The sequence below is a fragment of the Dendropsophus ebraccatus genome, chromosome 7 (assembly GCF_027789765.1).
Source record: "Dendropsophus ebraccatus isolate aDenEbr1 chromosome 7, aDenEbr1.pat, whole genome shotgun sequence".
Taxonomy (NCBI): Eukaryota; Metazoa; Chordata; class Amphibia; order Anura; family Hylidae; genus Dendropsophus; species Dendropsophus ebraccatus.
This window is the reverse complement of record NC_091460.1, coordinates 35,930,834-36,075,012: the sequence shown is the minus strand read 5'-3', so window position 1 is coordinate 36,075,012 and position 144,179 is coordinate 35,930,834. Positions and strand designations below refer to the sequence as shown.

The 144,179-nt window shown below is 41.9% G+C and overlaps 1 protein-coding gene across 5 annotated transcripts; it reads right to left on the bottom strand.

Moving 5' to 3' along the window:
• Positions 1-39,391: 39,391 nt before the first annotated feature.
• FGFR3 (fibroblast growth factor receptor 3) lies at positions 39,392-125,290 on the bottom strand. 5 transcript variants are annotated; one of them, XM_069977292.1, is made up of 18 exons: positions 125,203-125,290; positions 123,035-123,258; positions 86,476-86,739; positions 79,903-79,956; positions 65,930-66,099; positions 60,232-60,355; positions 59,341-59,531; positions 56,727-56,877; positions 54,568-54,755; positions 52,358-52,506; positions 52,143-52,264; positions 50,938-51,048; positions 48,410-48,600; positions 45,636-45,758; positions 44,789-44,859; positions 42,522-42,659; positions 41,555-41,660; positions 39,392-40,120 (listed from the first exon to the last, which is right to left on the bottom strand). In XM_069977292.1, exons 2-18 carry the CDS (start codon positions 123,192-123,194, stop codon positions 39,956-39,958), a joined length of 2,478 nt encoding a protein of 825 aa, XP_069833393.1. In that variant the 5' UTR covers positions 123,195-123,258; positions 125,203-125,290; the 3' UTR covers positions 39,392-39,955. The 5 variants fall into 5 exon arrangements, with proteins under 5 accessions (XP_069833393.1, XP_069833389.1, XP_069833390.1 ...); XM_069977288.1 differs by lacking the exon at positions 125,203-125,290 and adding an exon at positions 125,107-125,175; XM_069977289.1 differs by lacking the exon at positions 125,203-125,290 and adding an exon at positions 125,107-125,175 and having other exon boundaries at positions 52,358-52,503.
• Positions 125,291-144,179: the final 18,889 nt, after the last annotated feature.

The following is a 144,179-nucleotide window of genomic DNA, read 5'->3' as shown; positions in this document are numbered from 1 at the left end:
GCTGGAGATTTAATAGACATTAAGTATGGAATGAATTGTTAGTCTCACCATGGACAGCAACATATCAAAAGTTATGTTTGAGTGGAATACTCTTTATAAAGGCTCACCTACCTACTGGTTGAGAGAGATCTACTTACCTAAGGACATACCTGCCTACTGAGGGGCAAATATACCCACTCAAGGACTTACCTGCGTACTTAGGGGTTATAAGCCATTGGTGGCAGCAAAGGGGTTATATCGCTCCTTATTGCTGCCACTCAATTTAAAGGGAACCTGTCACCCCCCGTGCCGGGGTGACAGGCTTCCGACCCTCCGTTAGAGCCCCCTATACTCACCTAATCCCGCCGGGTCCCGCTTCTGGATCTGGTCGGGTGACGGAGGTCTCAGCCGCTGCAGCCCGGCGCGCGCGCTGAGAGATGAGTCCAACACCCATAGAGAATGACGGAGCGCTGGACTCTCCTGTCATTCTCTATGGGTGTTGGACTCATCTCTCAGCGAGCGCGCCGGGCTGCAGCGGCTGAGATCTCCGTCACCCGACCACCTCCAGAAGCGGGACCCGGCGGGATTAGGTAAGTATATGGGGCTCTAACGGGGGGTCGGGAGCCTGTCACCCCGGCACAGGGGGTAACAGGTTCCCTTTAAGTTATATTACAGACTTAAAAAACTTTATTAAGAAATGTAAAAAAGAATATTTTTTAATTGCAGTAATACCCCTTTAAGCACTTATTACAAGAAAGTAGAATCCTGGAAAATGTAATTATGAATAACTTCCCCCCTGTGCTAGTAAAATAAGTCTGGGTGTATCTGAACATGAATTAACTAGTTTTATGAGTTATTGGCTCTGGGGTTATATAACCTCTGCAGGTGCCGGGGTCCTACATCTGCAGAGGGACTATGGCTAATCTACCATGTGACTGTCAGCTGCTCTGTGTTAGAGGGAAAGGTCCTGTAACCTGTATGTGCAGGGGAGCATCACTGAGATGAGTGCACAGACCAATGGAGGGTGCAATATGGGTCCTGTTACATGCACAGGGATATATAATATATATATATATATATATATATATATATATATATATATATATATATATAAAATACCTATTGCATTTTATGACTTCCTGCAAACGTGTTTAGGAGTATATAGGCACCTTTAAGTCTGGGAGCCTTTCTGCAGCCATTATCATATATCTATCATAAGTTGATATAATGCGTCCACGACTTATAAAGCAGCTCCCCGGTACCCAAGGACAGGCGTAGCTGAAAGAAATCCCTATTATCCATGAGCAGCGTTGATTTGTGGCGAGGTAAATGTAGATACATGACTAAGTTAAGCACAGTTCATGATTTCTTCTCTTCCATCTGCTGAAACATCTGGCGTACAGGTGCCAGACTCTGCGGAAGCCTCTGCCGTCCCACAGGAGGCAGAAATCATAATCCTGACAGTGAATGTGCTTAACAATAAAATATGTGTACGGGGAGCATAGTGACAGGCCCATACACGGGGCGGCAGCTGTAACAGCACCGCTATACACACATACAAGAAAATCATCACCATCAATACAACAGGGTAATGATCAGCCAAGACTAGACCTCTGGTGGGATGGCACCGGTATAATATTGCTTCCAGGTAAACGTATGACTTTTGTTATAAATTCTACATAGACATAGGAGGCATTGACATCTTATAGGTTGAGGTCCAACCCCTATGATCAGGAACCCAACATGTAATCATAGGGCGCGAATAACTAAGCCAAATACTGTGCCCCTACCTCCAACGACTTCTATATTTGTATGTGATTTACCGTATTTTGTTCCCTTATGTACCTCTTGGGGGCTTTAATGTCAGTTTGTATATCCAGATGTCAGATGAACAGCGTTTGGGGTCAGGGGCGGACTATGGCCATATTACAGGTCTTACTGTAACTCTTTGTGGTACAGATTTTGTGCACATACAGGCGTTTCTGTCGGATTCATATGAAAACAGATGGCAGGCTTGACTACTTGCTAGTCTCCTTTAGAGGCAATGGGGGAGATTTATCAAACATGGTGTAAAGTGAAACTGGCTCAGTTTCCCCTAGCAACCAATCAGATTCCACTTTTAATTTTTCAGAGAATCTGTGAGGAATGAAAAGTGGAATCTGATTGGTTGCTAGGGGCAACTGAGACAATTCTAATTTACACCAGTTCGATAAATCTTCCCCAAGATCTTTGTTATATAGCGCTCTATAAAGTGGCACCCAGAATATCTTCATGAAAATGGCGTCTTATACAGTAATATCAGCCAAGGTCCCAAAGTGGAAGCCCTCTGATGCTGTTAAACCCCTTAGATGCCACAGTTGACAGTGACGGTGGCATCTAAGTGGTGCTGACTCTTTTCCCCAAAAAATATATATTATTCTGCTCAGCTCCTCCTTCTCTCTAACATAATATCTGAAGATCAGACTATGTGTACAATGTGACATGTTCCCTTTAGGGCCCCCAAACATGCTGGAAACACAAAGAGGGAGATTTATCAAACTGGTGTAAAGTAGAATTGTCTTTATTACCTCTAGCAACCAATCAGATTCCACCTTTTGTTTTTCAAAGAATATTTGAGGAATTAGGTGGAATCTTATTGGTTGCTAGGGGCAACTAAGACTATTCTACTTTATCAGTTTGATAAATCTTCTCCAAAAAGTATGCTAAAAAAAGCCTATGTTGTTGGGACTGCTGACTGTCTACCCCTCATAACTCATAATTAATCCCGACAGATAATGTTGAGAATGATTGGACACGTTGGCCTTCATCTGTCATATCCTTTCCTCATTAGGAAAATAAGTGGCCACCAGAGGTGTCTGGCGGCGGCTTACTCCTTTTTCTCCATTTTGAACCAAATGACTATGGAGTTAATGGGGTCGATAAGTATAAACTGAGGAGTTTTCGCATGTCTATAGCCACCCCTGGTAGCCACATTGAATGGTGGAGATGCCACAGCACACATGGGCCCAATGCGCGTAAATATATTTACAAATGCTTGTTTTGACCCTTGACCCTTCGGCGCCAGTTATGCCGGAGGGGCAGGGAGGGGGGGGGGGTGCGGTCGCACATAGAGGGGGCTCGGCCTCTCGGCTCTGAGCTGGAATAGATTTAGCTTTGTGCGCAAGGGGGGGGGGCTACGGTGCTCAAGGGGAAAACAGGGGTGCAACGTCTCCTGCGAGTCTCTGTGCTAAGGGGGCATTTTTAAGTCCGGTGGACTTCATAATAGCCCCCCTATGAGTCTACATAGAAAACCTGCACATAAATGGGGAACAACCATACTATAAAAAAATCTAGCATTACACATTCTTGCACCATAAAAAAAGAATGTGTAATGGGGGCCTTACAGTACAAAACCTCTATAGCAAACATATTGTATGCACACATGGGATTTGTATTACCCCACAAGGCCCAAAATCATACAGACCCCCATGTGTGATTTCTTAACTGATACTAATAGGAGAATAGGAGGCCCCATAGCCATGCTGGAATAATATTACCTCCTATGGGGTCAATCCCAGGGTTATAATGTCACCTCTCGGGAGACAACAGACTTCAAGCCAAGAGGATGACACATCTGTCAGATAAACCTGACTTTCCTTGCACGGCTGCCCATTTGTCTTTGTGAGGTTTGTCAGGAAATGTGATTATAAACATCTGTCATCTATAATATATTACTGTGAATTATAACAGAGTGACCCCCCTTAGAAGTCCTGGGTCCCTTGGCAAAACATATTCCTTCTGATGTAGATGAAATGGAGCAGAGAAGTGAGAATGTATGGCCACCATGTGTATATTATTCTATAGATTGTCTAAACACTGCCATTAGTATAGGACTTCCTTCTCTACCACCGCCATGTTGGGGGTCTAATGAATGTTGGGGGCCCCCTGCCCAAAAGCAATTGTTTGGACTGATGACAGCAAATAGTCATGTAATAGATTGCCATATTAAGAGGTAAAATAAACCTCATAGGCTTTCATGTGTAATTGATATGGCCCAACAAGCCTCCTGGTAATACATGGTCTACTATAGAGAGTTATACTGGCATCTGAATTAGGGTCAGAGAGGTCATGAAAGCTATGTAAGAGGACAGTGGTGCTTTACGTAGTGTAGGTCAGGTGGTGAATCCTATTGCAGATTTTGCACATTTTCAGTATTGCCATCTAAAATATCAGGTACAGTGACAGACCTCTGAAAAGATAGGAGATACATGTCTGGTTGCAGAGGGTCCAACTGCTGGAACCCCACACAATTTGGAAAACAGGCCTCCCGAATGGTACTCTGTATGAATGGACCCTTCAGACTCCACCGTCACTCCACTGTACTCTGGTATCCTTAGTGCTCCCATAGACAATGAATGGAGTAGAGGTGATGTCTGCCTCACTTAGGGTCCTATTACACAAAGCAATAATTGGGGCGAATTGGCCCAATTCTGACGATTATCGCTCTGTGTAATAGAGACAATAATTAGCCGATGAAATGATCGGCTGATCGTTTCTTTAGGTCCAGACCTAAAATAATTGGTCAACAACCGTGCATATCTACATGTAATAGGGATGAGCGGCCGATGGCTGATGACTGCCCAAACAGTAATACTTCACCTGTCCATGATTCCCTGTGTTTTTCTACGCTCTGCATGCGTCCCGGCGCCGTGCACTGCAGCTTCAGAGCGGCCTGTCTGAGCTGACAAGCCACTCAGCCAATCAATGGCCAGGATCGCTGCGGCTAATGATTGGCTGAGTGACCTGTCAGCTCAGACAGGCCGCTCTAAAGCTGCAGTGCTGGGACGCATGCAGAGCGTGGGAGAACATCGGGAGTGTGGACAGGTGAAGAATTAACTGTTTGGGCCAGGGGCTGCACGGACATCTCTAAATGATTATTGGGCCTTTTAATAGGCCCAGTAAATGAGTGCCGATCTGGCAGATCGGCGCTCATTTACAATATTGATCGGGCCTTCATCGGCCCATGTAATAGTACCCCTAGAGTTCTGTACAGGAGGCCCATTGTCCAGCTTGGGGGTTTGGAGAATTGGTGGGAGGAGATTTAGTCGTGGTACAAAAATATACCGACGTGAGGTGCCTGAATTTATGGTGTGAATTATAGTAAAGATGTTGAATACCGTTGGCTGAAGAAGTTGCAGCATGGAAAATATGGATACAGCCTAACAATTCTCTCATCAACCATGTTAAATAAAAAAAAAATAAAAAAAAAATCAACTTTTTTTTTTCAAGAGACGAAATGGCATTGTGCAGCACATGAGGTTCTCTTTACAAAACGCTTGCTAATGGATTAATATTCAGTCGGAAAGCCTGGAGGATCACGGTCCTGGAAGTAGGAGAACTAATTTCTGGGGTTATAATAGAGGCTCATTAATCACAATGATATCTCGGAGGAAAGTGGCTGCTCAGCATCTCCCCGGCTTCCTCTGAGTCCTTGTCCACGTCTCTCAGCTCTCGCTCTCTGCCTCCTATTACTTGGCCTTGTAAATGTCTGCTGACAACTGCCTCGCAATGAAATGACTGAACTATTGAATGAATCCAGCTATTATTTCCTGATTGAATACAAGAGCCCAGTAAGAAGGAGGGACCTTTGTCCTTCCGTATACTGCCAGCTTCCTCAAGTGTTTTGGAATCTCCTGGAACCCCCAGCTGCAAATAATTACCACATCTGGCCCCTGTCAAGCACCAGTCCCCGATCCCCCGCAGGAGCGCAGCTTTACAAACTTCCGACACCTGCTGAGGAGGATATATCGGATACTTCATCGTTTGACCTTCTCTCGAAATGAACTTGCAATGTGTTGGAAATCATTCAATATGTTTTCTCCTCACAGTGGCTGTGATACGCCTGCATCACCTCGGAAGAATGGGAAACCGGGTTCTGCCATATCTACAAGATGCCGAGCAGTCAGAAAAAAATGTGAATGAACAGTCAAGGCTAGAAAAACATGTCTAGTATGAGGATGTCCTTGTAGGATACGTCGTGCCATATGAGACGTGTGTAGGAAGTAATACTAGAAGTGTAAACAACACGGCTTCCAAAAAAATAGATGGATTCTTATAGAATTTTCCAAATTATTGGATACGACTTCGACAGCTTACAGTTGTAAAGTAGGACGCCAATAAGTTCAAAATTCTTTGCTTATCAGTTTCTTAAAGGACAACTCTGGCAATTAAAACACATTAAAAAAAGTTATATAACTTTGTAATTCTTTACCAGTCTGGCCTTATGGCTTTTTCCCACATGGAAGCATTGAAAAGTATACTTACCTGATCACTGTCGACCACGGAATCTTTAGCCACCACCATCTTGTGTCAACAATGTCATCTGTATAGAGATTGGCCTAACTAGCGTCATCAGATGACTGACAGCTTAGGTCTAAAAATGAGCTCCCTTATTCCCGCCAGAGTTGTCCTTTAAAAGGAAGGTGGTCCCGTTAATCCTAGCTATGCCCCTGTCAGCCAATGATCGTTAAATCAGCTGATTCTTGTCTCTATTACACAAAGCGATAATCGCCCGGATCGGGCCGATTATCGACCCATGTAATAGGGCCCTTACTGTAATACATATTTCTAAATGCTGTAAAAATTGTTCAGGAAAGATTGCCGCTCCTCCTCCTTCAACTTTATTGACAGTCCCCTTGCAGTTACAGCACAAGCAAGAATGCTTTACTCCCATAGACTTTATTGGAGAAGGTCTATGAGCATGCACGACCAACTTTCCTATAAGTGGTCATGGTAGGCAGCCAGATGGGGTTCAAGTCCCACAGGTGGTATGAGGATCCAAACCTCCTTACGACTCTAAAGAGGGTGTATAAGGAGCTTTAATACAACCATATACATGCAGCCCTGGTATATATTAGTGCACGGACACTAGTCGGAGCATTGGTGACCACTCACATCTATGCCGAGCATGTAACAGAAATCCTAGAACTGGCATGAATGGAATTTAGCTGTATCCAGGACATCTTGTTCTTTCACTCTTCGTAGGAATCTTCGATGTTTAGGATTTCCGACAGTCCACAGCTGTCCTAGAAGCAGAATGAGAATGGCCGCCTTCTCCAGGACATTATGTAAGATGATATGAAAAAGGTCGGAATTATGATTATCCTGGGAATTTGTAATAATTTTTTTACACAATTTTTTTTTTGCTGGTGGCATGTGGACAGCTGTGAGGAGCGACGTACGGGAACTGCTGATGAGTTATTACTAGAATATTATTAATAAAACAGGGATCCAGCCTTATCCTTTGGCGCCGATGACACCGTTCATTACCTATCTGAGCAAAGCTGTCAAGATGGAAAGCGCGGCCCTCAGTGCTTCCTGGGTAATAATCACACAAGGTTATTATGTTGTAATGGAAAATGATCTCTGGATTTACTGTACTTAGGGATATTTCACATGCAGATCACATGGGGTATGAGTCCTCCTTGTACTGCTATTTAGTGCATACAGCTTCAATAATAGATATAGCCATACATAGCCTCATTCTTCTGTTTCTTTAGGTAGATACATTATGAGTTCCCATCATAGCAAGAAGATTACTGGTGCTCCAAGATGGCGCTGGTATAACTACTGATACCACTGGTTACCCTGGCAGCATTGAACATCTCTTAGGGCCCTATTACACAGAAAGATTATTGTGTGAAAAAAACGTTTACATTTTAGCGATAACCATTTTGTGTGTATGCAGGCAATAATCAAATGACTAATGAAAATTTGTTCGTACGTCAATGATTGCATCTTTTGAGCTGACCAAAAAATCATTTAAAGTGACTCTGTACCCACAACCTGCCGCCTCAAACCACTTGTACCGTCAGATAGCTGCTTTTAATCCAAGATCTGTCCCGGGGTCCGTTCGGCAGGTGATGTAGTTATTGTCCTAAAAGACAACTTTTATACTTGCAGCCCTATGTCAAATTGGCATGGCCTAGAGTGTCTGTGCCCTAGGCCTGAACCGCCTCTCCGTCCCTCCTCCCCACCCTCCTCATCATTAGGAATGGCAGGATTTCTCCTATTCATCACTTGTCTGAACACTGCACATGTGCTGAATCTTTAAAGTCACTGGGTCTAAAGCCCATATTACATGGGGTGATGGAGAGGAACAAACAAGTGATGTCAGCGTTCGCTTGTTCCTCATTCCCCGATTGCTGCCAGCGCTATTACACGCATCGGAGCGCGTGTACAAGGGCCAGGGGGCCATGGGGAGCTGCGGGGGGCTGCCCAAGTGATCACTATATAACCTGGGTAGACCATAGGAGACAGCAGCGGTCTGCTGCACAGAGCGACGGGAGAAGATTGTTGCCATCTTAGCCATGTTGAAAGTCATGTTGAAAGACAATGACAGACAACGATCAGTCGACATCATTCATGTCGGCTGATCGTTGTCTTCTATTACACGAGACGATTATCAACCATAAAGGCCGATATTGTTTTGTGTAATAGGGCCTTAAGATAGATAGATAGATATATTATGCAGCTTACTGACCAAAAGGTCTCACTTACAATACACTTACAAAGTAAGTACAAAAAATGGATAAAAAAAAACAGATGCATTTGTGTGCATCCGTTTTAATCCGTTTTTCCATTAACTTCCAAAAAAAACAGATCAAAATTCACGTTGTTTTTTTTAGCATAAAAAAATGTGGTCAACCAAGTTTTTGTGTACCTTAAAAAAAAAAAGCATTTTGTTACGTTTTTTAAATCAAGTCAACAAAAAAATGGATCGAAACGGATGCACACAAATGCATCCATTTTTCCATCCGTGTTTTGCAAAAATGGATGAAAAAAATGGATTGCAACAACGAAGTGTAAACCCAGCCTTACTCTGTAGAATACATCCAGTGTTGGCAGAACTAATGTACATAATACAACCCTATGGAACATGTTGGTGCTATAGTAATAAATTAAAGAAATATTATACAAGTAGTTTAGCTTATTGATTCCAGAAAGTGTTTTCTTTGTTTTCATTGACTCTTCCATTACTGCCCCATGACACGCAGTCCATAAGTCATTACGAATGATTCATGGTTTGGACATGGCAGACTGATGTCACGTTATAGATGGAAAAAATAAAAGCAAAAATGTCATAAATATGTCAAAACCATGACAAGTGTGTAAACTTTCCTGGAGAAGTGGTACTATATATATGTATGGGTCATTTCTATGACAGGTCAGAGTGAAATCTGTAGGGTATATAGCAGTTTTCCTTCAGAACAGAAAAGCAATGACGAATAGATGTGTTATTCTGGTTACAACTTTAGGCTATGTTCGCACTACGTAAAACTACGGCCGTAGTTCTCGCCGCAGAACTGCGGCCGTAGTTTTGAGAAGTTGAACATAGCCTTATTCGCAATGGGATCCCGACCGGAGCGTACACACATCGTATACGCTGCGACCGGGATCCCATGCGGTGCCGGGAAAAACTGACAGGTCAGTTTTCTGTGGCCAGAATTCAGTGAATTCCGGTCGCAGAAAGACCTGTCAGTTCACACAGTGAAGCGAGCGGCTTCGGCTGCTCGCTTCACTGTGGGCTATGGGAAGCTCTGATGCGGGGCCCTGCGGCCGGACGTATCATCCGTCCGGTACTTATGTACCGGCCGGGATGATCCGGGCTTAGAACGGCCGGGTGTTCACGTAATGTGAACATAGCCTTAGACTGGGGTACACTGGGCTTACCCGGGGGGGGGGGGGGGGGGGGGTTATTCTCCGGGCCCGACCCACCTTTCATCCAAACAAGTATGTTCTGTTTTAGCTTACAATTATCATTGACCTAGGGCCCTATTACATGGAGCGATAATCAGACGAATCGGGCCAATTCGGCCAATTATCGCTCAGTGTAAAGAGACAATGATCAGCCAATGACAACGATCATCGACTGATGGTTGATTTAGATTTGGACCTAAAATCATTGGGCGCCGACTGCGCATCGCTAAGCATATAAATGGTGCGCGGCCGACGGCTGACGATTCCCCAAATACCTCATACCTTACCTCTCCCCACTCCCAGTCTTCTCTCCTGTGCTCCGCAGCTTCCCAGTCCTGGTGGCTGCAGCATTTGAGCAGCCTGTCAGCTGACAGGCCGCTCAGGCGCTGCTGCTGCCAGGATTTGGAGCGGAGAGAGGTAAGGTTTTAGGTGTTTAGGCAAGGGCTGCATGGACATCGCTAACAATGTCAATGCAGCCCTTACTGCCCAATTATCGGGCCGTCTAATAGGTCCAGTTTACTAAAATGATCGGGCCGTAGTCGGCCCGTGTAATAGTACCCCTGCGCCAAGCAGGTCTGGATGTTTCCTGGAGCCTTCCGTCTCTATGGCCAAGATATTCCATAAACCATTAAATCCCACAGACCTGCTAGGATGTGATGATCAGAATGTATACATTGGTCACGGGTCTTCTATAGGAAGAGTCTGATTACTTATCAGCAGAGAAGAAATAATAGTGCCAAAAATACCATATAGACACATACTGCACCTATAAATAATGGCTCCATACACTATACATATCGCTAACCAGCTATATACTCCCCCCCTGTTAATTGTAATTCCCTAGAAGGACAAAATACACAGAATAATAATAATAGGATAAATCTGCTATTCAAATAGGTTGAATAGTATGGGTAAAACCATTGTTTCTGCTCTGGGGGATGAGAGGAGAGCGGCTGCCTATTATTACCTAATACTGGCTCGAGTCAAGGTTAAGCTTCTCAGTCGAAATCTCCCTACATGATGGAGTCTCGAGAAGCATAGTGAAATATTGCTATTTCCCTCCGGTTTATAATTAAAAATAACAGATGGTCACTCTCGGCGTACAAGGCTGACTTCATTCTCTCTGCTAGGAAGTCATTCATAAAGCAGTCGATGTAAATCTTGCTGCAGAAGTTTATCATATGGATACTAAATCTTCTTAAGTGAATTACAATGTAGAGCCGCCTTTCGTGAGTCATAATCTTAAAGGCCGATGGACGAGAACATGGCGAGGAATGGCACCAGTTAGGCATGGTGTGAACAGATACGTTGGGTGTGTGATCCTGTGTACTGTAAAACAAGCAGGGGCGGATTAACTTTACCATAGGCCCCAGGCTGTTCACCAAGCCTGAGCCCCCCCACCTCACTCTAACTATGGCCGCACTACCCTGGTATTCATAGTACAGGATAGATAATGTCATGATGTCCTGATTTGTGTAAAATTGTCAATAAAAAAACTGTGATTTTTTGCAAATCATGGCAGAAGTGTAGCCAGGAGACAGTACACCATTGAAAGTATAAGTCTTTTTGGGTGGTCATGGGCCCCCCAGGAGCTCAGGGCCCCGGACTGCCGTCCAGAACGCCCCTATTATAATCCACTACTGAAAACAAGACAAGTTTAAGGGCCCTATTCCATGGGACGGTTATCGTTTGAAAAATCACTAGATCGTTCGTGATTAAACGATAATCGTTTTGTGTAATAGCAGACAACAATTAAACGACCAACAAGAAAACGCTGGTCATTTGAATTTGGACCTATTTTTATCGTTGATCATTTGCAAATCGTTCGGTGTAATAAGACGTTGTTCAGTCATTCGCGACAAATGCAGTAGTGATGGCAGGATGACCGGAAGAACGATGATAAGTAACCATTATCATTTCGTGTAATTGGGTGAACGATTATCGGTCGTTCGCCATAGCGGTCATTAGAGATTGTTTATCGTTAATCCTTGAAATATTGTTTCATGGAATAGTACCCTTCGAGTCCATAATGATTTCCATTATCATAAGCGGCTATAGATACAGACCATGGAATCCTATCAAGACTTAGGGCCCTATTCCACCGGACGATTATCGTTCAGATTATCGTTAAATCATTTTAATCTAAACGATAATCGTTCGTTTGAATAGCAGTTAACGATTAACAACCGAACAAGAAATTGTTGATCGTTTAATAAGACCTGGACCTTTTTTTATCGTTGCTTGTTCACAAATCGTTTGCATTGAATAAGGAGTCGTTCGGTCGTTAGCAGTAGTGACGAACGCAATAGCGACGACAAGACGACCGCAAGAACGATCATTAGTAACGATTATCGTTCCATGTAAATGGGCGAACGATTTCAGGTCTTTCATAATAGCGGTCGTTTGGATAGTTTATCATTAACGATTATGCGAACTAATCGTCCGGTAGAATAGGGCCCTAAGACTGGTCAGATCGTCCGGGCAGCCCATAGGAGACAGCGGCAGTCTGCTGCCGACACTCCTATTACACGGAGTGGCGGCAGCAGGTTGTTAACAGGCTGATTGTTGCCGTTTCAGCCTGTTGAAAGACAATGATCAGCTGACATTGTTCATGTCTGCTGATCGGTGTCTTCTATCACACAAAGTGATTATCAGCCGTAATGGCCCGTATCAGCTGAGTACGGACGATAAGCTCTTCGTGTAGTAGGGCCTTTAGACTACACAATCTGGAAACAGTCCAAGTCACTGTAATAAATCTTTCTTAAGGTGACCATACAACTGTGTGTTCTGGTATTCTTTATGGGGAAGAGAGAACAAAGGGATAAGGCAGTGAAATTCCATCACGCCTGACCCCTATTGCTGGAGTCTCTGAAGACCTCCATACATTTTATACCAACATAAAATACCAGGTTCGGCTGACATAAGTATAAAGAGAGAGATTTATCAAACATGGTGTACAGTGAAACTGGCTCAGTTGCCCCTAGCAACCAATCAGATTCCACCTTTCATTCCTCACAGACACTTTGGAAAATGAAAGGTGGAATCTGATTGGTTGCTAGGGGCAACTGAGCAAGTTTCACTTTACACCTTGTTTGATAAATCTCCCCCATAGTGTATTGGGATCTTTAGGCTGCCTAGTCTTGAACTGACTGAAATAGACACTTTTAGTTAATCTACCCCATTAAGCCCTCCATAAGGGGTTGTGCCTGTGTTGGTATGGGCAGAACTGGACAGAGGAGGGTCATCGTATGAGAAGTCTAAAGAAGCTCTATCTCAGCTCTAGTTTTGAGATATGGTTGTGCTTGCTCTAGACTAATGGGACCGAAAAATATAGGAACGGGTCCCACTTAACATCGTATTACACTTAGCTATTATTGTTCAAAGATTCACTATAACGATTGTTTGCTAGCGATAACTAGTGATTTTGTAGCAAACTATTCTGAGGTTATTACATTCACTTATTACTGTTATGAACGATTGTTTTTACGTTGCTAATCGTTCCTTAGGACAACCCACACAACATGTTTTATCGGCGAATGACTAATAAATATGCAAACGATAAGCAAACTAGATTCACTTTAACGATCGGCAAACTAGATTCACTATAACGATCGGCAAACTAGATTCACTATAACGATCGTTTGCTATCATTAACTAGTGATTTTTTAGCAAACGATTCTGAGGTTATTACATTTACTGATTACTGGTATGAACGATTGTTTTTACGTCGCTATTTGTTCCTCAGGACAACCCACACAACATGTTTTATCGGCGAATGACTAATAAATATGCCAACGATCAGCAAACTACGAATGTTATATTTTCAACATGTTAAAAGACAAAAATTAACGATTTTTCAATCGCCGTTTCATCGTTGGGTGTTATTACAAGGAAAGATAATTGTTCATTTCTATTGTTTTAGTGAATTTTTAAACGATAATCGTTCCGTGTAATAGAGCCTTTACCCACAACCATCACAAAGCCTAGCCTAGCCAGTAGAAATAAAGTTATTGTGTGTGAAAATCAGATTAACCATGTCTTTCTTTTCCTTTTGTTACATACTTGTCCCCTGACACACTCAGCATGGCCACGTGCATTTGATAGATCCAGATTTAGGCAGGAGTAATCAACTATTACTCTGGCTGCTCACTGACTCTCTGAACCTGGCTTTACCTATAACAGTCATTTCTCCCAGGTCCTAAATGTGGCCCTAGTACTCAGATACCCCCAAGACTTACTGTAGAGCAGGGGTGGGGAACCTTTTCCATGTCGAGGGCCGGTCGGGCATTAATAAAATCATTCGAGGGCCGCATACCGTGTGCGGCAGTTAGTAGCGGGGGTTTGCAGCACCCGGGGCAAGGCAAAGTATTGTTCCCCTAGTGCCCCTGCTATTGTAGTTAACCCCCAGTGATGCCCTGCTATTGTAGTTAACCCCCCCCCCCAGTGATGCCCCTTGTAGTCTAGTTAACCCCCAAGTCATGTCCCTGGTAGCCTAGTTAACCCCCCCAGTGATGCCTCTGGTAGTCCTAGTTATCACCCCCATCAGTCATGTCCCTGGTGGCCTAGTTATCACCCCCATCAGGCATGTCCCTGGTGGCCTAGTTAACCCCCATCAGTCATGTCCCTGGTGGCCTAGTTAACCCCCATCAGGCATGTCCCTGGTAGTCCTAGTTATCACCCCCATCAGGCATGTCCCTGGTGGCCTAGTTAACCCCCATCAGTCATGTCCCTGGTGGCCTAGTTAACCCCCATCAGTCATGTCCCAGGTGGCCTAGTTAACCCCCATCAGGCATGTCCCAGGTGGCCTAGTTAACCCCCATCAGGCATGTCCCTGGTGGCCTAGTTAACCCCCATCAGTCATGTCCCAGGTGGCCTAGTTAACCCCCATCAGGCATGTCCCAGGTGGCCTAGTTAACCCCCATCAGGCATGTCCCTGGTGGCCTAGTTAACCCCCAAATAAAAAAAATAAACATCCCACTCACCTAACCTCCGCTCCCACGCTGCCCATGTCCTCTTCTGTCTCAGGTCATCTGTGCCGGTCTTCTCCTGCAGGCGGCGCGCGATGAAATGACGTCATCGAGCGCGGCCCGCAGGAGACTGAAGACACGCGCCGCTCTGCTGGGGAAGAAGCCGGCATAGACAGCATCCTCCTGTGTCCGGCAGCTGTCACAGACACCGGAGGATGCTGTGTATGCCGGCTCCTTCCTCCTCCAGAGCGGCGCGCATCACAGGGGAGCTGCGGGCCGCGGGCCGCATCGGGTGGGCTCAGGGGCCGGATGCGGCCCGCGGGCCGGAGGTTCCCCACCCCTGCTGTAGAGCCATATACTACAACAATAAGGCAGTCACAAGGAAAAAACATACAAAACGTATCAATACTGGCAGGTAACAAGAACTAAAATATCAACTCACCATCAGGTAACTGGAATGGATGAAGGTTAAAAGATGTTTATGGCAGTCAGGAATGAAGTAAAATATAATAAAAAAAATAAATACAAGAACCTAACTAGATTTACATTATCTTACCCTAAATCTCTAACCTTCTGTTCTGTCCCTGTAATATCCCTATGTTATCCTTTTGACTAACCTTCCCTAACCAAACATAAACAGGCATTAGGACTAGTGTTGAGTGGACTTGCTAAACTCTTTGGCTCCCCCAATGTTCTCTGAACCCGACTGCTCAGCATTTGGCTTCTGGTGTCTGGAGACATTGGATATAGTCTATGGCTAAATCCATGTTTTCCAGGACTCCCTAGGGCGGCATCCAACGGGAGTCAAATACCAAGCATTCAGGGTCAGAGAACATTGCCGAATCCAAACAGTTCAGTAAGTCCACTCAACACAAATTAGGACCTAGGAAAGCAAGGCTGAGCAAAGAACTTCAAGTCAAAAACTTGCAACAAGATTAACTCATAAAAACAACAGCAAAATCAAAATAAAACTAAGATTACACAAGGAGGGACCAAGAAAAGACTAAAGAATTAGAAACGAGATCCAAACAAGGTAGTAGAGAGATAAAAGTTATACTGGGTTCTTCAAACTTACTATAATCCATACAGAATTGCACAAGCCAGGGATTTGTAAATATTGGCTATACTATTATAAATTTTGCTCTAAATTATCCAGGGCTGGCAGTAAAGATAAACTCTGAAACACTTTGCATAGTGACTGTCCCAAACAGCCAGTAGCCAAAAAAAGACAATTAGTGTGTATGTAGGTCCTCTGACTCTCTGACAGTGGCATGTGTTGGAGAAAAGAGATCGATTTAACATATCTCATCCTTTGTACCAGGTATCCAGGTATCTTAAAGGGGTACTCCTGAGAAAAAGTTATTTTCAAATGAATTGGTGTCAGAAAGTGGTGTATTCTTTCCAGTCTGACACAGTGCTCTCTGCTGCCAGCTCTGCCCATGTCCCCATAGAAAACATTTCCTGCTCTGGACAGTTCCTGACATGGACAGAGGTGGCAGCAGAGAGCACTGTCAGACTGGAAAGAATACACCACTTCCTGTAAGAAATACAGCAGCTGATAACTTTCTGACACCAGTTAATTTGATTTTTTTTTCTCTGGAGTACCCCTTAAAGTCAGCTTCTCTTTGTTCTTTCTACCATTCCTCAATTTTGATGCTACTTTCTTAGAGGGGCTGCTTGAACTTGGTAATTATCCATATAGAGAGAACATACATAGAGAGGGACCCCAGGTGGAAGACATTATTGAGACGAGACAACCCCTTCACAGGTCCTAATGCGTAATGTGGAAAGTGTTTAAGACTTTCAAAAAGTTCTATTTTTATGTAGAAACAATAATACTAATAATAAAAACTTATTAAAGATAATATTTTTCTCATCATCTGACACTTCTCCATGGTATCAGGGTCTATAGCACTCTTCATGGAAACAAAAACAACAAATTCCTCGGTACATCACCCCAGACCCCCGTGTGGGATTCTCACATAGACGACAAGGATTTAGGGGCCTTTCTGACAAAATTAAAAGCTAATAGTTTATTTTAGCCCATAATTAAAGGTGTTTTTCTAATGGAAAGTGCCATCCAATCCCTCTGCATAAACAGAGCGTGCACAGGTTAGGGAAACATGGCGTTTAATCACGGCGCTTAATGCATCCTGAATGAAATGGATATCGGGCCATGGAATGCTTTTGTTCTCAAAGCTGCAAGTCATAATATTCGAGGTGGAAACTAAAGTAAAGTAAACAGAAGAATTTCGAGGAAAGTGCTGAGGAATGTTAAAGTATGTGTTCAATTTTGTGTCCACCAACATCATTTTACAGAAATGATGAATTTCCTTTTTTACATTTTTTTTTTCAATATTTTTGAAATCCCACACATTTTTTTTTGGGGGGGGTTACATTGACCTCCGAACTTCCAGGAGTGAAAATTTATTGTTTTTTCTGCTTTGTGTGTGATATCTGATTCCTGTTAATATTTTGTAAGTGACACAACACTGGTTATTGCTTAGAGCAGCACATTCCTAGAGCATTACCGTAAGTAATTGCTCACTCAGGCTTAGTGTGAGCCAGAGAACCTGAGCAGGCAGGAACGCAACTCTGTTCTTTATGCAGAAGGGTCTAGAGCACTGTGATATGGTCTATGATTCTTGCTTTTAGAAAGTACCGAGGTTTTGCTGCATGGTGTAAGCGGTGATGGTTAGTGATGAGCGAAGTTGCCGAACCATTGGGTATGTCCGAATCCGGATGCTCGGCTTTTGATTCCTGCTGCCTAGAGAAGTTGGATGCTGCCCTAGAAAATACTGGAAAACATGTATCCAACAGTCATCCAACTTCTCCAGCCACCGAGAAGGCTTTGATGCCAACTTATTCCTCCCAAAGAGAGGAATAAGCTAGCAGTTGGATGCTAATGGGGACATCTTTTTAACTTAATATTCCCTGTACTACAGTTGTCCAATGGATAAATGTTGACCCAATTAGCAAGATCACCTGACAGTCGTCAGACTAGACAATAGATGAAACCATATCTCAGCTTAGACCTACCTGTGGGTTGATCTTTACCAGGGTCACAGAGCATACCCAGTGACCTTTCCATTTAATGTCAATAGGTCAACTCCTTCTATTGTTCCCTATATCCATGGGGCTTACTGTAAAAAATGTATCCGACAAGATGTCTGCCTCCATAATGCACAAATATATATAAAATCTCTTGCTAGAAAAGCCCTTGATAAGCTGATCATCTGTTGCTCAATTTTTGGGACCTCTAGTCATCAACTCTAATCTGTAGAGAAATCCGACTGCAAGTGCTTAATTCCCCTACAGCTCTCCCAAAGGGGAAATTAAGCATTACACTATTCTGATTAAAATAAAAGAAAGTCTAATGCATGATGCATGGACTTGGCAGGTCTTCCTAGTCTCGGGTAAGGTATATTAGGGCCCTTTTTTTTTAACTGAATATTTCCTGTACTGCTAGTACATAATTCACTATAGTATCATGTAAGAGCAAGGGCTAAAACTGCTTCATATTTGCTACACCCAGTGGTTAAAATGTCAAGATGTAAAGAGTTTGGTCACATGACCTTCCCACTGACAACTTCAATGTAAAATGTGTTCTGAGGGAGAAGACTCCAAGGTTCAAACTCTTTCCAGGTTAAATCCTTGCAAATCCAAGTCCAACTCTCTCCTTAGAAGGTTGGAACCTCTTAGTTAGTACTGACTTGAACAAGGGAATAAGAATTTAAAGGACTCTTTTGCAATTTAAAGGACTCTCTTCCAATTTAAAGGACTTTCTTGCAACACTGAATTCTTTTTGGTTTTAAGCCAGAGTAACGTAACTCACTCTGACCTCCTCCTGAAGAGTGAGACTGGACTAGCATTAACCCCTGATTTCCAACAAGAATATCCCCACAACTGTAGCGTTAGGAAACCCTTTCATAGTCACAGAACTTGCCTGGATACAATATTGTAATCCAGGCTTTTAACTACATAGATAAATCAATGTCAGATATAAAGGCACATTAAACGCACACATTAAAAGTTTAAGGTGGACACAGGAGGACACCACTGTCACTTGTTTAAATCCTCTATAGGACTTTAAAGGACTTTATTGCAATTTAAAGGACTCTTGCAACATTTGCTAATGGCACTTCTAAACAATGAGTTGATTGGTAAATTGGGACCAAAAGACTCAGACCCAGCTAATATTTATGGAAGTGAACATTTTATAAAATGCTTTCTTATTTTTTGCAAATTTTAGGCAAAAGTTTTTGGAAATTTTAGGTGGACTGTCCCTTCTTTTTGCAACATGTGTATTTAATTTTTCTTTTCCATTATAGCAGATCCGTAGCCATGTGTCATATACTTCTGCTGTATACATGCAGCTCTGCACGTTGATCTGTAGTTGTTATCCTGTAATTGGAGAGTTGGCTTCTTCATGCCGGTAGTTGTGAATATAACAATCCTATTGACCTTTCATGATGGAGTCTGATAACGCCGAGCCCTCATAATTTACCACTTTCTTTTTTGTCTCATCCAGATAACAGGTCCTGATTATCATCACATTCCGTTCAATAGTCATAAAGCTGTCAGTCACAGAAGGCGGCATTGTCCACACGACCTGACTCATCACAATGCTGACAAAACAACTGCTAAAATAGATATTTTTCCAAACCGCATACTCTGATCTTGCATATTCGCTTCTCGTATTTGTTAAAGCGCCAACACATTTCACACAGCCGTGTAAACAGTCATTACTCATGTCAGGCCTTGTCCCGAATGGGAATAAAGCTGGCCATATACTTTAAGTAGCTGTACTCAGATACTACAGATACTTACAGTACAGCCAAATAGTAGGGCAAGAAGGCAACAAAAAAGAAAACATATAAAACACTTATCAATACTGACAGGTAAGAAAAAAAAGTCATCAATAGACAACAGGAACTGGAAATGATGGAATAGATGATGGAACACATAAATGATGATGATGGCCGTCAGGAATGGAGAAAAACAAATAGAAAGGACCATCTGGCTGTAATATTTATCTGAGTTCTACCCTAACACCAGACACCACTAAAGCTCACTGTCCCGGCAAATATCCCTATGGAGCCCCTGTACATATCACAATACATACACAATGAAAAACCAAGGACTGACTGTCATTGAATAAGACTAGACTAGAACATGAGACTAGAAACAAACATACAGAGCTTATGCCATGGCCCGGGATGGCTGAAAGGTGGATTTGCAGCTAGGGGGGCTTGGGGTACACTTTAGGACTTGACAAGGTGGCCAGGAGTGGTGTTGGTACCCCGGACAGACATGCACTGCTCTTGAAAAAGGGGATAGCCTAAGCGTAAGGTGTAGGTGCAGTGTATGTACAGATGTGGCAACATAGGACATAGTCAAGCACTTAATCAAGAAAACATTTTTGCTGTAAACTCTTCAGTGCAATACAGGTTAAGGCAGGGTTCACACTATGTGAAACACCGGCCGTTCTGTGGCTTGGCCAGGTGTTAGTGAAGATCATCCTGGCCGGACGTGTCAGTTTTTTGTGCGTGCGCTAGCGATCCCGACCGGAGTGTATTGTAACGCTGGGAGTTGTGGTTCCCCTGTGCCACCACTAACGATGATGTAAGCCGCACCAGGGAGCAGAGTCTAAAGGGCTGCTGGTCTTGCCCAGAGCCTGCTGCAAGGCAGGTTGAATTTGCTGTGGCAGGCGACCCCCAGGTCGCTAGCCCTGGCTTGGCTTGCTAGTGGTGGTGGCGAGGTGCCACTGGAAACTAGTAGGCAGATAGACAGGTACTCAGCAGGTGGCTCGGTTGGAACTGAGACAGCAGAATGGCTGGAACCGCTAGGCAGGATACACAGGCAGGAGTATACAGACAGGATACAGTGGGTGGATACAGGAGAGCTGGGCCACACACTAATGGGAAGCATGTAGAGGCTCCAACACCTGTGGTGGGGCAGGGCGGCAATTTATAGGAGAGCTTCATAGCAGCAGCCAATTAAAGGCACACTGACCCTTTAAATTATAGCAGATCCGGCGCTATCGCTCCCTAGGAGACAGGGACCCGCCCGTTGAGCTGACAGGGAACCGGAGGAGGAGGAGCCCCGGCACAGAGCACGAGATGGGGCAACAGCGGCGCGGCGAGAGGTATGTGCCGCGGCCGCAGATGTGACATGCATACTATGTGTATACACCCCAGCCCTGATTCCATAGATGGCAGCAGAATGTAAGTTTTCTATTAATCACGGCCGTTTTTGCAAATTGGCAACAACGGCCGTGATTAATAGGAAACTTACGTTGTGTGAACATAGCTTAAAGCAGGAACACATTTTCACAGATGCAGTTGAGACAGAGGGTGAAAAATAAGTAGCAGTTGAAGTAGGTAGAATAGGGACCGTCTTGGGGGACCTTGTCCAAGTAGCAATGTACTCTGCCCAACTAGTTCAGCGAGTGCCATGTTGGGACGGTAGTACGAGTTCCAGGCCTTTACAACTGGGCGCAGCATACTTTCCGAGGCTTCCCAGAAGAGCCATGCGTGGTCAGCAAGATACCTCAGCTTGATGCTATTTGTCTTCCTCGGGGTCAGTTCCTGGCTGTGGTAACTGCCCCGAGAACTCAGAAGAAGAGTCCCCTGGGCGGACAAGGGTTTCCTTAGAGGACGGCTACCGCTTCTGAGGGTTTAGCACTGCATACTGCCACAGATCTCTTAGTAACAGGACAATTGCAGCTTTGTCTTAGTCCCTCCACACCACTAACTAACAAAAGACCTCCCACCAGGAACTAACCTCCCTGTTATAGGGGTAACTGAACTTTGCTGTGATTGGTGGGGATGCTGGAGATATAAGAAAGAAGAAATGTAATAGGCGTAAAAGAGAGGGGAAAGACACCTGTACTCGTAATAAGACAAGGCAGAACATTTGGCATACAACATTAAACCAATAACCTCCTTTAGCTGTGCTCATACAAAAGACTTAAACAAAGACAAAGAGTGACACCTTGTGGGGAAACATATAACAACACCTTCATCCCCTTCTAGTGCAATACCTGACAGAGGCACTTTACCCAGTGGAATAAAGACTTACTGGGACACTACACTTATGCTATAACCCACACAGGACTGCACAAGTCAGGAAGTTTTAAAATGATATTGTCACCACCCCCCTTCCTAGTCTATATGGATTTTTTTGCGCTATCCACAAGCTTAGATGCCGCACAATTTATGTATACCTTTATAACTTTATAAAACTTGTCTTCTTTGTGTTCTAAAATCACTTTAGTCCATCACTGTCACCTAGGCGGGCCTAAGCGTCCCTTCAGTCCCCTCTCTTTTACTTTAAGGAGAGGCTAACCAATCAGATACTCTATGCTAACCTATCCAAAACCATACAAACAACATTCAGATGTAGCTCCAACTGTACTTACCACTAAGCAAGCAACACTTGCATATCTACATTAGCGTTAGACCAAGCAGCCCACGTGGGGCCCAGTTTTTTCCTGCAGCCTGCACCATTATAGGTGGTTTACAACGGCTCCTATTAAATAGTAGCTGTATACATCCATATGCAGTTAGCGCCACCAAGTGGTGGCTGTATAGAGTCAGGATTTTACCATTTACAGGGGTTCTATATGCCATATGGATGTTATAAAGTGGGAGCCTGTACTATTTGATTGAAGAGTTTCTCTTTAAGAACAGCTCCTGGTTTGGTGGACATGGTATGTGCATGCATTACATGTCTAGGAAGCAGAGCTTGATATCATTGCTATAGTGGTCACTACAAGGAAAATGTCTGGCCAGCTATAACTTTTCCTGCTAAAAGCCTGTCTGTACTCTCACTCTTGGCTGTGAAAGTCACAGTAAGGGAATGTAGATCTTGTTCCAGAATTGCTGTAAACCTTTGGATACTTAGGTAGAACCATCAGCCGTGATTAGAGACGAGCATATCGAATGCCATGTAATTGCGTCACAATGCTCGCTGTGGTTAGCACTCTCCAGTTCCGGAATATTCCAATACCTTCTAATTAGGAAACATAAGAAGCCCAATCCGGCAGTGTTATTGTATAATCAGTGACCGGTGAGAAGCAATGATTAATGGGGCAGTGGGATTAGCAGTATAACACTCAATGGGAAGTGATTCATATTGTAACGGAGAACTGTAACCTCACTATATGAAGGAACATGGATACAATGTATATAAAAGAAATGGATACAGTGGTTTATTGTTCCTGGATATTAACATAATCAGGTTCGGCATTAGGGAAGAAGGGACATTGGGTAAGTGTCCATGGCTAAAATTCTCAAGGGGGCCCCCAGGAATATAAGGCACTAGAATGCTAGCCTAGTAACCTGAATACCTGGGGGTGTAAAACAACTGTATTATCCATATATGACAAAGCAACCCTTGTGCCAACACACAGTGATGTCACTACATGAATTCTTACAGAACCATGATGGCACAATGATATCACACAGCCACTATTTATAAGATATAAGTAACACAGTGATGTCATGGCATAAGCATAATATATGCAGTGATGTCATAGGAAAGGATTACTGTACACAGTGATGTCACAGACCAGGGATCCTTAGCCAAGTGACATCATAGCTAATGAATAAGAATCACAATAGTCACAACACATATAGGTGACATTTTTTTTCTTGACAAGAGTGTAATAAAGATGTGTGGAAACTTATGGGCCATTTAGGTTCTAGTGGCAAGTCTGGGAAGAAGGCTATACAAAGCAGCACTGAAAGCTGCCTCTAATAGGTGGCCTTAGAGAGCTGCTTTGCATATCCTTCTTAACAGAATACTGGTATACCTATATATACCACTAGACAAATCCATATGGACATACAGCCATGAAGCCATTGGGCTTCGGGTTTGTCTGAAACCCTTGCACCATATTAGTACACGTAAGATATGTAATATATCATGTTATCATTAACATCAACCTATGGAAATTAAATATTAAATTGGGTACATTTGGGTTCACAGCATTTGATTACTGGTGGCTAAAGAAGTTGGATGCAGGCCTAGGGAATCCTGGAAAACATGGATACAGCCTATGGTTGTATCCATGTTTTCCAGACAGCCTTAGGGCTCCACCCAACTTCTGCACCCCTGTCCTATCACATGTAATCTAGTGGCCATAATTTGTAATATTATATTTTTTAAGAAAAGCATCCAGGCCTCCCTTGAACTTATTTAATGAATCAGCCATGACAACATCATGTGGGAGAGAGTTCCACAGTCTTACCGCTCGTACAGTAAAGAACCCGCGTCGATGCTGGTGGTGAAACCTTCTTTCCTCTAGACGTAGAGGATGCCCCCTTGTGATGGTTACAGACCTAGGAGTAAAAAGATCACTACAAAGACCTCTGTACTGTCCATTCATATATTTGTACATTGGCAACAGATCGCCCAGGTGCTGTGGGGCAATTGAACACTTGCGTCCAAGTTAGGCTTGGTTTACACTATGGGGGACATTTATTAAGTCCAGGGTCGGATTAACTTTACCATAGGCCCCGGGCTGTTCACCAAGCCTGGGCCCCCCACCCCACTGTAACTATGGCAGCACTAGCCTGGCGTTCATAGTACAGGACAGATAATGTCATGATGTCCTGATTTGTGCAAAATTGCCATAAAAAAACAGTGATTTTTTGCAAATCATGGCAGAAGTGTAGCCAGGAGACAGTACACCACTGAAAGTATAAGTCTTTTTGGGTGATCATGGGCCCCCCAGAAGCTTAGGGCCCCGGGCTGCCGCCCGAAACGCCCCTATTATAATCCGCTACTGATTAAGTCCAACGTTTTTTAACCCCGGACTTAAAAATGTCCCCGCATCTCCGGCGCTATGGAGATTTATGTAGAGGCGGACTGCCTCCCCCCACCTGAAAGGTGGAGTAGGTTTTCGGCGTATTGTTTGCCGGAGCAAAAGATAAATTGTGCGGACTCCGCACCCCCCTGTTTTTCCATTAAATTCCTTTATAAAAAAAATTGGATCCCTTTTTTAAAACGGAGGTCGACTACGTTTTTGTTTACGGGATTGCAAAAATGTAGTGTCTAAAAAGTTCTGTAATTCTGTACATTTCTGTGAAATGTAGTGCTGGGGGCTACATAAAGGGTCTCTTTCCAGCCCTTAGTCCTATGTGTAAATATGCTAGTCACGGTGGAGCGTGTATCTTGTATTATGGATGCATTTGATATAAAACAGTATAAATATACTGGGAATGAATGTGATTCATTGGGTGTCATTGATGATGACGGTGAATGGGGACTTTCATCCATTCATCTAATAGAATAGAATAGACTTTATTGAGCTAGACAGGCCATGGGCTCCGCTCTCTACACCGGCGGAGCCAGCATTCATTTCCTAGGGTAGAGCCGGAGTTAATAGGATCTCTGGAGCTCCTGAACCACAGACTGCTGCATTGTGCTAATGTCACCGCTCTGACAAATGAGCAGAGGTAGTTCTCACCGGGTCTGTCTTCATGGCTCTGGATCAGCAGCCAGACTCCTGTATATTGTACACACACCTAAGCCAAGGATTGTGTCAGTACAGCCGTCCCTTCATGACTCTGAGGCCGCACCAATTACCAGTCCGCCAGCACACGCACAAAGCCTCCCTCCATACCTCCGCATCAAGTCCACTATTTTATACTCAATGCTATTTTAAAACCTATTTGGAATAAGACATAAAAAAAAAACATAGGAAAGGAAAACAGGAACAGACGCTGGATTAAAACTGGAGTCAAACATACAAATTGCTGCTTTATATGGAGGGTGGAAAGAACTGATTGTAAACATAAAGCAGCGACGTGATGCCCATTCAGAACATGCAAACGTCTACAAACAGGGGCTGAAGAGACCAGAGGCCGACAGTGGGCCTAGATGTCACTGGGGACTATCACTACAATCATCCTGACTGCGATATGTGACCAAACTCAAGGGACTGCTAGAGATGAGCCAAGTTTTAACTTTGCAAACCGAACTTAACGAATCAATATATACCTGTCTATGCTCCCCCAGCATCCTCTTCTGTGTCTTCAGCCGCAGGCTCAACCAATCACTGGCCGCAGCACTGTCTATTCTAAGTTAGTCAGTGATTGGCTGAGCAGAGAGTGATAGCTCATTCAGCCAATCACTGACTGACTGAGAACGGACAGCGCTGCAGCCAGTGATGACAGTGGCAGCCCGCTCGGCCAATCACTCGCCGTGTCGCTTGCCCTTCTCAATTAGTCAGTGATTGCCTGAGCATGCAGCTAAAAATGCAGATGAGGACACAGAGGCAGCATGAACAGGTAAATTACCTTTATATTTGCAAATTTCTAGTCATTGAACAACTAATTCACAAAGGACCAGTGTCGGACTGGGGTTCCTGGGGCCCACCAGAGGAAATGATCCTTGGGGCCCACCAAAGAACAATCGGTAAAAAGCGACATACTGACCCGGCCCTATTCTGGATTCATCTGGATCTGCGACAACTCCCTTGTGAATGACATGTTTTCAGTCGAACTATAACTCTCAGAATACCCTACACTTATGAAGCTTTAATGAAGGGTATGTTGGGAGTTGTAGTTTCAGACAGAACAAACCTTTAATAATTGATTGTTGTGCAGAAGCCTCTGGTGGCCGTAATCTGTTACAACCATCAACCCTCATGGTCCAGCACTATATGTCTCTACAGTGGCAGCTCATTTGTACTACAACTCCCAGCATATCCTGAGGGATGCAGACTATCAGTAAATGTTGGGAGTTGTAGTGCTTGCAGCTGTTGTACCTGGAGGATTCTTGGTGTATAATACACTGAATGCTTTGTGGGAGATCAGAATACATGGTTATGTGGGGGCTCAGTGTGTGGAAGTGACCCCAGAACAGCAATAATATCTATATTATCACCACACTGTACCTCTCAACATACCATCTCACTGTCACTGACCATATCATCCATCATCCAACTACTACCCCTTCATCCTCCTGCACCTCCATCATCATACTACTACCCCTTCATCCTCCTGCACCTCCATCATCATACTACTACCCCTCTCATCCTCCTGCTCCTTCATCATCATACTACTACCCCTTCATCATCCTGCTCCTCCATCATCATACTACTGCCCCTTCATCCTCCTGCTCCTCCTTCATCATCCTCCTGCACCTCCATCATCATACTACTACCCCTTCATCCTCTTGCTCCTCCATCATCATATTATTACCCCGTCATCCTTCTGCTCCTCCATCATCATACTACTACTCCTTCATCATCCTGCTCCTCCATCATCATACTACTACCCCTTCATCCTCCTGCACCTCCATCATCATAATATTACCCCTTCATCCTCCTGCTCCTCCATCATCATACTACTACCCCTTCATCATCCTGCTCCTCCATCATCATACTACTGCCCCTTCATCCTCCTGCTCCTCCTTCATCATCCTCCTGCACCTCCATCATCATACTACTACCCCTTCATCCTCTTGCTCCTCCATCATCATATTATTACCCCGTCATCCTTCTGCTCCTCCATCATCATACTACTACTCCTTCATCATCCTGCTCCTCCATCATCATACTACTACCCCTTCATCCTCCTGCACCTCCATCATCATACTACTGCCTCCTTCATCATCATCCTGCACCTCCATCATCATAATATTACCCCTTCATCCTCCTGCTCCTCCATCATCATACTACTACCCCTCTCATCATCATACTACTACCCCTCTCATCCTCCTGCTCCTCCATCATCATACTATTACCCCTTCATCCTCCTGCTCCTCCATCATCATACTACTACCCCTCTCATCCTCCTGCTCCTCCATCATCATACTATTACCCCTTCATCCTCCTGCTCCTCCATCATCATACTACTACCCCTCTCATCTTCATACTACTACTCCTCTCATCCTCCTGCTCCTCCATCATCATACTACTACCTCCTTCATAATTTTTTTGCCGAGGCTGTCACCTCAGAGTCGGGCAGACCCGGCAAAACCATATATTTATCCTGCTGCAGCTGAGGTCCCACTGAGGACAGGCAGCATCATCCTATGGCTGTCTGGGGGCCCCAGCTGCTGGACAGGCAGTGGAAATGGGTGAGGGGCCCACCGAAGGATCCTCCGGTCCTCCGGTGGCCCAGTCCGACACTGCAAAGGACTGTTCATTGCACCACTGAGTCACAAGTTCACTGTAGCACCAAGTCACAATGGAGTTGTCAGAATTCCATTTTATTTGCCCTTCCTCACCTGTGTGTTGTTCATCAAGATTTTTATGATCTCTATACTACAATAAAGCTTGAAGAGAAGACTGGGTGAGTGTCGCTATTCTATTAATCTTGTGTGGTGCTCGACCAGTGATGTACTAATATGTTATTGGTGACGCCTCTACTGTGGTCGTTGGTTGGTTCTGTTCTACAGTTCAGCCAAAGATGTGAGTGTCGTGACGCCAATGCTAGTCCAGCACACAGGTATGGTGGTGGTACCTGCTTTGTGTTGTGGCTGGCTGTGCGCCTGAAAATGGTCGGTGACCTGCCGGGCCGTGATGGGTCCCTTGGGCTCTGGACTATCAGTACCGCCACCCACAGAAAGGGGAAAAATAACCCAAGGTGTACGGTTAGTGTGTATAGGTGCTGGTGCGGAGGAAAGTATGACTGAGTCCCAGTGATGTAAAAATATAACAGCTTTACTGTATAGTCTCTGGAAAGTACAAAAAAACTTTGGCAGCAAATAGATAAATCTTTGTACAGACTTTAGTGCTTGAACTGGTTTGTGCTGAAAAGATACTTGGAGAAGTAGAGTAGAGTAGAGGTAGTTGTTGCGGTGCTGGAAAAGTTGAAAGGAGAGTAGAGCAGTGTAGAGGAGAGGAGTTTGTCAAGGGAGTCAAAGCCCAATGTAGAACTGTACTCTGGTGGAACTTGAAAGAATACTTGAGAGTAAGAAGTTACTTGTACCAGTGTATAAACTTTAGTCTGACCACCTTCTGCCCTACAGTGTCGAGGGACTAATAGGGTGATACAAGCCCCAGCCGTGGTTATCTGGGTGAAGACAAACTTCCAAGCCTTCCAGGATACCTGTGCTGTGAGATAGTATACGTAGAACCTCTGGTAGCTTTGTCCTATCCAGGCTAGTTCCTCTTGTATGGAGGAAAGTTTTGGTGGAAAGGAGCACAATCCCAGCAAACAATTCAATTCAAGGACCTGGCACTCACCGATAGCGTATTTCTTCAACCTTTACAAAGCAGAATGCGTTTCGGCATAGCCGCCTTTATCAACTAACAGGCAGTTGATAAAGGCAGTTATTGAATAGTTGTGGAATGTTCACACTTTTATGGCAATGGATACCGAATACAGGGCTGAAGAAATATGCTATCGGTGAGTGCCGGGTTTTTGAATTGAATTAGTTCCTCTTGTATATCACGATACTGCACTGCACCTTTTAGACTGGTTCACAACGTGGGATAGGATGTTCCCAGACTCCTCTCTCTCTGTAGTGTCTAGCACTGCATAGTAGAACTAGTAGGAATACTGGAAGAGCGGAGTGTCTCTAGTTGCATCTGCATACACAAGTGTCTTGGACTCAGCTCACTAAACACACTGTCTTAACACACTGTCCTGTACAAGGGTCCTTTCAGAGCCAGGCCCTGCCCTGGCTACAGCAGGGACGTCTGCTCTGTGTGTCCTTCTCCCACGAGAATCTGAGTGGAACTGACGCTACACTTCCTTCCACCAAGTAACCTCCTACAGGGGCTATGTAAAGTACCCTGTGAGTGGTGGAAAGGAATGTGTGTAAGAGAAAGAAGAAGAGTGATAGGCTAGAAGTTAAAAGTATCTCCTTTAGGCTGCGTTCACACTGCGTATATTTCAGTCAGTATATTTTAGTCAGTATTGCAACCAAAACCAGGAGTGGATTAAAAACACAGAAAGGATCTGTTCACATAATGTTGAAATTGAGTGGATGGCTGCCATATAACAGTAAATAACTGCCATTATTTCAATATAACAGCCGTTGTTCTAAAATAACAGCAAATATTTGCCATTAAATGACGGCCATCCACTCAATTTCAACATTGTGTGAACAGAGCCTTTCTGTGTTTTCAATCCACTCCTGGTTTTGGTTGCAATACTGACTGAAATATACTGACTGATATATACGTAGTGTGAACCCAGCCTTAAGCTGGTAAAAGCACATGTTACACATAAAACAGTAACCCTTTGTTAGCTGTGCAGTATTTAAGAGCATATATACAAAATACTGACACTTAGTGGTAATACTGGAAAGTGCGCTACATCACCACTTAACCTGGAGTAAAGAGCTTTTGCGACAGGTGTACATGAAAAAGAACACCTGTGGTGGGATACCACACTAGTATACTAGAATTCCATAGAAGTTGTGAGGAATTGTAATTGACTTTTAATTGAATGGAGTGGTCACTGCACCACATTATATATATTAGCGATGACCAGGCGGCCCTTGCTTTAAGTAGTAAAAAAAATGATTATACTTACCTATTCTCCCCCATTCTGCAGCCTTTGCCTGTGATTCCCGTTCACTGCTGACACTTCTGGCCTGGTCTCTTTAGTGACAGACTGCTCAGCCAATCACTGGCCAAGATGGGACAGCACCACAGCCAGTAATTGGCTGAGCGGGAGACATCGGCAAAAAGCTGCCGGACACCGGGCGAGAATATAAAAGTGTAATAATGTGTGGCCAAAGACTGGAGGGTTTTTAAGCAGGTTTAGAGCCCTATAATTGGCCGGATCAGGCTGATTTGGCTCCAAGTAATAGTGACAATGATCACCCGGAACTAAAATTATCACTGTGTGTAATAGTGATGCGCGGTTGATGGCTGACAATTAAACTGTTCATACATTACTTCTCCACACCCCCGGTCTGCTTTCTTCCAAGCACCATGCGCAGCAGCATCTGTGAGCTGACAGGCTGCTCAGCCAATCACTGGCCGGGACCACAGTGGCCAGTGATTGGCTGAGCGGCCTGTTAGCTCAGAGAAGCTGCAGCGTGCGGTGTCGGGAAGCAAACAGAGGGCAGGAGAAGGCTGGGAGCGTGGAGAAGTAATGTATGAACAGTTTAGGACAAGGGCTGCATGGATATTGCTAATTATGTCTGTGCAGCCCTTGCTAAATGATAATCGAGCTGTGTAATAGGCTCAGTAAACGAGTAAAGTTGATCAAACCTTGGAAAATCCTTGGTTCGATTGAACTCAAACATTCCCGAACCTTTCACATTAGCGTGCCCAGGGACTGCCTGGAATTCTGTGATTCTGCCTATTACCTAGGCTGAATCCCTGAATTCCAGGCGGTCCCCGGGCATGCTCCTCCTTTCCCACGGATGGGGAAGGCATCAGCAATCTAATGCGGAAGGTTCGGGGATGTTCGAGTTTAATCGAACCTAGGATTTTCCGAAGTTTGATCAACTCTATAAACGAGTGTCAATCTAGCAGATCAGCGCTCGTTTACATTATTAATCGGCCCGTCTAGTAGGACCCTTAAATCCACCAGGGCACTAGACAATAGAGTTAATATGGCGCTGGGTCTAGGATTTAGGGTTTTGTCATTGGATAACTCATAGGGTGGAGTGTATATTAATTATGTAAAGGTGACAGTGATATCTGATAGATAATAGACATATATGCATCAAATTTATTAGATGGTGCCAGCCCTAGAACCTTTGCCCTTCTTGACCCGAGTCCTTATATCCAGCTCATGTTTTCACGTATAAAAGTGCTACCTGATAAAGGGACACTTAAAACCCGACTTGAATAGCACATAAGAAAAAGAAAGCCCGTCCCCACCACAGGGTCTCTCCGGTGTATTAGCCATGTGTTTGTTATGTCTGGATCTTCGCTGAGATCAAGTCGTTTTTCGCTTTTGGACTACAGAATACACTGAATTAGCATCGGCCGGCGAGAGGTCCTTTTGTGTGTTTACCTTCCCTCGGCCAAACTAAATCTGAAGTTTCTGGAATTAAGGAATTAAACCAAGAAATGCTTCTTGGGATGAGTTTAACTCTTCCTTTACCAAATATCTCTGGGCACTTCATGCCAGCTCTGACCCTGGCGTGTCGGTGGATTACTATAAAGGGAGAAGCCGGGCATCAGTAAGTAGGACTCATGGCTGTACAGACTTGGCCTCAACACTTTATTTCCGAATGTAAGTATTTGCTTTGGTGCTTTTGCTTCCTCTAAAGGAAAACACAAGTAAATGGACCTTTTCCTATAGATGTACAGTATGATAATGGCAGGCTCCTTAAGATGAAATAGTAAGCTTGTCTGCACCGTTTCCAGGTAATGAGAGGCATTTAGAACAGTCCCTACTGTGTATAGTCATAGCGGATGCTTCTTAAGTGTCAGAGGATCTTAAAGGGAACGTATCACCTAGATTATTATTATTTTTTTTTTTATAATAATACTAGCCAGATACTGGATCATATTCCTTTTTTCTGATTTGTTTGTATTTTCTGTTTGTAATTTTTTTAATTTAATTTTTTGTATATTTTTATGGAGGCAGCCATCTTGTTGGAGCCTCTTCAACAGTATTTAGTGATAGGCTTTACAGCAAGCACAATGGGCCACTATAAAAAGGACCTGTTCCATTCAGGGTAATAAGTAAAGACTTTTGGGTGTGCTTAGTGATTCTACAAAGAGGGGGATGCCGAGTTGTAAGCTGCAGCTTTTGTGTACCTCTGTTATCTATATACTCTATACTCTATATACAGAGCGTTTTGGTTTAAGAGCTTACAGTTTTTCAAAATTGTGACTTGGTTTAAGAGCATTGCTTTGGTTTAAGAGCTCCCTGTACTGGGTGGAAGCGCGAGTGGAGAAGGGGAATGGTCTGCATAGCGGGGTCTACAGCCCTGTACTCTGAGCCAGGAAGTCTCCCTCACCTTCCAAATCATAGCAGAGGCACTTCAGGCTGGGGTTTACATCAGGGGACAGGACTGTGGAGGTAATCTCTTCATAGCTGTAACCCCTCTCTCCCCGGACAGAGAGTGCTGCATGTATGTGCCCACATCTGTCCTGCTCATTCCTTCATGCTCCCTGTGGTCTCTATCCGCCCTTGTGTTTCCCATCCTCTCCATTACTGTACAGTAACTTATAATACCACATATTCTGCTGTTTCTGAATATTTGTTTCATTTGTTTTACATGTTATTCAGAATAATAAAACATTATTTTTGGGGTGTAGAACCAATTATCTGCATTTCAATAATTTCTTATGGGAAAATTTGCCTTGGTTTAAGAGTGGATTTGGATTACAAGCACAGTCCCGGAATGAATTATGCACCACTGTACTGGTATATGAAAAAATATATACTCACCCCTCCACGTACTTCCGGTCCAATGCTGCCAATACCTCTGGTCCCCAGCAGAAGTGCCCTATTGAGTTCAGTACAGTTACATCTGCAGTACAGTAGCTCTTTTGTGGGATCAGACCAGTAGATGGGCACCAATGACTCTCTTACTGGTTCATCAGCTGTGCTTCCTTGGTCCCTTTTGGTAGATGCTAACTACTGCCTACCAAAAACACTCCACAAGACTGTCCGTTTTAAAGATGCTCTGACGCAATCCTCTAGCCTTTATAGTTTGTCTCATGTCATAACCGCTCAGATTTTTACACTTGCCCATTTTTCCTGGTTTCACATCAGCTCCAGAACTGATTATTCACTTGCAACCTAGTAAATTTGCGTTTTTTTTAGGCCCTGACCTAAAATTATCGGCTGCTGACCGCGCATGGCTATGTGTAATGGCGATGTGCGGTCAGCAGCTCATAATTTTAGGTCAGGGCCTAAAAAAAAGTTCAGTCGATAATCGCTTGATTGGCTGATCGTTGTCTCTATTACACTGAGCGGTAATCGGCCGAATTGGGTCAATTTGGGCAATTATCGCTCTGTGTCATAGTATATTCACATGGACAGCTATTTTAAATTCTGCTAGTTGCTACTTGGAATACGTCAGCCATGTCTGCAAGTCTACAGAGGCCGGTTGGATTAGACGTTGGGATAAGCAGTTCTGGCACAACTTATTTCTGCTTAAAGAATTGTCTACTTAAGCATAGTGTAAAGAACCGAATGATATCTCTGCCCAGACTATGAAATTACCATATTTCTATTTTGTTCACCTCCTCGAATCCAAGGCAACATGATGTACTGAGAATTTTTCCCTGTATGACATGAAACAGGCACCCAGTGTGTGAGCTTCCAAAGCTTTTATATCCTTTATTTTGGCCTGCGGCACGACTTTCAGTAAGAGAGTAAACAGTGCGTTTCGGCATCTTAGCACTGATCGGAGAACCTGGACCATGGTATATTCCTGGGGAGAATTTTAACAACTTTGGAAGTCAGAACAAATTATATCATGAGGTTTATGACCAGGGACGCGGAGCCAGTACAAATGAACAGTCTATAATTATGGAAAAAGTCATATAAAATGCAATAGACTACAAGTAACTAATAAGAAAGAACAATGGGGTAGTCTTTATAACACGGACTCTGTGTACGGCTCCTATGAAGACCAATACGTCTTCTTGATTATAGGAGACTTAACTCATAATGGTATATGATGGTCATAGAAGAGGGTACATCTCTCATGATCCTTTTCTATGACCTATCACGATAACCCCTGACCTATAAGACACATATGGAAGACATAGAAGGGGAATTCCCATATGATCCTCCACTTATGATAACTCTAGCTCTTATGCCCTATAAGGGGCGTATGGAAAACATGGAAAGGGAATTTACCCTAATAAAAAGGCAGCTCCATTAGTCATGATCCCTCTATATGTCCCTCCTCTTCTAACCCCTGTCCTAATGACCTATACGGGGCATATTGAAGACTTAGGGCCCTATTCCACCGGACGATTATCGATCGCATAATCGTTAATGATAAACAATCCAAATGACCGCTATTACGAAAGACCTGAAATCGTTTGCCCATTTACATGGAAAGATAATCGTTACTTATGATCGTTCTTGCGGTCGTCTTGTCGTCGCTATTGCGTTCGTCACTACTGCGAACGACCGCACGACTTCTTGAATGTGAACGATTTGAGAACGAGCAACGATAAAAATAGGTCCAAGTCTTATTAAACGATCAACGATTTCTTGTTCGGATCGTTGGTTGTTAACTGCTATTCAAACGAATGATTATCATTTAGATTCGAACGATTTAACGGTAATGTAAACGATAATCGTCCAGTGGAATAGGGCCCTTAGAAGGGAGGGTCCTTATGATTTATAGGGGGAAAAAAATGGAAGAACTGATAATAGAAGGGAAATTTTCAATGTCAAAAGGTATGCTCACATACGTTTTTTAGTGGTGTTTTGAACGATAAATGGTTAACAAAAACAACAACAACAAAAAACACCAAAAGCAAAAAATGCTTTTGACTGGAAAAATGGCTAAAAATAAGGTTGTAAATACGACTCAAAAACTGTGGGTGACCATAGCCTAAAGGTTGGCATTAAAGTGTATAGGACCTCCCAACTCAAGGGATGGGAATATTGAATTTTGACTGCCCGACCCTACTGTTCTAAGAAACACAGGCTGGTGCCAGAGCTGTCTGGCAGCAGCTTATCCTCCCTCGCAGCTCTGTGGCTATGTGGGCAAAACAGCCCCATAGACTAAGGGTCCTATAACACAGCCCAATATTAAGGAGCAAGTGACAGGTCAACGCTTACTTGCTCCTCATCCTCCGCTAGCTATTAGAGCTATTACATGCACCACAAGTAAGCAAGGAGGAGCAGGGAGGCCACGGGAAGCTGCAAGAGGGGCTGCCCCGACAATCTTTAGATTGTCCAGGTGGCCCATAAAAGGAAGCGGTGGTCTGCTGCTGCCATTCCTATTACACGGAGTGACAGCCAGCAGACCGTCACTATGATTATCGTTTTCAACATGCTAAAAGACAACGATCAGCCGACATTTTGCATATTAGCTGATCGTTGTCTTTCAGCGTGAGCTATTACACCGAATGATTATGTGAAATGATGAAAATGTGTTAAGCAGCTTCATGCTCCCGATTGGTTGATGCCTGAACACTCAAACCCAACGGATTAAAATTATTTATATGTCTCTATGACATAGCAATTCTTTTTCCTGTAACAATACTCATTTCATCCATCTACTCCTTGATAATCTAAAGGGGATAGAAGGAAATGAACAGGTGACTTTTGGATCTGACTACAAACAGTATTTGGCTGTAGTCTGTAACCATGGTGAAACCCAGCTCTGCATAGGAACTGTATACACAAAACAATAGTTCCAAATGGGTAATACGACCATTGATAAATGCATTAAAAAAAAAACTTAAAATATAATCAATTAGAATGTAAGAATGTCCACACAATAACAAGTCATGTTTAGCTTTATTGTTTTGGTAAAAGTTATGTTTGCCAAGTTAACAAAAGCAGAATGATAATCGATTTGGTGTCTATCCCACAACTTCTCACACCAGCAGCACAGGTCAGGTAAAAATTCTCAAATCAACTCAAACCAAACCATTCTTCTAACATATATCCAGCTATGCCATGAAAAATCTGTGGAATGCAAATTCAGCAGTATAAAAATGTAAGAAAAGTCAGCTTCACTTAGATTTCAAAGATAGTTCTTGCTATAAAACTATATATAATGTTCAATAAGAAAATTGTTAATTCAAAGTCTACAACAGATACATTTCATAAAAACCTCAATAAATTATATATATATTTATATATTTATAATTCTTAGTGACAGTTCAATCCATGCACAGCCTTGCATATTCTTATTACATTACCGGGAAGGGGATGGGGAAAGAATGGATGTGTTAGGTATTTGGAATGTACACACAGCAGAAAGTTGTAAAAAAATAATTTTGTGAAAAAAACAACAACAAAAAAAAACAAACAAAAAGAAAAAAAAAATAGCCTCTTCTACAATATTTGCCTGCAACAAATGTAGAATTTATAATCTTCAAAATCAGGCCTTTAAATGGTGCAATAGTCCGTTCATGTAGCTCCGTGCATTCTAAAAAATTTGGCACACTGGTAGCGTGTATGCGTGGTATAAAAACTATATATATCCTGGAATCATAGACAAGCTATGGAAACTACTTTAGAGATCATACATAAGGCTACATTTCTTGTGCACCTAGCAATTTAACTCATTTTAGACCATTTATGGTCCAATAAGAAAGTTTAAAAAAAAAATAGAATAAAAAACAAAAAATAAAATAGAAATCAGTGTCTGGTTTTAAGGGAGAATATAAAAAAAAAATTCACATTTAAGGAAGAAAGAGAGGAACGGGCGTCCTTAGGTAGAACATATTTTGAACAATTTTTTTTGTACTTAATTTATAACATTTTGTTTATTGCAATATAGTAAAATTCAGGTTTTTTTTTGTCTTTTCAAAGCAGTCCAAGATCAACAAAATAAATACTGTATCAACAAGTATGATGCAAGCGGATAAATGTCCATGACCTTGCGGGGAATCTTCAAGGTGACAGATGGTGTATGACATGAATATCCACAGCAACGTTTAGGAAGAAAATTCGATGCAATTTGACAAATTGAGTATTTTTAGAACTTTTCTATTGACCAGCAATCACTCCCATTTTTCAAAACATTACAAAAAAAATTAAAGTAAAAAAAAATAAAAATGAGACCATGGGTCACACATTAACTGAAGACAAAAATTAGATAAATATAAATTAGAGTAATTTTTTTTTGAAAGCTGTTGTAAATAATTCCTCTCTGCTGCGCTGTCCTCTTCTACCAAACAGCAAATATATACATATACATACAATCATATAATGCAGCTAAAGGACTATACATTTTGTACATTTTTTAAAGATTTTTTGGATAAACATTAAAAAAAAGGCAGAATAGAATTATTCTCTGGACTGTTAATAAGTTAAATGTAAGATCTGTGGAGGCTTGGTGCAAAGCTAGGCCTAGGGTAAGCATAAAGGGTCCATATAGGTTAATAAGGTCTATAAATAACTTTACAAATATACAAGGTTAACAAAATAACAATTTTTAAAACAAATTGACATAAAAAATTATATTATTGATGAGATCAGTGTCATTCTAGATTGCAATGCTATTAAACCGGGACAGATAGATAACACTTTTTTTTTTTTTTTTACAGTTTTTCTTTTCTTATATACATTATGTACGCAAGGGAATTTACATTATGTATTGTTATACACCATACTGAAGTAGACTGAACAGTTCTGCTTTTAGGTATCTAAGCAAAAAATAATGCTATGCTAAAAGTGAAATTTTTAAATTTGGAATTTTCATTTCAAACATTCCAAAATTGGAAAATTTTTCAGAACACATGATGAGTGTGCCAAAAGAAACAAGAAAATGTGACCTGTGTGATAAGGGAGTGTGACATGATCTGGAAGGGGCGTGGTCTATAACACAATGCCATGTGCTAAAATTCTGGTGCATTACATCTGCCTGAATGCACACAGAATGGGAAAGCTAAGTAAAATGTAAAAAATTTTCAATGCAGATTTGGATCATTGCAGATTTTCACCTCGCCATTGGACTCTATGGGGAAAATTTTCAAAAATCCACGCTCATTCTGCAACACAGATGGATATTGTGTAGATTTCAAAATCTGTGCCTCAGTTTGTGCATTGGAAATTTCCACAGCGTATGGATGAGATTTATTAGTCTTCATTCCTACGTTCCATGCCAAGTCCGTATATATGCTGTGGCAGTACAGTAGCATGAAGATTCAAAAAGTTTTAGAGCTCCTGGTATCATCATGAATGATGATGCTGGGAGCTCCAAAGTCCGTTCCATTGTGGGAATGTAGTCTCTACCAATTTATTTATTTTTTTGGCATGAAACCACAAGGAAAAATCCACAGCCTTTCTCTTCTTGTAGTAAAACATGTATGTTGTACTTTTTTTCCTTTGCAATGTTATAGTGTTTATTTTTTGGGGAGATTTACAATGTTTTACATTACTACTGGTAATGGCACAGTGGTTACGAATCCACTTGCAATCCAAAAACTTGTGCGTAATAGCAGCTTAAAGGTGTTGTCCAGGTTTAGGAAAACATGGCCTGTTGGGTGTGGGTTTTGTACCTCAGTTCCACTGAAGTGAATGAAGCTTAATTGTAATTCCACTTACAACCTGAAGACAGAGGTGGCGCTGTTTTTGGAAGGAAGTAGCCCCCTTTAAAATCAGCTAGAAATCTGTCTGACATTACTCAGCAAGAACTAGGCCTAAGAAAGACATAGAAGTAAACTTAAAGACAACTTGATATTCTGTACTCCATGTGACATACTCTACATTTTACTTGGTGTGCAATATTTATATATATCTATAGTAATTATCTGCATTATAAATAAAATATTTTTGAAGAATATTTGAACATTTATAATTATGTGCTTTCTGGTCTGCTACAAGTGCTCAAGTGATTGTTAAAGGATGGTGGTGGGGATTAGGCTTGCTCGAACATCGGGAAAAGCTAGGTTCGATCGAACTCAAACCTAGCCGGACCTTCCGCATTTGATTGCTGATGTCTTCACGGTCCGTGCGGAAGGAGGAGACGACCCGGGGACCGTCTTGAATTCTGGGATTCAGCCTAGGTAATAGGATGAATCCCGGAATTCCAGGCGGTCTTCCGAGATGTCTTCTCCTTCCGCACGGACCGGGAAGACATCAGCAATCAAATGCGGAAGGTCCGGCTAGGTTCGAGTTTGATAGAACCTAGCTTTTTCCGCTGTTTGAGCAAGCCTAGTGGTGATAGGAAGGTCGATGGTCCTAAAAGTGGGGTGGGTGACCAAAACAAAAGCAATAAAAACAAAAATTATACATGTTTGTGTGTTTAAAGGCTTAGATACCCAAAAGCAGAAGAAAATTTGAGTTGTAACCCCAAAACATTCATCATATTGCATGTTTAAAAAAAACCCAAAAAGCAAGAAGTTTTGTTGGAGTGTGTTGTGATGAACTGGATTCTCTTCTAGCATCGCAGGCACAGATTGGTTGCTCATCGGCACTAGAGGTCACAGCACGACCATCTCTAGCGTTAACATTCTTCTTTTCAAATATATAAATTTTAATATATTTCTCTTTTCTTCTTCTTCTTCTCTATATCTTGGCACATGATAAGTTCGTTCAGGCCAAACAGTGCTTCATGACTTTGTATACAGCAAGTATTTCATACGGCTCAAAAAAAATAAAAACAAAATCCTTGTAATGACCGGGCAGTCCTGTCCATATGCCTCTAGTCTACATTCCTCCTGGGTGTCCGGCTGAAAGTCATGTTCTGATGATGCAGTTATATTGCTGGTGCTTAGGAAGACAGGCCTCATCCGGAAGAATATCATGTGCAAAGACTGAGTCGTCTCCTGATGAGCAAGTGCTGTGACTATCCTGGCACGCTGGTGAATACTGTTCAAATGGCACAGAGAGGTCGAGGTACTCCTTAAATGGGAAAAAGAAAAATAGATTTAATTGGTAATTATATATGTATATATATGAAAAAAAAAATAATTCTGGATCAAGTGGATTGGCCACTCAGAGGCAGTGTGCTATTGCTGACTATTAATACATTACAAGGAAAATTGTAAAAATCATAAAAACTATAAAATTATATAAAAATATAATAGGACTAATTCAAAGTAAAAGTACAAAAATTGATAAAATAACAAAAGCAATATATAGTAAAATGTAAAAGCCTATACCAAAAAAAAAAAAAAAAATTACAAATAGAATAGTAAGACAAATTAAAATTCTAAAAAAAAATTGCAAAAATAAAACAAATCACTATAATAAAAAAACAACAACACATTATATAATGTCATTTTGATTATATTACTATTTGATCCAAAGTTTTATCCCAGTTCATCCACCCATGGTGACACGGGATTTTATTAGAGTGGAGTGATCAATAGGAGCTAACCAGGACAGAGTAATGTACAGGGCAGAATTCTAAGTCACGTCATTCATTCGCACAAATTGCTTCAATTACGCGTAAGGAAACAAGGTGTCCCAGTGAGTGCACAGAGGGTCTTTGTGTAAGGGAGGCTGGGGGAGTTCTATGATGGGGGCCTGCAGCATACCTCCACACGCACACACTGTAAAATTTTTACCATGAACAAGTAATGTAGTGGTGGTGTAATGCAAGTAGTAGGATCAGTGCTAAGTACATATGCTATACAGTAGTTTGTTGTTCCGGACAAGGAAACATTGATGGTTATACTCAGACCACTCTGTGAGGGGGTCTACACATCAACTTTAACAAAATCCTAGGTTTTAAATCAAGAGAGTACGGAAAATACATTACAAAATAACCTGTTCGGAAATTTTGAGTCAATAGACATGGATTTTTTTGAAAGGGTAACTACAAAGATGGTCTCCTGCTCTGGAGGACCCAGCATATCCATGCATTACACAGATAGTCTCCTGCTCTGGGTCCTCCATGCGTTATACACACTGTCAACTGATTTTAGTGAGAACTTTGTTATACTCCATGTCTTCTGGGGTGGAGCTATAGACAAACTTATCACATGTGACTGGTTTCCTCCACAAAGTACAGCTGTTTGGTGGGGATCCTGGGCATCCCTGTGATCACCTTATTGTCAGAAGACACTTCTAACAACAAGAGATTGTCCAAAAGAGTCATTCTGAAAGCGGAAACAGAGCGCTCTGTTCTGGACGTCTACAAATTTGTTATACGGTTCAGATCAACCAAGGATGGTCACAAGGAGACCCTACTGTATAAAAATAAAGGAAGCGATGTACGGTGGACTAGCTAACCCTAAAGATTTTATGTAGTCTACACAGTAAAGGTTATTGTTCATGATTTTTGACACTCGCTGCCACTCCTAGGAAGGTTACGTATAAGAATTTACTTACATCAGTAGATGTGACAGTAAGAGCACGGTCTAGGTCTTCAACTAGCTGCTTGAATGTTGGCCTTTGTGATGGGACAGCATGCCAGCACTCTCTCATGATCATGTAGCTGAGAAAAAGAGAACACCGATCATCCACAAATCATTAATAGGAAAGTCCTGATGAAGTCCAATAAAACTAGTAAACATCTCATATTGGTGGGAAGGACAAATAAGTACTTCACATTTGCCCTTTAAGTTGGTGCCTGTATTGAGCACAGTGTTTATTGCTTTGGAGATAAGACATAAGTCAGGGAATCCATTGATTTGGTCTTAGGTCCCCACCACCACCACCAAGGAGTAGCTTTAAGGGCCACGAGGACAGGTAAGTTTACTTTATTATTTTCCCGCACCCCCTGCCTTATTCCCTTTTTTGAATTTTGCGTGATGTCTCCTAACTGTTACGTAACTGTCGGCCATCTTTTCAGCGGACTACCAGTTATCTCTCCCTGCTCCGCCCGTACGTTCATGTGTTGTCTATGGAGAGGGTTAGGAGTAAGCCAGAACCAGACTCTAACGCCAGCTTATTCCTCCCAGAACAGAGTCCGGTATTAAAAGTTCTAAAAGCACAACCTTTCTCTCCAATATCTCCTATCAGTAGACAGTCGGTAGGCCGCCATATATCTGACAGTTGGCCGAACCGGACGGTGGTAGTGGTGTATGGGCACCTTAGTTGCTGATGGAAGCGAATATATATTCTGACTGGATACATTTAGTACAGCTACTCTGATAGTGGGTCTATATATCACAAAGAAGTATGCTGGCCTCTATGTACTGTACACCTCAAATGGAATACAAAAACAACTGCTACAACCCCTTTAAGAGGGGAGGAGACCGACTGAAAACCATATGGGCTGCCTCTATAGTGGTTCCATCGTATGGAAGATTCTCACAGTCATAAAGTGGATGAAGACATCAGTCCGGGGACTTACAGCTCATGTGTGCAATTGGCTGGCTTGTCCATTCGATGACCTTCTTTTAAGAGCTTAAACAGTTCCTCCACTGGGATCCCAGGGTATGGAGAGCCCCCCAATGTAAAGATCTCCCAGAGAAGCACTCCGAATGACCATCTGGGAAAAGAGAGTATAGAAAAAAAAAAGAAATTAATATTCACAAGAGTTTCTGCGGCAGAATTCATTGTCGGGGAGAAGGGTGTAGGACATTCATGTGCAGCCATGCACAGCTAACACTAGTAGAACTAATTGCCTGGGCCATTTTACTTGTTTAGTAGGAGATCTCGCTGCCGATCCCGCTCATTTGCAAAAAGAAATGCCGGGCACAACGTCTATAACTAAAACGAGCATTTAATCACGCCAATGACAGCTCATCCATTACCCTCCCCCATCTCTTTTGTAAAGATTTCCACTGAGGCCGATGAATGGAACAAATCAAATTATTCATGCACAAACTGGCCATGCTGGAATACAGCGCTGCAGGGCATGAATACAGCAAAGCCATGTCGACCTGTTGCTTATAACTAGTGGAATGAGAACGGATGTAAAGTAATTACAGATAAAACACCTCTGGAGTATATCAGATTGCTGACAACTATATAACAGGTTAGCGGTGACAGAATGGCTTCCTGTTCTGGGTATAAAGCAGTGCAATATTCTGTCCATCACTCCTCTTTATGGATCATGATTACTGTCGCTTTTAGACCTCCTTCACACGCTGTATATTTTCAATAAATAACGGCCGTTGTTGCAGATTGTAACACTGGGTGCTATTTATTGAAAGGGCGAATTTACACTGTGTCCTATGGAATCCCGGCTGGAGTGTATACACTCAGGCCAGGATTCAATTCTGTCGCACAGAAAACTGACATGTCAATTTTGTGTGGTCACTATTCATTGACTAGGGGCCGCACAAAATTGACTGTGCAGACAACGTAAAGTATGGCTCCGGCCGTACTTTACATTGTCTGCTATGGTTAATTGAAATGCAAGCACACCCGAATGTGCCCGCATTCCAATTCCTAAGAAGTGATGTTCATCCGGCCGGTTCTGCAGTAACGGCCGGGGTGAACTTCACAGACAGCGGCTGTTCTGTGACTCTGTTGGGTAACAAAACGGCCATTGTCTTACAGCGTCTGAACGTGGCCTTAAAGAGCAATAATATATGGTATTACTGAACCCATTTACTGCAAAAGCTATCCTGTATAGTGCCTATGTACCTGTAAAGTACCGCCATATAGTGGTACATAAATACCACCACACAATGCTCAGATAATAACTAAGGTCAGGTATTCTTTATAGGCTGGGTGTAAGCCGCCACCAAATCTGAATTAGTCAGTTACCAGGCAAAGTCTGAATAAGCCATTGTGAAATTTTATAAATCACGCTGTCTGCTGTCTTCATCACCATTCGACTGATATTGGGTTAGGTTGCCATGGATACACAGATAATTTAGTAAGAAGTATTAGCGCCTATATTAGGCGGCTCTATGGCAACGGAAAGACTAATCCAGTCATTAGTGCAGAGCTGTATTCACAATTCTGCTGACTGTCAGAACCTGTTGACGGCTTGTTGACTGACACACCCTCACAAGGTGGTCATATACACAGGCAGAAGGAGGCCGATGGTTACACAACCTAGGAACAGTCTATCCTATAAGATCGATTACAGGTCTTTCATCTACAGTCACTGAAGCAGTAGGGCAGGGATAGGAAACCTGCGGCCCTCTAGCTGCTGCAAAACTACAATTCCCATCATGCCTAAAGCTTTGTCTGTCCAGACATGATGGGAATTGAAGTTCTGCCCCTACCCATCTCTGCAGTAGGGGATGTATGGAAACTTTTTGCATCCTGCAGAATTGTGAATGCAGCTCTGGAGCGTATCATAAGCTATAAGACAAGAGAAGTAATACATATTATGCAAACCATAAAATGGCGCTGAGTGGTAAATCTGTGTTCTAATAAACGTGACATTAACTTTGTGTCCGCTGCAATGTGCTTATATGACTAGACTAGACTGCTTCATGAAGGGGAATGTTAAGGCCCTATTCCACCAACAGATCTGACGACAGATTATCTGCCAAAGATTTGAAGCCAAACCCAGGAACAGACTATAAACAGAGAACAGGTCATATAGGAAAGACTGGATTTCTCCTCTTTTCAAATCCACTCCTGGGTTTGGCTCCAAATCTTTGGCAGATAATCTGTCGTCAGATCTGTTGGTGGAATAGGGCCTTTAATCCTTACACATCGCTCTGGTGAGTGTAGACACGGTCAAACAAAGCTTCCGGAGCCATCCATTTCACAGGCAGCCGACCCTGTAATTGGAAAGACAAAAAAAACAGACTGTACCATCAGCACATTGGAGCAGCCACCCTGGCACCGTCCTATCTTCCCCCCTAATCCCCAATCTAAACCCCCTCACTGGTGACTGCTGACTACAGCTGTGTCCGGCCAAAGCCTCATACATACAGCCGAGATCTCACTACATCCTGTGCTATCATTATCCAAGAAGCCCCCACTCAGCCTATACGGAAATGCCTTCCGTTACATCCCCTTATACCTGGGTCTATTCAGGGTAATATGGGACAACCTGCAAACATAAATGCTTGCTCTCAAAGAGTTAAACTTTATTCTATCTATCTCCTTTATTAATTTTATCATTCTATCTATCTCATACTCATCCATGTACTTTCACTATGTTCATTCACTTGGCTGGTGCTGTGTTGCAGTTTCCTGCAGGATGGGGGCGCTGCTTTACAGGGAGAAGCCAAAGTGATCTCATTCCTTTTATACCTCATACCTTCATATCCTAGTGATCTAATACATCACGGTAATACCTCTTTAGGGTGCGTTCACACCTAGAGGATCCGCAGCAAATCTGCAGCAGATTTGATGCTGTGTTCAGTTATTTAAATGAAATCTGCTGCGGATCCGCAGCAGAAAATACGCTGCTTACTAATATGCTGCTTACATTGTACATGGTCACCTGTCTCTGACCAACTGAGCTTACAGTCTAATGTCCCCATCACTGGCTCTCACATACTAACAACACAAGGGAGCAATGCCAATGAAAGAATAGCTTGGAACTCACATTTGTGGTCTTCTTGTAGTAGTCTATGTTGTGAATGTCTCTGGCTAAGCCAAAGTCTGCAATTTTCATCACATTATCATCGGTTACTAGAACATTCCTGGCTGCAAGGTCTCGGTGAATACACTGCAGAGAAGATAGAATAGCTAAAAATTCTGCATCATAAGAATTCTAAACTAAATTATATACATATGGTTATTGCCTTTAGAATATGTTCTTGTGCAGACTTATGTGTCTCCATGGTTACAGACTACAAATGTGTTATGCGTAGTCTGATCCTGTAGTCAGCTGACTCTATAGAGGTGTGCAATCGTAGAAACACATGAATCTGCCTTGGAGCTGTATACACGAACCACAGGATACTTCTAATCAAGACTTAAAGTGACTCCGTACCCACAATCTTCGAATAGCTGCTTTTCATCCAAGATCTGTCCTGCGGTCGGTTTGGCAGGTGATGCAGTTATTGTGCTAAAAATTTACTTTTAAACTGGCAGCCCCGTGCCCTACGGGAGTGGCCTAGACTGTGTATGCATTAGGCTGGCACAACCTCTCCTATTCCTCACGTGTGGCAGCATGGCACATGGGCTGGATTGTTAAGGACCTGTGTAATGTTCAGCATGGAGAGAATGTTCCAGTGGCATTCCTAATGATGAAGAGGGCAGAGAGGAGGGACGGAGGGGGTGGTGCAAAGCTAGGGCACAGATACTTCCGTTTGGCACAGGGCTGCAAGTTTAAAAGTAGTTTTTTAGGACAATAACTGCGTCACCTGCCAAACGGACCGCAGGACAGATCTTGGATTAAAAGCAGCTAATCGAAGGTACAAGTGGTTTAGGGGGGGGGCGCAGATTGTGGGTACAGAGTCACTTTAAAGGAAACCTGTTACATTGAAAATGCTGTCTAATCTATCAGCATCATGTAATAGAGCAGGAAGAACTGAGCAGCTTGATATATACAGTAGCTTTGCGGGGAAAAATTCACCGTAACTTGTTTACGGAACTATCTGATCTTTCCACTCAGTGGCTCAGGACCACCCACTGGACTCCTAAGAATCAAAAGGGCATTTAAATTTAAACGTTATACAGACTGTGTTCCCACAAAGCTATATATCTATCTGCTCAGCTCTTCCTGCTCTATAACATGATACCCATAGAACAGATAGCAATTTCATAGCAACAGGCTCCCTTTAAGTCTCATCAATGCCAATGAAAAATGGTCTGAAATTTTCCAGCAAGTCAGAAAATGATTAGCAATTCTCCCTAATAAGGCCCAATCCTTCTGAGCTAGTGGCTATCTAGGAATGCTGGGGGTTGTAGTTCCCCAACAGCTAGCGAGCACACAGGTCATACACCACAGCTTTACAGCATCTAACAATGTGGGAGCACAGATGTAAGTACCCAAAGGTCAGAAAACACAGAAAATGTTGGAACTTGGATTTCTAACCTCTAGAGGGCGCCGTAAGCAAGGACGTATTACAGGACGTCTATGCTGTATATAAGCACAAGGGTTTTTATCTTCATACTCTATCTTGGGCTTATGTATGTGACCCATCCATACGGATAACACAGAGCTGAATGTGTCACTTGATCAGCACTGCCCGAGCATCATGATAACCACCTGATGCAACCTGTAATCTCCATAATTCATTACAGGGTATTCCATCAATGTACTTTACATCAGCTCTTGGTTATACCCTTAAAGTGGGGATCACTCCAGTGGGAAGAATAAGGGTCCTGGTGCTGGGACAAAAACCAAAGGGGAACACGGTGGTAGGTGAGTATACTTCACTCTGCAATATCAATTACCCAAGTGTGACGACTCTAGTGGTTGTAGCCCCCTGGGCTTTTGTCAACCACTCCTCATCTCCACGACAGACCAATAAATGATCACGTTCAGCTCTGCCACACCTGTAGTCTTTTATAATGTGCAAACCACAAGTTAAAAATCCGGTTTCCAAAAGAGTCGCAGTAACAGAGTTAGGAAAAAGAAGGCATGTGAACCTATTACTTTTAGCCAGGGCTCTGCTTCAGAATGCAAAGCTGACAACGCTGTAGGTTACGGTAGAAGTCATCTCGCTTTGACAACCTGCACAATGAGCTTTGCCTGAAGCATCTGGTGCTGCCGAGTTGTGATATACAAAGCCACAGGCAGAATGTGCAAGCTAAAGAGATGTCCCGGTCTTTCATTCTGTCCCCGCTGTGTACTCCGGCGGAGGACAAAGAGATAATGGGACGGTCCCCCCCCCTTATACTGCATCTTGTGCAGGGATCAGTCCCGGCGAGAGACACCGTGCTGACTATACAGGACTATTGTGGTGGTCTGTTTATCAGCGGGATCATCGGGGGAGCGTTTTGGAGATGAATGAACTGCTGACATCCCGCCGTACCATCCGCTTTCATTAGGAGATGGATTCAGCTGCACATGCAAAACATGGCACATTCTTTGTGTCTGGAGAGAGAGATCCCTCTATGAACTAACAGGGGTGTTAACTTGGATGCAGATGTAGCAGAGCCGACTCGGTCACTTAAAGGGGTTATCCAGCGCTACAAAAACATGGCCACTTTTCCCCCTCTCTTGTCTCTAGTTCAGGTTTGCAGTTTGCAATTAAGCTCCATTTACTTCAATGGAACAGAGTTTGAAACCCCACCCAAACTGGAGACAAGAGAGGGGAAAAAGTGGCCATGTTTTTGTAGTGCTGGATAACCCCTTTAAATCTTTATCATGTGTCCCACCACCCTTATTTCAGGGTTAGAACTAATAATACTTTTCCTTTAACCTACTTTTTGAGACGCTAGGTATTCCATGCCACGGGCGACCTGGTACGCACAGGAGACCAAATCCTTAAAAGTCAGCTGCTCGGCTGGAATCTTGCATGTATCAAATGAATAGTCCATCCCTGGAGGACGGCGAGCCCTTAAATACTCCCTTAGATTTCCTTTGGATGCATATTCCACCAAGACGTAGAGAGGACCTACAAATGGTAAGAAGAGCAAACCATTATCAATGATCCGGCTATAACCTTTTCACCAAGTAAAGAGATATAGGATCCTCACAAGATCTGCTCCCTGTGGATTGTATAAATGTATGTTCTCCAGTCGGGATGCTCCCTATTAGTCAGAGCAGAGGGCTACTACAAGCAGCCTCTCATGTGGATTCAGCTTATTCACGGATTACTACAGGTATAGCTCGCAATGTCCACTAGTAGGCTTCTGAAGCCTGACTCCTGATGATCAGCTGTCACAAAGCTGTCATGGTGAGAATCTATCAGTTCAGAGCTCAAGTCTCAAAAAGGCTGTGACAAGCAGCAGCATGCATACGTTCATGCTCCCCAACCCCTCCCTGTCTTGGCTGATTGACTGATGCATAGAGCTCAGCTTCCAGCAGTGAGCCTTGTGTGTCAATCATGCAGAGCAGGGATAGTTGAGGGAGGAGAGGCATACATGCTGAAGCTTGGCAACATTTTCTTGACACGCAAGGTCACCATACACCTTCAATAACGGATATATGACAGTATAATCTGGCCATCAGTTATGTATATCGCCGCCACCAGTGCCCCCCATACACTGGAACATTCGCCATGGCCAAGCATTCCTGTGTTCTCTGAAGGGTAAGCTGCAGCAAGGTGCTCTTGCAGTGGCTTATCTTTCCCTGAACAAAGGAGTCAGGCAATGATTTTACATCCCTACCAGCAGATGATGTAGACATCCCCATACACCTTAGATTGAGCAAGAATACAATCACATATGAAAAAGTAAATCTGCTCCAAAGTGTTACTAAGGATCATCTATATGGTCCAAACTGATAAGAGTGAAAGGCAGCACTATTGCATCAGTGTACTTTTTTATTACCATTTTATCCTATGGGCTGCCGACAAAATATGATTTCTTATACACATATAAAAGATGATAATGAGCAACAAACATTCACCCTCTATAAAAGGGTTTTATTTGGTATCATAACACATTTAATAATGATAGGGGTTTGTAATAAAAAAAAAAGGCATACTCACCTCCCCCCTTACAACTCCTTCTGGTTACCACTCATCACCATTTCTTTCTCCTTCCAATGAGAGTCATCTCAGCAAGAGCCTAAAGTGGTAAGGTGCTGCTGAGATGTGTCTCACCTTAAAACCAGGAACAAATAGTGACATGAAGGTGCTGGAACAGGAGCTGCAGAAGACTGGAGGGAGGTAAGTATGATTTTTTCTGCATCCCCAGCAATAAGTTATATATATATATTAAATGCTGGATATCCCCAGATAGCCATTGCTCTCTGCTTCCAACTAGCTGAAAATCCAGTTCTATGCAAGGGTGACTACCGAGTCCATCAACTCCGACATCACCCCCTTTATGAGATGTTGCTGATTATTTGGTTTCCTGGAGGAGGAGGAGAAGGGGAGGGGGTGTACATATTTTCTGCACATTACTATCCTTTACTCACTTCAATATTACTAGCTCTTTGGTAAGGAAAGCCACGTTCTGCCACATTTCCCCTGAAGCCTGTGCCTCATCATGAAGCGGCTGCTGCTTGGATAAGGTAATTTATTACCAATGTTATTTCTGTAGTCCAGGATGTCTTTTATTATACATCATTTATCGAAAAGCAAGAGCAAAGTGCCGCTAATAGGCTCCGGCAGCCACCCTGGTAGTACAGGAAGAGGCCTATGCCAGGGAGAGGTCCACAAGCTCAATGCTCCTTCCTTTTTCGATCCTTGACCATTTTTACTCTGGTGCATGTGGGGTAGCTCCAGTCAATGGACCCTGGGGTATCTAAATCCTGATTTTGGAGGAGTTGGTTAGAATTAGAAAACTGTTTCCTCAATGCAAAAAGAGTGCAACACATATCCACAGGTTGTCTGTGGAATAGAACTTCGGTTCCATTTACAGCAATACAAGCTGCAATACCAGATATGTCCTGTGGACAGGGGTGGCGCTGTTACTAACTTTTTTAATATAGTATGTGATCTATTAAATTCTGATAGAAGTTTCCTTGAGCCAGTGACATCACCCGGCGGCTGGGTCCATTTAATATCTCGATTGTATATGTAATATGACCTTTCTTTAAAAAAAAAAGGCCACAGTCTTCTCTTGTTTAGCTGTGGTCTAATCATGCAGATAACATGGTAATGTTTTCCATCTAAATTTCCCTCGATAGATGTGGAGAAAAAAAAAAAAAAAGTCTTGTAGAAGAAGTCGAGTGATTTTACTTGTGGGAAATCAAAAATACAAAAAAGTCTCGGAAAAGAAACTTTTTGAGCTTAAACCATGGTTAGCATGCCCCTCGGGCCATGTCATCTATAGAGACGTACCGTCTTGTGTGCAGGCACCCAGGAGATTGATGATATTCTTATGCTTTCCAATCATCTTCATCATTTCCATTTCAGACACCAGGTCAGACAGGTCTTTGTCCGTGGCATCATCTGCAAACCAGACGAGACAGCAAACGTTATAAGTAACAAATAGACTTGACAAAATTAATGGTTCTAGAATTGGCCATTACTACATATGGACAAACTATTACATCCCAACTGTGGTCACCTAACCTCAATAGAATATAATAGTATCGCCCAGTGATTGACAGCTGTCCGTGATCAACAGTCACTCCTCCACTGTAGATCCAGGATCAGAGAAACTGATGCCGCCTGTATGAATCCTCATCCATCACTGTCTTTAGCGAGAATAGCACACTAAGGACACTGCAAGAGGAATGGGGCCCTTACAGCTAAACCGCACCCCCACAAGTCAGTTATGGGATCCCAATGGGTCACTAGTATAGCATTACAAGAGTCTTCAGGAACACTTAGCATTGCCTGAAGAGGTATTCTAAGAAAAATCACCTTTTCCTCCATCCAGGTGGGTGGGGAAAAGTTGATCTTTCCTGGACAACCTCTTTAAGTACTCTACAAAAACCTTAAAAAAAGTTTACTAAAAAACAAAACAAAAAAAATCAAATAAACAAAAAAAAACAAAAAAAAACGTAAAATGTTTTGTGGTTTAAAATAGTTATGGCTGATTAGGGGTCATCCCTTGGGTCTTGTTTGTCATATTAGTCACTTGCCATGTAAGCATCACCCCTCATATCCTATGGGTTTCACCACCCAGGTATCTAGTTTACCAGGACCTTCTATTGCTCAAAGTGTTACTTTTGTATTTAGTCTTTATTATGGTTTATACAAATTGAATTAAAAAAAAACAAAACAAAACAAAAAAAAAAAAACAGATAAAAAAAATTGTTATGATTGGTACTCCTCCCAGACCCCCCGCTAGCCTCTCTTCTGGCTCTTGTTCCTACAACAACAAGACCCAGGCTCAGAAATGCCTGATCAGCCACTACTTTTCCCTGGGTTGTGACCCACCAGGAAGCTGGGAGAAAATGAAGTCCGGCAACTGTCAGAGAGGTGGTGATGCGGCAATGCAGAGGCACGGGGAGGAGTAAGTATACATTCTTTATTATGTTTCCGCAATCCCCTTGCCTACAGTGGATTTTTAGTTGTGGCTGGAAACAAACTCTTACCTTTCAACATTTTCACAGCTACGGTAATGGCTTTGTTTGGCTTATCCTTGTCAATGCCGATGGCTTCAGCCATAACGACTTGGCCAAAGCATCCTTCCCCCAATGGTTTTCCCAATGTCAACCTATAACAAAGAAAAAACATATAGAAATAGACTTAATAAAAAGTATTTCTTGCTTTTGAGAATATTTAACAAATTTTTTTTAAAAAAACTCACCTAGATCTTGATAATTCCCACTTGGGGTCAGCCGGTAATCCAAGCTCCGAAACGTTGGCCAACATTGTTCCGTCGGTGGAAGACAAGTGTGTAATTCTCACCAGTGGGGTGTTGGAATTCATGGAAGAGTTGGACTCCAGAGACACCTGCTTAAATAAAGCAAATAAAGTGTATTATTGCCAACTGCTGAGTTTATAAAAAGGGAGAAAAAAAATTCACATAGGAAACGGATGAGAAGGAAGAAAGGAGAAATATAAAAGGCATCTAACGTGGTCTCTTTTGGGCAGGAAGGGGTTGAAATTTCTCTATTTTTCAAGCATTTCATTGCCATCAAAATGTAAATTGGATAAACTCATCACCATTTTTTTTCTCTGGCTGGGAATACATTTAAATGTCATTACTATCATTATAATGAGCACCACAGCATGTTCGGGGAATTGCGCACCTCCAAGGTTACGGGGAAGGCAACAAACACATTGCAACATATGCTCTCCAGCTCTGTTCTGGGGCGGGATAAGGGGGGAAGGGGGGGTATCTGAGCTTATAAAACATTACCCTGCTCTTTCATCTCATTCACTGTATGGGTAAAAGATCAAAATCCTTTACAAATACATGCAGTTCAGAGTCCTGTGTCATGCATCGGCAAAGAGGAGAAAGAAGACAGACATGTTAAAAATACCGTACGGTGAAAGAACATATGGAGGACTTAACGATAGAAGCACTCAAGGGAAATGTGATACATGGGAGAAAATATTATATATAGGTCATTCTTTGATGTAAAATGTATTTACAAGATTTTTGGAAAGAAACCTCATTTATTTGAAAATAGAATTGCATCAGAGCAATTCATTGAGCTGACAGAACCCCCCTGGCATTGAGCTGCACCTGTAAGAGAACTATAAGGACTTAAAGGGAAAATCATCTAGAATATTTGGGTCAGCCAGGGGAGGCGTAGTGGGGGTAATCCATTTACTCTGGTGGTGGCAGCTTATCTCCTTGGAAACAAAAGGACTGGGCAGTTGAAATGTCTCTTCCCTGACATTTACCATCGAGAGAGTAAAGGTCCCCATCCATTTTATACCAAACTCAGCCGAACCTCCCTTTGGCACTGGGACCTTTAATGACTGTGTAGGAGTCTGACATGATGGATTTTCAATGCCTTGGAGGGATAAGCTAGCACCAGAGCTTACCCCCTCCCCTCTTAAAGAGAATGGTGGAGCCAAACATTCATGTGTATGGGGAGGACAGAGAGATTATTTGAACGATTGTTGTTGAAGGTATATAAACCCTTTTAGGGGCCTCCACAGAGACTAGATGTTGACTGGCCCCACCAAAATTGGTTTTTGGCTGACACACATCTAAGGTAATCATTGTAATTATGGTAAATAGGATCATTGCCCAACCCCTTTGCTTTGGGGAAAGTAAGCTGCAGTCAGAGATCTCTTCCTGGAACTTACTCCTCCCCTTCACACAGGAACACTTGGCCATACCGAATGACGGGGGCCAGACCGGAGAGATAACCGACAGCTGGACTATCATTCAGCTGTCAATTATTAAAGGTAGAACCCATACAGGAAATATCTGTTCTCAATGAATGAAATGCCTCTAACGTTTTCTACCAGTTAAGAAAAATATGGTGTATGGACAAAATTACCAAAATTTTACCAATGACCAGTTGTGATATATTTAAAGTAAGGAAAATGACAGACGACAGCAGGCAATATGGTTTTAGACAATCCCAGAACTTACACATGCAGAAACCAAAGAACCCAAGTGGAAAGACATACATCTTAAGAACACTAAGCTTAGAAGCATTTGGCAATGCACAGCAAAGAATAGAGGAGAAATTTTGTTAATCACATATTTATGAATCTTATAACATAGGTCAACGAGAAGAGCCAGATCAAAGAGTAAACCTAGATATGGGATCCCAGTACTAGCCATTTTAGGCTCCTATCCTCATGGGGAAGATCATATAAGCTCTTATTTTTACAGAGGTGATGATGATCATATTGGCCTATACACAGGTAATAGTTATAAGAGACACTTCCTATAAGGAGGTGGGAGGTTGGGTGGTCACTGAACTTACAAGTGCACCACCACTGCTACCACAAGTACCATATAACCTATAAAAAAGATAAATAGGGCATGCAATGTGGGAAGATAGAGGGAAAAACACTGATAGTAATCTTGTATCTACTTTCTGTTACCTGTCGCTTCAGTGGAAACTTGGAGACCTTTTGCACAGTCGGTGTGTTCATTGCTTTCTTGGAAGTATTCTTCATCCGATAGGTGACTATGATGATAATGACCACCAAGAAGAAGACAATGGTTGCAGTCACCACAATAAGGACACTGACAGAGTTGGAGCTGGTGGCTTCTACCTTGACAACTGGTTCTATTGGGAGGAATAAAAAATATTTTTGAAAACGTCACAGAAAGAAGAAGGGAGCAGATAGGTAAGTATGTATTATGCAATACTCAATTGGCTTTAGATGAAGTTGCAAAGAAGAACTTTGTCTATTGTAACTGGCAGATTAGGTTCTATAAAGTTTTTCTAGGATTATAATATCTGGAATTTGATCTGTGGGGGTCTGAATTCCAGATCAATTTAATATGTCAATAGGGAGGAATATTGGGTTTAAAACGGTATTGTCCTACATAAGGTACCTCATCCGTTGTGCTGACTAGAGATAAATCTTACAAAAGTCACTGTAATCCCCTTATAAAAACTGAAAAAGTAATCCTAGGGGGCGGCACATGACCCTGTGTCAAAAAACACCAAAAGAGACTACCCGTGTCATGCTCCTCCCCTAACCCAAGGCATAATACTAGTGTAGAGTGGACCTGTCAAACTGTTCGGGTTTGGTAAGCCCCAGGGCTGCATAAAACTTCAGCAGCCACGGGGAATCAAATATGAGCATTCGAGTTCCGAGAACGTTGCTGAACGTTTGACAGGTCCGTTCAACACTACTTAACAGACCTAATTATAAGGGGTCTGAGAATAATATATAACCAAGTCTATGCTCCTGCTATATATATGCCCAAGTCAAACAAAGCAAACGTAAAATAAAGACTACTACATGTTAAACATTGGTTTTTATTTAATAAATCCCAAAATCGGTAAAATAAGAGCAAAAGCACAGAAGCAAAGGATAACAAAATGGAACCCAACACCATGATTTACAGAGCAGACAAGCAGCTATTTTTATATACTTACATCATCATGAAGGTCAAACAAGTCACATATATGTACAGAAAGGCCAAACAAAAACACTTAGGTGTTTTACGTTAAATGTTCAAAAAGTTTCCATAAGTAACATTATGAGGGTCTATACTGGGGTAGATTGTACCTAGTATTTTATCTATCAGTTATATAGTAGATGTTATGATAGATGAATAAAAAACTAAAATGGATGGCACCCTGTTTGGCATTTCTTGGGTACATGAAAAGAATCACCAAAGAGAAGCGAGAGGGAATACCTGGTAGAACGGTCAGCCAAGCAGTGTGATGTGAATAGCCAATAGAATTCCCAGCCAGACAGGTATACTCCCCAGCATCCTCAAAAGACACATTGCGCAAAACGAGAACCTCAATATCCTTATCCGAGGAGTATACACCCGTAGGCTAAAAAAAGAATGGAAAGAAATAAAACTAAAAACAGGACACACTTAGGAAATGGAAGGGGAAAAAAAGGATAATAACACCAATGAAAACTAAATGCAAGGAAGCCAGAATCCCAGCAGGTCGCTAAAAAATGGAAGATTGACCCAAAGCAGCTTATCACCTGTAGGAGAAAAAGAAACAAGAACCCTTCACCAGGCTTTCTAAGATCTGTCCCACCAAGGTGGCATGCAAGTGAATGAGATCTGAAAAATGGACCCACAACACAGCGTGACAATGAAGGTATTATTAACCATGGACGTTACAAATGTCAGAATGAAATCTAACAATTAGATGGAAAAGCTTGAGGGTAAACACTTTTGGAGCATGGGTTTAAGACCAAGAGCTCACAAAGCCCATCCAACCTCAGTGATGTTCTTGGTTTAGGTTGGACCTCGAAGAACACAGGTTTGGCACAGATTGCTGCCATTATGGTGACTGAAATATCCATTGGAGTCTAGAAGGGGCATAGATTATAACAAAGTGATTAAGTCTATGAATACTTTTTGTTTTGTTTTCTAACCATGTCTACAAGGCAGCTGGTTGTGGGTTTCTTTTTCATTGTGATCTCTTTACTTTGAAGGGACAGAAGCACCAATGGTGGTAGAACACCGAATCATTAAGCAACCAAAGACCCAGGAATATTCAGAATATATTTTCTTTTTGGCTTGAAACTCATTCAAAACCTCGAGTCTATGGTTTTACCTGCTGTTGGATCGTAAATGTGGAGCCAAAATGTAGCTTCGGCTATGCCGATGAAATTGTTGGCTCTACATATATATTCTCCTTCATCGTTTGCTGTCACATTGTACAGATTTAAGACAACATCAGCTTCTGAATTATTGCTTATCCATGTCTGCAGGAACAGCAAACACTCAAACTTCAGAACATGGCTTCAAATTCCCGATCAACATGAAAAAAATACATTGATTCTGGACTACAATTCTCTTTGTTGAAATGTTGGACCTCAGGGCACATCTAAAAATGTCAATGGACATGTTGGCAAAATTTTATTCACTTCTACTGAGGTGCACGACAACTCCATCTGAAATTCCTTGACCATCTCAACTAGAGACTCAAGCATGTTTGAGTGCGACAGTTCGGCATTTGAAGTTGGATGCAGCCCTAGAGAGTCTGGGAAAACAGAGATTAGGCCACAGGCTATATCCAGGTTTTCCGAAACTCATCCAACTTCTTCAGCCACCGGTATTCAAATGCCGAACCACCGGGCTTTAGCATGCTTGAGTTGCGCTCTTCTCTAATCTCAACATATAAAGGGAACTGGGCATTACTTCCATGTTGCCTGGACCACAAGTCATTGGGGCGGTCCCTGGCAGTTGTTTCACATCCCACCAGCCTTGATTTGGGTATAGGCAGAGATCCAATTAAAGTTGATGACTTGTGGTACAGGTAGCACGAAAATGACGACAAGTTCCCTTTAAAAGGATGTTCTAGGAGTATGTAAGGCATAATGGGCAAATGTTAGGTCAAGGAGGGGTGGTCAGACTGATGGAATCCCAACTCACTAGAACAGGGGACAAAAAGAAAATTCTCCAAGGATCTTCTGGTGGGAAGAAATGGGGAGATAATGGGTGTTCCAGCAGTTATAAACCCACCTATCAAATATTTATCACCCAACATGAGGATGAAAACCTTCACACATTTGCTGATCAAAAAAAATAAATAAATAAAGTGGGTTGAACTTCTAGGCAAGGTATTCCTCATTATAAATATGGACGACCATGAACACATTTTTATTTTACTGTCTGCCCTTACTTAAAGGAATTATTCAGGGTTAGGCAAGGTCACCCCCTTCCAGAAACATTGCCACTACTGTGCCGGCAAATAGACTCTTCGACAGGCTCTTCATTTTTACTTCTTGACAGTGTTTTTAAGAAAGGCATCCTATGCTCTTCCTAAACCTGTCCAATGATTCTGGCACTATTTTTATAAAAAAAAATTATTTTGTTGGGTTGTGTTATTCACCATTCCCATTTGTACACCTAAATTGGTTTGTTTAACTAAAATCATTTTTTTAGGGAGTTAAAGGCTCTGTTGTCACACTTTTTACATTTTTTTAGCACATTTTATTGTATAACTGTCAGGTATAAAGCCAGATGCCCATAATGTAATCTGATACTCCAACATGAACAAAGCCATGAAAAAGTAAGAGGGGGGGAATGGGCCTGAAATTTAAATAGAGAACACCAAAAATAAATAAATAAAAAACTTAAGAAAAAGAATAAAAATCCTCATATTTAGACAAGTAATGAGAAACTTTTTTTTTGCAGGAGAGAGAATTCATTATATCAGAGTGAGTCAGGTTACTGCACAGAATTAACATAATGTCACGGCTGAGTGAGATGAGAGCTGCATTTATCCTCCCTCCCCGACTGACATGACAGTCAATGACTCAGTTATTGTGTTTTGAAAAGTGGATAATCTTGAATGATTTTTCAGGTTAGTCACTTTAATCTGGCAGATCCTCCTTAAGAATCCTGATAGACCCACAATGGCACTTGACCGAGCCTGGTACAATAGACTAAATAAATGACAAATAACACTGGTACACTTTATAAAGTACACCTTCAAAGCACTGAAATAGACTGGGTCCTAAAACAGTGTAAAATGCCCCAATATCAAATAAACCACATAATTCCAAAACAAAAACCATCATAATTACAGTATATGGACAACAATTGGTGTGGCCAAGTCCCAAATAGCCTAGAGTTCCCTTATCTGTCCACCAAAGAGGTGGCCAAAGGCACCATATACAGGATATGGATGTAAACATGACTGCGTAGGTCCGTGGCCCTCTAGGTTATAGTCTATGGTAGTTACAGAAACAGTCTATGGATATGCTATAAAAAGTGTTTCAAGGGAAAATCACTTTAAGAAAATGCTAGGAACTTCAATTGGTTTGTTTCACATACCCAACAAAGATCTGGGTATGGTCACAGACTTCATAGATCTCTTGGAGGACGCTTTAGGAAAAATAACTAGAATGGTCAACCATCTTGTGGCTTTGCATAGCTCTAAAGAGAACAAGATTGGGTTCACCAATTGCCCTCCCCCCCATTTATCAGTCACAGGGTTGTAAGATGGTCTACCATACAAGCCTGACCCACTGTAAACCCTTTCAGCTTTTCAAAAGACCACAAATGGTGAAAATACTGCTAAGTACTGTAACAAATCTTGATTCTAAGGAGCTGGAGAGGGTCAAACTCCTCCCTTATGGGCCCATGGAACGCAACTTTAAAGGACCCAAAACAACAGGTATACAGTAAAACATTGAGAAACAATGTGTTCCAATGCTTACCTTCAGAACTGAGACATAGGGATCTCCATCCTGTCCATATTTACTTCCATTAATTTCTACATGCTTTAGCCACTGAATGTGGGGCTGTGCATCGCTGTAAACCTTGCAGTGAAATTCCACATCGCTCCCAACTACAACTGTCTTATTGGCAGGTAACCCAGCCTGAAGTATCGGTCGGTGAGAAGATCGCTCTAAAACAAGAAAATAGACCATTACAATGATCAGTGTGTACAGCACCTACAGGAGAGACAGTATTGAGTGGAAGACCTGTGTTTGGTATGTACTAAGCAAAAAAACAAAGCAAGATTTATAAGGTAGTTTGGCCAATACTTTTGGCAGGTCTCGTTACCTTTCATTGGACCTACATGAAAGACTCTCGTCAATGTTGTTATACGTGAGAGTTGGAGACCTCCAAACCCCCGTTCTTCAGAGGAGACATTGTGGCTTGTGAAAGTCGTGTACAAACATCTCTTAAGAACCTGTGTTCTGGTCCAAGTCAGCTGCCAACAACTTAGCTATGCCCTGCTGGCCTGGTACTGCTATTGGATGTCTATTATGTATTTGCCAAAAACACAATTTCCTTCTCCAGCCTTTGCAGAAAGTACATAAACAGCACAACAAACAAACTGGGTATTGTATGGTCCGTACACTTATACACAAGTTTCTTCAACAAGAGGGGTCACACACAAAGACTTCTTAGTAAGGCTCATGCATATGTATGAGGAGTTTAGGAACTACAACCTCATTATGAATAACATTAGAGACTGCGGCCCATTTATTCTCAGGATCGGAGCGGGTCCCAGAGGTCGGACCCTCAGTACATTGATAGGCCATCAATTTATTAGAGGAGATTATCCATTTTTGGAAATCTAAAAAGGACTCTGTACTTACCGAGCACATCCAACTGAAAGGTCTGTCGTATGGTCCCGTACTTATTCTCCACCACACACGTATAGTTGCCTTTATCAGATGGGACCACGGTCTCCATAACCAGGCTCCATTGCAGGTGGCGAAGCTTTAGAAAAAGAAAATAAGAAGGGTCAGAAGAGCAGCAGTAGAACATCAATGGACGTTGTGATGGTCAATGTCCATAAAGAAGGCCAAGACATTAGATGTTTGCACCTTTATAGGGTTTTAGGTCCCCATTCACATTAGGCTGGAACGAACATCTGAGTAGCGTGTATGGGAACTTCTTTACCGGTGTCGGGGGAGAAGAACAATTGGACGCTTTAGATTTCAACTGTCCAATCCTTTTCTCCCCTCTACTGAAAAAATATGAACGCTTGGCTGAACCAAACGTATGTGTATTAAGAAGCCAGGAGAGATGGAATTTGGCTTAAAGAATGAAAAAGAGCTGTTGCAGCCTTGACTCTTTTTGTATTTGGTCTTGGTTGGACTATTGTGTGTCTATGTGGTCACAGACACAAGTGAGACGTTAGCCACCACAGACCCTTGGTGGTCACTTACCAGTAATTTAATAGACATGGTGGACCATAGACTTTATATTGTTGGCAGATCCACCAAAATAAGATATTTTTAACAACTTCTCGACACCTATGAATAGTGATAGATTTTACGTTCCTACATTTTTGACCACCTCTAGACTTCAATGGTTGGGTCAACAAAAAAAGGTCTTCTGTACTGTGAAAAAGACGAAAGCAGAGATATCTTCAAGCCTTCACTAACCAGCGCAGACATCACAAAACTGAGATTTTTTTTCCATGAGTCACTGTATAGCTGGAATTCTCCAGAGTTTATGTCTCTGTCCCCCGTCTCTCCATGGAGACAGGTTTCGGCACATTCTGGATCTGTGGCTGAGTGAAGGCTTCACACAGGAGTCTGGGAAAAGATAATCCACCTCTTTTTTCAGGGTCATTTAGTGTACGTAGACTTACCATAGTAGAGATTCCAGGGAGGATTTAGATATTAAAGCTCTTTGTGAAATCTCTGATATAAAGTCATATGAAATTCTTGTATGAGGTGATCACACACGTGGGGGAAGGGGGGGCATTTACTTTGGCTGCACAGTATTTTTACAGTACTGTAATATTGAACTGTAATAGTAATATTAGATTTTAGTCCTATTTATTTTCTTTGACTGAAAGGAGCCATAATGTCTTTGCAACCTAAAACTGGCAAACTGGCAAGAGAAGAGGATGTAGTCATAGGGATGGGGCAACCGGCCTAGTGATTTGACTTGCAGTTACCATTAAGCTGTTCATCGTATATTGCTACACGCCTGTCTGTCATATTAATAATATGTCTGTCATATTAATAAACTTTTGACATGTCACGTTTTGAGGGGGGGGGGGAGTTGCTGTTTAGAAGACTGAGCTGGGAGAAGCGCACAGCAGAGTACTGCACTTCCTTGCTGTCAATCACATCTCTTTATGTAGCTCCATAGACTTATAATGGAGCTGCCTGGGTGGAGATCGCTGCAAGATGAGTCAATTATGTTTCCATGCATTTCACCCGCCTTGTTTTTCAGATCGGTAGAAGTTTTAGCGGTTAGATCACCACCAGTCAAAGCTTTGCATGTTCCTGTGACTTGTCAATAGACTTTCTTTTAAAGCCTCAATTACAAATATCTGGGTTCCATATTGGAAAATTGTCAGGGCCCCTGAGCTTTCTTTTATGTCCACCCATCTACACCTGATACCCTACTTTGTACATATCCAGGGTACCCGAGGAAGGCTGTGATACACCCGATACTCTACTTTGTACATATCCAGGGTACCCGAGGAAGGCTCCAATACACTCGATACTCTATTGTGCACATATATAGGGCACCGGAGGGAGTCACAGTATTATATATATGTATACATATACACACACACACATTTATAATTATCCTATACCATATATTTAGTGGATGTCAATGCAAGGGGGGTGGTCTTGTTCCCTTTGAATGAATCCCATTTTATTATATAAGTGAAAATGTTTATCTAGGGATATTTGCCAGATTCCTGACATCATGATGTGATTGTTTATAGAAAAGTTATTTACAGACATGTCAATGGAAATGTTCCACTGACGTGCATTAGAGACATAGAACATACTATATACCAGTCAAGAACATTCAGCCTTTTAACTTGTTCTGTTTGATGGAGAAAACACGTTTATGTGTGAAAGAACCAGGCTCCAGTACTCGGATTTCACACTATTCTCCCAAACATAAAGATTGTATCAGGCAGGGGGCTTGTGTCTGGAGTCTGTCACCATGCCGCTTGTGAAGCAGTCTGATGGCGCCCCAAACTACCAAACTGGGGTGGGGGTGGGGGGGTCAGGGATTGCATAAATACATATGTCTATTATATGGAACACTCTGAAGTTGAATACTGCAGGATAAATAACCTCATACTCTATTGGGAGAGTTTTGGGATGGCATACAGTGCCTAATCATAAAGGAAATTTAAAGGGAAGGTATGTCCACTAGGTGGCAATGTGGAGCAAGGTCTGTTCCCCTTGGAGGAGAGCAACTTTGAATATTTTTTTCCCATGGGGCACCGTATGGCTCGAGAAACTCCATATGACTTCTAATACAGATAATCTTTCTATGCATTTAAAGGGATACTTCATTCATTATTGCTACCAAAATCCCCAAGTTCAATAGTAATATAAAATAAACATAAAAAAAAATACAATAGCTCTAAAAAAAAAAAAAAAAAAAGCTGGTTAAAAGCCATGTTTTTATTTTATGGAAGCACCTCCAATTATTCATAATGGTGAATAGCTACTAAAGGGCAACTCTTCTTGTTAATGAAGTACACAGACCATCTACTGTTTTAGTTGTGGGTACAATGTAATGCCTTACTTCTCCTGTAGAGGTGCTGCAGGGAAACTACACACCTCTTGCCTGAATTCTTAATAGTTTTCAACTGATTTCTAGGGGGTGGGGGGTGGAGGGTCACTGGACACCCTTCAATCAGCTTTTTATTGAGTGATATTTCTAATGATTCATCAAAATAGATTAAAGGAATTATTCAAAAGGATAATAAACATAATATTTGCTGTGAGGTTGAACACAATCAATTGTCCCTGTTAATTATGTGCCTTGTCAAGCTGGGTAGAGGTGACTGAAGTGTCCTTCAAAGGGATGTCAGAGAGAAAGTCCAGAAATAGCCCTACCCCCACGGTCCCATTGTTAGTCCCCTATATCTACTATTTGATACTTTTGCATAGATAGATAGGAGATAGATAGATAGATAGATAGATAGATAGGAGATAGATAGATAGATAGATAGATAGATAGGAGATAGATAGATAGATAGATAGATAGATAGATAGATAGATAGATAGATATGACTAAGATGTTACTTTTAGGTTTTGATTTTGGTGGATATGTAAGAATTTTATCAATTTAATCCATTTTGGAGATAATACAGACCCGGCTAAACTGCTTATCCTCCATCTCCCTTTCACTCTCGGACACCATCACAGACGGCTTTGTTTCCACATTCCTTTTACTTTCAAGACGCAAACAGAAAACATTTCTATAACCACTGTCACTAATTCCCCTGGTCAGGGCACAGGTCACATGCCTGAGGTCAGAACCTCCGTGGCCATGATGGCTGCCATGGATATGTCTGACAAAGCAAGAGCGTGTGTGCATGAACTAACAATTCTAGAGGGTGTCTGTACATAACTAGTGACGCTTTAAGCCGACCAATGAGGTAAATTAGATATGGGAAATTTTGGATGGGGGGGGGGGGGGGGAAGTACATAAAAAAAAATAATCACTATAATAATATAAAAAAAGTGCACACAACCTAAATGTTTGCCTATAAGGGAAAAGTTCCTAGTTGATTCGTGATGACTGCAAGTGTTTTGATCTTCCAGAAACAGCGCCACACCTGTTCCTGTTCATTTAAGATAAGGTCTACTGCAATACCCCACACTACCTGTGTACAAGTGTGGCACTGCTTCCTAAAGAAATCAAACATTTTTTTTTGTCCCTGTACAACAAATACTTCTGGAATTATCCTTTAAATATTTAATGGGTCAAGAAATTGCTGGCATCCGATAGTCCGCATTTTTTTAAATTTGCGCTGCCAATGTTAGCATTATAGTTTGTTTTATACTTTCTTGCTCCTTTTGTTGTAATGCATTTCTCAGCTCCACTCCATGTGTACACAAGGGATTACGTGGAGTCTACTGGCACAGGATACAATGTAGCTACTTTCGTTATCACGTGTGTCATGTGGCCAGACTTTGACCTGAACATTCCAGGTTCGCCAGTTTTCCCATCTGCAGTCACCTTAAAAAGGGGCATGTGAATGAATTTTTGGCATTGTAGTAAAATATCACAGTATAAAGGGTGCACTCCGTGAGATTACAATGCCCCACGGGGAAAGAAAGGCATAAATGCTTAAAGAGGATGTACCACCAGGTACATCCTCTTTAACCTAAACCCACTGATCGAACGGCGCTGTGCACGGGAACCGGCCTCGGTCCGAAAAACGGACCACAGCACCGGCTTCCCCTTGGCGGCGCCGTTCGATCAGTGGCTTCAGGTTAAAGAGGATGTACCTGGTAAATAAAATTTAAAAAAATAAAAATACTCAACTCTTTGACCACTGTGGGACGTTACCAACTAGTTTACAGGTCCTGGATTTGTAGAAGGGAGTGTGAATATGCACACTTGTCAGTAAAACTGATGAAATTAGTGACCAAAAATTTGTGGTGGTACACTCTAAAAGCAAGTGGATTGGTGGAGGTACAACTGTAGGCACCCCTACTAGTCAAAGGAAAGGAAGGTAGGGGATAACTTTTCGAGCAAAATGAAGGAAAGTTGGTGGCTAGTGTTGAGTAGACTTGCCGAACTGTTCGGGTCTGGCAACCTTCTCCGAAGCCAAACACTCGTAATTTGACTCCTGGAGTCTCAAAAAGTTGGATGTTGCCATAGAAATGCATAAATACAGCCTATGACTGTATACAAGTTTTCAAGGACTCCCTTGGGTGACGCCAAGAGTCAAATGCCGAGCGTTTGGCTTCGGAGAACATTGCAGGACCCAAACCAATTCAGCAAGTTTGCTCAACACTAGTGGTGGCCATTGATTGGCAAATGTTTCACTGACTGGATTCTTTGACTCTATATTGGGGGACAAAGTAAATGGAAGAATCAGGTACATCATGCAATTGTCACATACAAAAGGTCCAGAAAAGTCAACAATCATTGTATTGAGTCAAAAACTGTATAACAGCATAGCTTATACCGCATGGCATATATATCAATGATGATGCTTCCATGTTTGGACAAAAGACCATTATCATTGACTGACACCATGTGCAACTGAATGGTGAAGGAGTTTTAGTACATGGAGGTGAAATTGGGGAGAGTCTTGGTGGTGTTGAGACTAAGGACAAACTAAAAACTAAGCATGGCCAGCTGAAGTTATTTAAAGCCATACTTCTATGTGTAATATATATAGGCCATTACGGGTCTGATGCCATCGGGAAGCAGACACCAGCTGATATCATAGACTGAATACTGTATTTGCATATTACAGATAATGACACTATTCTACATGCAAATCTTGAAAATGAGAAAATTATGGCTGTTAGTGGCAATCTGTACAGATAAATTTACCTTGATTCCTCCTATGCGATGTTCCCTTCTGAATTCTTTGCCATTTTTCAGCCAGTAGATGTTGGGATGGGGTTTGCCAGCAGCGGCGCATCGGAATCGGACAGTACTAGCAGCTGGTACGGCCAATAGCTTCTTCTCCATTTTTTCTGGTTGGGTCCAGTAGGGTGGCTCTGCATTATAAAAGATAATTGGATACGTTTTTTGTTAATTTAAAATAAATATTTTGTATTCAAAATAGATTTTTGAGTCAAATGTTTATAAAGAAGGAAAACGGCCATTGGGCAGCATGAAAGTAATGGCATATTTGTGGAGGTGTAGAAATGGATAGAGGCATGTGCTCTATACTGGATCTCTACCTGGATGTGGCGGGCTGTGGCTACCTCACTTAGTAGTTCAGGAATCAGAGGGTGCTGATGGGCTAAAAGGGACTTGGTCAACTGGATTGGTGACTTAAAGGGGTTATCCGACTCTACAAAAACATGGCCACTTTCTTGCAGAGATAGCACCACTCTTGTCTCCAGTTCAGGTGTGGTTTATAATTAAGCTCCATTCACTTCAATGGAATTGAGTTATGGTGCATTTACATGAAACGATTATCGTTCTAATTTTCACAATAACGGTCGCAAAAGCGAAAAATCGTTCATTTTGATCTTTCAACATGTTCGTAAATCGTCGTTGGCTAAAAATTCACAGATCACTTTCTGTAAACAGTCTTTCACTGATTCACCCTATGTGTGAGATGGGCTTAAGCGATCTTAAAACAAATCGCAAAAACGATTTTTCCAAAGGATATATCTTTCAGCCTCAATGCTGATCGTTATAAAAAACACATTGTTACTTCTAAATCGTTAATAGGTCGATTGGACGAATTATCGCTCCGTGTAAACGCAGCATTAAAAAACCTACACCCAAACTGGAGACAAGAGCGGTGCTGTCTCTGGAAGAAAGTGACCATGTTTTTGCAGTGCTGGGTAACCCCAAGGTGGGCATCCAAGGTACAAATACAGATACAAATCAGCTCCACCTTTTTGGAGGTGACTTTCCCTTCAAGTCGGTGTTTGACTCCAATTAGAAGAACATGACTGGGGATTTATGCCAAGGCAGCACTCTCTCCAGAAGGAGAGAGTACCCATGTTTGAGGTGGCTGGTTGTTCAGATACAGCATAATAAATAAAGAAACCTGTATCTAAATGGTGACAAATTGAAGACCTTTAGGGGGAGATTTATCAAACATGGTGTAAAGTGAATCTGGCTCAGTTGCCCCTAGCAACCAATCAGATTCCACCTTTCATTTTCCAAAGAGTCTGTGAGGAATGAAAGGTGGAATCTGATTGGTTGCTAGGGGCAACTGAGCCAGTTTCACTTTACACCATGTTTGATAAATCTCCCCCTAAAGGTGCAATCTCCCAAAGCAGAACAACAGAAACAAAAATGTCAATGATATAAAAAATAATGACAAAGCATTAGTGCAATAAATCCTAGCGTATGCAAATGGTACAAATATTGACCTTCCAGCGTAATCTCACCTCCAGTATGTATACTCTTGGATTACAGCACAGAAGTGACACAACCCATCCAGCTTATCATTCGTTTTTATTTACAGTGCAGCATTGACAAAGTCAACGCCTAAGGACAATATTGGCACAAGGCAGCTCAATTTTCAGATCGATAGCACGCTAGATGATAAATATTAGAGTTTCGTAAGAACAATGCAGAATATTCACTTATACCCAAGGCAGGGTCATCCGTGAACATCCAAATATACAAAAAAGGAAGGGGGGGGGGGGGGGAGGGCGTGCTGAATTTTTAAGCTGACTGAAAGTCGATACTCATAGGTCACACATGGCATAAAAACAAAAAAAATATAGGTACAGTGTGACTTGGGTTCCTTGGGCCCACCAGCGAAATTGTTTGAGGTTCCACTGTGAAACCTTGCAAATATAATCAATATGGATTACCCTAAGCTGCAAGTGATAGGTTCTATATGGGCTCCAAATGGGGTTGGCTTGTGCCGGACATGAGAGGTCATCATGGTCAAAACGTGGACCCATCAGAGTAACCGCTGGTATGTAGATAGGCCAATAGGATCTTAAATTGCTTTGCCTGATAGGACCCTTAGGTATAGGGCGATGGTTGAAGGGTTGCCAAATATAAGTTACTGACAGTGGTAGGTTAGCACTGAGTACTCTACGAACGTCGGGACGTCCAGTATCGGGTTTAGGTTTACATGCAAATATACTTGGTTTTCCAAATGATCACAAAGCCTATATAAAATAGGTCACAATTTTTTTTTTTCTAGAACAGTTTCCATGAGCCCTAACCATAATACCATAATACCCGCTATAATACTATGCATAGTTCACGTACAGGTAACAATACACCTGACTATGGGTGTAGTTTAGTTGATAGCAACAGTATCAATGAATATGAACATTCAGTCCAAATCCAAAGCATGTGTGAGCTGGGCAGGCTGCCATGTTCCCTATTGCTTCAGAAAACAAGTAGTAGATTGAGATCTATGGCAGAAATGGCCCCAGAGAACTCTAAATCGAAATATCGGAAGGCATTTTACCACCTTGACTTCTAACCGATGAACTCTGAAAACTCAAGGGTATACAGATACTTGTGCAATATTTCTTTTAGACAATGCGGTTCTATTATTTCAATGGTCCAGTCAACTACCAATCCATGACAGCATGTCGTGATTGTTTTTACGCCATAGGTAGAATAGTGCCCCCTTGTGGAGAGGTAATCAGAAACAGATTTGGAAATGGATTTTTAACTAAAATCAACAACCCTATAAAAAATGTTCAGAGAGTAACCGAAAAGAATTCTATTATTATTTCATATATAACCAGTAGCTACCACCTTACATTAAATAATGGATCCAAGAAAAGCAGCTTTATCTACATTGAGCAGTGGAACTATCATTACAAGGGGGATATAATAATCACACACATGCCCATGGGCAAAAAAATATGGAGGGCCTAAACTGTTATGTATGGAGCCATAGGCACCTCATGTGGTTTACCCTGGAAACTCACTTAAAGAGAAGTCCGGACATAGCCAACTGCTTAGAGACAGCAAGGGAAGGGGGAAAAACAATAATCAGAGATTGTACCACTCCCCATGCCCTCGATGTGGAGATGTTGAGTTGAAATGATGTCATGACTTAGGGAAAATGCTCGTCCCGGCTGATAGACAGCCCGCTCAGCCAATCAGTTGGGGAAAATGCCCGTCCTCGCTGATAGACAGCCTGCTCAGCCAATCAGTAACTGAAGCGGTGTCCCGTTTCAGTCACTCGCTGGCTGAGTGGGCTGTCCATTGACAGGGTCGTGATGTCGGCAGCTCAGGATATCCTGGAGCCTGGTGGGGGTCCCGGAGCTGCTATCCATAGCTGCAAAGGCATGGGGAGAGAAGCGAGTTAAGATGGTTTGTTATGTTACCCCCGTGCCCTGCCATTTCTGAAAAAAATGTTGCCGCCGGAATTCTCCTTTAAATGATGGGCCATAATATGTATAAACCAAGTCAATAATCCCTGCGTATGCCATATAAACTGTGATGCATGCAGAAGTACAATATGCCTCCATACACTTTTAGGAGAGCAGGCTTCCCTAAACAGCTAACTGGTGGGGGTGTAAGCACTTCACCAATCGGACACTGAAGGCCTATCCTCTGGATAAGCCATCAATGTTATACACATGGACAACCCCTTTAAGTCTATGAAAGTGCAAGGTTTTGTTCACATCTGTGCTGCAGGCTGAATTCGGAGCCTCAGTCACAGATTTCGTCATATTTAATGGAAAAAACAGCAATTTCTTCCCGTCAAAACAAAAGACACCAGACGCAACCCAAGTGACCCCATTATAAGTCACTGGGATCTATCAGGCGCCTTTGGTTTCAGTTATCTGACAGATCCGGCAATCAATCATTTTCATATTCTGCTCTTATTACTAAATAGAAAAAACGAATTATCACCGTAATTGTGAGCAAAACCTCTCTCGTATAACTCCATACAATTTATTATTAAAGGGGTACTCCGGAGAAATTTTGTTATACACAAACATTATAAATGACTGGTCTTCTAGTACTTATCAGCTGCTGCATGCTCTAAATTAAGCGGTATATTCTCTCCAGTTTAACACAGTGCTCTTTGCTGCCACCTCTGTCCATGTCAGGAACTGTCCAGAGCAGGAGAGGTTTTCTATGGGGATTTGCAACTGCTTTGGATAGTTCCAGTCATAGACAGAGGTGGCAGCAGAGAGCACTGTATCAAATCTGTATAATTTTTGTGATTTTTTTCCCCTCCAAGGTACCAGCTTAAGCAATAATGGTGAAGTATTTTTACAGACAAGAACATAAATATAATAATTATATATATATATATATATATATATATATATATATATATATATATATATACACACACACATACACACACAGTGTATAAATATATCTAGCTACACGTTAAATACTGTATGAACAACACTAGAAGTTGGTTAAAAGCAGTGCTGATCACCAGTTCCTAGCCAACCAGAACACATCTACCTTAAATTTGAAAAGTAACAAAAAAACTAGATACATACACAGTAAAAAAAAATTACAATATATAATAAAATAAACATATACGTACATAAATATATATGCACCACAAAGAAGCTATCAGATAAAACAACATCTCTCTGCAGTAGCTGAAATGAGATCAGCAGATTTCGGGCCACCTTAAAACTCCCATCTATCTGAAAATAAACTCTAATAATGCCAATGGTAATAAGCAGATGCTTTGGCAGAGCAGCTCATTTTTTTCCCCCCAGCGATCCAGACAAGCAGCGACAGGCCAAAAGTGGGTCCCTGCTGAACCATTGCTAACTTTTTACAATTTGACTGCTACATTTAGAAAGTAATTGTCTGTCAACGCCAAGGAACACTGCCAACTCTGTCCACGTGAGACAAACTCGGCTCGGCGGAATGACAGTAATGGTTTTCTTTGTACTTGAATCACAGACTAGAGTTCCTTAACTTTATCTGTGAAAAACTGAAAATCACTGAGGACCCTGCTGAAAGCAGGTCTGGGATTAGCCTATGGCCTCTGGAAAGAGCTAAGATTATCTATGGTACTGGGGGTAGAGAAAAAGGAGAAAGTTTGCGTACACTTGTTATGAGCAATACTAAAAAAAAAGTTAAAAAAAGGTTACAAAAATTAATCAAAAACAAAAACCCTGACGAAGATAATTGACAGACCATTGAAACCTGCCAAATGCACTGGGGGGGGTCTCGAAAAAGGAGAAAGTTTGGGTCTCGAAGAACTGGGTATAATTGTTATGGGCAAAACTAAAAAAAAAAAAAAGTAACAAAAATTAATTAAAAACCCTGAAGATGATAACTGACAGACCCTTGAAACCTGCCAAATGCACCAAAAAATCTCAGCTTCTGCGGACACAATGATACCTTTTTGTTTTGGTGGTGGTGTGTGTGTGTGTGTTGGGGGCATTTTTAATAAAATCCAAGAAATGCTTATACATAAATTGTCCATATAATGCATAGATACACCTTTGTTGTTCTAGAGGTTTGTGAAGCTGTTTGCCAAGGACTTTGGGAGGCACAATGTAATTACATGTTAAGCCCATCAGAATTTGGCAGGTACAATAAGAATCCATTACAGTTTTAACGCTTTGGTTCACTAAAACCTAATAATGATTGTTGTGACTGGTGAACAGGTGGCTATCATTGGTTCCAAAAAAAAGGCAGGGTGCAAGGTCTGCTGAGGTCAAAGAAAACCTAAAATTAACCACCTGAAGAAGAAGAAAAAAAAAAAAAAGTCTAGTCACGGCCAGTAACTTTGTGAAAAATGAAGGAATTGGTACTCCGATGTTGGATAGATTTGTACAAGTAGTAATTCTGGATACATTGAGGTTGGAATTGTTCGTGTCTTTTAAAACTGGGTATAGACAAAAAACCTAATAGAAAATACCTTTTCTTCTATTCCTTAGATCAAAAACCCAAAGGTGTCCTACAAAAACCAACCATTGTATGGTATCATCATCTGTAACCCTCTGGTCGCTCTAAATAGTTTTGGTGGAAAAAGTTAATGGACAATTCACCCCAAAAAGTCTTAGCAGAACCATGAAACTTCTATGAACCATCAAATTGTTCTCTAATGTCTACCACCCATAGGAGGAACCTATCAATGCTGGCCAAATGGTAGGCCTTAAGATGTTTTTCATTTGTTTCAGCTGATGACTAACCTCCTAAGGATACCACTTATGTAATGATTTGATTTATTCAAGTTCAGCAGCCCCAGCTAATCAAATACCGAACGTTCAGGTTCGGATCGACTCGAACCCGAACCCAGTTCGCTCATCTCTAGTAATGATGGATCCTCGAAATCAGACAGGGGTCATCTTACAACTTTTACCTAAAAATCAAAAAGCCACAATATGACTGGTTAGGCGGGGTTCACACATTGTAATTTGGTCAGTATTTGGTCCCCATTATGGTCAATGTTTCCAGTTAGGTGGAGAGTGGTGGACGTTAACCAAGACAACAAGCCATCAACAATAATAGGGGAAGAGCAGGCACTAGGTTAGAGAAAATAGAAATACCACTTTAATGATTAGTAGAGATGATCGAACCTCGGGCATGTCCAAACCCGAATGCTCTGTATTTGATTACCATGGCTGTAACCATGTTTTCCAGGCAGCGTCAGGGCTACATCCAACTTCTTCAGCCATCTTTAATCAAATGCAGAGGTGTTTGGGTTCAGACGATGTTTAAGGTTTGTTCATGTCTAATGATTAGTACTTGGTACAATATCAATATCCCTCTTACCAATCTCCAAGGGCAATATGAGTTGTGAAGAGGATTCAACCCTGCCATTGAGTGGGGAAATACATTCATTTAGACTTGGAGCTAGCTACATCCCTTTGATAGCACGATTTTTTTTCCCCATAGACCTCAAAAGAAAAACATTTTTTAAAAAAATTCTAGTAGCACTGGATACAAGGTTTCTGGGACTCATCAAACACGACAAAAGATTTCTAGGAAACCAACACGTCTTATAGTTTCTAAGAACTTGCTGAAAGAAGAAGATTCAGACAGGGTTTTTCTTAATTTTAGAGGAAAAATATTCTTTTAATGTAGTCAGGGACGACATGTGTCTCATATAGCAGAGTTACTGCACTTAAAATGACTTATCAGACTCTCCAGACTCTTTTCCAACAATCAAATCACCACTTAAATCCGCGTCTCCTCACTGGAAACAAAGTTTTATAGACCTATGAAAAAGGGAATAAATTTTAATCTGTAATTTGAAACTTCTGAAAAGTTAAGTCTATATCAAGACAAACTGTAACCAATGAGGATTCTGGGCTCCGGTTCAATGTTAAATAAGCCGTAAATCACTTCATAGGTTTCCAATACATAGATTTTATTTTTATAAAACGGAGGCGGAATATACCTTTAAGAAAGGACGCGATATTACCGCAAAAAAAAATAAAAATATATATATATATATATATATATATTATTCATACACTGCTGGAAGAAATTAGATATGTTTTTTGCTGTGACACTAAATACATGTTATCAATCACTCAAACTACTGACCTATGCTCCTCTGTAATGGAAAAATCACTTCTGAGATTCAGGTTTGGAATAGATCAGATTTTTTTTTTCTATTTTTAAATTTTTAGGAGTTTGGTTAAAATAGAACTATAATATACCCGCCTAAAAAAAAAAAAAAGACACATTATGGTTTTAACTCAGAAAAGAAAAATGCACTGCAAATAGAAAAAAAAATTGCACTGGCAGGTTCGGGGTTCGTACGAACCTAAACTCTCGGCAATGATTCCCGCGGTCTTCCACCTCCGTGGAGAGGGTGGATATAGCCGGAGGACTGCCTGGAAAACTGGGATACAGCCTATGGATATGGCTGTATCCCAGTTTTCCAGGCGGTCCTCCGGCTGTATCCTCCCGCTGCACGGAGCGACCAGACAGCGGGAATCATTGCCGAGAGTTCAGGTTCGTACGAACCCGAACCTCGGCAGGTTCGGACCGTCCCTACTAAACAATATTAATGTTCCACCCCACTTCATCACTTTATGGTTATGGTTATGGTCTTTTTTTTTCTTTTTACGGAATATATGGGTTGGATTGGCCTGTACTCTGGGATCCTCCATGAAGCCCTGGCTCTGACACAGTAATTAATAATAGGAATAAGAATGGGGTTGTAAGGGTAAATGCCCATATAACCTTTGGCTATAAAAGTCATACATATTTGTAATTGACCTAGATTTAAAAAACTGAAGTCTTCCTGTACTTATTACTTGCTGTATGCCCTGCAGGAAGTGGTATATTCTCTCTAGTCTGCAGTACTCTCTGCTGCTACCTCTGTCCATGTCAGGAACCATCCAGAGCAGGAGAGGTTTTCTTTGGGGATTTGCTACTGCTCTGGACAGTTCCTGACATGGACAGAGGTGGCAGCAGAGAGCACTGTGTCAGACTGGAAAGAATACACCACTTCCTGCAGGGCATACAGCAGCTGATAAAAACTTGAAGGCTTGAATTTTTTTTTTTTTTAATAGAAGTCATTAACAAATATGAACTTTCGCACACATTGGGGCGACTGAATATTCTTCCACTGTTTTCCACATGGGTTTCCTCTGGTTAATTGGCCTCCGACTAAACACATTTGTTAAATAAACTGAGTTGGGTGTGAGACCACCTGGGGAAAAAAATTGATCTGATAATGGCAACCCATAATAAATATTTTTACGCCACCTTATTTTTTTGACAGCTCAGAAAACAGCCGAGGTGAAGGAGCCAGGTGGTTATACAGAACAGCTTCTTGCGTCATCATCTCGAGTTGTAAAACAAGAGCATCTTCTAATACAGACGTTAACTGCACCTTAACAGAATGTTCAGAGCGTTTGGCCGTAGCCAAAACCTGGCAGAAGCTTTGGATTATAAAAGCAGACATTCCCTTTCCCGTCACTAAGAACAAACCCGGCTTCAAGTGCCTAGAAGTTTTCATATACACTAGTATCGTGCCAAAACTGACAGCACCCGAATAGGCTCAGTGTAAGACTATGGCTTCCAAGACCACCTCAACGCAAAGTGTGTGACCAGAAAAAGTGTATACCGACTTCAAAACATTGAGGGGTGAGAAGTAAAACTTGTCTATAGACATAACCCCTGAAATGTAAAAAAAAAAAAAAAGACATAGGGGAGATTCATCAAACATGGTGTAAAGTGAAACTGGCTCAGTTGCCCCTAGCAACCAATCAGATTTCACCTTTCATTTTCCAAAGAGTCTGTGAGGAATGAAAGGTGGAATCTGATTGGTTGCTAGGGGCAACTGAGCCAATTTCACTTTACACCATGTTTGATAAATCTCCCTCATTATTTGAAAAAGGGCGGTGAGGCGCCTCCTTACAATCCAAGTCTGGCTGCATCACCGAAGGGATATTGGTGTACTGGGGGTGCTGGGCCACCTCCAGTGCATTGAGCGGCCCTACTTGCATATGATGCAACTGCCACAAATCACTGAAACAGGGTGGAATTTTTTTTTTAAATGGACCACACCACTGGGATCTCCGCACTTTTGCCGACCAGGTCATATAAAATAATAGTTTCACTGGCCTAAGTGGCACATTCACTTTAATGATTGGTGGTGGTCTGACTACTGGGACCCCTACCAATCCTAAGAACGCTCCATTCAATTGGATGACCTCTGTTCTTGAGACCAGTGGGGGTCCTAGTGGTTGGACCTCACTGATCAGCTAGTTATCCCCTATCCTGTGGAAAGGCAACAATGTGCGATGAGAATGCCCCCTAAAAAAAAAACAAAAAAAACTGTTTGACAAAAGCAGCCATGTTTTTTTTAATCTCAACTGGTATAAGATCTTTACAGTAGTTTAATAGGGTACTCCATAGGAAAGAAAATGTTATCAAACCAACTGGTGCCAGAGAAGTTATACATATTTGTAGATTACTTTTATATAAGAGCTCAAGCCTTCCAGTACTTGTCAGCTGCTGTATGTCCTGCAGGAAGTGGTGTATTCTTTCCAGTCTGACACAGTGCTCTCTGTTGCCACCTCTGTCCATGTCAGGAACTGTCCAGAGCAGAGAGGTTTTCTAAGGGAGTTTGCTGCTCCTCCCGGAGATTTCCTGCCGCAGACAGTGGTGGCAGCAGAGGGCACTGTGTCAGACATACAGGACAGGACATACAGTTGCTGATAAGTACTGAAAATAAACTGGAATTACATATCTGTTTAACTTTCTGACTAGTACATTTGAAAACTATTTTGAAGGGGTTATCCAAAAACATGGCCACTTTCTTCCAGAGACAACACCACTTTTGTCTCTTGAAGTGACTGGAGCTTAATAGCAAACTACACCTGAACTGGAGACAAGAGGCGTGTTGTCTCTGGAAGAAAGTGGCCATCTTTTTGTAGCATTGGATAACCCCTTTACGTACCCCTTTAAGTAATCCACGACAACCCTTTTAAGCCTCCAGAAGAGCAATAAAGCTCTATTTCAGTGCTGTATACAACAGCTAGAATCCAAACTGTACCAGACAAACTATTTCAAAAACAAACTTTTAAAAAATATGTCTAAAAAATAGAGAAAATTTTTTTTTCCAAAATGCTGACCCATAACAATGTTTCACCTTACAGCGTCTGCTTTATATTTCAGGTGAAAACCTGTCAGTAAATTCAGCAAGTAAAACAAGAGGGGCCAGTGTAAGAGGCAGCCCACGGAATTCTTTTGGTTACTGCTGGAGAAAATGTTCGATTGTGTCAGATCTGGAGGTTCTTAGCAAATGAATGGTTCTCCAAAAAACCACACGTCATCACTGATGGCAAGGACTGGCACCATCCAAGCCACAATTGCTGGCTGCCTCACTTCGTAAGAGACGTGCTGGAATAAGACTTACAACCAGAGATACGTGACCGATTTTGTTTTAATAGCAAGTATTCAGCAAGAAATACTTTGCGAGATAAATGTACTACTAAAAGTGATTCACAGTTCAAAAATATTTGGTATGCCTTGACAGGTCGCTGCCAATCAAATCTTATGCTTAACCCTATCCCTTCTGTGGTTTTTCTGCCGATTTGTCTGTAAAGCTGGTCAGAGTTATTTTAGAGTTGGTGGGATCAACCGACCCCTGTGCAAAGTTTAAAGGTGGCTAAACACCTTCAATAACTGTCTGCTGAGGATCATCCTATCCTAACCATCAACATGAACGGTCAAACATTCATGTGTTCTCTCTAGGAAGGGATAAGCCACCACCAGGCAGCTCTGGTGCTGGCCTCTTTTTCCAAGAACAAAAGGGTTCGGCGTTAAAAAACAACAAAAAAAAAAAAACTCCAACCATTCTTCTCGTTGACATCATCATGGTGGAAAGTCGGGAGGCCCCCATGCATATAAACCTTCTATAACTGATGGCTGTAATTTTCTATTACGCCTGACCCCTATCTCCACCAATATCCTTTGTTGGTGGATGGTCGGGAGAGTCCCATACACCTTTTATGGGTAAGGCTGACAAAAGTATAAAGTGTATGGTGATCTTTACATGGTGATCCAAACCAACCATCGGCAAAGGTTTTGGCACACGTCAGTATGAAGCGTATCGAACCCTAAAGAGTCTTTTGGACCCTCAAAAAAAAAAATTGAGATTTTCTTACTTTACACCAGTTTCCAAGAGATAATCACTAACAAATGTTTGATGGGCTCCAATCTCAAATATTTCGAATGTTTGATGCCCCACAATGTTGCTTCCAAAGGCTACTTAAATTAATAAACCTCTTGCCTACAGTATATTTGCCTTTATAGGGTTGGCTCATAGCCCAAAGTGAAGAGGTGCTCTGTATGACTGGCTCCCGTTGTTGTGGACCAAGGACAATCAGGTGACCGTGGTGGTCGGACCGATCAGAAAAAGTGGTCTCTGATGACATGAAGATGAGTGACAACAAGAGATGAGTGCAGCTCGAATCCGATCACTCTGCAGATGAATACTTGTGACTGAACAAGTAGGATGCAGCCCTAGGGGGTCTGGAAAAACTTGGATACAACCATAGACTGTATCCATGTTTTTTCCAAACTCCCTATGGCTGCATCCAACATCTTTACCCACTGGTAGTCGAGTTTGGACTCGAGCATGTTCGAGTGGTGCTCATCTCTAGTGGAAAGCCTTATTAGATTTATAATAGTAGTGAACATGGTTGCCACTCAACTTGCGCAAATAAATAAATTTCTAAATTTAAGTTTTTCGTTTTTAATTTAGTGGGAAATGCCCTTTACGGTCAATGATCTATGTTTTCGATACAGTAAGCATTGAATAAACACCATATGACATTGTGATTGCCTTTCCATACATTTCCTCTGTTAACAAGGAAACATCTCATAACGCGCCACAATACAGTTTTCATCTGCTGAACCCACGAGCTCCGTCTTGTTGTGGGAATAACTTAAATTACACACAGATGATATTGTACATGGATCTGTGCCTGTGGATCTCAAGGGCTAGCAGAAGAAATATTTTGCTTTAAAAGCTGCATACATTACAACATCTGTGTATGATTTGTCGGATATTCCCGGCCAAACCACCACAAGTCTGCAAATACAGGTAGAAAATCCAATGTCTTGTCGCGTCAGCCGGCATTCACCGCGCTGCAAGACGGAATTGTGCCATTACAAACATATACAAAAAGGTACATGGTATAAGTGTATATTTAATAAAGTTACACACAGACATTTTAAATTGGTAAATGACGCAAATGTACATTCTTAATTGTGTTCTTAAAAGGGGCTTTCAGACAAAATTTTATACCTTCCAGATTTACCAAAAAATGAAACAGATGTCTGAAAGTCAAAGAGCCAGTGAGAAAAGTCGGGTGGCGGTCTATTTTCTGATGAGGAAGTGGCCAACTACATTCTCAATAAAAGCAGGGACAAAGGAGTCCAAAAAGTTGACTCTTGGGGTAGTCAGCACACAGACCATTACAAATAAATCCCAATGTGTAAAAAGATGATTTTAAAACAATAGTTTTTAAAGTTTAGAAAGTCACAAACTATGCCTAAAGTGGGGAGTCACAGATAAAAAGGGGCTGCCTTTATGACTGTTACGGTAGTTTGATCTTCTGGAAAATACCGCTATTGGCTCTACACTACAGCATGAATATTAGTTCTCCATCAAACATGCTAACTAATAAGCCCTGACTACGAAAATAGTTGGGTGCACAGTACATCAGCCACCCTGAATGTTACAAAAATCTAGAAAAGATGAGCGACACATCTATCATATATATAATACACATATAGCTAGAGATAAGCAAACCTCGAGCATGCTTAAGTTTGTCCGAACCAGAGCGTGCAGCATTTGGTGACTGGTGGCTGAGGAAGTTGGGTACAGCCCTTGGGAGTCTTAGAAAACATGGGTACAGCCTATGGCTGGGTTCACACTATGTATATTTGAGGCTGTATTTGTGAGGCTGTATAGCAAGCAAAACCAGGAGTGGATTGAAAACACAGAAAGGCTCTGTTCACATAATGTTGTAATTGAGTGGATGGCCATCATTTAATGGCAAATATTTGCTGTTATTTTAAAACAACGGCTGTGGTATTGAAATAATGGCCGTTATTTAATGTTATATGGCGGCCATCCACTCAATTTCAACATTGTGTGAACAGATCCTTTCTGTGTTTTCAATCCACTCCTGGTTTTGGTTGCTATGAGGACCTGACATGAGGACCAAATACTGCCTGAAATATACATAGTGTGAACCCAGCCCGCGGCTGTATCCATATTTTCCAGGCAGCTTTGGGGCTGCATCCAACTTCTTCAGCCACCAGTAATCTAATGCCAGGTTTGGACAAACCCAAGTGTGCTTGAGGTTCGTTCATCTGTACCACATAGCAAAAGAATAAAAAACAAAACTTCATACAAAGAGGATGTGATAAGGTAACGTTACCTCTTTCCTCAGCTTCTTCATCATCATCTTCATCATCACCAGATGAAGGCATGTCTGTGAAAAAAGAGAAAAGGCTATTAAAACAAGCCCAGGAAACCTGACCTTCAAGCTGTTGGTTTGGCTGTTTGGCTATTTTTTTTCCAAACAGAGATATACATTTTTTATTTTTATTTTTCACAAAAAAAGATTGCTCAAGATTGGTTCTAAAAATATCAATCGCCTTGATGGTTTAGATTAATTTGCCAATACTGCCTGCAAGCCTGTCAATACTGCCTGTCAGCATTTCCTAATCTTTTAAAGTGACTCTGTACCCACAATCTGACTCCCCCAAACCGCTTGTACCTTCGGATAGCTGCTTTTAATCCAAGATCTGACCTGGGGTCCGTTCGGCAGGTGATGCAGTTATTGTCCTAAAAAACTACTTTTAAACTTGCAGCCCCATGTTAAACTGGCGTGGCCTAGATTGTGTATGCATTAGGCAGGCACAACCTCTCCTCCCCTCCCCTCCTCCCCGCCCTCTTCGTCATTAGTAATGCTCCAGGCTGGATCGTTAAGGCACCTGTGCAGTGTTCACAAAGGTGATGAATAGGAAATATCCTGCCAGTGGCATTCCTAATGATGAAGAGGGTGGGGAGGAGGGACGGAGGGGTGGTGCAAGGTTAGGGTACAGATACTCTAGGCCACGCCAGTTTGACACAGGGCTGCAAGTTTAAAAGTAGTTTTTTAGGACAATAACTGCATCACCTGCCGAACGTACCCCAGGACAGATCTTGGATTAAAAGCAGCTATCTGAAGGTACAAGTGGTTTGGGGGGTCAGATTGTGGGTACAGAGTCGCTTTAAGCTAACTCATCAAATTGAAAATTTGCTTCGATCTACCAGCATCAAGTTATAAAACAGGAGAAGCTGAGAAGATTGATATATAAACTTGAAGGGAAAAGATTCACAAGAACTTGTCTGAGTTTAGGAGTCCAGTGGGTGGTCCTTCTATACGCTTGCTTACGTAAGCCAAGCCTAGACTTAGCAGAGACTGCAATGAATAAAATAAAAATTCGGGAGTGAGTCCTTTCCCAGAAATATGTATACCAAACGGCACAGCTCCTCCTGCTCAATAACACACAGCCTGCTGCTTGGACTGTATTTTCAACGTGAAGGTTCCCCTTAAGCCTTTTATTTTTAAATCGTATCATTTCTCACAAATTGGGAGTTTGTTTTTAGAAAAAAAAAAAGTGGATGAACTGTTGTCTACACGATCAAAACAATAAGTTGAGGTTAAAAAACAATGTATGAACACATCAGCTATGACTTTTGGAATCATGTTTCATGGTTTCCATTGACTTTTGTGTGATTGATTTTGCCACCTTATGGTAGGAGAAGAAGCTGGTGAAGGATGTGACTTTTTGACTAAGCTCTGTAGTTTCTAAAAATGGCTACTGTAACTTGGCTACTTCTTGGACCCATCTACTTTAAAGGGTCATGCTGGCAGACAGATACAAAAAAGGAAAAAAAAATAAACAGCCCACAGTGATAGAACATGAATAATTCTTGCACAAAAAGTAATCAAATGTAATATAAGCCATGAAAAAAAAAATTCTAAAAAAAAACCCCTAAATGAATGAGACTTATGGTTGGAATATTAAAGTACACGGATCTCACAGCTAACACAATGCAGCCCGATAAAATATTCTGATATCTCTATAAAAGAAATAAGGCAGAAGCCTCGACAATGCCTGTTAGCAATTCCACAGAGCTTTGTGCCGGAGGGGATACAGTGCGAATATTTCCACTAAGAATTACTTCTCATTCCTATTACATAATGTATGACTGCTACTGCAGGGCTCCGGCATGAAAATGAAAACAATTTTAGGCAATAAAAAGTAACTGCAGGTCACATTTTTTTCTGTTAAAGAATCTATTCATCCTCATGATCACATATTTGCATTTACATGATTTATTTGAAAAAAATTTTCAAAAAGTTCCATTAGTCACCCCGGGACATAAGGATTTATAGTGTACAATATAGGCCATCTGAAAAGCATCTGTGGGAAATAACTACCTTTTATACAGATAAAGAATCAAAAATTTGGCACAGGAATTCTCTGCAGCAGTCACCAGAAGAAAAGGCGAGTAATTTTTTTTTATTAAAGGGAATGGTGCCTTCTCTTTTTCCCACCAGCCTTGATAGAGAACTCTCAAAATAGAGAGATATATGATATCAATCAAGGTTAGTGGGTGGGGAGAAGCTCCCAGGGACCTCCCTGTTACATAGTTAATAAGGTTGAAAAGACAACAAGAGTCCATCAAGTTCTACAGAAACGCTACTGTGCTGACCCGGAGGAAGGCAAAAACCATTGAGGCAAATGACAATTGCCCCGATGACAGGTTCCCTTTACAGAGGGAGTGCTTACTAGAGATGAACGTGACTTGAGCATGCTCTGTTGAATACTGAAGGATGAGGCAGTTGGCTACAGCCTTAGGGAGTCCAGGAAAACATGGATACAGCCATCCCTAGGGCTGAATCCAACTTATTCAGCCACTGGTATTCAAATTTCGCACACCCGCATAGCACTAATCCCTAGTGCTCACTTCTGGTAAAAATGGGAGAAGAAATCCAACACATTCAATAATTTTTACACTTTTGATAACCGGCAAAAGGTAACCAATAAGAAAAAAAACAAAAACACCAACATGAAAGTGAATCGGTCCTGAATAAATTCTACCACACCAGGACCCGGTAAGTTTTAGTCTTTGTAGCGGTGCCGAACATAGGACAGGGGGAGAAAGGGAGAGATAACGGTTAGCCAATCTGTGATTGAATGTGTATGGCCACCTTAACAATACCAACATGCAACATTCTTTAAAGGAGAAGTCCGGTGAAATTTTTTATAAAAGTATTGTATTTCCCCCCCCCTAAAAGTTATACAAATCACCAATGCTTATGAAGTGCTTATGAAGTGCTTTTTTTCCCTGCACTTACTACTGCATCAAGGCTTCACTTCCTGGATAACATGATGATGTCACGACCCGACCCCCAGAGCTGTGCAGGCTTTGGCTGCTGAAGAGGATGATGGCAGAGGGACACAGGGCACTGGAGGGACACTGAGCATCCCCCGCCATCATCCTCTCCAGCAGACACAGCCCGCACAGCTCTGAGAGTCAGTTCGTGACATCACCATATTATCCAGGAAGTGACATCACCATATTATCCAGGAAGTGAAGCCTTGATGCAGTAGTAAGTGCAGGGAAAAAAAGCGCTTTATAAGCATTTCCCGTAATACGTGTATATTGGTGATTTGCATAACTTTTGGGGGGGGGGGGCAATACAATACTTTAATAAAAATTTTCGCTGGACTTCTCCTTTAAGGGTGAACTGATGCCTAATAAAGGGGTATTTCCATCTCAAGATGTCATCATTTACCCATAGCATTGGGAAAAACAAGCCGATTGCGGGGGACTGACCGTGAGACCCCCTAAGAACGGATCCAGAATGAATGACTGCATTTGGTCAGCACTCCACTCTAATGTTTAAGTTTGTTTTTTCAACAGGCCCTAAATCATTCTATAAAGGGCTTTTTCCATTTTATAAGGTGATTACATATTTTTGACCACACTTGAAAACCAGTGGGAGTCACAGTACTAATTTAGTACTGCATCTTCTGCTATGTGACCCCCAATGTGATGAAGTGATGAAGAATGGGCACAACACTAGCGCAGATTTTTTTCTTTTCGCAATGGCGCTCTTGATGCAGAGGGAGCCATTGACATTCACTCAAATGGGGCTGTGCAACAGGTAGTTGGGGCGTGTAGGGAACAAACAGTAAATAATATAATCGCTGCGGATGTCAGTTTTACCCCAGAACCAATGGGGTAAAGCCCCTATTACACGGCCGATCAGGAGGAGCAAGCGAGCACCGACCTGTCAGATCAGCTTGCTCCTTATTCACCGCTATTATATGCGCCAACAGCGAGCGGGTAAGTGCGGGGGCCGCAGGGAGCCCATAGGAGATAGTGGCGGTCTGCTGCTGCCGCTCCTATTGCTCAGAGCGATGGCCAGCACAGTTCTTATCATTTAAGTTTTCTTTTTAAACATGTTGAAAGACGAGGTTCAGCCGACATTGTGCATGTCGGCTGTTCGTTGCTTTTTAAGGGCCAGTTCACACTAAGGAATCAGCGCTAAATTTCAGCTCCGATTCCTCACTTAAAATGCCGCCCGAAAATATATCGCAGAGCCAAATTCCATTGAGTTCAATGGAATTTGCTCACTGCAGTTTACATAGCTGAATTTCATCGCGGAAATTTCTGTGGCGGATCCGCTTTCGGCAAGAATTAACATTCAGTAAGAATTCCGAGAGAAAACTTTTTGCCCAGAGCATTTTCCTCGCAGATTCCTCAGTTTGAACTGGCTCTTACACTAGCTATTACACCAAGCGATTATGGTCCGTAACAGTCGATAATCGGCCAAATATGTCCAATAATCGCTTGGTGTAATAGGGCTTTAAAGGGGTTATCTAGCTCTACAAAAACATGGTCACTTTCTTCCAGAGACAGCCCCTCTCTTGTCTCCATCTTGGGTGGGTTTTTGCTGCTCAGTTCCATTGAAGTGAATGGAGCTTAATTGCAAACCGCACCTGAACTGGAGACAAGAGTCGTGTTGTCTCTAAAAGAAAGGGGGCCATGTTTTTGTAGTACTGGATAACCCCTTTAACAGAAGTCGGACTCAAACCAATCAGAACATTATAGCCCATCCCAGCAATATGCCATCGCTTTATAAAATCCCTTTAAAATTTCCTTATAAAATGTTTTACTCAAAAATGGTTGGCATTCCATTAAAGAAGTAGGCGCAAAACAAACACACTCCCGTTTCTGGTGGTTTATTTTAGTTCTAACCAGAAATCCAAATATTCCACACACATACAAAAAAAAAATAGTTGGGTTGGGGACTGAGAAACTAAAAATAAACATTTTCAGCCTGAGTCTTAGCCCCTTACCCCCTGATACCACTCTGGAGCCCAGAGAACAGGGGATCTGATCCTTTAAATGTCTCCATTATTACTCTCCCACTATGAAAACATTTTATCGCCTCCCCGGACACACAGCTGTTTTCCATTCAGAAGTGCCACCAGCTGCCCAGTTTCACTCCCCCAACTTGCCCCCTTGATCTCTAAAGCATTTTAATGCAATTTTATAGACAAAAACACATTTTAAGGCTGCTAGAGGAGTTCTAGTGACTCTTCTCTTGTTACTATTTTAATAGAGAAGCATAGGTGATGGTTTTAGAAGGGGGGGGAGCTAAAAAGTCTAAAAATGGTCTTTTTAACTCTTAAATTGATGTGACCTCCAAACGTCTGCTGGAATTTCAAATAATAAGTGATTAAAAGCAGATGTATAGGAAGGTAGCAGGAAGAAAAGGAGGTGAGGTCGAAGAATTGTTGTTTGATTTTCTCTCTTAATACTGCACAGAGACAGCGATTCCGCCCTGAGATGTGATACACAACTCCTGAGGGTCAGCTGGTGGCTTCCAGGGATGTAGACGTCCTGCTGCCTACCCCTTGTAATTCTGGTCAGGCACTAGAGTCACTTTACACAAAGCACAGATAGCGCTGCTCTACAGCTGACCCAGCTGGCTTTAATAATTCATTACATGCTCTGGTAATTACTTTCTAATTACGTGTTGATAATTAACTCCTTATGGCCCCTCTTTGGTCTCCATGGTGGCTTAAAAATTGACAACTGTTAAATTTAGGAGGCATAAAAATAAAAAATTTCTGGCTGTAAATCACCCGATAATCCTGACCATCAAAAACCATTCTTATTGCAAAATTTGTGTTTGAAATTTTTTTTTTTTTGAGTAGTATAAATTCTTTCCTAATGGTCCCTATAAAGTGGGATGCTGCCAGGGCTGCGGGGAAAACAACAGTGAGGTATACTTACCTGTACTTCTCCCCCACATTTGCCGATTTCCGGGCCGCCCACTCTCTGACACTGTTAATGTTTAAGCAACATCCATTGACGAGCCGCTCCCATTGGAAACGGTCGCTTCGCACTGACCCTATGCAGTCTATGCTGAGCGGCCAAGTCAGTGGCAAGTCAGTCGATGTTGCTGAAAGTGGTGAACAGTAGTCATGCCTGTGAACCGAAAGCTGCAGCGGAGCTGGAAAGGTAAGTATACATCAATGTCATGTACCCCCACAGCATGCTCATTTATGACTTTATCCCGGACAACCCTTTAAATTTTTTTTTTTTAGAAAATACACTGCAACTGATGAGGCTAATTTATTTGCCCGATGATGTGTTCTCCAAAGGGCAGGGCTCTATGCAGGTTTTTGATTGCGATTAATGAATACAAAGGAAAAGTCAAAGAAGGATGGAAACTTTTTTTTTTTTTTTAATCAATTCAATGTATTCAATAACTGCCTGAACATGTGAACACACGCCTAGGGCCTTGTTACCTAGGCCGATCTTTTAGATTAGTATTTGTTTAGCAAGGTTCAACCACCACGCAGGAAAGGCCACACTACGAGTTAGATGGAAAGACATAACTTGTGCCCACTTGATCATAACGTCAAAAACTTACCGGCTACTCTGATAGTAAAGTTCCGTAGAATCTCAGTAGAATGCAATAAAGTGCAGCTATAAATCCCCGAATCATCATAGGAGACATTTGTGATCTTCAGCAGGTTCTGTCTTGTGTTTGTTCGGTTGTTTTCCCTAATAGCAAGCCCGTCTTTTAACCATAAGATGGCCATGGAAGGGCTCTCGGCACTGCATGACAACTCAATGGTCTCTCCAACGCCAAACATTAGTTCATCAAGAGGGCCCAATTCTCCAGTGAGGTAATCTGAAAGTAAAGAAAGCAACATAAACATTAACATACAACTACATGGCAAAAGTAATTAAGCTTTATAGCATGCAATCCAACTGGCAAGACTTACAAGAGGGCAAATGGCAAAAAGAGCTGAGTAGAATCATATATAGGTTTGTGGAATAAAGACTCAGTAGACCATATAATGAATAGCGATGAGCTAACTTCAAGAAGGCTCAAGTTCGTCTGAGCCCCTGCGTGTGGCATTTGATTACCGGTGGCTGTAAAAGATGGATGCAGCCCTAAGGCTGCCTGGAAAACATAGATACAGCCATAGACCATAGGCTATATCCATGTTTTTCATGACTCCCTAGGGCTGCATCCAACTTCTTTAGCCACCAGTATTCAACTGAGTATGCTTGAGTCACGTTCATCTCTAGTAAAAGGGGACCTCTCATTACTTTCATGCTGCCCGAACCACAAGTCATCAGGGAGGCTGATCAAATGCCACAGGCTGGGGTTCGGACAAGGTTTGCTCATCTCTAGTGTTGATCTAAATCCTATACTAACAACTGGGGTGTTTTTTTTTCCCACCCCAAAAATTGTGATACTAATTCTCCATAGGTAGCACAGCTTAGCCCCATTCAAATGAAGTAGCAATGCCAGAATTTCTAGAAGGCACGTGTGAAAAAATGCTAAAAATCTGACCTATATGATAACATTATGCTCAGAAAGTCTTAGTAAAGTCTTGCAGGAGGTTCTTGGGACTCTTGAATGCCTACAGGCAGGGTACCACATGCTTGTCAGCTTAACTAGAAATTGGCAAGCGAGCAGCTTCAAGGGATCAATCAAAACACAAGCCTCAATTTAATTAACGTCCTAGAGGGGGCAAGTCCTTTCAAGTTATCGCTAATGCAAAAACACTTCATTTACATAGTTAATTCAATTAACCAACAACAAAAAGGCACAAAAAAAGGAATTTACATTAAATATATATATATATATATATATATATATATATATATATATATATATATATATATATGTAGAAAACTAGGAAAAAGTGATGGAATAATTACGACTAATTTTTCATCTTATTTGCACTTGGCAGGGGACGCTTATTTTAGTTGAATCGCTGACCCTGCCATTAAAATGGGCTCTAAACCAATTTGAAAGCTCAAAATAAACACCAAGCTGTAAAAATGCTCCACTAGATTTATACTCGGCTTCTGCTTCCTGTCAAAGGCTTCTGTCAGGACATGATATTTAGACATTTCTTTGCAGCCGCAAATCTGCCCAAAAGGCCTGTCAGTGTAACACCCCTCAGGATCGCTCTTGTCAGAATAATTACAAAAGTGATAAACAGTTTTTTTGCTGCTAAATGTCCAATTTTCTTTTCACCCAAAGTTTTAAGAAAAACACAGTCACATCAGGAAATCAGTAAAGATTTTTTTTTTTTTAATTGAAAATTTAAAAACAAAAACAAACAAACAAACTCCCTCACACTACACAATTTAAAAGTAGTAACTGTCAATTTTAAAAAGAACTGTCAATTCGAAATTAAAAAAAAAAAATTTATGAGATTTTTTTTCCAGTTTTACACACACACACACACACACACACACACACACTCTACAACTGGCTTACAAAAAGCATCATCGACTCATCCCAAAGGTTTATGGTATATTGAAGGGATTTTCACTAAAGGCCCCTTCTGTCTCCTTATTACCTCTGGGTACTGAGGGTCAAGCACAGGCAGGTGGAGTAACAGCTGGGTGAAAGTTAGAAGAAAAAAAAAAGCCCCAAGCAGCAAATCCGTCATGTTTTGACAACTTTTTAGACCAAGCCACTCTGGTGACAAGGCCGCATAAATATTTAAGTTTGGGGCCGGAATATCTTGCCTAAGGTTAAATTGTAGACAGGAAAAATAAAATTACAAAATATTCATATCGGCATCTAAATAATGTTTACGTTATTGTTTTTTTTTTTTTTTATTATTTGTATTCAAAAATTCACAGTAAAAAAAAAAATTATACATGAAAAAGTCATATAAAAAACATTATGGTTCCTAAAGCTCTGCCTTAGCAAATAGTTAAACAGGTTCTAGATGACTGACCCCTAATGCTTCCTTCTGCCAATTAGCAAGCGGGTCTTCTCTGGGTCAGCTGTGCCCTGGGATCGAGCCAAACTCAGCGTGCATGAAGGCGGGAAGAGGCTCAAGTGGTTTGTTGATAAAACAAGACATGCCTTGGTGAGCATGGGCTCCTTTTTTTAAGCCAAGAAGATAAGGACCACTCGTGGCACAGTCTTCACAAAGAAGGCGTGACTGGAAGATTGGCTCCTGCCACAAAGGATGCTCAGCAAGAGCTGTACAAACAGACAGCTGTCTACAAGGACACCAGCAGCTCATTCATGAACAGGTTCCTCGAACAAATCAATGCACTGAAGCAGTCAACTTTTTATCCAGTCAATAGTCTAAGCTATAAGACATACACGTACGCAGGTAAAGTCACACCAAAAAAACTGTCTACTAATATAAACCCGGCATGCTTTTGCCTACTTAATAAAATATTGTTCAAAAAAATAAATGAACCCAGCAATAGAGTAAAATTACTTGTCATGAAGATGTTTTTTTTTTTATCAAACACTCTAGAATTACACAGTAAATTGCTATTTCCAGGTTATCACCATACAAGAATCTCATAACAGGTCATCTCTATTTGATGTTCGTATATAACTTAGGTTTAACCCAATGGCACTGAATATCAGGTAACATCAGTGATTTTCTTGAGCAGGTCTGAACCTCTGTTTTAGGCCTGTGTTCTGACATGAGAGACCCACTTTAATGCTGCCCCAAAGATGAATATTGCTAAAAGGTTGGAAATTTATCCTAGGTTCTGATGACTCTCCAGGGTATGGACTGAAAACTAAATCTTCTACCTACTCCAGGAAAACCCTACTTATGACCTTGACCCCAATTTTACTAACTCTTGAAGTATTAAAGGGGTTATTTGGAGAGCATTATAGGTCCTACCCTCTTCTGCTCTCCAGTGCTTCACTTCCTCTCTCTGACCGTCTTCTGGGAAGAGAAGGGAGTAGGTTGGGGGCAATCATCAATAGCTGCCCGATGTTACCAATGTTGCAGCGACACTGGGCAGCTATTGGACGTTGTGTGCTGGGGTGGTTTCGCCTGCACACCGTGCCCAGAACACAATGCCCCCTATCTTAGATGTTATCTCCAGAGAGAGTAAAGGGAGGAAGTGGAGCGCCGGAGGGCAGAAGAGGTAGGACATTTTGTGCTCTTCAGATAACCTCCTTAAAGGGGTTATCCAGCGCTACAAAAACATGGCCATTTTTCCCCCTACTGTTGTCTCCAGTTCAGGTGTGGTTTGCAATTAAGCTCCATTTACTTCAATGGAACTGAGTACATTCTTTTTTTAGATAACAGATAAAATTTTAACCTGAAGTCAGTTAGAACCAATCACAACGTGATATAAGTGCACGTTGTTGGACACATCTATGCCCATGACCACCTTGGCAGGATTAGAGATACATTATAAAATTCGAAATCATGAAAAGATGAAATTTTTGGTATTTTTTTTTCTAAATTAAAAAGTTGAAGAGAAGGAAGAAAGAAGTCATTTAGTTTTCAAAACATTCTTTGATGTCTTAAGCAAAGATTCCATCCCCAAATTTTTTTTGATCAGCGCAAAAGGAGTGAAGCGTATTAAAAACCTTCATTCAGTACGGCCCGAGGCCTCCAAGTTAATATATATTTACAGGTCGTATAGAATAACAAAGTGGAAAAGCTACAAGCAGCACTTCAGAATTATGTATAGGAGCTTGATGTATTCGTCTTTTTCAAAGAACCGAGGAGGAAATGAAGATAAATGTCCATGTCTATGTTCAAAGAAAGGAGACCGGATATAAACTTCCTCATATCGGAAACAAGAACGTGAACTTGTTGGATCCAGACACTAAACTTAAGCTTTTTATAATTGGAACTTAGATTATATTTTATTTCTAATTAAGATATTTAGATTTATTTATTCCAGATTGGTATAAAGATTATTTTCTCTTAAAACAAAGATGGTCGTCGTCAAATACTTCAGTCGTATTCAAAATTATGTCAATTCTATTAAAAGAGGTTGTGCCGTAAGGACAACCTCTTCTATACTCAGTCAGTCAAATCTGCCATGGGTTTGACCAACAATATACAGTGTATGGAGGATTTTCACTACCCAACCCTTTTATTCTGGGAGCAATCCCCCTGGAGGCAGATTCTCTCTCCTCTCCTAGAGAAGACATGTGCAGAATATTCATATGTATGGGAAGGTCAAGACAGTTTTTGAAGGTGTATAGGCACCTAAAGAAGGGGCATTATGGTGATCAACTGATCACCATAGATCTGGAAACGGATAATGAAGGCAGTATTGTTGAGTGGACCTTCTTCGAAACCCAAACGCTTGGCATTGGATTCTCCACATCTGCAGAAGTTGGATGAAGCCCTAGGGCTTCCACGAAAACTTGGATACATCTAACTTCTGCAGCCATGGGGAACCAAATGCCCAGCATCCGGGTTCGGAGAACTTTGCCAAACAGTTTGAAAGATCCGCTCAACACTAGAAGGCAGCTGTACAATTCCCCTACAGCGGCCACTACAGGAAAAAATGTGGTATTACATGTTGTCCATTCAAAAGAGTATGCAATCTTGTATCTGTAGTCATCCAGAGCCAGCAGCTGAAGTGTGGGGCTTATATTAATGATATCCATCACAATAAAGACATATAAAAAAGGCTCCTGCAGCTGAATAGAAGACTGGAAAAAGAAAAACCATTCTCTAACTTGTTTCTCCAGTAAAGCATCATAACCACCAGACTTTGACACAGCTAAGGACAAGAAAAAAAGCCATCTAATAGGAACATAAATTCCGCCACTTATCAAGCTGCTAAACAATCAGTGAGACATGTTTGAGTGATTTCATTTTATGAGAGAACCTGATATATGTTGTGTAGAGCAGGGCTTTGCAGGGGGAGATAGAAAAACAGATGTTTCTATGAAAAAAGCCTATAAATCTGTCTCTGTTCGAAGCCGCTCGGCAGACAGTACGAAGCATAAATCCTGATCTGTATCTGTACGAGCCATTCTAGAAATGACGTAGTAGTGAAAACGTGGCCATTACCCACTTATTTTGTTTCAGAGACTACCATAAACTTATATAGTCCTAGAGACCCGGCCATAGTTCCCCTTTATTTTGTTTTAGAGACCACCTCTTAAGGATCCCTTCCCCCATTCAGCCAAGGCAGTCTGGCTCACTATTTGGGGGCCCTGTAATACTACATGCAGCCCATCTGGACAACCCATTGGGGGGGCTACAGACCTAACACAATAGTAAAGATACAAGTACACCATGGGGGAGATTTATAAAGACTGGAGTCAGTCCTAAATTAGTCCCCACCCCCAATTAACCCATCGGATTCACCAAGATCTAATGTAGATTTCTGCCATGATTTAGGCCTACGAGCAGGCGTAGATTTCTGCCATGATAAATGAAAGGCGTAAGGCATCATAAATCTGGCGCGGGAGGAGGCCAACACCTCCTTCCCACCTTGCCATAAACCATGGAAAAGAGGCCAATCTGGGCCTTCTTCCTGGTTTACGACAGGGGCGCACAGGAGGTAAATGCCTCCCCCATGTGTAAAGGTACCTTTAAATACTAGTGAGGAAGAAGAGATATCCGGCAGCAACTCTGCAGCCAGTTATGACACAATTCAATCGGTCTAATTTAGGAGTAAGGAAAATGTGCACATTTTACACTACTAGTTAACTAACAGGGCTGTTGTAAGCAAGAAGATAACCTCTCTATTGGCTACTCTTAAAAGGGTCCTTCTAAATTCAACTTCTTGTCCTTATCCATAAGTTAGGTGATAACAAGCTATTCAATTGGGGTATGACTGCTAGCGCACTGCCTCTGCTCCATTCTTTTTCTATGGGGCCACCAAATACTAATGGAGCATCACCCGTACATGCACAGTGTACACCATTTATTCTGGGGACAATTTTGCCCCAGTTCTCAGGATTGACGGTGGTTCCAGTGGTAAGACCCCAGTCAATTAACTTGATATGCCTTATCCTATGGATAGAGGATAACAAGTTGCAATGGAAGTACCCCTTTAGGGTGCGTTCACACCTACAGGATCCGCAGCAGATCTGCAACAGATTTGATGGTGCAGATGCTGTGTTCAGTTATTTAAATGAAATCTGCTGCGGATCTGCTGCGAATCCGCAGCAGAAAATACGCTGCGGATCAGGTAAGTGTGAACACACCCTTAAAGGTTTAATAGCAGCTTTCCAAAAATGTAGTAATCCCCATTTTGGCTTGGGTAGTAATAGATTGCATTTTCTTTGTTTTTCTATACATTCACAACAACTTTTTTTGTATTATTCATAAGGCTAGATTATGGATATTATACAAATTTAAAGTGGCTTGCCATGCAGACAGAGGTTTTTAACACATGGGCACCATATGATTTTGAAGATGTGCTTCATAGTGGCATACGCAGTGACGGACTGGCTCACAAGAGGACCTCATTGGCCCCAAGCTTTAGAACCTGCACTAACACTGACTGACATGTCCTTTCTCACTGGTTCTTCATTGGTGGGCCCCAGATAACCCAGTCTGACACTGGGCATACGGCCTGGCATTGGAGCCATAAAGACTTTATGTATAGGATACAAAGAATTTTTTGACTGAAACTTTTGAACTCGAAAAAAAAAAAGTTAGCTCTCTACAGCTACAATGAACAACTATATGAATATCCAAGCTTTATTATTCATCTCATGTAAAACACCTGCAATGCAAATAAAATTGCAATGCTTTTGTGTGTTTTTTTTTTCTTATTGGAATTCTAATTCTGGCGTACATTTACTTCTTGAAAACACATTCTTAACCCTTTCAAGCAAAAGTCAGTAAATTTACTGACCTGCTTCAGATGCTCACTGTTTAGACAAACAGTGACCGGAAGCTGCAACTAAACTTTCAGCTGATAGCTGACAGTTTAGTGTAACTGCCACTGGACCCCCAAAGGGGGTCCAGCATCAGCAATTGCTGGCTTTGGTGGATCAGTAACGGTAATTGGTTTAGTAAAAAACACATAGGATTACATTGGAATCTCTGGAAAGAAAATGCAAATTTTAACTTTTCACTCTTACTTTGCAGTTATTCCTGTGAAATGCAGAAAGGGTTAAATAACTGAATGAATGTAAATTTAAATACTTGAAAGAGTGAAGATTTCAAAATAGGTTGAATTGTGGGGGGTTTTAGTATACAAGCCTCTAAAATATACTCCAAAACTGAACTGGTGCCTAAAGAATGTCTAAATTTGAAATTTTCACGAACATTTTGAAAATTGCTACTAAACATTTACGGCCTCTAACATCCCAAATAAGTAAAAGCATGTTCACCAAATGCTTTTAAAATGAAGTAGACATGTTATAGATATGAATTAATAAATAATGAATGTAGTATTACTATTTTCCTCATTGGCAGAGACTTTCAAATGTAGAGAATGTGCTTTTTTTTTACATTTTTAACAACATTTTGGAGTTATTCACAAAAAAATTCTAAAGCTATCAACTCAAATTTACCACTAACATAAAGTAGAATATGTAACAAAAAAAACAATCTTGGTATCAGAAGGATTGGTAAAAGCATTCCCAAGGTATTGATTAATAAAGTGACACAGGTCATATTCATAAAATTTGCCTTGGTCCTGAAAGGGTTAAAAAGAAAAAAAAAAAAGTTCTTGCTCATGTGACAACAGGAAATGGCCTTGTAACCTTTCTATCCCCCTCAATTCACAGCTATGCAGAATCAAAAACCTGGCCTCCATCTGAATGCTTGCACTTTTACTGTGCGCTACCTAATCTTTACTGGATGCAGGCAGCTGGCTGCAAATACCCCACAATAATAGGCTTAATCCCAAGTATCCTGGAAAAGCCTCGACATCTAAATAAAGAAGGAGTAAGAAAAGAACAGCCCTGTCACAGAAGAAAACGGCAGAATCTTAGATATCGGCCCGGGACAAAGGCCTACAACTCACACAATGAGCTAAATGATGCAGGGCGGCTAATTAAAAGCGGAAGTGCGGACTCTACACAGTTAATGTTGTGTAGGAGTTCTGAGTCTATTCAATCCGGACCCCCAACTGGGCTCATATTCAGGGAGAATTCATTGTCATTCCATCTACGAGCGTCCTAGTTTCAAACGGCAAAATTATTTGCCAGTAGAACCCTTAAAAATATATAGGAAAAAGGTCAAAATAGGCAAAAATACTGCTTATAGGGTCAGAATGTACAATTCTTCAAATTCAAAAATTTTGCCAAAAACGTTCTATTCAGCGAGTATCAAAGTAAAATAAAGAAAACACACACATGCATAAAAGTATATAATAAATGTGTAAAGTGTCCATGTCCCCACCCACCTTGGGATAAATGGGGTGTACTAATCACTATTGAGCGGGCAAATTCAGAACATGATACCATTGAGACGTTGGCAGAGTATTGCGAGCTGAATTTAGGGAGAGCACTGAGATAAGTTCCAACATATGTAACACACAAGGAGATATCAGACCTGTGCAATAAACAGTGCAAGGTGTTTAAGGTCTGAACATGAGCCAAGTTCATTTCACAATGGAAATTGTTATTTATTGTTGGGAGTCCCAAAAAGTTGGCTAATAAAAATGGTTTTGGACTAGTTGCTCTTTGGGTATACTGGGCCATAGATAAAAAATATAGTATATCTGCTTTTGGAACTATAAAACATCCCAATAAACTTTAGTTAGAGGGGTTAACGGCGATTAGACAAACATGGCTGCTTCCATCCAAGAACAGCACCACTCGTCTTCAGGTTGCGTCAGCCTTATTCACTTTAATGAGCTGCGATATCACACTTAGCCTGTGAAAAAGTGTGGTGCTGTTTTTGGGAGAAAGTAGGTAAGTTTGTATAATACTGCCCAACCCCTTTGAGAGTCATCTGAACTGGCTGATTGTCTAAAATGTATGGGTAATGACTATCCCCTGACTGATGATGTTGAAAAAGAGATGAATCAGCAATTTTTGATTTTAAATAATCCAACTCTTACTTATATAAGTTTCCACCAAAGCTGTCTGGCAGCGGCTTCCCCCTCGTCTCTCCACATGAATGTTTGTTGGTGTTGAACATTAAAGGGGTTATCCAGCATTAGAAAAACATGGTCACTTTCTTCCAGAGACAGCACCACTCTTGTCTCCAGTTCAGGTGTGGTTTGCAATGAAGCTCCATTGACTACAATACAACTGAGTTGCAAAACCTGCACCCAAACTGGAGACAAGAGCTGTGCTGTCTCTGGAAGAAAGTGGCTTTGTTTTTCTAATGCTGGATAATCCCTTTAATGTGTATAAAAGGGATGAGAAGAAATAACGATTGGCTGAATGAACCTTCAGCTGACAGATATTGAAGGTGTATGGCTATCTTTTATTCCCTAGTGGGGATGGGATTTTTTTTACATTTTTATTTGCTCATAATGGTCTACAGGTAGTGAAACAAAAAGGGGTCAGGGTGGAAATTAAAACTAGATTCCATTCAACACAATAGTCGAGGTCATACAGGAACGGATTCAAAAGACATTTAAGCTCCTTAAATGTTTTTTAAAAAAATTTAAGGAATCAATTTAACAGTCATATATTTACCTATATGGGGTAGAACTTGTAATTTGCCTAATTTGGGTTAGCAATGTGTGTTCTTGGGAAGACCAACAAGCTGGCATAGAGTCCATACAATGTTCCATGGGAAGATAAGTATACCAAGTACCCCTCATCTATTGTTTGTAACATTGTCATTCAAAAATTTTCCGTATGCAATGAAATCCTGTCCGTAAGACTGAACCTTGTAATGGAGGACGTGATGAAGAGCTCATTTGTGGAATACAGAACATAGGTAATTGGGGGGGGGGGTATGGACATGTGCGGCTCAGGCCACGTTCCAGGTCACATTCAGCATTTCTCACACATTGTGGTTGCAATTTGTCTTAATTACAGTGAATTACGGATGAGTGAGACACTATTAAGTACACTTAAGAACATTAACTCTTTGACAGCTCACAATTTTCTTCTCATTAGTCTCAGAGAAAAATTGTCTAGTTACATTCTCAATTACAAAACAGCAGTTCCTGTCAAAAAAATCATCATCCTCCTTCTCGTCCTCCTGGGCGGCTGATAAACGTTTATTGCCATTTGAATGCTGCCATTTTATCTTGCGATGGGCTCCTTGCCATCACCTTTGGCTCGCCTCCATTTCAGATACTATGTCTTACCTCTCTGGATCTGCTTTTGGCTACTCTGAGACATCAGCTACTGAAACTAGAAGAACTGGGAATCTTGAGACAAACCAGTTCTGAATGTAAACTGGAAAAGGCTGTAAGTCAAATGTACATTGTGCCTAAAAGGTGGCCATAAACCTCTAATAGCCGATGGCTGACCTTTGTTTCCCGTCTTCCCATTACACTTGAACGTCTGGTATAGCTAAATGTTCATGTGTGTTCAATTGGGGAGAGTGGGCGGTAAGCCGCTGCCAGACTGCTCTTCTGGGGTCGTATTAAAAGTGGAAATCCATCATGCCTGACTTTTCTCTCCATACACATGCCGTCGACCATTCCCATTGATGTTAATGGTTAAGACTGATTTTTGACTTAAAGGAGAAGTCTGGGAAATGCTTATAACAGGCTTTTTCCCTGCACTTACTACTGCATCAAGGCTTCACTTCCTGGATAAAATGGTGACGTCACGACCCAACTCCCAAAGCTGTTGGGTCGGGACATCACCATTTTATCCAGGAAGTGAAGCCTTGATGCAGTAGTAAGTGCAGGGAAAAAAAGCACTTTATAAGCATTTACCGTAATAAGTGTATATTGGTAATTTGTATAACTTTTGTGTGTGTGTGTGTGTGTGTGGGGGGGGGGCAATACAATACTTTAAAAAATTTTTTTGCCAGACTTCTCCTTTTAGTGTAGGGACACCTTTAGGGTCAAAACAGGTCTGCAGGGGGGCTCTATGAAGGGCTGGGCAAGTGGACCGTTACCATGCCTGATCCTTTTTACTCTCAACCCCAGAAGTGTCTGGCAGCAGCTCATCTTCCTCATCAATAAATAAACCATATGCATTTGGCCAAGCCTGATTTTTAGGTTTATGGTATCAAATTGCCGTTGGACAAACACTTGATATTTTAAAGGGGTTTTCGACTCTAGACAACCCCTATTGTTAGAAGGGCTCCTTAATAATAAGCTCATCACAAGGTCCTCCTGCTTGGCCATCCGATGACTAGCTTTAATCTAAGAAGAAACTTGGCAGTAAGTCTTTAATTTCCCTGCAGCACCACCACAGGGGAAATGAAGCATTACAGTATGCCTAATCAAATCAATAAATTTTCCATATAATGCAGGACAGGACAAGTCCTCCAGAGGTAGAGACACTCTTTGTAACCACTTTCCTGTCTTTTGAGGATCCTGGGTTCTTAATAAGAGTATTTCAATATCCAGAAACATTATTATATCTACAGGGACAACAAAATTCTGTGAAACAGGGATCATACATGGTTTGGCTTATATCCGATTTGTGTCCTCCAGTCAAACAGTCATTGATCTAGTTCTGTCATAACCAACTCTAATAGTAAGAGAACTGCATCTACTGGGCCAAGATCTTCTACCACAGCAAACACCATCCTCCTTAGTTAGTCATGTCATGTCATGACATTCAGGTTTGAAATGCTGATCTCAATGGTTCCTTAGCCAACTCTTGTTCTATGAGACTATAAACTTGGACACCCATTATATCCAATTTTTTCCCCCAGACCTACACAAAAATTCTGTTTAGAATGAAAATTCCAAATCAAAAGAATATATTTCTTCATGTAACCCAATCTAGAAGCACCGGAGTGATTGAGATCCTGAAAATATACGAACCGGAATACTTTGCAGGTAGTGGTCCCTTTAAATGAGAACAAGCAGCACTGAACATTTTTTTTTTTTAAAGGTCTGTTCTAGTCAAGACACCAAGGATGATGCAAGTGTAATTTTCTCTATTCTAAACAATGTCATCTATTCCCTGGAAAGCGCCTCCTCTCCGCAATATGGAGAGTAAATCAATTGTGAATGAATGAAGAGCAGCATCTGGAGTGGGGATATCATTGATGGGATATGGGACTACTTCTCAGAGCCTTTGGGTAATCCCAAGATTAAAGGCCAGAGAATGCAGACACATCCAATATTTCCTGTGATGTAAGGGGCTTCGGCATAAATGGATTTTGTATAGAGCACATTATAGATCTGAGAAGGCTGCATTTCAAAGGATTAGCGAGCAGCATGCCCACAGGAGAGACGCTCTTATTGGCATCATCGCTAAGGTTCTTCACTTGTCTGGTCGTCTCAGTTTTCCCGTCTCGATGATCGTTATGTAAAATACGGCAATTATTGACTGTCAAGGGCTCAACTTACTTGAAGAACCGGAGATAAGTCAATCAGCGACTCAATCTAGTGTTACCCAACAGCCCCAGATCTTATTAAACTAAAATATGCACAGTGTTCTTAAGGTGCGGCTCGCTAATATATCATGCTAGGAAACTGGAATTTACCAGGCAGATGTCTACTTAGTGATAGAGAAGGGAAGCTGGGAGTGAGGCCTACTGCAGTCCACACCCTGGACCACCACCTAAATTGTGCCAAAACACCTTGTTAGGTCAATTTGAATAGGCCCCGCCCATTTCACTGGTAATGCTGGCAGGTATGAGGATGTATCACAGTACAGCTAGGCAGTTCTGAGACTCAGGAAGGATGGATACCGAACCCTGGCGAAAATCTTTTTCTTTCAAATTAACTCGTTTCAGAAAGTTATATAGATTTGTAATTTACTTTTATTTAAAAATCTCAAATCTTCCCAAAGTTATTAACTGCCCTGCAGGAAGTGGTGTATTCTTTCCATTCTGACACAGTGCTCTCTGCCCCCACCTCTGTCCATGTCAGGGACTGTCCAGAGCAGGAGAGGATTTCTATTGGGATTTGGTTCTGCTCTGGACAGTTCCTGACATGGACAGAGGTGGCAGCAGAGAGTGCTGTGTCGGACTGGAAAGAATACACCACTTCCTGCAGGACATACAGCAGCTGACAAGTAAAGGAAGACTTGAGATTTTTAAATAGAAGTAAATTACAAAATTTTATAATTTTCTGAAACCAATTGATTTGAGAAAAAAAAATTGTCAGAGTACCCCTTTAATTTTGTAAAGCCATCAACATTAGAACATTTTTTAGGTAGATCTGCTCTTTAAATTAAAATCTTAATACTGACCAATTTGATTTGACACCTTTTCAAATGGAATAGAATCTATGGGCTGGTTTCACCCTGAAATGATAGGGACACTTTCTTTTGCATCTGCGCGATGACTGCAAAATCTAGTCACGATATTCGGTAAAGAACAGATTTGCTTAAATTTGTTGTAGCGTTTAATGCAGGCTATTTCTCCCTGTTATCAGCCATTTATGAACTTCCAGCCTACTGGCCATTGAAAGTAAAAATATCAACAGAAAAAGCAAAGGAGGAGGGCGCATGTTAGGAGATGGAACTCCCCAAACACGTCATTCTTTGCTACTTCTGCTGTTATAGAATTTTAAAATACAAGAACTCTCTACGTGCGGAGTTTCTGGGCAGCGCCACTAACAAGGGTCGCCCTTTTTCCTGCCTCAGTCCATTACTGTTTGAGACGGGCCCCTCTTTCGTTGAAGCATTCTAGACATCACACCTTTCAGGCTAGCAGCCCTCTCCAGGATACTGATACCCCTCATTGGGGTGATACACATAAAATCATCCAACCTCTACCACCAAGGAAATTAGCTGGATCTGTTTTTAACAGCATTTAGAGACACAGTTTACAGCAAGTCCTATCAACTTAGGCATATAAGACTGGAGCAGACACTAAAATGGGAGAGTTTTCTAGGCATGCTCTGTGATCTGTGCAAAGGGGAGGCAGAAACATGAAAATGATGTCTGTACCATCTATAACTGTAACCCTATCTATGATAAGGACCACACTACTAGAAAGTGATCAGGAGTTCAGTTTTAGGCTCAGTGGCCAGGATGAAAACTGTAAAATTACAGGATTAGTTTACAATATAGAAAGTAACATGGACAATTAGAAAAACACCAGAACTTTTTTCAAATAATATGTTTAGCGTAAAAAACTTGATGGAAACAATAGGTAATTTTCCGATGACACGTTCCCCTTGTTGTAGGAGCTCGGTATAAAAAGGAACAATCTGGACCCTTGTGAAACCCAATCCCTGAGAGCGGCAGAGGGACAGCTCAGGCTTTCATCATGTAATGACTGTAAATCAAGGCTAACATTTTCACTTTCATGAGCTGAGAGCCAGTCGTGCATGACAAAGGGAACATTTCATTAAATGGAAATCAATTAACTTTTGCGACACAGATCACTAGGCAAAGTATAGGACCTGCAGTCCGGATTTATGATTTACAGATAATCTGGTGGGAACACCACATCACAAAATAAAATGTCAGCTTCTGATGAATGGTATCTACACTATATATACACAGTGGTACCTTGGTTTAAGAGTAACTTGGATTAGGAGAGTTTTGCAAGAAGAGCTCACAGTTTTTCAAAATTGTGACTTGGTGTAAGAGCATTGCTTTGGTGTAAGAGCTCCCTGCACTGGGTGGGAGGGTGAGTGGGGGAGGGGCATGGTCTACATAGCGGGGTCTACAGCAGTGTTCTCTGACCCAGGAAGTCTCCCTCACCTTCCAAATAATGGTAGATCCACTTCAGGCTGGGGCTTGTATCAAGGGACAGGACTGTGGGGTAATCTCTTCATAGCTGTAACCTCTCTCTCCTCGGACAGAAAGTGCTGCATTTATGTGTCCCCACATATGTCCTGCTCATTTCTTCATGCTCACTGTAGCTGTAGCTACTATAATGTGCCTGCACTCACACTCAGCTATACACACTTCTGCTATAATGTGCCGGCACTCACACTCAGCTATACACACTGCTGCTATAATGTGTCTGCACTCACACACAGCCATTCAAACTGCTGTATATAAATGTTTCTGTCTCTGTCCTCCTACAGAGTTTTGTGATTCTCACTTCCTGATTGGTCTATGCCGAATACACACCCCTTCCCCATTGCTGTCATGTGATCACACAGACCTCTGACTACTACGCTACTGCATTATGGGGATCTGCAATTCTATCCTGTATCTACAAGCTGCTGCTGTTTTTTCAGATTTATGCACTTACTATACATTGTACACCACATGCTGATTGCTATACTCTACAGTAACTTATAATATCACATATTCAGCTGTTACTAAATGTTTGTTTCATCTGTTCTACATGTTATTCAGAATAAAACATTATTATTTTTGGAGTGTGGAACCAATTGTCTACACTCTCCAGAGAGAGAAAGATTGCCCATAATCACCCCCATTGTGTTCTCACAATTCAACACTGATCATTTAACACATGAATACAATTCCATAATGTCAGTAAAGACCGACACACAGAATAGTAGGAGAATGGAATGTAACCACACACCAAGGCCTCCAGCAACTCAACCAGAATATGCCATCAATGTCTGTACTGTGACAACCCCTTTAAATTAATAGCATTTCGCCCATGGTGAATCATGGCGGGTTTGACGGCACAATGTGTTACAGATTTTGCTACTTTAAGACAACTTATTTTTAGAAATGGAATGCGAAGGAAATTTTGTTGTTTTACGTCAATTATGCCGCAATTACCTTGTCCTGGAATGAAAGGTGTAAAAGATCAATCAAGATTTTATGTCAGCACGGACTGTCAGCTACTATGTATAGATTGCTTCATTGTTTGTGGGGGTTGCAGGGAGGGGGTGTTAAACCTTGGTTCATGCTCTAGTACAACAGAAGAGACATCTAGGTACAAAAATGTAAAGGGGGCTCACTAAACATACAGCCTATCCATGTATACTGTCACACTCTTTACCACTGTTTCAGACTTCAAGAGATATTAAAGCTTGACCAACAGATACCCAGAGGTAAAATGACCAGCCTATAGTAAATAGATATACTGTAATGCCTAATGCCAGACTACAGGGGGCAATATAGAGATGGATTCTAGTTCTTGCTCTGTGAGTCACTTAATTATGCTCCGCCCCTGAGGATCTGCACTACGTCACCACTAGAACAAAAGTGACCTAGGTAGAAAACACAAAAATGGAAATTTACCCATACAGTGAACCAATAGGATCCGTGAACCAATATACATATAACAGGTATGGGTTGTAAAAAAAAAAAAAATAATAATAATTATATATATATTACACCCCATTTTAGGAATTCTAAAGGCTGTCTCTTACTTAGCATAACCTGACCTGCCCTACATCATACAGCCAACCCAATGAATAAAATGAGCACTGTGTAATGCCTAATTTCTCCTGTGGTGGCGCTGCAGGGAAAATTCATGTTTACAGATTTCCCTACCGATTACAGTTGATCACTGGAGGTTCCACCGGGCTTAGTAAGGAATCTTACTAACAAGTATGCATTTTCCATAGCAAAGAAACCCTTTAAGATTTCTCTGGGACTTGATCTACAATTTAGCTGGCATTAATATATGGATCAATCTGCTTGTTTTTCCTTGAACGCTCTCCTAAAGGGGATCTCCGCTTTGGATAATTTCTACTTAGCAGAAGGTTATTTTGACTATAACCTCATTATTGATTTTCTCTGCAGCGCCACCACAGTTGAAATAAAGCACTGCACAATGTCCATTCACATCAATGGGCTGTCTGTGTAATGCAGGACAAGAAAGGCCCCTCACAGCTAGAGATGCTCTTTGTGACCAGGCTATACTTTGGATAAGAGATGAAGACCTCGAATAGAGGACTCCCCCATCTCACTGTATGAAAATTAATTTACCAGATAGCCCCTTTAAGTCCAAACGTACGTAAACAAGAGGCTATCATCACACATAGAACACTAGTGTCCCTAGTGGCTGGTGTAGGAAAGGCAAGTGTGAAAAAATACTCAGGATAACTGAAAGCTTTACTTTTACTAAACATAGAAAACGTTTTATCCTGATGGATTCCGCCTGTTGCCATAGCGATGACATCCAGGCCGGCTCTTCTGCTAATGACTGACTGCATATATGCATTGCCTTATCTTTCGGTGTGAACAAAATGACACTTAGCTGCCCGGGCAACTTCAGCAAGATTATCAGAGACAGAAGTGTCACTTGAGTTGTTATCAGCTGGAGATACATCCATAGGTCCCTGGTCCTCTTCAAGTCTAGACCCTCACATGGACACTTGAAGAATGCAGGACCCATCAGACTTCTACCTGGTATACTTCACAACCCCCAGATAATAAAGTACCAATTAATCTATAAGATAACCAGCCGGGAGGACTCTTTGTAGTTACAGACGAGAATAGAAGTTGTTTTAAAGTGCTTTTACTCAATCAATACATCAAAAATGGGTATTGTAAACCAGACACAGCATCAAGTACCCCATTCGGGTATTCTGATTCAACAGTGAGGCTACCCATATAAGCCAAAAAGAGAAACCACTATGTACAGGAATTACACAAACTGCCCATTGGTTTTATTAAATGTGGGGTAATACTTTATTTGTCCTGTGGAGGCACTGCAGAAAAATCAAACACTGTTGTTAGATCCTCAAGAGAGGCCTGGAGACACAACAGGACAAATTATATAGAGCAAGCCAGTCAGCACTACTAATGGGTAGGGTAATGCAAGTGTCAGGGGTGGTAAAACATTGTATCCAAAGTTAATGGAAAGGACTGGCACTTACTCAATGCAAGCAGAAGACTCAGTTAAAGGGGTTATCCAGCGCTACAAAAACATGGCCACTTTTCCCCCTACTGTTGTCTCCAGTGCAGGTGCGGTTTGCGATTAAGATCCATTTACTTCAATAAAACTGAGTTTCAAAACCCCACCAAATCTGGAGACAACAGTAGGGGGAAAGTGGCCATGTTTTTGTAGCGCTGGATAACCCCTTTAACTTAGTGCCGATCCTCTTTATTAACAGGACAATGGTGATCAGTCTATTTTTAAGGGACACTTCTTAGATAAGGGATTACGAAAATGGGGACAACCTGGGTAGCATGAATGATGGCACAGTAATAGAGGCCAAAGTAATCAAAAATGTATAATAAAAAAAAACAAAACCTTACATAAACTGGGGCACATAAATGTATGTACATACGTTCACGTGCCAAATTAACAAAATTTGAGAATTTCATACCCGTTGAAAAATCACAGACTGTGTGCTCACACAAGGGCTGCGGAGTCGGAGCTAATTTTGGCTGGATTCGGAAAAAAATGTTAAAATTTTATTATTGCGTTTTTTATATGAATTTTAAAGAAATTAAAGGGATATTCTTGGCAACAGTAAAAAATCCAGGGGGGAGGGGTTGGTGGGAAGTCCTATTTACCCATCCCCCTACAGTGCAGCACCACAACTCAATGTCACCAGTGATATCATAGCCCCCCTCAGCTGATCACTGATTGAGGCGGGACACAGCTGCCGTCACTGACTGACTGAGCAGGTAGTCCCTATGGAGCCGCGATGATTCAGGGCTGAGGGCTGACCCTGGTGCATGACACAACTGTTGCATGTTGATAATCTTTGACTCTCATAATCAATTGCAAAAAAAAAAAAAAAGGGATGAACATTTAATGTAATATTTAAAATTTTAAAAATTAGGTCTATAGGGTTAAAAAAAAAATTGCAGAAACATAGCTCGTTCAGCCTTCACCACCTTGGAAATGCAAATTAATACAGCGATGCGCCCCTCCTTCATGTGAACCAACTATCTCAGACTGGCAGAAGAATGGGAAAGGATATCAACAAGGCCCCCCGAATCACCGGGGTCAGAGATAACTGTGCAAGATTTTCCATGCGTTTTACCGGAGAAGAAAGGTCTGTTAAAGACAATTATCTTCTTAGAAGCAATTACTGTCTCAACCCGAAGATAACGCTCAAGGACATATCACAACAAAATGGACAAAAAGTAAAAACTTTGTAATTCTTTCTAAACGTGCCCGTGAGAAACTTTCACTAGGTATTTCACAAGACGCTTACAGAAGGTTTCTTACCTCGGGGATGAATAGCTTATTAGTTATTTTTCCTAAGCAGGATGTATACAACTACTAAAACACATAAAATAACTACGAGAGGGAGAAGTAGATGCTAAATATAACTGGTGCCACTTATCTCCAACATGGGTGAAGCCCCCTCTCTCCTCAGGCCCCATAGCCGCCACAGGGTCTGCCTCTGTGGTATGTACTGTACACCCTAGGGGCCTACCCTTGTTATCCCCCTTGGGTGACAACCAGACTTTTTCCATGTACATAGCTGAAAATCATGCAGAAAAATGTGTGCACGACCACTTTAAGGACTTTAAAGGGGGTGTTCACCAATTTTTTTTCTTTCTTCAAAATCAACCGATGTCAGAAAGTGCCAGAGATTTTTTATTTACTTCTATTGATAAATCCTAAGTCTTGCAGTACTTATCAGCTGCTGTGTGTCCTGCAGGAAGTGGTATTTTTTCCAGTCTGAAGAACAGGAGAGGTTTTCTATGGGGATTCGCTCCTGCTCTGGACAGTTCCTGACATGGACAGAGGTGGCAGCAGAGAGCACTGTGTCAGACTAGAAAGAATTTACCACCTCCTGTAGGAAAAACAGCAGCTGATAAGTACTGGTAGACTTAAGATTTTTTAATAAATTACAAATCTCTATCACCAGTTGATTTAAAAAAAAAAAAGAAGTGGACAACCCCTTTAAAGGAAACCTGTCTCTTTAAAAATGTGTTCCAACCTACAGCATGATGTTACAGATCAGAAAGCTGAGAAGATTGATATACAATTCTAAAGTAAAATATCCTGTAGAGCTTGTATTTTATTACCTGCCCATTCTGGCGTTAGAGGTCCAGTGGGCGGTCTTACAGTTATATCTGTATGTATACAGGGAAGACTGTCAATCACTGATCTTCTAAGCCCAGAACAAGTAGGAAAGTTTTTTAAAAATTCTAATTCTACTGAATCTTTTCCCATCTATATAATAAAAATCAAAGTCTGTCTGTCTGTCTGTCTGTCCTCTATAGACTTCCAAACGCCTGAACAGTTTGACCCCAAATTTGGCACACAGATACATTGGGTGCCCGGGAAGGTTTTAGCGAAGGTCCCGTCCCCGCCAGATGTACAGGAGGGGAGGGGGAGGGGAAAGAGAGGCGCCCCATAGAGATGAATGGGAAAATCTCCTCACTGCAAACACAGGTGATATAATTAGCTGCAGCAGACACGGCAGTTGGAGCCTTAGCAACCAATAGGATTACTGCTTTCATTTTCACAGGGAGCAATGGTTGCTAGGGAAGCTGCCTCACAACATCCACAGTAATAACTGGTAGATCCCCTACTCCATCTATACAGTACATATATACAGGACCCCCTACTCCATCTATACATTACATGTATACAGGGCCCCCTACTCCATCTATACAGTACATGTATATACAGGGCCCCCTACTCCATCTATACAGTACATGTATACAGGACCCCCTACTCCATCTATACAGTACATGTATATACAGGACCCCCTACTCCATCTATACAGTACATGTATATACAGGACCCCCTACTCCATCTATACAGTACATGTATATACAGCACCCCCTACTCCATCTATACAGTACATGTATATACAGGGCCCCCTACTCCATCTATACAGTACATGTATATACAGGGCCCCCTACTCCATCTATACAGTACATGTATATACAGGGCCCCCTACTCCATCTATACAGTACATATATATACAGGACCCCCTACTGCATCTTTACAGTACATGTATATACAGGACCCCCTACTCCATCCATACAGTACATGTATATACAGGACCCCCTACTCCATCTATACAGTACATGTATATACAGGGCCCCCTACTCCATCTATACAGTACATGTATATACAGGACCCCCTACTCCATCTATACAGTACATGTATATACAGGAGCCCCTACTCCATCCATACAGTACATGTATATACAGGACCCCCTACTCCATCTATACAGTACATGTATATACAGGGCACTACAGGTATAGCAAACTGTGACTGGGTAACACTGCTACACCAGACCTGACCAATACCGCCATACTGTGACTGAATAACACTGCCACACCAGACCTGACCAATACCGCCATACTGTGACTGGATAACACTGCCATACCAGACCTGATCAATACTGCCATATACTGTGACTGGATAACGCTGCCACACCAGACCTGACCAATACCGCCATACTGTGCTGGATAACACTGTCATACCAGACCTGACCAATACCGCCATACTGTGACTGGATAACACTGCCTGGACTGCCACACCAGACCTGACCAATACCACCATACTGTGCTGGATAACACTGTCATACCAGACCTGACCAATACCGTTATGCTGTGACTGGATAACACCGCCACACCAGACCTGACCAATACCGCCATACTGTGACTGGATAACACCATCATATCAGACCTGACCAATACCGCCATACTGTGACTGGATAACACCGCTATACCAGACCTGACCAATACCACCATACTGTGACAAGATAACACTGTCATACCAGACCTGACCAATACTACCATACTGTAAGTGGATAACACCGCCATAACACACCTGACCAATACCACCATACTATGACTGGAAAAAACTGCTATACCAGACCTGACCAATACCGCCATACTGTAACTGGATAACACTGTCATACCACACCTGACCAATACCGCCATACTGTGACTGGATAACACTGCCATAGCAGACCTGACCAATACCGCCATACTGTGACTGGATAACACTGCCATACCACACCTGACCAATACCGCCATGCTGTGACTGGATAACACCACTATACCAGACCTGACCAATACCACCACACTGTGGCTGGAGAACACCGCCACACCAGACCTGACCAACACCGCCATACTGTGACTGGATAACACTGCCATACCAGACATGACCAATACCGCCATACTGTGACTGGATAACACCGCTATACAAGACCTGACCAAAGATTTTCTGGCAAGTCTGAACGGGAGGGTACTGCCCCTCTGCAAGGTGTTTCCCTACGCACCAGACCATGGGTGCCTAATGGTAAATACGACCCTGCAGGTATACAGGACCCCAAAACTATACACTACAAGTGCACGGGACCTCCACCAACTATATACTACAGGTATACAGGACCCCAAAACTATACACTACAGGTATACAGGACCTCCACCAACTATATACTTCAGGTATACAGGATCTCCACCAACTATATACTACAGGTATACAGGACCCCAAACTATACACTACAGGTATACAGGACCCCAAAGCTATATACTACAGGTATACAGGAACTCCACCAACTATATACTACAGGTATACAGGACCCCAAACTATACACTACAGGTATACAGGACCCCAAAGCTATATACTACAGGTATACATGAACTCCACCAACTATATACTACAGGTATATAGGACCTCCACCAACTCTATACTACAGTTATACTGGACCCTCAAACTATGCACTACAGGTATACAGTACCCCCTGAACTATATACTACAGGTATACAAGACCTCCACCAATTATACACTACAGGTATCCAGGACCCTTAAACTATAAACTACAGGTATACAAGACCTCCACCCACTATACATTACAGGTATACAGCACCAACTATATACTACAGGTATACAGGACCCCCGAACTATACAGTAAAGGGATACATGACCTTCACCAACTGTACACTGCAGGTATACAGGACCTTCCTCAACTATACACTACAGGTATACAGCCCCCCAACTACACACTACAGGTATACAGGACCCCCCCAACTATACACTATAGGTATACAGCCCCCCCAACTATGCACTACAGATATGCGAGACCCCTAAAAACTATACATTGTGGGTATACAGAACCCCTCCAACTATGCACTACAGGTATACACTAATTCCACTAGATGAAACAATACCTTTAGCTTGGCCTCCTGGGCACCTTAGAACAAATCTAATTAACACACTGACACTTTATACCCGGGCAGCGCCGGGTACATTTTCTAGTAATATTATATATATCAATCTGCTTAACTCTTTCTCCTCTATAATATGGTGCCTGCAGACTGGACTGTAAATTTATGGTGACACGTTCCCTTTAACTGTGAAGCTTGGACAGAGCTTGTGCTTTCTGCAGTGAAAGTTGTTTGCAAGTAGTAAAACTAGAACGTATAGGTCACCGCCTTCTAGTAGAACATCAGGAACTATCTAAACGCTTGGGGCAAGTATGGAGAACCTTTGGCCGTTTAGCTGTTGCAAAACTACAATTCCCGTCATGCCTGGACAGCCAAAGCTAAAGCTTTGGCTGTCCAGGCATGATGGAAATTGTAGTTTTGCAACAGCTAAAGGGCCAAAGGTTCCCCCATCCTAAGGGTGCAACCTACAATGGGGTGAGAACCACCCTGTTAGGTAATCTATACATATTCCCGAATACAGCGGCTTATTACCATGATGTTTATAGCTATTCCTCCCATATATCAGCAATGATAAAACCTGTCATGTTAGCAGATTTATTTTCCTTTTGCGGTACTGCCCATGAAACCAGGACACTTTTCCCATAAAGCGTTCTCCTTTCCCATAAAAATTAGTCATAGCCTTGAGAAGTGGACAGAAGATCTCTTCTTACCCGGGAGACGGTGCTTACTGGCATTAGTAGGTCTTTACCGGGCAGTAGACGATGTGACATAAACAAGCTGTCACTGGCACATCATACAGGGCCGGTGACTCTACATCGGGTACTAAGCCGAGGGCACTCATCCTACGCCCTGGCTAAACTCTCCGGCACACCAAAGTCAAGGAGCCGCACATTTACTGTTGGCACAAGCTCAGCACTACCTGCATATTACGCCCTGGTGATTTACGATGCAGTGGAACACGCTGGATCCAACGTGGAAAAAGTTTATTTGGCTCTTCAAGGGGGGAATTTAGCTGCTGTAGGAGCAGTAGACAGGTGCAGGGAAGAAGGACACATCCATGTGCACAATGAACACTATATGTATATATATATATATATATATATATATATATATATATATATATATATAGAAACAGGAGAAAGCCGCACATCCAAAATTGCATGAAGCGGGTGCTATACGGAGTCAGTCCCCTGGCTTGGGGTTCCCCAAAAGTATGTCCAGATATTCCTCAGCACGCCAGCATAGGTGGTGAAAAATGTGATTTATTCCATAAAGTACAAAAGATACAAAAGATGTGACGTTTCGACCTCCTCACGAGGTTATTATCAAGCATAGTGGGAGTGTCCAAGTGATGTCAATTTATAGTCAACAGCTTAGCATAATCAATGACGTCATAAATACATTTGCATATAAAAACAAAATAAGGTATGAAAAAATAAAATAATAAAATAAAATAACGCACCTTATTTAATTTTTTCATACCTTATTTTGTTTTTATATGCAAATGTATTTATGACGTCATTGATTATGCTAAGCTGTTGGAGGTCGAAACGTCGCATCTTTTGTATCTTTTGTACTTTATGGAATAAATCACATTTTTCACCACCTATGCTGGCGTGCTGAGGAATATCTGGACATAATATATATATATATATATATATATATATATATATTATTTATTTTTTTTAAATAAGGGAATTAAAAAGAAAAAAAACACGGTAGAAAATGGTCATGCCCCTCTCATCCCAAAAGAGTGACGCTTATGGGGTAAGAATAAGAACGCAATGGAGTTTCTACCTATAGGCCTATTCTATATTGGCTGATTACTCTACACTCATCTCTGGCATTTTCAGTTTTGACTAAAGTTCCCCTTTAAATTGTGTATATTAAAGGGGTATTCCACTCAAACATAACTTCTGATATGTTGCTGCCCATGGTGAGACTAACAATTCATTCCATACTTATCTATTCAGTCACCTTTCCCCAGTTCTGAGCTGCTGCTTTCTACTGAAGAGACAAAAATCTGTGTGTGGGTCTTTCTCTCTGTCTCCCCCTCCTCCACCCCTCCCTTTCTGAGACGGCTGATGTAAAAAAAGTCCCTGACTGGCTTTATCTGCAACATTGTAGGTTCTTTGTAATGCTGTGAGGGTTATTCTGAGGTCAGATCGCTAATTAACTCACTGTGACCACTTGTTTACGTCAGCTGTCTCAGAAGGGAGGAGGGAGGAGGGGGAGACAGAAAGAGAGGCTCACACATAGATTTTTGTGTCTTCAGAAAAAAGCAGCAGCTGAGAACTGGGGGGGGGGAGGAGACTGAATAGATCATTACATGGAATTGTTAGTCTTACAATGGGCAGCAACATATCAAAACTTACTTTTGAGTGGAGTACCCATTTATTGACTGTATTTACACAATTGAAGCTGGTGCCAGACACCAGTTTGTGCAAATTATATGGACAGCTCATTGATTTTAATAAGAACTTTGTAATGTTTCAATTCTCCTGTGGTGGCGCTGTAGGAAAATGAATGATTCGGTGTCAGATGCCCCCAGTAGCTAGGAAAAAAGACAACCAGAGATTGGACAATCACTTCTTAATAGAAGGGTGCCACAATAATAAACCACACTGGACATTACCTTTAAATACAGTCATATCCAATCCATCAGTTTCTGGACTAAGGTATGATCAAGTGTTTGTCGATAATCTCCCCTTTAACTAGATCTGGCATGCATTTGAATGTAATCAATTATTTTCTGTTATCAGTCTCAAAAATCTAATCTAATCTATCTCCTATTATCTATCTATCTATCTCCTATTATCTATCTATCTATCTATCTATCTATCTATCTATCTATCTATCTATCTATCTCCTATCTATCTATCTATCTCCTATCTATTATCTATCTATCTCCTATTATCTATCTATCTATCTCCTATTATCTATCTACCTATCTATCTATCTATCTATCTATCTATCTATCTATCTATCTCCTATTATCTATCTATCTATCTCCTATTATCTATCTACCTATCTATCTATCTATCTCCTATTATCTATCTACCTATCTACCTATCTACCTATCTATCCCCATCTATCTCTCTATCTATCTATCTATCTATCTATCTATCTATCTACAAAAAGGATCGCCCACAGCACTCTAGATAAGTTGAAAATTCAAAAAAAGTGTTTTATTCCATGATGGTGCAGCACAGCAAACAAGTCAAAAGTGCGACGTTTCGACGACCTACCGTCGTCTTTTTCAAGCATGACTAACAGAAAACAACAGACCTCTTTATACATGTGTGGTAATTAGTGCAGGGACGTGATTGGTGCACAGGTGTTGGATTAATCAGAGTTTGACAGGCAAACACAATGTGAATACATTCTGAGTGTATAATAAAAAAAGTGAAAAATTAGTGTGTAATAAAAGATTAAGCTTAAGCCGGACGGCGGATTACATAATAATAAAGTTATGAACATAGATGAAAAAACATTTTTCTTTATATCATCACACTGCTCCACAGGGATCGGGGCTACAGAAATCCGTCTGATGCGGCCTGAACTAAATGTTCTCTAGGTATTTACTTTCCAATAACACAAGATTATAGGATAATATTAAGTCCATAAAATGATGGAAAATAAAAAAAAAAAAACAGCCAAGGAGCGGTCCACAGTATACTTGCCCAGAGCTAGGTATACTGTAATGCATGTAGAACACAGGACAGTGTGCAGATGAAGTCTGGTTTAAAGGAGAACCATCGCTTCCCCTACCATTGTAAGGAGGACTGTCCAGACACCAGAGCGCCTCCTGTGCGCACTGCTGGCATAGTCAACTTTACTAACTTAGTTTAATTTGGCTCCCAGATAACTTTATTAATATATAATAGTATAAGAAGACCCACTGATTGATCTGATTGACCGACAGGTTTCTATTAACAGATGATCTTAATCATGGCTAACCATATCCTATTACTGTACATTTTGCAGTGAATCTGTGTCTAGCCCCATCCCACTGTTTACTGTGGTCACATTGGTGGAGCACGCCCTCTTTATACTCATAAATTCCCCTACTGGTATACACCCGATTGTGTCTTATAGGCGATTTTCGTTGGTGTGTTTAATCCGGCTCCCAGATAAAAGTAATAGTATAAGACCCACTGATCATCGATCTGCTCGGCCGACGGGTTTCTGTAAACAGTTGCTCTTAATCATGGCTAACAAAACCTTACACTAACATATAGTCATGATGTAACCGTGACTGATCAGCTGACTACTGAATATGTTTCCTGATTGGATGGCTGGCTTCTGTTTTAATACATAGAAAAATAGTAGACTGAAAAAGTTCGCCTGGTCCATCCAGTCCGCCCTCATATTATTTCCCTTCTTATGTTTGTTTATCCCAAGCAGGTTTACATTCAGTTATTTCAGATTTACCTACAATATCTGCTGGAAGTTTGTTCCAAGCATCTACTACTCTTTCAGTAAAGTAATATTTTTCCACGTTGCTTCTGATCTGTCCCCCAACTAATCTCAGATTGTGTCCCCTCGTTCTCATGAATAACAGGGGTTTGACCTACTGCTCAAAACACGTCGGACTAGCATAACAACGGCTAAACTTTTATACTAACATGTATTAATAAAGTCTGGTGTTTTAATCCTTATCTGGGTGTTGGAATACACTAAGTAACTTTCCTTACGTCTGCACTGAGCAGCCTGTTAACATCTGTGCAACCTCTAGGAATGATGAACACTGAGGATAAATGAACTTTCAAGGGGAAAGGCGTCTTGATCATTGAGAGATCTGCATTGTCATCTATACTATGGGGGTGATCTGTTCCCAGTATTAATTGGGGTTGGTTATGTGACCACCAGCATATAGTTCTACTGCTTTACACATATGGGGGGTGGCTGGAAACAAGACAAACTAAAATATAGTATGTTCAATGCAACAACAAGATGCAGACAAAACACAGGCACAATCTGGTTTTCTGGTTAGTTGACAAAATCGCTTTTGTAGACATGGAGAAAAACCGTAGATATTAACTTAACAGACTTTTTGGCCCAGTTCTTTCATAGACATCAATAGAAATAACAGTAAGTTAGGCGCCAGCAGGCAACTTTTCAAGGTTTTGGTCCTAACGCGGTTACCCCCCCCCCCCAAATAGCAGGATTAAATAAAAAACAAACTATATATTTGCGCCAATACTTTAGTCAGTACAGCAGAAGCGGTCTAATCTGGCACTTTAGTTCCTATGCACAACTCCGCACACTAACTTATATGAATACCAATGCAAATTGGGCACAGGGGTCGACAATCCCCCCTGCTCCCTATTTATTCCATGCTGACCGCCATCTCGATGTACTAGAAAGAGTCCCCTGACCTTGCTAATCATCTCTGTCATAGCCAATGAGCGGATTACACATTCAAATACCCTCCTGCAACTTCGATTCATTCATAAAAAAAAAAAAAAGATAACATTGTTCTGAGGGGGGGGGGGGGGGGGGGGGGGGGTCGGTCCCGATGGGGCCCCCAGTGTCTTGAATTCTATTCAATAATAACCCCACCATCTGCCTTCCTCTTACCAGGAGGAGAACACTTCCCTGCGGGGATGTGAAAGTTGTACATGGCTTCTATATAGCCTAATGGGCATCATTCATATTAGCAAACACGCACATACCTCCAGAATGGCTGCCCTTCAATGCGTGTTTTATGCAGCCCGATGCTAGCACAAAGCAGTAGCTGTTACCTCGCCCGCCGCCCCGTGTGGAGAATTAGCTCACTAGGGGAAAAAAAAAAAAATCCTTCCAAGCCGCTTTTATGGAAAATAAGGGCTTAGGCTGTTAACGTAAAATCTACAGAACAACAAGCGGCTCTAATGAGCTAATAACACATGGACCATTTCACTAAGAGAGCTTTCCTTTCATAGGGTACGACTTACATGAAGAGGGGGAGAAGGGGTCTTTGTGTTATGTAGCAAACTTCTCTGTACCCAGGAGACTAGCGTCTCCACACTGTACTCTAGGGATCTACTCTGCTCACGAGCACCACCAACGGAACAGGGAAATACCAGGATACACGTCAAGAACCGTAACGTTGCTTAACCCTCACACTACCTGTGTGGTCTAAAAATGGGAATAGGTTTTATACCCATAGTTCCCGTAAAGTGATTCTTTCTAGTGATTTCTGTTGCTCCATCTGAGAGCAGAATATGATAGAGAATGAAAAACTGAGCTCTGTGATATATAGGTTTATATGATTTGATAGGGAGATTCCTCTTAAAAACCTTACAGGACTCCTAGAAGAGACAGTGGGAGTCCTGATTGCTCCGCCCATGCACAATGATTGACAGCTTTCCTTGTATTAGAAGGTTTACAGGGAAGGCAGAGCAATCAAGACTCTGTCTCTCCTGGTTGTCCTATAAGATTTAGAGCCCTGATTGCTCCACCTTCTCTGTAAACCTTCTAAAGCTGTCATTCATTGGGCATGGACGGAGCAATCAGGACACTCACTGTCTCTCCTGGTTGTCCTATGAGATTTAGTGAGTGTCCTGATTGCTCCGCCCATGCACAATGATTGACAGCTTTAGAAGGTTTACAGAGAAGGTGGAGCAATCAGGACTCTAAATCTAAAAGAGACAGTGAGAGTCCTGATTGCTCCGCCTTCTCTGTAAACCTGCTAATACAGGGACAGCTGTCAATCATTGTACATGGGCGGAGCAATCAGGACTCCCACTGTCTCTTCTAGGAGTCCTGTCACGATTTACTCTGCTTTTTACAAAAAATCCTGCCCTACATCCTAGCTGGACTTCTCTCCCTCTATCATATGTTATTATCCAAAAAGTCAGCAGTAACCAACCAAATAAAAAATGTAACATCCACTGTGGTTGTAGCACTGGTTTCTGACACTGGATCACATAGGTGAAATTATCTCCAAACCAAATTATCACTGAAAAACCTTGTCAATGGAGAAAATAAAGTCTATGGCTAGCTTAGGACAGGTTTTGGACTACGTTTAGGCTGTATGAAGCAATCCTTAAAGGAGTAGTTCAAAAATTAAAACCTATACCGTATCCACAGGATAGGAGACATGTTTCTGATCAAAAGAACAGGGGTCCCTTTGCCCATCCAGGGGATGCAGCAGTAGTGCACATGCTCTATGCACTGACAAGGATCGCTTGGCTGCCTTTAAAAGTAAATGAAGTGCTAAATGAGCATGCACACTGCTTGTATCAAATAAGTAAATTTTCATTACAATCCGTTGGTTTGTTGCCCAAAAGGAGGGACAAACTGATGTCTATGACCAACGTTATAGTGTATGTATATCACTAATCTCTTTTGACCTGACTGTATACAAGCCATTTAAACTGGAGAAGTTTCTTGCTTGGCTTTTGAAGTCTCCAGTCATATTCTAAGGCTTCTTACAGATTTAAAAAGCTACCACCAGGTGGCGCTAGAGAGCAATATTATGGTGTACAGTGAAACTGGCTCAGTTGCCCCTAGCAACCAATCAGATTCCACCTCCTCTTAATCCTCACAGACTCTTTAGAAAATGGAATCTGATTGGTTGCTAGGGGCAACTGAGCCAGTTTCATTTTACACCATGTTTGATAAATCTCCTTCATAGTTTGTATAGGGGACTGGTCCCAACTATAGCAGGAACCGGAGCTCAAGTGAGATAGCATATACAGGGTGGTTCAAAAGTAGGTGGACAGTTTGGGGGACATTTATTAAACATGGTATAAAGTGAAACTGGCTTAGTTGCCCCTGGCAACCAATCAGATTCCACCTTTCATTTTCCAAAGAGTCTGTGAGGAATGAAAGGTGGAATCTGATTGGTTGCTAGGGGCGACAGCCAGTTTCACTTTACACCATGTTTGATAAATCTCCCCCTTCATAACCTTATTACACATACTGTCCACCTACTTTTGGACCACCCTGTATAATGGGGGCATTTTGTATTACACAGTCATTGGTGGTTTATATGGACAGGATAAGAGCTCCGAGACGGTTATCAGCTGCTAACAGATCTGGATCAATGAGATGGGATGGAAGACTCTGGAACTGTGTAACACAATAAGGATATTATGGGGGAATCAATATGTCGCATCATAAGACAACACTGATCTCCCTATTAATAGTGTATATATGGAGAAATAGGCGACCCCCACTATTCCGTATAAACATGGCGGACTGTACAGCAGCTGTAAACTTCACAGAAAAATCTCATCCAATCTATAAAAACACAGTGCACGCTCCAGCACCTGCGATGGGATACTTATAAACACAATCGGCGCCGTTCACAGCTCTGCTACATCACGTAGCAACACCAATTTCTTACAGGAGGAGAGAAAGAAAAAAAAAGTCTAAACTCCATCCATCACGCTGGAATTTGGCAGCACTTAAATCACAGCTTCTACTGTAGAGCTCAGTGCTGCATTAACTCTTCACGGACGGGCTGCAGAGCTGCAGTTCGGGGTCATACATAGAGAGAAGAGCACAGATAGCAGCACTGCCACGTGTTCCATGTATACAAGGATGTCATGTCTCCCCGGATGAATGAACGCTCTCATGTCTATAGAATGTTCCGGAGTAGAGCAGACAGATTTAGCTAAGGGAGAAGGGAAAATTAAACCGTGGCTCTTATTGGTCTTCTCAGTCCTACATCATCAAACCTCTGCTTGCTGTCAGTGATTGGAACATTCTTCAGCCTATCAACTAACATGATTTTCTTCATTTAAAAATAAATAAATAAAATAGCAGGAATATATACGATTATAGCCACATGACGCAATCTCAGTATATTAGAATACACCCTAATACAAGTATAGCCAGGACCAGGACAGGTACTCACCCCTTGAAGGTAAAGGCATATTCACACACTGCTAAATTTGTTTTATTTTGGATTTCAATAAATAGATTTAATATGGATTTTGCCAAGCCCTATTCAATGAATACAACAGTGCCAGCAATTTCTGCTATAGTGAAAATCATCCGATTTAGTATTGTTTCCATTCAGTAACATCAAGCAGAGCTCTTGAAAAAAATTTGATTAAAGGGGTACTCTGGAGGAAACACATGTTAAATCAACTGGTGTCAGAAAGTTATACAGATAAGTAAATTATCTTTTAAAATTCTCAAGTCATCCAGTACTTATCAGTTGCTTTATGTCCTGTAGGAAGTGGTGTATTCTTCCTGCTCTCTGCTGCCATCTCTGTCCATGTCATGAATTGTCCAGAGCAGTAGCAAATCCCCAGAGAAAATGTCTCCTGTTCTGGACAGTTCCTGACATGGACAGAGGTGGCAGCAGAGAGCAGGAAGAATTCACCACTTCCTACGGGACATACAGCAGCTGATAAGTACTGGAAGATTGGAGATGTTTAAACAGAAGTCATTTACAAATCTGTATAATTTTCACCAGCTGACTTCAGTACCATTGTGGCAGTACTGCAGCCTTGCATATGTTACAGGGCAGGGAAGAACGCAAAGGGGTAAGTATGCTGTAGGGAAGATACTAGACAAGAACAAGGGTCACTAGGCTGTACCCCCGTTTTCGAGGAAGGACTTGGGCTGCCTCCATCTTCCCCACGGACCGGGAAGACAGCGGGATTCAAATGCTGATGGTTCGGGTTCCTACCAGCCTGGCTCGCTCATCTCTAGTCACAATCTAAGGTAAGTTGACTATAGTATTTTTTTTTTCTGAAAAAGTAGTAGATGCTGGGTACAAACTTCCAGCAGAAGTGGTTGGTAAATCCACATGAAACTTGTCTGGGATAAAGATTTATCCTATAATAATAAGTATTTTTTATTTAATTTATTGAATGTATCTATTCTAATAATATAAGGACAAACAGTCTTTTCTCTTCCCAGCTCCCTAAATCCAGGACTACAACCCCCCAAGCAGACAACATCAGGACACGATGGAGGTTGTAGTATAAGAACCTTTACCAGAAAACGTTCTACAAACCGCAAACCGCAACCAACAACCTGTTGCACTACAACTCCCAGACCTACTGAACTATATCTAGCCAGCATGCTGGGGGGTTGCAGTCTTGATCTGTTTAGCATAAGAAGCACAAGAAGAGAAGCTGCAGGAGTTTGTTGTGACAGGCATAGGAAGATTTTCTATGGAGTTTTTTGACGGGTAATTGAACTATATGGAGAGGAGGCTTAAAACCCAAGAAGACAATGAAGAAGCTGGCGGAGGGGTCTCAGCGCTCTCTGCGAGTAACATTGTACTGAATAAAAATGAAGAGTATTAAAAGTGGAGGGGGAGAAGATTCGGAGTTAAGTGTTCATCTCGCTAGACAGTAATTACTCTTTTCTCACGTCGACTCCGGCAGGATTACTTTCTCTGGCAGACAATGGAGCGAGGTCTGAACGTCTGTCATTCCCTCCACACAATGTATCAAAAACAAAGGTGGGATGAGGCTGTCTCATGGGCACAGCGCCATTCCTTCAGTGTAAGGACAGACATGTAGACATCAGATTGGCTATATGGAGATGTAGCAGAGCTAAGAGGGTTGGAAGCAGAGGAAGTTCCCATACAGGTCACCATCATTGCACGCGTTTGTTACAATGTGATCAATCCAAAAATTCTATGATTCTACTGAGAATTCTGCAAGATTACATCACTGCAGATACATTCTGATGTAGCAGAGCTGTGTTGGTCATATAGGCTATCAGGACTATTCGTAACTTTTTTAGGGTGTGATTTGACAGCAAATTGCGTTAAATCGAGCGCCGCTGAGCGACTTTGTTACAGTTGCGGTTTAGCCAAATCGCACAGAAGTCGCAAGCGGATCACAGTTGTACGCGAACAATGCTGGCAAAGTCAACCTGCAACCAAAGAGGATTTTTATGACAATACCATCATAGGACATGTCACCATGTTGTCGTAGCCTTAATATACTGCATTATAAATAGTATACAGACACACTATGAGCCCACTGGGGGTGGACTGGCGGTACTATTGTTGGGGTCCAGCCATGACCCATGAAGTCCAATCTGTGATACTGTAACAACTATCAATGGCGATCAATATGGGAGCAATGGTGAACGTGACATCATAGTAATAATCATCATCATCTTTGAAGGGCCACATGTGGCCCCCCCAGTTTCTACATCCATCAACCCTATGATAACAGCTGTAAACAGACTCCCATCATCACTAGTATCAATGATATAACAGTAATAGTAATGTCTATATTACATACAAAGAAGCAACACATAGCAAACACATCATCACTACACACAGAATGCAGCAACAACCACCCAGGAGACGTCTACAGGAGCGGATCAGGATCATAACCAAAGAAACTTCTCCTGGAGCCTCCAGCATGATGGACATCTGTACACATCTTACTGGTAATATAACCCGACACGAGACCATTGCAATAGTATTAGAGGTTAATAGATACACTGTGATTGTAGCAGAGCTGAGTTTGTTAAGTGGTGCAAGTGTTATCTATGAATATAGCCATCCTGAGTTTGTTACGTGGTGCAAGTGTTATCTAGGATTGTAGCAGAGTTGAGTTTGTTATCAAGTGTTATCTGTGATTGTAGAAGAGCTGTGTTTGCTATGCAGAACAAGTATTATCTTTCACTTATAGCAAAGCTGAGTTTGTCATCTGGCATGCGTTATCTCTGACTGCACTTACAACTGGAAGGACCACATTATCTAAGGAGAGAGAGCATTATTTTTTATGATTTTACATAGGACCACACTCTACTGAATTATTTATGGGGTTCCATGGCACATTACAATGGATGAGAAACAAATTTTCCTCTACTACATCTACCTATAGCTGTATGCTAATAACCTATATGACAGTACTCTACTATGACAGAGCTCTACTACATTTAGCTATATAAGTATAATCTATAGGATTGTGACCAACTCAGCTCTGCTACATCAACATATCTCTAGCTATACATTAATAACTTGTCTATTCCATATAACAGAGGTGCCACATTCCACTACATAAAGGCAAACTCAGCTCTGCTACATCTACATATATCTAGCTATTCTATATGACAGCAGTGCAAAGCTTTGCTATGCTACATATATCATAACCTATATGACAATGACAAGTTATATATCTAGCTATAAACTGATAATCTATCCTATACAACAGTATTGATAAAATTTGCTTTGCAACATAAAGCGACAAGCTCAGCACTGCTACATCTACATATATCTAGCTATACATTGATCACCTGTCTATATTATACAGCAGTAATGCCAAAATCTGCTCTGCTACATACATTTATAAGCTGTAGGACAAGGGACAAACTTAGCTCTGCTACATCCACATATATTTGGCTAAACATTTAATAATAATAATAATAATAATAATAATAATAATAATAATAATAATAACAACAACAACACTAAACTCTGCTGCACATATATTTATTACCTTAGGACAGCGACAAACTCAGCTCTGCTACATATACTTATCTACCTATTTAAATAGAACAACAATAGTACCAAACTCCGCTTCATGTATATTTATAACCTTAGGACAGTGACATATTCAGCTCTGCTATGTCTACCTAAATTTGTAACCTGTAAACCAGTGACAAACTTGGCTCTGCTACAAATACTTATCTAGACATTTTAGCAATACAAAAGGGCCACCCGCCACTGCAGGTATAGTTATAACCTTAGGACGGTGACAAATTCAACCGAAATTTGTAACCTATAAAACGTTGATAGACTCAGCTCTGCTACATAAATCTAATTTTATAGCTTGTCTATCCCATAACGCAGGGTACTACCCATAGTGTTACCCTGTCCTATACCTGGCTGATGACGGCCATAATACAATCAGGCTTTCCAATCATTACCCATTCATATGCAATGGTCCCCTACAAGCTGGGCGCGGATTGTACAGCACTGTACACACATTAGGGCTTCTCCATAAACAAACAACCCAACATGGGATGGGAGATAACCCCGCAGCACCATAAGGGTTAATCTACAAGTCAAGGAGGCTGGTGATTAATGAGGGTCCTCAGACAATGTCCCCCCTGCTGGCTGCATATAGTGCAACTTAGGGACAACATGCAAATTCTGCATTTCTCATGAGAAGCTTCCCGGATAGGCAGCATGGATGAGAACCCCGCTCTACCCTCCCATTCAAAAGCTGAAAAGCGTTCGGGGCGAGCAAACACGTTCATGTTTGCGAAACCAAGGGTGGATCCGTCTCCTTACCTGCTGGTTTCCTCTCAGGTTTGTCCTCTTCTGGCAGCCTGGCAGCTGGCACTCCGCTCACCGTCACCAGGGAAAAGCAGAGTGTGACCCACACGGTGATCATTCCCACCAGTATCCCTCGGCCCGGGGATAACCTGCAGCCCCCTCCAGCCTCAGGCATCCTCTGGTCGCATACTTCGCTCCGCAGGGTTCTGCGCTCTAATCCTGGCACTGGTTTCCTCCACCTAGAGAGAGATGAGAAGAGTTAGCCTGGCATATAAGGGGGCAAAGGAAACCTAACCAGCTTGTCACCCAAATTCTATAGAACGGATACTGGGAGAGGTCACAAGTTGGACTGGTTATCCTTTAAGCGACACAAGGTTTACCATTAAAGAATCTCAGCAGGGTAGAGGGGGATGCAGAGTTCTGTGATGCCTCATTGCCTCAGGAGCTGTAATCGCTATACTACATTGTAACAACAGGTATAAGACAAGCTGCATATAGATACAATGTAACAAGGAATAAAAATCACACACAATGCACAGTGATACATAGTAACTATAGTAGATTGTAACCACATGGAGTAAAGATTCCGCCTTCCATACACTGAGCTGGTGTTCAGAAATATAATAACTATCTGCTACTGCAAGAATTTACCAAGGCATCAAGGCAATGGTCGTCTACCTGGGAATCTCACGCTGTGGTAGGACTATAACTCACAGCATGCCCTGACAGCCACAAGCTGGGAGTAGTAGTTCTGCAATACTCTCTGCCTGTAACATGGTGCTTACACATCCAGGACTGATAGGTGACACAGACCATGCACAGTCCCACCTGCGCACACTTCATAGAGAACAAGTAACAAGCTGTCTCAGGTAGATGGAAATGTGGACGACTCCTGCAGCCTTCCACCCCTAGAGATTACATATATATCCATAGCATTACACCCCAGATGGTGTACTGTCCAGCAGAGGGGTCCTTATTGCACACAGTCCATGGAGACCAAGCAACAAACTCTCTATACTGGCCCATTCATCTATAGCATTGCTTCCCATAGATCATGTACTGTCCAGCAGAGGGGTCATCATTGCACCGACACCCCCAGAGACATCATGGTGCCTGCAATGGACTATATAGAAGATGCCATTTATCGCACTCACATAGAGCGTGCACTGTCCAGCCAACAGCTCAGGTATCTACAGGCTGCCATCCATAGCCGTGTCCTGACTGAGCTTCCTATGGACCATGCACTGTCCTGCAGAAGGTTCCTCATTGCACCTACACACTTAGAGACCATGTAATATATCTGGATGCTGTCATCTATATCATTGCACCCACTAAGGGTCCCACTGTCCTGTAAAGAGGTCCTGTCCTCATTGCACCCCACATCCATAAGTGTATATGTAATGTATCTAGATGCTGTCATCCATAGCATTGCACCCACTGAGGTCCCCATAGACCATGCACTGTCCTGCAGAGAAGGTTCCTCATTGCACCCACTAAGGTCCTCATAGACCATGCACTGTCCTGCAGAGAAGGTTCCTCATTGCACCCACTAAGGTCCCCATAGACCATGCACTGTCCTGCAGAGAAGGGTTCCTCATTGCACCCACTAAGGTCCCCATAGACCATGCACTGTCCTGCAGAGAAGGGTTCCTCATTGCACCCACTAAGGTCCTCATAGACCATGCACTGTCCTGCAGAGAAGGTTCCTCATTGCACCCACTAAGGTCCCCATAGACCATGCACTGTCCTGCAGAGAAGGGTTCCTCATTGCACCTACCCCAGATCCGCAGCAGATTTGATCTAAATAACTGAACACAGTATCAAATCTGCTGCGGATCCGGTGCGTGTGAAGAGACATAGGAGCATGTAATGTATCTGGATGCTGTCATCTATAGCATTGCACCCACTGAGGTCCCCATAGACCATGCACAGTCCAGGCTGCTAAACTTCCATGCACTACACTCTCCTGTCCATCCTCACAGGTGGCAGCATGTAACCCAACAGCTTCCTTGCCCCTCATGGCTCCCAGTATCCGCACATCCACGGGGAAATCTGCAAAAAAACTTCACAATCCGGTGTGTAGAGACCATGCAGTGTCCATGAGCGGGTCCTCAGGGGCCCCAGTATCCGCCAGCAGGGGGAGCAGCTCCAGGCAGTGTTATCCGGTGGTCTCCAGCACCTACCTGCTGCTCTTATAGCTGCAGAGCCCGGGGGAGCACAGCTCCGGGTGCCCAGCTCCTATCCTCCCGCTCTACACGAACAGAGTGCCGGCCACTCGGCTCCTCCGCCCCCCCTGACAGCAGCTCCAATGTGCTGGGCGGGGTTACGCCACCTGACCACGCCTCTATGCAAATATGCGACACGCCCCCGTTCTACTATCAAACACGCCCCCTCCTCCCTGGAGTGACGTCACCGCATCCCGCAGAACGTGTGGCTACTCATCAGGGGATTCGGAGGGCGGGTTAACCTCTTCGTTGCCTGAGGCTTGTTTGTAGCTCAGTGGGCAATGGAAATACTCTACTGAAGTCTTGAAGTTTGATTGATTTAGGAGGAGATTGTGTTAAAAAAAAAAGTCTCAAAAAGTCTTAAAATGTCGCAAATGTGCGACTTATGAACAACAATGGAGTTCATGCATGGTGTAATTTTTATTTTCTGAGGCGATTTTCCAGTGCATCGTGCTGAAGGAAAAAAGATCAATGGTTCTAACTCCACAGTTGCCGATTATTCTGGTAAGAGCTGCAAGAATATATTTTATTGGGAATTTTTTACTTTCTTAGAGAATTTGATAAAAAAAAAATCTGTGCTGTGTCCACAAAGAACCCCCACCCCTTCCAGGCAGAGGACTTTCTGCAGGGAACAGATTACATTTGTTAGACTATGTTCACACTGAGCCTTTTTCCTGGGATTCCGACCTGGAATCTTGGTGGAAAACACTTGGAATCCAAATCTCATTGTGTTGAATGGGAATTTGAACTGATTTGAAGTCCAAAAAAATAAAAAATGAAGCTGTGAAATTTCTTTTAAATTCTGCATAGATTCTACAACATGTTGCCTGGATGAGGATTAGCTCCAAAAATTGCAGGAAAATCTGCAACGTACAAGATGCGAATCTGCAGATGGACATTTCTGTCGCAGACTGCGCAGTGGACCTCTCAGAGTGTGTGCGCATAGCCTTAAAGGGGTATTCCCATCTCAGCTAATATACTTGAAGGTCTCGTCATGTTAAATATTTTTGCAAATACATTCATTTAGCAAACGTGTCTCCTTTTCCTGATATGCTGTCTGTTCCCTCCCATTGTTGACAACTGGTTATCTAGGTTACCGACCACCACTCGGCTGTAAAAGCAGTGGTCTGACGGTGTATATATACAGTAACTATAATGTAGGGGTGTGTATATATATATATATATATATATATATATATACACACGAGTCAGACGACTGCTTTTAGAGCAGAGTGGTGGTCAGTAACCAAGACAACTGGTCTGACTGGTGTATATATAGCTATAATGTAGGGTATATATATATATATATATATATATATATATATATATTTATATATTATAGCTATATATACACATGAGTCAGGCCAATGCTTTTAGAGCAGAGTGGTGGTCGGTAACCTAGACAACCAGTTGTCCACAATGGGAGGTAAATGGCAGCATATCAGGAGAAGGCGACACGTTTGCTAAATGAATGTACTTGCAAAAATATTTACCTTGACGAGTCCTACAAGTATAACTATATTACCTAAGATGGGGATACCCCTTTAAATCTCATCTGCTTGCCTGCTACTGTAATCCCCCGCAAAATTTCAGGCAAATAGCTGCACATTTGGTAGCATTTCTGCCATTTACCCTTGAAGGTCATTGACAAGGCCACATATAGATGGCTGCATACCAAGCTTCTCAGTGTACTGTACTGGAGCAGGGACGCCTGTCTTTGATAGGAGTCCCTGCTCTTGTATAAACATTGCAGGGGAAATCTAAAAACTTTCAGATCAGAAACTACTCCGACAGGTTCAAACCTGAAAGAAAAGGGAAGGGGATTGATGCAGTCCCCCGAGTGTGGCTTAGGATCGGAGCTGTCACTTATTATGACGCACCTCTGTGTAAATCATTACCTAGAAAACATAACTATGGAGACCTTGCCATCATCCCATACACAGACCAGTGACGGCTCCCGCACCACAGTGTATTACGGTAAAGTTTTGTAGTGAAATCTTCCAGATCCCCATCTATAAACCAGAGGCATGACTAGTTAAAGTGCGGGGTCTGTGCGCCATGTAGGATTAGGGAATGTTTATACATCTACGAAAGTCCTGAACCCTTCGCACAATGACTCAGGAGCAGAGCGGTGGTCTCATCGTCTGAGCGTAACACAATGCTGTCACAGCCGCGGGTTATTGGGGTATAATGGCTCATGCTTCACACGTTCACACGTACCGGTCAGCAGCGGATTTTCTGCTGCGGATCCACTGCAGATCCGCAGCAGATTTAATCTAAATAGCTGATCACAGCATCAAATCTCCTGCGGATCTGCTGCAGATCTGCTGCGGTCCCTGTACGTGTGAACGCACCCTAAAGGATTATGGACATATGTGCCTGGCGCTGGCACCTACCAAAGTTTTGATCAGTTATTGTCTGAATGTCTGAAACGAGCCAGGAGAAGAGCTTGGTTCTGTTCCCAACAGTAACAAATCCCCGTAGAGAACCTCTCAGGCTCTAGACAGTTCCTGACATGGACAGAGGTGGCAGTAGAGAGCATTGTGTCAGACTGGAAAGATACACTGCTTCCTGCAGGACATACAGCAGCTGATAAGTACCGGAAGACTTCACTAGAAAGTTATACAGATTTGTAAATTACTTCTATTGAAAAGCTCAAGTACTTATTAGTTGCTGTAAGTCCTGCAGGAAGTGGTGTATTCTTTCCAGTCTGATACAGTGCTCTCTGCTGTCACCTCTGTCCATGTCAGGAACTGTTCAGAGCAGAAGAGGTTTTCTATGCGGATTTGCTACAGCTATGGACAGTTCATGACATGGACAGAGGTGGCAGCAGAGAGCACTGTGTCAGACTGGAAAGAATACACCACTTCCTGCAGGACAAACAGCAGCTGATAAGTAAAGGAACACAAGAGTTTTTCTTTGCAGAAATAATTTACATATCTATATAACTTTATGGAAACGGTTGGTTGGGGAAAAAAAAACGTTTTTTTCTCCAGAGTACCCCTTTAAAATGTGTGGAGTGCCCACGTAACTCACATATGTATAGAGTCCTCTATAATGACAGATAGGAATACTGTGCCCCTCTATTATCTTAGAATTCACAGATTATTAAAAAAAAAAAAAAAAAAAAAGTGTTCCTTAAACCAGACAATCCCTTTAAGGATTCACCTACTAGTAACAAATCAATAGTATACATCTTAAAATGTCTGATCTGTGGGGGTCCCGCTGCCAAACCCCCCAATTTTTCAAAGACCGGGGCTGCCCAGTCGGTTGCCTCCTATTAGGGGCTTAGTGGTCACTCTGCTTCTCGATTGTTACTTATTAGACGTCATTAGAACCAACGCTTCATGTGGTGCCAGACCTAAGAGCTCCCCATAATCATAGCTTCTAATATCAGCTAATCCCTCTCTATATTACACTGTCATTTATTCCGGCTAGATTGGAGGCGTCTGTGTATCTGGGGAAATCTTACTCAGCTCTTTTATATATATATATAGTAAGTAATGTCCAGTACAATAACCGCCATGTGACCACACGCCGTGGGGCCAGCCTCGGCCAGGCTTTACAGAAGAAAAAATACCCATACCCTTAAAGAGGTACTCTGACGAAAATATTTTTCTTTCAACTGGTGTCAGTAAGTTATATAGATTTGTAATTTACTTCTATTTAAAAATCTCAAGTCTTCCAGTACTTATCAGCTGCTGTATGTGCTGCATGAAGCGGTGTATTCTTTTTAGTCTGACACAGTGCTCTCTGCTGCCACCTCCTGTTCAGAGCAGCAGCAAATCCCCATAGAAAACTTCTCCTGCCCTGGACAGTTCCTGTCTCGGACAGAGGTGTCAGCAGAGAGCACTGTGTCAGACCACCACTTCCTGCAGGGCATGTAGCAGCTGATAAGTACTGGAAGATTTAAGAATTTGAAATAGAAGTAAATTACAAATCTATATAACTTTCTGAAACCAGTTGATTTGAAAGAAAAAAGATTTTCGCCGGAGTACCCCTTTAAGGGGTTGTTTATGTCGCCGCGAAATTACGGCAGGAAGATTTTCAATTAAGAAGAGCCTGTGGCCTTTGATGTTCTTCTCACTCTTTCATGTAAATGAGGTAAGTTAATGAGTCTGTAATATTCTCCATTTGATGGATGACGGTTTTGAGAGCTTTTCATCATTTCTCGAGTTGTTTTCGAGTGAGACCATAGTACAGTATAGAACAAAGGAGACAAGATGTAAAGAATAAGTCATTTTCCACACCTTTGTGTGCTAAGTGGCCGCCCAAATGTGTTCCAGCGACAAAGGACATGGCGTGCAGGGGGACAATGGTGGGTCTCCATGCTCTTTAATAGGGCAGAGTATCCATAAGTGTCTCTGCGCTACCGGATCAGGGACGTCTGGGTGGGAATTAATAAACGTGAGTTGGATCATAAAGAGCACCCTCCGAATGTGAAGAAGGGACAAACCTTATGGGTGTACAACCTATATGGTTACAAAGGATGCATCTCCTGTCGTTACCACAGGGGGCAGCAGTGACCCAGATCACATGGGTATTTTAGTGATTTAAAGGGATACTCCAGTGCTGATGAAAAAAATTAAAATCAATCAATCAATCAATCAATCAATCATAAACATAGTTTTTACATTTACCATCTCTCCTGAGTCTGTCTCCGTTTGAATTTCTCTGCTTTTTACAGGTCCCTGAAGCTCCAGTTGGTGGGTTCATTTTTTCTTTACTTCCTGGTTTGGGCTTTCCCATGATGCACTTTGTCTCCTGTGATGTCTAACTGACTCTGTAGAACTCTTAGATGGCTTACAGCTTTCTCAGCCAATCAGAGCTGAGCAACCTGAGTCATCTGACAAAGGGAGGCTGGCTTAACAGGACTTAGACCCGCCTCCCTCTTGATGAGGTCATTTTAACAAAATGGCTGCCACAGAAAACAGTCATTAGGTAACAATGAGTTTTCTTCACTTCCTTGTGGGGGGTTGAGGGGGGGGGGGGGGAAGATAGGGAAGGGGGGCAGATAGGTGATTGAAGCATAACACAAAGTTATATAACTTTGTTATGTGTTTCAATTACTGAGAAAAAGTTTATTGTTGGAGTACCACTTCAAGTGCTCTTACTAAGTAGTCAAGTGGGTGGTCCTACTTAGTTATCTGTGTGCATATTGAGTGCTGTCAATTACTGATTAGAACCGCCTACTTGACTACTACACCCAGAATCAAGAATAAATTACTCGTCATTTTAGAACTTTTCCCACTAAACTATATATTACTCTGCTCAGCTCCTGCTCTATAGCATGCCGCCTGCAGATTGGACAGCATTTTCAGAGTCACAAGCTCTCAGATTTGTAACATCTGCGCCCCCCCCCCCCCCATCACTTACTGAGCTGAGCATTCTAGGGGCAACATAGCTTCCCCATTAGTACCCACATAGGACTTCCTTTCTCTTACTTCACTGGTAAATCATAGCACAACACCTACTCCTTTCTGCTGTGCAATGACTTAGTGCAGGTGAATATGCACTGGACTGAAGAGGTTAGCATTGTGCTGGGCTGGTTAGGGTGGTACTATAGATGGCATGAGGAAAAGAATGGGTTATTTATGCACTGGTACTATATGTGTAGAAGTGAAAGAAACAGCAGCATAGTAAGGGAGGGATTCCAGTAAGGACTAATGTGAAGGGGATTTTGCTTTCAGGAAGCAGCACTGTGTACAGACAGTAGTATGACTACAAGGGGCAGCACTTTATGATTAAGAGGGAAACAATGATTTACCTTTTAGAGACAGTTAGCATCCTCTGGAATTTTAAGACACGCTCACAGTCTGCAGGTATACAGCCTTTGCTTGGGCTTGTTCTGTCTTGCACATAGCCCCACCCACTTCCTGTGTTCAGTCCTGGTCTCTCTGTTACTGTAGGGGGAATTTCTCCAACAGCAGCAGATTGCAAAGAAGGAAGACACCTAGTGGCCAACATTTTAGAGCTTTTTTTTTTTTTTTTTTAAAGTAAGGAGTCATTTAATTTACAAATATATTAGGAATCTTTAGTCTGCAACCATGGCTGGCAGTGAACAATTCAACAAAGAGTTTTTACATGACCTATCCACGTTCCCTGTCTTCTCCTGGCAGTCCCGGCCAGTGATTGGCTAAGCGGCTGTCAGCTCTGACGGGCTGCTCTGAAGCTGCAACAAGCGAGGCCGGGGAGGAGGCAGAACCCAGGAGGAGACAAGGACCGTGCACAGGTAATGTTAACTGTTTAGGCAATGGCTGCACGGACATTGCTAACGATGTCCATGCTGCCCTTGCTAAACAATTATCGGGCCTTGTAATCTAGCAGATCGGCGCTCGCTTACTGTATTGGTCGGGCCGCCATAGGGCAGTGTAATAGCCCCCTTAATCTTACTTGCAAAGATTACTATTCTTCATTTACCAGATGTCCTGAGCACATCTCACATGACAAGCAGAAGGCCCCTGTGACAGATGTGTGTGAGCATGCACACATAAGCCAGCCACATGCTGCATGTGTCTAACACCTATTAGATCACTCTTTGCCCATTGACGACCCCTGGTAGAGAAATATTACTTACTGAGCCAATATAAATAAACTCTCCCCACTTCCAATATTGCTGAATTAGAAGAACCTTCCTGCAACTTTGAAGATGAGCCTGTCTAGATTTCAGACCTTTGCACCATCTGCCCCCTAATCCTATTATGGCATCCCCCCCTTAGGGGCCCAAGGGGGTCAGGTCCACTTTGGTCTATGACAAGCAGAAGGTTGGTTTGGTATATAAGCTATATAGAGTGGCAGTACTTGTAACCATTCACCTCTTAGGCTGCGTTTTTGCAATCCGTTTTTTTTTTCCATCTGTTTTTGCAAAAAACGGATGAAATTGTGTCCATCAGTTTTGATCCGTTTTTCCATTGACTTCCATTATAAAAAAAACGGATCAAAATGCATGTGTTTTTTTTTTAACATACAGAAAGGGTCAGCTACGTTTTTGTGCACGTAAAAAAAAACGTATGCGTTTTGGTCCTTTTTTTTATAATGGAAGTCAATGGAAAAAAGGGACCCATTTGTGTGCATCCGTTTTTCACAAAAACGGATAAAAAAAATGGATGGCATAAACTTTCCCAGCAGGTCCGTGCAAACTCCGACCAAAATTACAAGCCGTACGAATTTGCTTTGTCTCTGCTTTTCCAGAAAGGTCGATAAAACTATCGCCAGGCCAAATATCCAGATAAAGCCCCCCTCCCCCCGGTACTTTGTATTCTGAGCAACCTTCTTAGCAGCCCCTTATTTATCGTCTTCTCCTTCTTCCACCGAGCACAAGGATTTGCACAAGGATTCATTTTAGCAACTGTCAAAACATACCTGCTCTGTGTTTTCTGTGTTTAAAGTTTTCACTAGAAAATGTAGCGGTATTACGGAGCGGTAGAGGCGGATGAGGGATGGCTCCGGCCCTGGTCTGGTTTATATGATGGGGGGGGGGGGGGGGTATAATCCACACAACCCCCTGCGGACCTCTTATAACCATCATTTTATTTTTCTTCCCGTCATGTTTTTAAAGTTAACCTCTCGCCTACTTACAGCTGTACGAGAACTCCATATCTCAGCAGACGTAAACTGGATTGCAGAACAGGCTTGTCTATGCGACTATGTGGAAGCCTTAAAGGGAACCTGTCACATTCAAAATGCAGTCCTGTCTGCAGGCGATATGTTATAGAGCAGTTTAGTGGGATAGTTAAATCTCGACTCATTCTGGACAAAGTAGTCAAATGGGAGGTGCTACTAAGTGATTGACAGGTATCTGTGTGTAAGTGTGCATATTGAGTGCTGTTAAAGGAGAAGTCCAGACATTTTTAAAATCCGGCAGCCAGCAGAGGGAATCTGATTAGGAGTAGGGTAAGTGGCGGGATGGCTTTAGACCCCTGCTGGGCTCCAGGATCTCCACTGCTGACACCTCACGATTTGGGTGATTGACTGGCAACTCAGCCAGTCAGTGACTGGGCTGGGGCACGCTCTAGTCACTGATTGGCTGAGCAGCCAGCGATGGGTGCGGGTCCCAGCACAAAGGCTCCCACCAAACTTGTCGCTATGACGTCAAAAATTATTTTTTTTTTAAATGATAGTTAGACTTTAGTTACTGAGTAGGACCGCCCACTTGACTACTGAGCCCAGAATCAGCATTGATTTCCAGGAATAAATGATAAGTTGTCCAGGAAGTTTCTCTACAAAGTTATATATCAATCTGCTGTGCTCCTCCTGCTCTGTAGCTTGCTGCCTGCAGACTGGGCTAAAATTTTAGAGTGACAGGTTCTCCAATTTAGAACATATTGACATTGTCACCCCCTGACCACCTACCGAGCTGGTGGCAGCACTTTACAGATATAGATAAAAGCAGTCACAACATACCTTTGTTGCCTTTTTATGTTTTTATTCGGGTCATGAAAACTGTCAAGGAGGCGGGGCCTACCATTCCATGGGTCCTAGCACTGCTATGCCTCACTGTGCTGTATACACAGTGCTTGGCTCTGATTGTACAAAGGGGCGGGCATACAGCACAATGAGGAGTAGCAGCACTAGGGCCCAGGGCAAGGAATGATAGGCCCCACCTCCTTGACACTTTTCATGGCCATGGTCTTTTTTTTAATGATATTAAATCACAGATGTAGGCAACAATAATATGTTCTGAATGCTTTTATTAACATCTGGCCAGCGGTGCTACCAGCTTGGTAGGCGGGCAGGGGGGACAGATTCACTTTAACAAGTGAAGGACGCTCACTTTCTGTGAAACCACATCTCGGAAGTAAGGGGTCCATCTTCTGCTCCCTGGACAACCCCTTTAAGAATGTTTGTGCAGATGTTAATTTCCAGCACATTCCCTGTTACCTTATCTTATACCCTTCTTTTAGTCTTTGCTCTGGTTGGCACCATTGGTGTTTACAGGGTACAGTCAGTACAGTCAGTTCCTGCCTACTCCACATACAACAATCTACAACACGATGCAAACATTTCAACAACGTTTCATTGCTTTACTGTGCGCCGTGTCTCGTCTTTGGTACGGGCTGTGCTTTAAGTGGGTATTTCTTGCTATTTATCACAGTCCTGCTGTCTGAGGCTGGCAAGACATTAAAGGGGGTAGCGGAGTTAATATGAAGGATTGAAGGGGAGAGACACAGAACTTGATGGCGCTAAATTACATATTTCTGTCTGGGCTGTCCAAGGACAGACAGCATTGATAACAGGAAGCTGACATGCTGTACATAAACTTGTCTGGGCCCCGAGCCTCCCGCTACCTTGTAAGGACACACGTCGTCTTATATACATGAGGTATAAAAAATGAGATGTTTATTATATTGCTGCTTTAAGGAGTACAGGGCGGAAATTGGGAGTCCCACGCAAGGCTCCGAAACTGTGATCTTAGGTCAGTCTGAGGCTAAACCAACACCAAAGACTGTACAGTGCATAGGGTGGCTTCACTTATCCATGTTAAGTATACATTATATATATATATATGTATGTATATATACACTATTATATATCTATATATACATTAGTTTATTCACTGCTTTTAGAGCAGAGCGGTGGTCGGTAATCTAGACAATGAGTTGTTAACAATGGAAGGAAAATAGCAACATATCAGTAGAAGGAGGCAAGTTTGGTAAATTAATGTATCTGCAAAAATATTTTATCTGAGGTTAAACTATATAAGCTGAGATTGCAATGCCCCTTTAAAAGGGGAACACCAGTGAAAATCCTTTCCTTTCAAATCAACAGGATTCAGAAAGTTATATTTCATTTTTTTCAGTACTTATCAGCTACTGTATGTCCTGCAGGAAGGGGTGTATTCTTTCCAGGCTGACACAGTGCTCTCTGCTGCCACCTCTGTCCATGTCAGGAACTGTCCAGAGCAGGAGAGGTTTTCTATGGGGATTTGCTCTTGCTCTGGACAGTTCCTGACATGGACAGAGGTGGCAGCAGAGAGCACTGTGTCAGACTGAAAAGAATGCACCACTTCTTGCAGGACATACAGCAGCTGATAAGTATCTGAAGACTGGAGATTTTTAAATAGAAGTTAATTACAAATTTGTATAACTTTCTGAAACCAGTTGACTTGAAAGAAAAACATTTTTGCCAGAGTACCCCTTTAAGGCTATGTTCCCACAACACGTTTTTTTTTGTGTTTTTTTTTGGCACCAAAATGTAGCCGTCATTTGAAACGCCCCCCAAAAAAAGACGTTGTGGGAACATAGCCTAAAACTGGAAAATTCCTTTAGGCTATGTTCCCACACAGTATTTTTGCTTAGTATTTTGCAACCAAAACCAGGAGTGGATTGAAAACACAGAAAGGCTATGTTCACACACTGTTAAAAATTGAGTGGATGGCCGCCATATAATGGGAAATAACGGACCTTATTTAAAAACAACGACCGTTGTTTTAAAATAACGTTAATTTGTTGCCATTAAATGACGGACAACCACCCAATTTAAACAGTGTGTGAACATAGCCTTTCTGTCTTTTCAATCCACTCCTGGTTTTGGTTGCAAAATACTGACAAAAATACTGTGTGGGAACATAGCCTAAAACAAGTACCACTTATTTTTACAGCTAGTATAATTATGGCCGTAAAATTAAACTACATGAGAACGAACAGACATTCCCATTATATACAACGCAATTTCTAGGTAAAATGGGCGTAAAACCTGTGAATCTCTAAAATACGCGCCAAAAAAGTGAATTTAGACTGCACACCAGTATATACCTAGCCATGTGGATATAGTTGTATCCAGTCTGGACAATGCTCTGTGAGCTAAAGTGCCTGGACTCCAGACTGATGATTCACTGTTCATAGCTAGTCCTGTTCTAGACAATGCTCTGTGAGCTAAATAGGCTGGACTCCAGGCATGCTGAGGGTTGTAACCACAGGTTGGGGATCATTTCCCTGCAGCAAGACAAGGATTCCCTAGAGGTTTTTAAATAGTTAACAAAAATTCCATGTCTCCCAGCAGAAGAGTGATGTAACTGGGGCTGCATCTGTCTATCTGAGCAAACAGGGCTCCGCCGCTGGGCAGGTGACTGCCGTCCTCTCTATGTACACCGATGAGAAATGTTGATAGAGAAGAGTTCTTGTAAAACATGAAAATAAACAGAGAGGAGTGAAACGCGTTGGGCCGGCCTCTTATGGCAAGGGAGCGCATGTTAGCACATGGTGGAGAAAAAGCCAGAGTTTATACAGAGACTCAATAAGAACACCGCCACCAAACGCTGATCTCATTGACATGGCGGCTGGATCTGCTAACAGAAGAGATCACTTAGTATACCCCGCCACTGTCACTATAAGCCACAATACACACAGTGCAGACTGGGAAGAGCATATGTGTGTGTAGGAGGGAATCACTATCAGGGGCCTTTGCTCCATGTTGTTGTTGGCCTCCTGACACTTGTTGTATGTTGTGTGTGTGTGTGTGGCGGTGTAGTCTCCTCTCCTGTCTGACATATCAGAGGACACACATAATGACACTAATCAGATGACTGACAGGCGTTTACATTGCCCTAATTTTGGAATATTAGTCAGTGTAAAAGAATTATGACCTGTAAAGACTGAGGGCAAATTCTTCTCTTTCACCAGACTGACTTTACTATGTGACCCCTCCGAAGCGTCATGTGACACCATATAGGTTAGACGGATAGATTATACATACACAGAGATCAGATATCTATCTACGGTATCTATTATCCCTCTTATATCTTTCTAATATCATATTATAGCTAATATCTATCTAATATCCATTTATCCATATCTGCAGCACTCCGGAAGTAAAGTGAAAAACTGCAGATTTATAGCATTATTCGTAACAGCGTACAGATAATGCATTACCTATACGCCGCACTTAGTTATTGTTCTTTGCTTTATACGAATAATACTATAAATCTACCGTTTTTCACTTTACTTCTGGAGTGCTGCAGATAGCTTATATTTATCTATCTATCATCTATCTATCTATCTATCTATCTATCTATCTATCTATCTCCTATCTATCTATCTATCTATCTATCATCTCTCTCTCATCTATCTATCTATCTCCTATCTCTCTCTCTCTCTCATCTATCTATCTATCTATCTATCTATCTATCTATCTATCTATCTATCTATGTCCTATCTATCTATCTCCTATCTATCTATCTATCTATCTATCTATCTATCTATCTATCTATCTATCTCCTATCTCTCTCTCTCTCTCTCATCTATCTATCTATCTATCTATCTATCTATCTATCTATCTATCTAGATAAAGCAATACGACTGCAGCACTCCGATATGGTGAAAAATCAATGTGAAGGATTTATTGCATGAACAGCACACGGAACAAACAGCGACGTTTCAGCCCAGTCAATCGGACTTTTCTCAAGCCAGTGAATACACATTTACAATCAGTGGTATATATATCACAAGTGTAATTAGATCAATCAAAGTGCACATGGAGGCCTTATTCATGGCACGAAAAACTGTGGCCATCAGGTGGATGGATACGAGGCCGCCTACTGTGCGAAAATGGAAGGCGCTGGTGAACTCAATGCTACCATATCTGTATGTGACGTATAAAAATAGGGGGTGCGTATCCAAATTTAATAGGGTGTGGGGAGACTGGTGTTCGTCACCCTGTACAAATTACTCTCCCAATCAATATATGAGAGCGAGACAGGAGGCGTAGGAGGTGAGACTTCAGTGTGTTCGTAGCTCCGACGCTTGAAATATTCTCTGTGGTTGACCGCCCACCCTTTATTTCCGTTCTGTGTCGCTTATGATACTCTTCCTTATTTTTTTTTGTGTTTGAGGAGAGACTTGTTGTATAAACATTGATAACGGCAAACTGATTTCTGCTGCTGTATGCCACCTTTATTGATTCTTTCCATGTATTCTGCATATGCCAATGTTTGTATCTGATGGTGTACATACTTCAATAAAACAAGTTTAAAAAAAAAATCTAAGTGCACATCATAAAAAAGTGTCATTTCTTGTTACAAAATATAGTGTATATACAAACAATTTGTAAATACAGTGTTATTAGGGTGCATTCACACCTACAGGATCTGCAGCAGATCTGCAGCAGATTTGATGCTGTGTTCAGTTATTCAAATGAAATCTGCTGCAGAAAATCAGCTGCAGATCCTGTAGGTGTGAACGCACCATTAAGGAGCCGTAGCTCATTCAAAGTGTCCAGTGATGATTGAAAAAAGTATGAAAAGTTCTCAAAGTAAGTTCATAAATAATTAATAGCCTATTTGAAACAGTTGTGGTCCGCTCACCCCGTGGAATGACGTAGGCATCAAAGACTCCATGTTCAGGTGAACCGCACACTACTCTGGAACGCACAGACATCTAAATAGTCTATTAATTATTTATGAACTTACTTTGAGAACTTTTCATACTTTTTCCAATCATCACTGGACACTTTGAATGAGCTACGGCTCCTTAACACTGTATTTACAAATTGTTTGTATATACACTATATTTTGTAACAAGAAATGACACTTTTTTATAATGTGCACTTTGATTGATCTAATTACACGTGTGATATATATACCACTGATTGTAAATGTGTATTCACTGGCTTGAGAAAAGTCCGATTGACTGGACTGAAACGTCGCTGTTTGTTCCGTGTGCTGTTCATGCAATAAATCCTTCACATTGATTTTTCACCATATCGGAGTGCTGCAGTCGTATTGCTTTATCTACAAAGGACACCGCTGGATCGTGGTGTGACAGCAGGGCACCCGGAATCATCTATATCTTTGAGTGCTGCGGACTTTGAAGTTTATCTATCTATCTCCTATCTATCTATCTATCTATCTATCTATCTATCTATCATCTCTCTCTCTCTCTCTCATCTATCTATCTATCTATCTATCTATCTACCTATCTATCTCCTATCTATTATCTATCTATCTCCTCTCTATTATCTATCTATCTATCTATCTATCTATCTCCTATCTATCTATATATCTATCTATCTATCTGTATCTATCTATCTATCATCTATCTATCTATCTATCTATCTATCTATCTATCTATCTATCTATCTATCTATCTATCTTTCTCTCTCTCTCTCCTATTTCTCATCTATCTATCTATCTATCTATCTATCTATCTATCTATCTATCTATCTATCTTTCTCTCTCTCTCTCTCTCTCCTATTTCTCATCTATCTATCTATCTATCTCCTATCTATCTATCTCCTATCTATCTTCTATCTATCTATCTATCTATCTATCTATCTATCTATCTATCTATCTCCTATCTATCTATCTATCTATCTATCTATCTATCTATCTATCTTTCTCTCTCTCTCTCTCTCTCTCTCTCTCTCTCTCTCTCTCTCTCCTATTTCTCATCTATCTATCTATCTCCTATCTATCTGTCTGTCTGTCTATCTATCTATCTATCTATCTATCTATCTATCTATCGTGTTACTCCCAGTCATCCTAGCCTGTAAGCTCTTGAGAGCAGGTCTCTAATTTGTTGTTGTAATTTATTCATTGTATAATATATAACCTGTAATGTATTTATATATATTTAAATAAGTGCTGCGGAACCTGTTGGCGCTATACAAATAAATAAATATTATATTATATTATTATTATCTATCTATCTCCTATCTATCTATCTATCTATCTATCTATCTATCTATCTATCTATCTCCTATCTATTATCTATCTCCTATCTATCTCCTCTCTATTATCTATCTATCTCCTATCTATTATCTATCTATCTCCTATCTATCTCCTCTCTATTATCTATCTATCTCCTATCTATTATCTATCTATCTATCTATCTATCTATCTATCTATCTATCTATCTATCTAAATAGAAACAAATGTAATCTTATTCACTAACAACCAACAGAGTTCTTTAAAATCCTGACGTAAAACATAAAAGCTATGTTCCCCCTATGGGAATTTGCTGTCCTGTTTTTTTTTTTTTTTTTTTTTTTTTTTTACATGGGAGAGGACTGAAGACATGTGAAGAGACTGATAACAGAGAACAATAGCTTGCATCCCACTGCACAGACTTTCTCCTTTGTATCTCGGTACACATTGTCTGTGCCCAGGATTTCCCTCCACACATAATGCGGGTGTGTATGTGACAGAGGAGCGGAGGACTGTGCTGTACAGGGAAGCAGCGGGCCCAGCAATCTCTCTCCTGGCCATTATTTACAGTAAATAGGTCAGCAGCAGATAGCCGGGCCTCTCACCTTCCAGGGAATCCATCTCCAGGTCCTCCTACTAATTCATTATTCACGCTCTCATTTTTGGAGGTGATCCATCAAGATGGGCTCAGTGCAAACCCAACAAAAAGACCACCTGCCTGACTTCTGCCTCCTTACTCCCCCCACCATTTGTCACCATCTTTGTATAAATATATAGTGCGGACTTAACCCTCACCGCTTTACGTGCCCATTCTGAATGCACACAGAGTTTTTACTGTCAAAATTGAATGGAGGTGCCAGGAGGTATTTCTTCTATTGATATCTCTCTCCATACACCATAGCCTATTAAGCTGGCTACTCACCCTCAGGTTAAGAAAAACGTCACTGCTTTCATCCAGAAACAGCACCACCCTTGTCCTCAGTTTGCATGTGGTATTGCATTTCAGTTCTATGTAAGTGAAGCTGAGTTGTAATATCACACACAACCTGGGGACTGGGGTGGTGCTGTTTGTAAAAGAAAGCAGCCATGTTTTTCTAATCTTTGAAAACTGTTGGATAAGCATTCATTTAGGCGAAGGCTCCTGTCATTAATGCCTGGCTCAGCCTAGTATTCATCTGTTCCAAATGGAGAGCGGGGAACTGGAGTGGTGGAGGAAGGCTTACGTCCAGTAGGTGGCACTGTAGAGCAAGTTCTAGTTAGTTACTTTACATATTTTTCCCATGGAGCATTGCATGGCTTCATACACCAGGTTGGTGGTCTCCTCAAGGAGACACACTAGTCCTGTAGTCCCTCTCCAAGAATAGAAGGATCAGGCAGTATAAGTCCAGCTTGCCCGATCCTCTGGAGGCCACAATTTGTACCAGATGGTGGCAAAATCCTGAGAATGACCAATGTTCTCATAGTGTGCAACGACAAAAATGTGGTTTTGGGCACACAATCTCTTAGACTGGCCTTATGAGCTAATACAAGACGTCCTTGAGCACTCTCCATAGGCCGCCCTGTATAGAGAACAGAGTTTTCTCCAGATATCTGTGCTGTAGCGCAGATACCAAGGTCTGTGACAAGCATGAGCCTGTCCAGGACAATGTCTATAACAGATCCCTGACCTCCATGTCCTGCAGATAAACAAGCTGCCCCTTGGTCCAGAGACCTTCTGCCTGTGATCTGCTTATCTGCTGCATTGCACAAACAATGTCCGGCAAGCGCTGTGCTGTCCTGGGAAAGGCGACTAAACACGTCTGAGCCCTGTAACACATCTGGGGTCTGGTCCATGTCCTGGATGATGGGAGTCACTTCTGTAATGTATACTGGGGTGTTCATAAATAACTCGTCATAGGGGTTAAAGGAGTTATCCAGCGCTACAAAAACATGCCCACTATTGCCCTTCTCTTGTCTCCAGATTGGGTGGGGTTTCAAACTCAGTTCCATTGAAGTAAATGGAGCTTAGTTGAAAACCACACCTGACCTGGAGACAAGAGGGGGGGGGGGGGAAGGGGCCATGTTTTTGTAGCGCTTGATAACCCCTTTATTCCTTCATCTTATGGGTCAGAATCTATGAGTAATTTGGAGCCATGAGCACCTTGGTGTTCTTGTTGGGATTTGGGCCCCTTGTCTCCTATAGGGCCCCTCTGCAAATACAAGCTGCTGACCCAAGGGTCTGTCAGGAAATAACGCCATTTGGAGCCTATCTCTATGTATTACTTAAAGGGGTTATCCAGCGCTACAAAAACATGGCCACTTTCCTCCAGAGACAGCACCACTAGTTTCCAGTTTGGGTGTAGGTTCTGTAATGCTGCGTTTACACGGAACGATTATCGTTTGAATTTTCGCAATAACGATCGCATTTGAGTGATAATCGTTCCGTGTAAACACAGCAAACGATCAAGCGATGAGCGAAAAATCATTCATTTTGATCTTTCAACATGTTCTCAAATCGTCGTTCATCGTTCGCTAAAAATTTGCAGATCGTTTCATGTAAACAGTCTTTCAAAGATTCACCCTATGTAAAAGATGGCCTTAAGCGATCTTAAAAACGATCGCATTAACGATCTTTCTTACGATTTTTCTAACGATTTATTCGTCTAAACGCTGATCGTTATAAAAAACTAATTGTTGCTTCAAAATCGTTAAACGATCGATTGGGCGATTGGGTGTAAACCCAGGATTATGGTGCGTTTACACAGGCAGATTTATTTTACCAATTTTGGAAGCCAAAGTCAGGAATGGCATTAAAAAGATAGGGAATCTCAGTCTTTCCTTTATGACCTGCACCCTGTTTATAGTCTGTTCCTGGCTTTGGCTTCAGAAATCTGTCAGATAAATCTCTCTGTGTAAACGCACCATTAGGCTATGTTCACACTGCGTATGAATCTGTCCGTAGAGCGAACCGCGAATATACGCATGTATTTTTTAGGTTGATGCGTTCGCTGGGAAGTATACGATATACGCCCGCACAATGCACACTACGTATGAGCTTACGGCCGGATCATATACGGCGCCGTGAAAAATGAACAAGACCATTGTTTGAGGACGGAAATGTTGAAACTCACGGCCGTGGATTTCCATGCGGTCCCGTACGAAGTACTTATTTCAGCCAAATTGAACTTGATTTTTCGATCCAAAAGGTTCTGTGAGTTTTATTGGGCTGGGCGAAGATTTCCAAGTAAATGACCTGCCTCAGATCGCTTCGAAACAAGCTAGGGAAGCATAACTGTACTACGGGCATATGTTCACGGTGCGTACGCATCCGGCGCATGTCGATTTTTCCCACGCCCGTAGTTTCAGCCGCACATGTACGGCGGCGTAAGAACTGCGGACGGATTCATACGCAGTGTGAACATAGCCTTACTCTGTTCCATTGAAGTGAATGGAGCTTAATTGCAAACCACACCTGACCTGGAGACAAGAGTGGTGCTGTCTCTGGAAGAAAGTGGTCATGTTTTTGTAGTGCTGGATAACCCCTTTAAGAGATCTTTATTATTCTTTATTACCTATTATTAGGTGAGTGCACCGATAATAATGTGATTCTAAATAAACATGTACATATTCTGGATAGATGGAGGATGGCCCCCAGGGTCATCTCCTCTAGTTGGCTCAGGGAAACCCAATATGGCTGACACGCTATACACGGTTCTCATCTTTATTTTTCCGTTTACCTCACAGGACCCGGCATTTTTGTTCACTTTCAGAATAAATAACACAGTGATTTTTTTTTGTAACCAGAGAAACTGGTTCTCCTAGAAATCATTGCCAAGACGGTATAGATGAGATGTGCTCTTATAGTCGAGATAAAATATATTGTTAAATTAAAGGGCTATCCTCATTTGATTCTATAGTAGAATAGCATCACTGTTAGAGATAAGTGAGTATACTATTCGCTTGAGTATCAGGGTCCTCAAAAGTACTCAATACTCTAACTAGTACCGCATTGTACTTGTATAAAATACCAAGTCTCCTGCTCGCATGTTTGGCGGCTTAAATTAGCCAATAAACATGCAGGAAATGGTCTGGCACATCCTCCTATGCAGCAGCCATGTTGGCTGCTGGTTTACCAGTGATTGGCCAACTGCATCATGTGACCTGGGTGTATATAGACCCTGGTCACCTGATGCTTGATTCATTCACTTGCTTCTGTTAGCTGACAGGGAGAGCTGCTGGAGCAGGGACAGAGGTAGTGTACGACTTAGTTTTAATAGGTAGGCGACTAGCTAAGAAACACCCAAAAGTCCTTTTC

Excerpts from the sequence above, each read along its gene's own strand:
- FGFR3 (XM_069977288.1), bottom strand. Across the intron at positions 60,356-65,929 it reads ATCGCATAGGAGGAATCAAG|CTTCGCCACCTGCAATGGAG; the intron begins GTAAATTTATCT and ends CTTTTTCTAAAG. Across the intron at positions 42,660-44,788 it reads TACACTCACCAGAGCGATGT|ATGGTCATTCGGAGTGCTTC; the intron begins GTAAGGATTAAA and ends CTCTTTTCCCAG.